The 125,030-nt window shown below is 30.5% G+C and overlaps 6 protein-coding genes and 1 pseudogene across 35 annotated transcripts; 4 read left to right on the top strand and 3 right to left on the bottom strand.

The window, feature by feature from the left end:
* Positions 1–9,917: 9,917 nt before the first annotated feature.
* LOC111312100 (uncharacterized) lies at positions 9,918–12,273 on the top strand. The gene has a single exon (XM_022912096.2). The coding sequence runs from the start codon at positions 10,427–10,429 to the stop codon at positions 11,981–11,983; it is 1,557 nt and encodes a 518-aa protein (XP_022767831.1). The 5' UTR covers positions 9,918–10,426; the 3' UTR covers positions 11,984–12,273.
* Positions 12,274–12,411: 138 nt separating this feature from the next.
* On the top strand, positions 12,412–24,918 carry LOC111312101 (putative protein phosphatase 2C 65). 2 transcript variants are annotated; one of them, XM_089763112.1, is made up of 6 exons: positions 12,412–13,588; positions 15,498–15,935; positions 16,887–17,255; positions 17,357–17,474; positions 17,619–17,842; positions 23,519–24,918. In XM_089763112.1, the coding sequence occupies exons 2-6, from the start codon at positions 15,714–15,716 to the stop codon at positions 23,915–23,917; spliced, it is 1,332 nt and encodes a 443-aa protein (XP_089619238.1). In that variant the 5' UTR covers positions 12,412–13,588; positions 15,498–15,713; the 3' UTR covers positions 23,918–24,918. The 2 variants fall into 2 exon arrangements, with proteins under 2 accessions (XP_089619238.1, XP_089619239.1); XM_089763113.1 differs by having other exon boundaries at positions 16,606–17,255.
* A 319-nt stretch (positions 24,919–25,237) lies between these two features.
* Positions 25,238–27,640, bottom strand: LOC111312102 (aldose reductase-like; annotated as a pseudogene). Its single transcript, XR_016343219.1, has 7 exons — positions 27,497–27,640; positions 26,921–26,995; positions 26,534–26,622; positions 26,217–26,423; positions 26,063–26,134; positions 25,750–25,992; positions 25,238–25,631 (listed from the first exon to the last, which is right to left on the bottom strand). The product of XR_016343219.1 is annotated as an aldose reductase-like (transcript).
* A 5,500-nt stretch (positions 27,641–33,140) lies between these two features.
* On the bottom strand, positions 33,141–35,459 carry LOC111311148 (patellin-6-like). The gene is made up of 4 exons (XM_022910519.2): positions 34,368–35,459; positions 34,148–34,272; positions 33,690–33,831; positions 33,141–33,535 (listed from the first exon to the last, which is right to left on the bottom strand). The coding sequence occupies exons 1-4, from the start codon at positions 35,106–35,108 to the stop codon at positions 33,275–33,277; spliced, it is 1,269 nt and encodes a 422-aa protein (XP_022766254.1). The 5' UTR covers positions 35,109–35,459; the 3' UTR covers positions 33,141–33,274.
* Positions 35,460–49,023: 13,564 nt separating this feature from the next.
* LOC111312098 (uncharacterized) lies at positions 49,024–98,530 on the top strand. Of its 26 annotated transcripts, none has more exons than XM_089763083.1 (8): positions 49,208–49,972; positions 56,329–56,922; positions 57,202–57,256; positions 57,417–57,487; positions 57,673–57,762; positions 58,507–58,621; positions 59,286–59,420; positions 59,564–61,137. In XM_089763083.1, the coding sequence occupies exons 2-6, from the start codon at positions 56,897–56,899 to the stop codon at positions 58,592–58,594; spliced, it is 330 nt and encodes a 109-aa protein (XP_089619209.1). In that variant the 5' UTR covers positions 49,208–49,972; positions 56,329–56,896; the 3' UTR covers positions 58,595–58,621; positions 59,286–59,420; positions 59,564–61,137. The 26 variants fall into 26 exon arrangements, 15 of the variants coding, with proteins under 15 accessions (XP_089619209.1, XP_089619206.1, XP_089619220.1 ...); XM_089763080.1 differs by having other exon boundaries at positions 59,275–59,420; XM_089763094.1 differs by lacking the exon at positions 59,286–59,420 and adding an exon at positions 98,335–98,530 and having other exon boundaries at positions 49,210–49,972; positions 60,328–60,372.
* A 4,095-nt stretch (positions 98,531–102,625) lies between these two features.
* On the top strand, positions 102,626–108,709 carry LOC111312096 (uncharacterized). 2 transcript variants are annotated; one of them, XM_089763034.1, is made up of 11 exons: positions 102,626–102,725; positions 103,461–103,636; positions 103,829–104,010; positions 104,100–104,753; positions 104,887–104,964; positions 105,792–106,116; positions 106,198–106,397; positions 107,445–107,521; positions 107,692–107,793; positions 108,171–108,357; positions 108,442–108,709. In XM_089763034.1, the coding sequence occupies exons 2-11, from the start codon at positions 103,462–103,464 to the stop codon at positions 108,535–108,537; spliced, it is 2,076 nt and encodes a 691-aa protein (XP_089619160.1). In that variant the 5' UTR covers positions 102,626–102,725; position 103,461; the 3' UTR covers positions 108,538–108,709. The 2 variants fall into 2 exon arrangements, with proteins under 2 accessions (XP_089619160.1, XP_089619170.1); XM_089763044.1 differs by having other exon boundaries at positions 102,646–102,924.
* Positions 107,823–114,848, bottom strand: SIEL (ARM repeat superfamily protein). Of its 2 annotated transcripts, none has more exons than XM_022912076.2 (9): positions 114,068–114,848; positions 113,873–113,953; positions 113,398–113,622; positions 112,782–112,973; positions 111,375–111,515; positions 111,136–111,225; positions 110,169–110,698; positions 108,950–109,873; positions 107,823–108,046 (listed from the first exon to the last, which is right to left on the bottom strand). In XM_022912076.2, the coding sequence occupies exons 1-9, from the start codon at positions 114,707–114,709 to the stop codon at positions 108,031–108,033; spliced, it is 2,841 nt and encodes a 946-aa protein (XP_022767811.2). In that variant the 5' UTR covers positions 114,710–114,848; the 3' UTR covers positions 107,823–108,030. The 2 variants fall into 2 exon arrangements, with proteins under 2 accessions (XP_022767811.2, XP_022767812.2); XM_022912077.2 differs by having other exon boundaries at positions 107,824–108,046; positions 108,950–109,870; positions 114,068–114,847.
* Positions 114,849–125,030: the final 10,182 nt, after the last annotated feature.

Genomic DNA, 125,030 nt, shown 5'->3' with positions numbered 1-125,030 from the left:
CGATGGACTCTCGATCTGGATAACAGCGACAAAGCTCCTTTTTTGCATGTCATTTTTATCACCGAAATTTCAGTTAGGAACCGCCAAAATCTCTCTCCTAAGCTCCATGGTCCCAGACTGCCAGTGTTGTTTCGTTGGCAAATTGGTATTGCAACGCAAGCTGCACAAACAATTTCTTCTTCCCTTGGATGTCACACTGAATGTACCTACAATCAAGATTTTTCTTTATTTATTTATTTTAAATAATTACAAGGAGATTTTAAAAATTACTACTAGCATTTGGTCTTTAATTATCTTTACAAATTTATAATAGTTAGTTTTACAAGGCAAAAACATTAATAAACATAAAGATCATCATCTACATTCTATTCCACTATATCATCAGCTATATTATATATGCACTTCCTGCCTATATAATAATAATAATAATAATAATTAAGTAGTGCATGTGCACTTTTTGACCATCACCATACATGGACATGTTGGAAGAGACCAAATGATTTTGGATTGGTCCCTCTCAAACTAAAATTATAAATACTAGTCCATACTAAAGTGTATCCCACAATTAAAGCTCTTTTCATGTTAATTTATTTTTGAAAGTTTGCCTTCATTCATGTGGGATAGGGTAAATGGCCACTTACTTCAAGTGCTCATATATATATATATATATATATATATATCCGGAATAAAATTTTACTTAACGAACCGGAACTAATAAGGTTTCTTAGAAAGACAAGGTTGGCTTTCATTTGGTAGCGTACGCAGATTAGAAAGTTGCCTTTGGCTTCTTTCATAACAAGATAAAAAAAAAAAAAAAAAAAGTTGAGGTCAACAGCAAATGTGAGTTGTGACAGAAAGCTTTAGAAAAACCTCAGTAATTAGGACTCATCATCAGGACCACACCAAACAACTACCGATATCTGTAAATTAACTAAGAAATTCAATATCAATAGTATAAATTGGCATTCACAAATTTATCAGTTTAATTACCAAATTATTATACTTATAATTATCATATTGTCTAGGTTAAGAGAACCTATCCATTAGATACAAAAATTATGAAATTGTCATCAATCTTTTTTAGTTATATATAATTGGTTATCTGTGTGAATCTATTATTTTTAAAATTATCTTAAGTCTAAGTTGAGGGTCCTAAAAAATTAAATTCTGATATACATTAACGGAACTAAGGTTCAAAAATCGGTTACGTTGCCCAAAATTGATATCAAATTAATTATGTGTTATATAAATTAAACCTTAATCAAAGATGGTTTTCTCATATAAATCAAACAAATTCCAAGCCCCTTTTTTATATACACCACATGGTCATACAAAAAAATTCTATCAAAATCAAATCATGCAATCATGTAATAAATATTAAATCATACCATATAAATATTATCATGCAAATATATTATAAATCATACCAAATATCATGTAATAATATCATGCCTAGATCATGCTAAAATATTCATGCAAGAATGTCATGCAAATATATTAATTATAATACAATAATAACAATCATATAAATATATAATATCATGCAAATATATTAATAATCATGCAATAATATGAAATACTATAAAAATATATTAATAACCATTCATGCAAATATATAATCATGATATCAAATATAATTACACAAATATATTATAATTATGTAATTAAATATAGAAACATGCAATTAAATATCATTCAAATAAAATAGTAATCATGCAATAACATATAATATCATATGATGCAATAAATATAAAATCATGCAATAATAAATAAATAAATAACTATGCAAATAAATATATTAATAATCATACAATCACACAAATAAACAAATCAATAATCATATAATTAAATATCATTCAAATATAATATTAATCATGCAATAACATATAATATCATATCATGCAATAAATATAAAATCATGCAATAATAATATATCAATAATCATACAATCATACAAATAAACAAATTAATAATCATGCAATTAAATATATAATAATGCAATTAACAATCTAAATCATGCAAATAAACATGTAATTAAATATATAATCATGCAAATAAAAATATATAAACCATGTAAATAAATATACAATTAAATATATAATCATGCAAATAATAATATATAAACCACACAAAATATGCAATTAAATATATAATCATGCAAATAATAATACATAAATCATGCAATCATGTAAATAATAATATATAAAGCATGCAAAATATGCAATTAAATATATAATAATGCAAATAAACATGCAATTAAATATATAATAATGCAAATAAACATGCAATTAAATATATAAACATGAAAATAAACATATTAATAGTCATGCAAATATATTAATAAATTACACAAATATACTAATCATGCAAATAAAATATTAAGCAAACAAATTATCATGCAAATATAATATTAATCATGCAAATATAATATTAGTCATGCAAATTCATGCAAAAAAAAATACCATGTAATAAATATAAAAATAAGAGTAAGCAATTAAATATTATAAAAAGTTATGCAAAAATCACAAAAAAAAAAAAAGAAAACAAACATTACCTTAATGGATATAGGGTTTCAATGATTTTTCACTTTTCAAAAACTGATGCTTCTTATTATAAATTTTAGCCCTCCTTCTAAAAATTCCAACTAGATCTTTTTACAAATTTTTTTTCTTGATTGCTTCTTCCTTGTTGATTTAAAACTTTGCCTAAATTTTTTCTCTTTTCAATGACCTCTATTTGATCTTGAAGTCAATTATTATGAGGCTCCCCTTTTTTATCTTAGATTCAAGGTGCTTTTATAGGAATTGAATCCCTTTTGATTTAGAAGAAATTAATTCAACCGAATCTAATATTTCTTTTCAAAATTTATTCTTTGTGTAATCTTTTTTTTTCAATAGATTGAATGCCAAGTTTTTTCAAAATTATTAAACTGTTAAAGTTAAAATCTGATATAGAATCCAATAGTTGAATTGAATTCAAGATTTTTCATGCAAAATCTCACATTTTTCTTTTTTATTTTTACCCTTTTTATTTTTTTTTTACCAATTAACTTTGACTCTTTTGACTAAAAAAAATAAAAATTAAACTAAAAAAATTTTAAAATACAAATAAAATTTAGAGCTTAATCTTTGAGCCCAAAATTCACTTTTTTCAATTAAGACCCAATCACAAAATCAAATCAAATTTTGAAACCCAATGAATTTTAAAAAATTTTCAGATAAAATAGGGTATCTATAATAATTTTTCTTTTGGTAAAGAATTACTACACTAATTAATTACAAGTGCCAATGAGAGAGATAAAGTGTTTCTCTCATATATAGGATAGACATGGGTGATTATACCATCGTTTTTAGACTTGAATAGGAAATATTCTCAAAACTTTAGGTCTTTTTTTCTTTACATTTTAGAATTTTGCTTCTTAACTTGTGTAACTCAATCATTTTTCTTGAGATAACCTTCTTTTTTCCCCTTTGTGAAAAAAAAGGATAGAGTAATCCATATTTCTTGATCAATTACACTAAGTTATAAATATAACATTACTTGATCTTCTTATTAATTTTAAGGTCAAAATATATAAGAGGTCTCTATATTTTACCAAAATTTGAAATTTTGTATTTGTATTATAATTCATATAAATTAAGTTTTAATACTATTTTAATTTAATAATTTTAGTCCAATCACAAACTCTATTTATTTTTTGGCATTAAAAATATTGACTAGACCGTTAACTTGATGTTATAGGCATTGACTTGCTGACATAATAATTTGGATAGACAAAATCAATTATTAAATAATATAAATGCCCTTTATACTTATACAAAATTTGCATTTTAGTCTCTCTAGTATAAAAATTTCATCCTCAAACTAGTTGAATTTGATTATACTGGTCCAATTACTAATAAAAATTATACTTTTTTTACTTTTTTTAAAAAATCAATATTTTGAATTTTTGATAATTTTTCATTTTTTAAATATTAAATATAATTTTTTTAAAAATGTTTTAATTCTTTAAAATCATATTTTTGAATTTTATAAAATCTAATTTTACTTTTTTAAAATTTCAATATTTTGAACTTTTTAAGAAATTTCTTATATATTTTTAAAATATTAAATATTAAATACTAAATATTTTAATTTTTTACATTTTACGTTTGAAAGATTTTGTATTTTTTTTTTCTAATTTTAACATTTTATTTAAAGAAAATATTTAATTTAAATTTTTTTAATGTTTTGGAGTTCCTATAAAATTTTCTATATATTTTAATTTTTAGGTTTAAAAAATTATTTGTGCTTATAAATTTGAAAATTTATATATATATATATATATATATATTATGTTATTTAGTGAAGAATAAATCGAAATAAAAAATTATTTGTGCTTCGCTATTGTTTTTTTTTTTACACAAGATGTTTATGCTCTTTCACATTAAATATATCAAAACAGAACAAATTCTAAAAGCTCGTGTTTTCTTTATAACTTATTTATTTATTCATATTAAAAATATAAAAAAAATCTTATATAAAAAACATTAAAAATATATTTATATAGTAAATTTTATATAAAATTCTAAAAATTAAAGAAAAAAATAAATATTTTGATTAAATAAAATGTTAAAATTACAAAATATAAAATTTCAAAACATGAATTTTTTTTAAATTAAAATATTAAAAAAGTAAATTTAATATTTTAAAAAATCTAGAAAATTTCTAAAATTTCCAAATATTGAATTGGTTTAAAAAATAAAATCTGATTTAAAAAAATATGAATTTTAAAAAAATTAAAAAATTAAAATTATTTTTTTAAAATATGAAAAAAAATTTAAAATAAAAAATAATTATTTTTATTAGTAATTAGACTAACAATATTAAATTCAACTTGTATGAGGACAATATTTTTAATAAAATTATATTAGATGGACTAAATTTCAAATTTTACGTGAGTACGAAATATTTGTATAATTAATAATTGATTTCATCCATTTAAATTATCATATGAGCAAAATCAACGTTATGTCATCAAGCCAATGACTAAGTCATCTATTCAACGGTCACATAACATTTTTAGTAACAAAAATTTGATGAAATTAATTATTAGATTAAGATTATTAAATTAAAATAATATAAAAAGTTAAATTATATGAATTATAGTATAAAACTAAATTTCAAATTTTGACAAATGTATAAAGAGTTTTGACATAATTTGATCTAATTTTAATAGTTACCTATAAATCGAATGTGATTAGTTTTTCCCATAATAAAAAAAATTAGTATAGTTATTATTATAAAACATATTAATATCTATAACAACATATTAAAGTTATTTTCAAATGTGATTTCTCAAATCCAAAGATATTTAAGATAAGACAGTAAAAATGATTAGAGGATTAATTAAGGCATGAAATAAATTGATTCGGGGAGATTTGAGGAAAAAAAACTTTTAGTATTTTTTTCTTTGTTTTGGACACATTTTAATCAATTTTTTTCTTTGCTTTTTTATTTTTGGTATTTTTATTTTTATATTCATTTTATTTGTTTTCTTCTTTTTAGTTTTATTTTTCATTGTTTATTTTTTATTTACATACATATTTAAAATTTTATATTAAGAAAATGTTTTAATCATTTGGCAAAATAAAAAAAACAAAAAATATGTTTTAGACAAATAAATTTGTAAATTTTTTTATAATTATATTTATTTGTATCATGTAAATTTATAAAATAAAAATAATAAAAAATTTTCTAATGATGAAATTAATAAAAAATTGCAATTGATGCTTGAAATTCCTAAAATGATGAATTTTTTTAGAATCTTTCCGAAAGTGTTTGAAAGATTTTGGAAGTATTTCAATTAATTTTTTTTATTTTTTTAATAAAATATTTAATAAAAATAAAGGTTGGTAAAATAAAAGTTACCTCTCATCAATGATAACTCTAAATTGAAAGATAGCTCACAATTAAGCAATAAATTTTTTTTTATTTGTCAAATAGCTATTGGTTGATAAAAAAATTTAATAAGTTATTGAGTTTGACATATCATAATGTGTTAAATTTTAATTGGATTTGGACATGATAAGTTGGGCTTTAATTGAATTTTGAAAAAAGAATATGTTGTTTGTTGATATTCGATTGTAACTGGATATGTTTTTTTTTTTTTTTTTTTTTTAGGTTTTGAGTTTTTATTGCTTATTATTTATAATAAAATAAAATAATAAATTCTTTTCAAAAAATAAAATAAAATAATAAAAAATACTAACAATGATAAATATAAATATAAAAAGATATAAAAATACAAAAATAAAAAAAAGTTACTTTTCTTTTTTTTTTCTTTCTTTGTTTTAAATATTTTTTAAAAAAAGTTTATAATCTACAAAAATTAAAAAATCATACATTTTAATCAAATAATTAAACAAAAAAATACAACACTCATAATATAACAGAAAAAAAAAACCAAAAAATATATATAATCACAATTTATGAATACTATATATTTTTAATATTAAAATTTATTTTATTTTTTATTATTTTTATATTAAAATAATTAGTCTACTCGAGGGACTAGTTTTAGTTTATAAAACATTAATCCCTCACAGAAAAATTTTAAAAAATATGTGAAAATATCAAATTTGACAGAAATTTTGATAAAATATTATAAAGGTGCCGTATAAATATAATCCCTCACCTTCTCATTCGGTTGGGTGTGTTGGGACCAAAAAGAAAAAGAGGAAAGCAGTCAAATTAAGGGCCGTTGAATCCGGCTGCTAGTTAATTAGTAGTTACTGCCAACCATCACTTGTTTTATTCTCTACCGCTTTTTCCGCTTGTGCCTCTTCTTTTCAACCTCCCTTCCTTCATGTTCCGCAGCCCAATGCCCAACTCCCGCTGTCATAAGCGTCATATTCGGCAAATAAAATAAATACCAAGGCCAAGCACAACGCAAAAATTCCTGATTTCAGAATGTATTATACTGGTTTTTATCATTAATCCAATATTAATTAATTGAAAAGACAATCATTTTTATTATGAATTTTCAGGTTATATTTTTAAAATTATGGATTAGTCATCAAGCAGCAGCTATGGCAGGTGGCAGCTACCAACTAAACCAAATGTGTAAAGACAAATTTGACAAAGCGACATGGTGTTGCTGCTAGATAAAGGCCTCAGGATCACGGGAGAACTCTGATTTCTGAATAATTTACAGCTAAAAATAAAATAACGGCTCGGGCGGCATCCGTTGCGCGTCCAAAGCATGCGTACCAGGCAGACCACCTTATCTGCTAAGACCAAAAAAAAAAAAACACTACTTACTATCATAACAGTGGAATAACATAAAATGCTTTACTTACTTAATACCAATTCATTTAGTTTTAGGGATTTTTTTTATTTTTATTTTGTGTTATTCCATATTTAAAATTAAACCCTGTGATGACGGTGTAAATGATAGAGATAACGATCCCATAGATACTAACACTATCGTGGTAAATATAATAGATTTAAAGCTTTTATTTAGAGATAGATTTAACGAAAATAATATTTTGAAATTTTAATTGAGTATATGAAAAATCTAAAATAATAAAAAACTTTTTTAGTAATTTAATGTAATTAAAAAAATAAGAATATTATTTTGGAATCAAACACCTAAGCTTGTTTAGGATACCATTTTAGTTTGAAGTGTGGCGGGTCAAATAGGAAAAAAATTGAAAATGATGTTGTGGTATTATTACATTGATCACGTTGGTTTGCAAGTCAAGTGAAAGATTTATCGGTTGCATTAATTAAAGAGAAAAATCAGAAACAATGATGTCGTCTGAGACTGACTAAAAGTACATAGAAGGATAACGACTCATTGACAATTATTAAACTAAATTTTTTTTTGAGGTTTGGAGTTTGGACGCTAATACTTGTCCTTATTTCCATGTTAGGAACATTATGTATAGTTTTAACATCCATAGCATTAGTTGACACTTGGTATAAACTTAAAAGACAAATGATTCTACAAGATATGCTTATATTAATATTTTTTAAATAATGGGTTTATTAAACTTCCTACTTTTATTATTTATCTTATTATTTTGTTTAGAATTAATGTCATAAATCATCCTTTAACTATAATAAAATATTTAATTTAATACTTAGATTTAAAATTTTTTTAATATAGTATTTAAATTATTAATTTATTACTTAACTAGTTTTTTTACCCGTGCCATGCACAAAATTTTTTATTATATTTTTCATAATTTAAAATTTTATCTATAAATAAAAATATTTATAATCATTTATAATTTGTAGTCAAAAATTACAAAAATAATATATATATATATATAAATTATTATGAAAGAATCCAAATTAACATTATGCAAGTTTTGAAAAAAATTAATTTCAATAAAATTTTTTTGAGTTATGAAAGTAAAAAATTTACATACAAAACTTAATAAAAAAAGTCTATCTTATTTACAATTACATACACTCTTAAAAAATATATATTATTTTAGTGTAAAAACTAAGATTTACACATGTGACATATTATTTATAGGTTCAAAACCTTAATTTTGTTTTTAAAATTTTTTGGATAGTAAATTTATAAATTTTAATTCGAAATTTCAATAAAAATAAAAAGAAATTTAGCCTAATAATTAGGATTTACCATCCAATTAATGGATGTAAAGATTATTATTTATATGCTTTTGAATTCAAAATTCTTTTTTATAAAAACAAATAAATTCGTAATATTCATAATTAAATTTAGCATTTCAAGACCAACATAAATACTATTCAAACTCCAAAATTACAAAAAAAAAAGTAACGTATGAATTGTGATCGCATGCTTATATATTAAATTATTACATGCTAAATGTTTATTTTTTTCTAAGAAGGTATGTACTATTTTATAATATGATTGTAGATTTAAATCAATATTTATGATTGCAACTATTAGATAAAATTGTAAATAATTTGGTCAAAATATAATTTTAAATTTAAATATTTGTAATTTTAAATTAAAATAAAATATTTTTTTATTTTACATCATAAGAAAATAGAGATAAAAAAATTGGTAAACAACAATTATTCAACCCCAAACTTTATTAACTTAAATTTATATGAATATTGATTTAAATGATATATGGTTTTTTATGATTCCTAAGATTAAGAGATTTAATCTTTAAAAATTATTTGAATTTTGTATTATATATATATATGAATAAGAGTAAGGTATGAGATATATTTTTTGGATATAAATTATGATAAAACTTATATACTTTGAAAGATTTGGATAAATATAAATTTTAAAAATTAAATAATTGATTGAATAAAGTTATTTAGAATTTTTTTACATGTCAATAATATAGGTTGTCTATCTAAACATACCCATAAATAAATCTTATGATATTTTTATATATGTTGTAATATAATATTATATATGTGTGATACTTGAAAAATTATTTATTTATTATATATCATCATTTTGAAATTAATTATATTAGAGATGAGTATCATATTAATTAATAAATCATAATTATCATATTAAAATTTTTTTAAATTTAGATATCTTATTAAATATTTTACTATAATCTAAAAATTATTTATAACATTAACTATTTTACTTATAAAAATTACTTTTATTATTTTTGAGAATGAGAAATACGTAATAATGAAGTTTTTCCTTAAGGTAAAATTTTAATTATATTTTAATACATTCATCAATATATTCATCAGCATCATGTGCAAGCAAAATATTCACAATTCCAAAGTGATGGCAATTCATAATTTCATTTTTGTTTTTCCATTTTCAAACGAAAAAGCAATGCAAGCTAGCATGGCAAATATGGAAATAGAGGATAAACCGATGGCAATTGAAAGACAAGAAAACCTCACCTTCCACGCTGCTGCCAGCTGAGCTCTATATAGTGTTTGTATCCGGGTGGAACCCCGCTAGTCCAGGTCACCACGCGGTCCTCGTATCTATCCCCAAAATCCCCCATTTTATCTCTTCTTCAAGTTTCACCCAAACAATCCCATTTGCCCTTTTCTCCACAACTATCAACGAAAACGAAACCTCAAAATCCACGCTCTTTTTTCCCACCACCATCACCAGCAGCGGCAAGCGTAGCAATGGCCTCTCTTTCTCCGTAAACAGCAAAAACTTTCCCCTATAAATCTCTTTAAAACATGCATTCCCATATTACCCTTGCTTTCCATTTCTATTTTCCAATTCCTACCTCTCTCTGTTTTTCCAAAACTCTCGTCGGCGCCAACCACACCTCCGCTCGCTTCTGCTCCCGTTAATCCACCTCCCCTTCTTTGTTTGTCTTCCACAGGTTTACCTTTTTTCAAATATTTTTTTCTTCTTTTTTGGTATTCAAAATCATACTACAAAAGATAGAATTCAAACAGAGAAAAAGCCCACCTTTTTGAATTCTACTGCCAGTCTGCCATGGAACCTACCACAGGGAAGCCGAGCCTTTTGAGGAATATTCTCGCGCGTGCTCTTCTCTTCGGTCTTTTAGTCATAGTCTTCCGATTCGCTTACGTCGTCACCATCACCGGCGAATCCTGCAATCTTGGCGACTTCTGCTTCTTCCCCTTGCCACAGAATCTCAACTTCGTCATCCCTGGCGCCTGGGCAGGAGTCTCCGCTGTCGTCGGAAACGATGCCCTTCCCCGATCTAATCCTCGTCGCGATCTCTATACCAGCAAAGAGTGGATCAAGGCTGTCCATTTTTATTCTTCAGTTTTCCAAGATCTGATCTCTGAGGGTTACCTCTCGCCTCACTCCAAGTCTCTCTGTGTAGAGACTCCCTTAGGCCAGGAAGTTTTCGCCTTGAAAGAGATTGGGGTTGAGGACTCCATTGGAATTTTCAAGAAAGCGGCCAAGCCCTTGGTAATCAAAGGGGAGGGGCATCAGATACCGTTCAATGATAATACTTTTGACTTCATATTCTCTGGGGGGGCCCGCCTCGACATATCAGCTCGACCGTCAGATTTTGCGTCAGAGATCTCTCGAACCCTGAAACCCGAAGGGTTTGCGGTGGTCCACATCAAGGCTAATGATACGTATAGTTTCAATTCTTTTCTTGATTTGTTCAATTCTTGCAAATTAGTTAAAATGCTTGAGATTGATGGTTTCGATTCATCAATGCCATATATTAGAGAAATTGTATTGAAAAAAGAGATTGAAATTCTTGACCACGGGGACAGAAAGATTCCCGATGGTGCTTCTAATAATAAGTGCTCAGTTCCGGGGCATAAACGGGAATTAGTCCAGAAGGCGGAGCCGCTGATTGAGGAGGAGCCCTTAAAGCCGTGGATTACCTTGAAAAAGAATATAAAGAACGTAAAGTATTTGCCATCAATGGTTGATATAAGCTTCAAGAATAGGTATGTTTATGTTGATGTTGGGGCTAGGAGTTATGGTTCTAGTATTGGAAGCTGGTTCAGGAAACAATATCCCAAACAGAACAGAACCTTTCATGTCTATGCTATTGAGGCTGACAAAGCTTTCCATGAACAATATGAAGCGAAGAAGAAGGCGGTTACTTTGTTGCCTTATGCGGCATGGGTTAGGAATGAAACACTGTCTTTTGAGATTAATCACGATCCTGGCCAGGAAGAAATGAATGAGCTTACGGATAAAGGCAGAGGGATGGGAAGAATTCAACCTGTGAAATCCAGCCAGGGTGAACTTAATGCTGAGGTGGATGAGATTCAGGGGTTTGATTTTGCAGAGTGGTTGAAGAACACTGTTATAGACAGGGATTTTGTGGTGATGAAAATGGATGTTGAAGGAACTGAATTTGACTTGATTCCGAGGTTGTTTGAAACGGGAGCAATCTGCCTGATTGATGAGATTTTCCTTGAATGCCATTATAATAGGTGGCAGAGATGTTGCCCTGGTCAGAGGAGTACAAAATATGAGAAGAATTACGCCCAATGCTTGGAACTGTTTACTTCCCTCAGAGAAAGTGGGATTCTTGTTCATCAGTGGTGGTGAACTCTTTCCAACTCCGCATCTTCTGTAATGTTTTTTTTTTTCTCTCACCCTTTAGAGCTCATAGTTTTTTTTTTTTTTTTTTTTTTTTTTATGTTGGTTTCTCTTTTTCTGTTTCCTATTTTTGGGTACATTTATTGGCCAGGTTCCTTCATTTAAGAGATGTAGCTGCTTGTTTAATTTTTCTTAGTGATCATTGTTCTTCCTAATGTCTTAGTTTACACATTAAGGCATGCAAAGTATATATATATATAATAGTTTTCTGTGCTTTTAGCATGCAATTGATTTCTGAATTCTTTCTTATTCAAGATTTCATACATCTTGTGTTTGACAGAATCTCTTTCTGACATATGTATAATAGCATGACATGTGTTATATGATTTAGTTTATGCTATTTTAGTACGTTTAGAAGCTGGCAGTTGATTTCTAGAGATTGAGTTGCATTAAAGTTTTGGGCATTGGACAATGTTCATTTAGAAACTTTTACTATATTTTAATCATTCATCTCTACTTGCTCACAAATTATTCATAAGCAGCATGAAACGTTTTCTTCTCACATTACATGTTAGAGTGTAGCATAGTCTATGGGTAGCAAAAAATAGTTTGCTGGTGGAGAAGATCTTTTCTATGGACATGGCCTGAATATCTTGGGAGTTCAGTTCCTTTTCATCAATTCAAAGCCTTTGATAATCCTTTGAAGTCTAATTTTATATAAATATATATTTTTCTTTTAATTGTGGTGCACAGCATTATATTATTTCAGCATAGTTTTTAATTTTAAAAAAAAATTCCTGAATGTGATATCAATGAATGTCTATAAGCTTTTAGTTGTAAAAGTTAGATGCATGAAATGTACAATCAAAGATAAGAGTAGATCAGTACATGAAGCACAGCTGTTAATTTTGAATGGTAAATTTCATCCATTTTTGGTTTTGAATGACCGAAGTCACATTGGTGTAGATTTTTTTTTTTTCGGTTTCAAGGGGGGAGAGGGGGAGGCTGGGGTTGAACCCTGGCCTTGTGTCTTCATAAGGCTTTCTTGGCCACTAGGCCAAGATGCTGAAGACCATTGGTGTAGATTTTCAAGCTTAAAGAAAAGTATGAAAGATGTGTATGACTTATTCAAAGTAATCAGCATGTGGCTAAGATGCAGTGAAATTAATTAGGCTTTGGTGGGAAATAATTGGGTTAAATAAAATGATGTGGAACCGTTCTTTTGTTTTAGTAGCAGATTAATCCTGCTTCTGTTGCATGAAAACTCTTTCATTTATCCAAAAAAAAAAAAAGAAAGAAGATTAAGTCTTGGGAGGAGGCATATTTTGGATTTTAGGTGTGAGGGTGGCTTTAAGTTGTGGTTTATGGGTAAGCCCACATTAGTGTTTGCCTCTTTGGAGGTAGCTGTCGAGAAGATGCGGGGTTAGGTATCTCTCGTGTGGTGGACCTTATTATTTCAGTTTGACATCCCATTTTAGAGTAACTACATTGATTTCAGGAGGTTGCTTACTCTGAAACCGACCTATACAAGAGAAGAGAGGGATTTGGAGAAATCCGGATGCTTGCTGGCTGATTGATGGAGCTTGGAAGTACCGATCCATGGCAAGTGGCATAGTAATTCTCAAAGCTCCATTCGTAACTAACAGTTCTATATATAATAATAAAATATAGTTATTCCTTAGTTACTTCTTCTAACTCACAGAGCATATATATGTAGCAAATTTCCCAAGCTTTAAACAAGATTGTAGGGTGGGATATAACAACTGCCATGAATGACTAGCATCTTTAGATAACATGCTGCTACGACTGTGTGTACTTTCTATCTTATACAAATATATTTTACGTACGGTTAAAAATTTTCGAAACTTATTAATTTGTATTTGTATGAAAAGAATATGCTGCAACTGGAAACCTATCTATTTTTAATTTACTAATATTTAACAGTTAAAAAAAAAAAGAGATAGAAATGGAGATGGAAGATAATTTAAGTTTCGTTTATTTTGTTGAAATTGATTTTCAAAAAAATATTTTTTAAAAAAAATTTACAATTTTTGAAAAAGTAAAGATTTTTTATTATTTGAATGAGTTAATGAAAAATGTTTTTTGTTATTCGATTATTTTCTTGAAAGTCTTTTTTTTTCAAATAATATTAATATAAGTATTAAAATATTAAAAATTATTTTTATTAAAGTATTTTAAAATTATTAATATTTAATAATAATTGTATTTAATAATAATTTTGATATTAAAATATTATATTAATATAAAAATACATAAAATAAAAGTATTTATTATTCTTTATATTAATATTTTAAAATATTTAAAATAGTATTACTATTCTTCAAATATTATTGTTATTAATATTAAAATAGTAATATTTATTAGTAAAATTTTTATATTCTATATGTTGAAAGTATCTATTATTAAATCATAGCAAAAATATTATTTATTTATATTTGTTATTAAAATAGTAACATAAATACCTTAATAAATAAAAATATAAAATTATATATTTTAAACTAAAAATAATAAAAAAATTATTTAAAATATTCATATTAAGAAAATAATGTTATTATATTATTTAACATTAATTATTAAAATAATAAAAATATTATTATTTATTATTAAAATAATAATACAATACTATTTATTATTGAAATATTAAAAATATTTATGTTTAATAATATATAAAATAAAATATTTAAAATTGAAATATCAAAAGACTTTTAATGTTAATATTTTAATTTTTAATTAAAATTAAACAAAATATTTTTATTAATATAATAATATTTAAAGTCAAATCAAATCAAGTTCAAACAATATTTTAAAATTTTATTTGAGTAAAATTATAAAAATATTTAAAATTAAAATATTAAAAGACATTTAATATTAAATATTTTAATTATTTGAGTAAAATAAAATAAAAATATTATTTATTAATATAATAATATTTTTGATTGAGTCAAATTAAATTTGACTTAAAAAATCATGTACAAAATCCAATTTGATAAAAATTATACTCAAACATATTGATAAATAATTTTATTTATAAATAATTATTTTTCAAAAATTATCTTACCCTTCTAAAAAGGAATATAATTTTCAAAAAAATTATCTTATTTTCTCTTAATCAAATAGTTATTTTTCATTGATTAATTAATTTTTTATTAAACAAATACTTAAAAATATAAAAATTATTTTTTATGTAATAAACGAAACTTTAATCATAAAGGAGATTGAGCGAAAAGAAATCTGAATGGAAGATTCCATACGTGGAAATAATCAAATAAACTAAAATTTCAAAGGAAACAGACAAGGAGCATGCCGTATTTTCATTCTTAAAATTCCAAAATTAGTTAGTTGCATTTTTTAAAAATTTTTTGATATCGTTATTTGTATTTTCCTTACTATATTTATAGTTGCAAAAGATATGTGCCGTAAGTCATGAGTGGCTCACCCTTCGTACACTCATCTCTTTTGCCCTCTAAATAACAAAAGCTGTTTTTTTTTTTTCTTTAACCAGGCCTTTTATATAATATCCGTTAAAATCATGGCCTTGAGTTCTGCTCCTTTGGCTCTCCATGCATTTGAATTTTTAGCCTCTTGGGTCCCTGCCGGTACCATTACTTCTCCATTTTGGGGCTTGGTTTTTTCGGAAAACATCAGGCGTCTGTACGTACCCTTTTGGTGGGGGTACCTTGGTGGTTAATCTTTTTTGCCTTGGATACACCCACTAAGCATGGGTGCCTGCTGTTCTGCACAAGTCAAGTACAAAGGTAGACGCTCACGCCACGATGACGATAATTTGGTGGAGAAAGAAGAGGAGGGACATGAGAAGGATCTTACCACTATTGAACATGGTGGAGCCATTGTGAGATTGCAGGGATCCTCTTCCTTCACATCTATGTACACCCGCAAGGGAAAAAAAGGGATCAATCAGGATGCCATGACCGTTCGGGAGGTGACTTTCTTATTGCCATGTTGATTAATTCACAATTCAAATATCAATATATAGCTTGCCAAATTTATTATCGTTTCTTCTCTCTATCTATTACATTTTATTCCTTATTGTTTTTATACCTTTCGAGGTCCTTCAGATCGTAATGAAAAACTTTTTATCTAACATGGGATACTCATTTATGGTTTTCTTCTGCTTTTGCAATGTGCATTAGATTTTCCAAGGTTTGGATGATTTGAGAACATTTTAATGTTAAATTTGGTATGTATTAACACGTTTGGTGATCGTCTCCTGCTTTTTATGCACCTACATTTATACACTTGATTTTATCTTCTATCTGAAAATATTGCATAATTTTTCGTCTGACGCTGTGAGAAAATTTCTTGACCGTTTTTATTTTGTTTGCATGACAGTGATGTCAGATTCTTTCTATTTTCTCTTTTTAATGTTGTTGGAGTTGTCATGTTCTGTAGAATGGAATTCAATTAATCATCATTTCTTCAATATTTAATATTTCTTTACCTATTGATTATTCAAAAATTCAGGTGCTAACTATATCATTACAGTTGGTAAAAATTAAAAACACCTTGCTCTGACCAAGAGCAACATTTTCCAAGAAAATTAAATTATCAAGTTAATTATGAGTGGTTGACGTTAGATGTTACTCTGTCAGCTCTAAAGGACTGATCAGGACTAGAGAAGAATTTGATACAAGATTGTCAATGGGATAGTGGATGGAGGAAGACCCCTTTTTGTGGGAGCTTAATTTATCAACATGATAGTTTGTAAACAAATTTGTATATCAATTTTCTAGGTCAGGCAGGCATATTTCTTCTGACCCACCTACCTGCACATGCTTCATTTCTTTGGCAATGCTGTATTTGATGTTTATGTGGGTTGTAGTCCAAAAATTATGGGTTAATTATTCAATGCATGAAACTAAAATTGATCCAGAACTTTATGGGTGAGAAGAATGTGTTCTTCTGCGGTGTATTTGATGGTCATGGTCCGTCTGGTCACAAGGTTGCACGCTATGTATGTGACACCTTGCCCTTCAAGCTTTCTTCAGTCATCAAAATGTCCCATCCTAACGGCTGCAAAGAAAATGACGTAGCTGTTGGTGCTGGAAAAAGTTATGGTAAAACTGATAACAGTGGTATTATTAAAGACACTGACAAGAAGGATAGCAGTCACAAAGAGATCTGTTCTTCTTGGGAGGCAAGTTTGATTAAAGCCTTCAAAGAATCGGATGAAAATCTTAGCTTGGAAGAGTCTCTTGATAGTTACTGCAGTGGCACGACAGGTGTAACTATTGTTAAGCAGGTATACCATGAACTCCAGCTCGCATGAAATTAGAGCTTGTTGGTAGATAGTGTAGATTGAAGTAGTATTTCTTAATTTTTTTTTTCTTATGACATTTTCAGGATGAACACTTGATAATTTCAAACTTGGGGGACTCTCGTGCGATTCTTTGCACTAGCGACAATGAAAATCAACTCGTTCCTATCCAACTCACGGTTGACTTGAAACCTAGTATACCAAGTGGGTATTTTTTCTTCTATTCATTTCACATTGCCTATGAAATCATACATCTAATAAATGTTACCGTGCTCTCTTTTGTGTGTTTACGTATGTGTTTCCTCCTTTGTTATTTCTTTTTCTGAATTCTCCTCTGGTGTGACTTAGGTGAAGCGGACAGAATCCGAAAGTGCAGTGGCAGGGTCTTTGCAATAGATGAAGAACCAAATGTGCCAAGAGTATGGATGCCCAATCAAGATTGCCCTGGTCTAGCTATGGCAAGGGCTTTTGGGGATTTCTGCCTGAAGGATCATGGTCTTAGCTCAATTCCTGAAGTTTCTTATAGAAGGCTTACAAGCAAAGATGAATTTGTGGTGTTGGCAACTGATGGGGTAAGAGAGCAGATTTTGACAGATATATGCTGTTAGAGAAATAAAATTTTTTTATTAGCATTTCTTTGATACTTAAATGGATCTTTAGGTATAAATTGTTGCACCTGAAGCAATAATCACAATAATCACAATAATCACAATAATACAGAAGCAATAGACAACAATCAATAATCAAATACACAAGAAAAATAAAGCACATCAAGATTTACGTGAAAAACCCTCCAGTGTAGAGGGAAAAAAATCATGGACCACCAGAAAAATTTTTACTATCAAATAATAGTTATACAAAGTTCTTCTCTAGCTAAAACTAGAGCTAATCAACAATTAGAGAAATCTCACCAAATAAGTGACTCAACAAATACACACTGGATTTGTTCCTAGAGAGCTTCAAACCCAATCTTCTCCATTCAGATGTAGAACTCTGAATCATAAACCTCCTGACAAGGTTTTAACTCAATCGGACCACGAATCGACTTCCGTTCAACCAACTCTCCCTTCTCTTTTTTCTCTCTCTGCTTTTCCTTGCTTTTCTTCTTTCTCTGCTTGGTTTTCGACACACACCTAAAACAACCCCACCTCTTTTTTTATTAAATAGCTAGGGCTCTGTGTAAAATAAAAGATTAAGGCCCATGGCCTTTACTTAGTCCAAAACCACTTACATGGGATTGGACCCCATTTTTCTAACAATCTCTCCCTCCAGCCCCATTAGGAGGAGATTCATCACCATAGCAGTTTCATTTGAAACTTACCTTGGCCAGGGAACTCATTCCGGCCAAGTTATTGCAAAGCTCAAGCTTTTTCCTGAGAAGTATCTTAGTCAACATATCTGCTACATTCTTATCAGTATGGACTTTTTTCAATAGCATCTGCTGTTCTTCAATCACTGAACGTAACCAATGATATCTAACATCAATGTGCTTTGTTCTAGCATGGTACATGGTATTCTTACTCAAATCTAAAGCACTATGGCTATCACAAAAATACCACATACTCTTTCTGATTCAACCCCAATTTAAGAAGAAAACGTTTCATCCAAAGCATTTCTTTACATGCTTCGATTGTTGCAATATACTCAGCCTCTGTAGTTGATAAAGCAACACACTTCTGTAACTTAGATTGCCAAGATACAGCTCCTCCTGTAAAAGTGAACAAATACCCTGAAGTAGATTTCTTACTATCAAGATCGCCTGCCATGTCAGCATCAGTAAACCCTTCTAGAACTGGTTGTGAAACTCCATAAGTCAAGCACATTTTTGAGGTACCCCTCAAATATCTAAAAATTCATTTCACTGCTTCCTAGTGAACCTTTCCTGGATTAGAAAGAAATCTGCTCACTACACCAACTGCATGAGCAATGTCAGGCCTTGTACAAACCATAAGATATATTAAAGAACCGACTGCAGAAGAATAAGGAATACTAGACATAGTTAGTTGCTCTTCCTTAGACACTGGACAAGATTTCTTACTTAGATGAAAATGGTTGACAAGTGAACTGCTAACTGATTTAGCATGTTGCATGTTGAATCTACCAAACACTCGTTTAACATACTTTTCTTGTGACAACCATAGCTTTCCAGCTCTCCTATCCCGGATAATGTCCATACTAAGAATCTACTTTGCTGGACCTAAATCTTTCATATCAAAAGACTTAGACAATTGTTCTTTCAACTTGCAAACATACTAGCATCTTGTCCTATAATCAACATATCATCAACATATAGTAATAGGATAATGAAGTTATCATTAGGAAATTGTTTAACATACACACAAGAATCCGTTACTGTTCTTTTATAGCTATGACTCACCATAAAAGAATCAAACTTCTTGTACCACTGTTACGAAGCTTGTTTCAAGCCATACAAGCTTTTTTTTAATTTACAAACTAAGTGCTCTTTCCCTTTCACTTCAAAACCCTTAGGCTGATTCATATAAATGTCTTCCTGTAAATCACCATGCAAAAATACAGTTTTAACATCAAGTTGCTCAAGTTCAAAATCAAACTAGCTGTCAATCCCAGTACCACTCAAATAGAACTCATTTTTACAACTGGAGCAAAAATCTCATCAAAATCGATGCCTGGTTTCTGAGAAAAACCTTTTACTACCAATCGAGCTTTGTACCTCACTAGTTTGTCACCATCTTTTTTGAACTTGAACAACCATTTATTCTTTAATGGCCTTTTTCCTGTTAAAAGTTTAACAAGATCATAAGTACTATTCTTTCGTAATGACTCCATCTCTTCTTTCATTACTTTTAACTAGTGCTCTCTATCCGGAGTAGCCTGCACATTTTGGAAGCTTTCTGGCTCCCTTTCACTGGTAACTAAAATAAAATATGAACTTGGATACTTGGTAGATAACCTGCGCTCTCTAGTAGATCTCCTGGGCTGAGACTCTACATCACTTGATGCCGAAGGTAGCTCTCCCTGCTCAACACTCTTAGGTAGAGAGGATTGCTCCCCCTGCTCAAAACTAATATCATCTGGCTCATCACCAACTGTGGCTGGCTCATTCATATCTCCAAGTTCTGTTTCTTGCTCATTTTCACCATATGTGGCTCTTTCCTGTGGAATCCCTATCGGTGTTGAAACATCACACTCAACAGTAACTCGTGTAGTCTTCTCATTTTTCTCAAAGTCTGCTATGATTTCTTTTTCATGAAAATCACATCTCTGCTTCTGACTGTCTTTCTCTTTACTGGATCTCATACCCTGTAACCAAATTTTTCATCACCATATCTTACAAACACACATTGTGTGATTTTACTGTCAAGTTTTGATCTCTGCTCTTTCGACACATGCATGAATGTTTTACACCCAAAAACTTTCAAATGAGAGTATGAAGTATCTTTTTCTGTCCACACTCTTTCTGGAATGTCAAAGCCCAAAGGAACTGATGGTGACCTGTTAAGTAAATAACAAGCTGTGTTGACTGTTTCACCCCAGAATGATTTTGATAATTTTGCCATCCTCAACATACATCTGACTTTTTTCATAATGGTGCGATTCATTCTTTTAGCTATACCATTATGTTACGGTGTTCCAGGTTCTGTCCTCTCATACCTGATCTTATGCTTTGAGCAATACTCTTCAAAGCTTTTAGATGTGTATTCCCCACTATTATCAGTTTGAATACACTTCAAGGGTAACCCTGTCATCCTTTCAACCATGGCATAAAATTTTTGAAAATACTGTAGTACCTAACTTTTGTATTTCAACATATACACCCAAGTCTTACGTGAAGCATTATCAATAAAAGTAACAAAATATCTGCTACCACCTAATGACTCAACTTCAATAGGACCACATACGTCAGAATAAATTAATTTCAATCTATTTTCTTTTCTCTGAGAACTTTTACAAAAAGAAACTCTATGATGCTTACCAAACAAACAATAATCACATGAATCGAGAGACATACCTTTGGTCAAGGGAATGAGAGACTGCCTTGCCAAAACCTGTAACCCTTTTTCACTCATGTGTGCCAGCCTCCTGTACCACAAGTTTACTGAAGCATCATTTTTAACGATATTTATCTGGTTACCGTTCAATTGCATCCATGTCTTATACATTGTGCAGCATAGTTTTCTCATTGCAACTACCATAGATCCTTTGAGAAGCTTTCACTGTCCATTCTTTTGTCGGCTTTCATATCCCTTCTTATCAAGGACATTAATAATAAGCAAGTTCATTCTCATATCTGAAATGTGTCTGACATCCCTTAAAGTCAACATGCAGTCGGTACTAGTTTGTACAACAATATCATCAATCCCAATAATCTGTGACACGCTCTTGTTTCCTATTTTGGTACAACCAAAGTCTCTTACTTTGCAAGTTGTAAACAACTCTCTCTTAGGAACACAATGATATGCCACTCATGTGTCAACTATCCACTCAATACCGGGATCACTAACATGATTACAATCACCATGTGTACAAATCAAAGTAACCGAATCACTATCTGAATTCACTACTGCAACATTGCCATCATCTGAACTCTTACCTTTCTCATCTTTTCGCTCTTGCTTTAAGATTTTACAATTTCATTTTATATGACTTGCCTTACCACAATAGAAACACTTCACTTTACCTCTAAACTTAGATCTATGTTTAGATTTACCATGGCCTTTTGGGTCCTGACCTCTGTCGATGTTTCTACCCCTGTTTTTTGTAACCAGAGCTTGATTCCCAGGGTCTACATCTTTTCGCCTTGCTTCTTCATTAAGCATACTGTCCTTTGCCATCTCCAATGTCACCTTATAATCAGGAGCTGAATTAAGAACAATCACAACTAGAGTATTTCAGCTGTCTGACAATGAACCCAAAAAAAATAATGCCTTCATTTCATTATCCATTTTAAGCTTCATAGTAGTCATCCAATTAAATATATCTTAAAAATCACTTAAGTGCTTTGTAACAGATCGTCATCCATGTACTATAAAGTTGCAAGCTTTTTAACAAGCATAACTTTATTCATACCTGTTTTTCTCTCATACAATGCTATCAATTCTTTTCAAACAATGTGAGCATCTGACTCATGCGTTACATGATGGAACACGCTGATATCAACCCATTTTCTGATTGTAGCCAACGTCTTTCTACCTAGCTTCTTCCAGCTTTCATCTTTCATATCTGTTGGTTTAGCCGAATCACCCAATACTGGCTCATACAAATCTTTGCAGTATAGATGATCCTCTATCATAGGCTTCCAAATTGAATAATTCGAGCTGTCAATTTTATCATGGAACTTGTATCACCCTCCATGATCCCAAACAGAATTTACTTTTATCCTGGGTTGCTTCTGTATCGATGTCTCAAAATAACCCTCGCTCTGATATCACTTGTTGCGCCTGAAGCAATAATCACAACAATACAGAAGCAATAAACAACAATCAATAATCAAATACGCAGGAAAAATAAAGCACACCAAGATTTATGTGAAAAACCCTCTAGTGTAGAGGAAAAAAAACCACAGGCCACCAGAAAAATCTTCACTATCAAATAATAGTTATACAAAGTTCTTTTCTAGCTAAAACTAGAGCTAATCAACAACTAGATAAACAATTGGAGAAATCTCACCAAATAAGTGACTCAACAAATACACCCTGGATTTGTTCCTAGAGAGCTTCAAACCTGATCTTCACTATTCAGAATGTAGAACTCTGAATCATAAAACTCCTGACAAGGTTCCAACTCAATCGGACCACGAATCGACTTCCATTTAACCAACTCTCCCTTCTCCTTTTTCTCTCTCTGCTTTTCTTGGCTTTTCTTCTTTCTCTGTTTGGTTTTCGACACACACCTAAAACAATCCCACCTCTTTTTTTATTAAGTAGCTAGGGCTCTGTGTAAAATAAAAGATCAAGGCCCATGACCTTTATTTGGTCCAAAACCACTTACATGGGACTGGACCCTATTTTCCTAACATAAACAGCATAAGATTGCATGAGCAGTAAATTAATGATTGAAAATGATAGTTTTGTTCTAAGGAGGGTATCCTTCTAGCAAGCAGAAGGTTGTATGGAAAAGCTTAATACAACTGTTTGTTTAACAAAACTGATTCCTCACTCCAAAACCCTCCCACACTCGTTAACAAGAATTAATTACGAATTTAGCCTGTCACTTGACTTCTTGCTTATAAGATAACTTGTGTAAATTTATGACATAAAATTTTGCAGGTATGGGATGTGCTATCGAATAATGAGGTCATACGAATAGTTGCTTCAGTAAAGAAACAATCCATGGCAGCTAAAGTTTTGGTTTATTATGCTGTTCAAGCGTGGAGAAGTAAGTATCCAGGTTCCAAGGTTGATGATTGTGCAGTCGTATGCTTGTTCCTGAAGAAACGACCATTATTATCAAGATCCTTGACTGATGTGAGCCAACACAGAGGAAGTCATCTAGACGTTGCAGATTCTAACATTTGCAAAGGCAAGAAAACTGATGAAGGCGAGACTGTTATAAATTGCGATATAACCGTGGACCCAAAGGCCCTTGATGAATTAAATAGAGTGAAGAGTTCTGATCGGCTTGGCAGGAAAACATCTAGTGATTTTGGAGGAACTGAAGCTAAATGATAATCTAAATGATTTTGCAGAGGGAAGAAAAAAATATAGACCCATCCGCTTCGATTTCCATTTATAATAGTCTGATTCATTTGATGAAATATTGAACGCCAACTCTTCCACTTTTGTCTGACGATGTTGTACATGAATTTGAGTGGATTTCTTAAACCCAATTGCATTCATGTTGTTTCATGGATCATATCATCATCATTTTTCTTTCTTTTATAAATTTAGAATGGGGGATCATTTTACATCTCCATCTCAGTAAAATTTAGTCATTAACAAAATTCTCCAATCGTAAAATAACTTCCGACCAGCTCCACGCTCCTCTTCAATCTCCACCTGAGCTAACCCAACATAAACAGGCCGCCATTTATTAATGTTGCATGTATTCTAGAGAGGCTGTTGCACTCAAAGCACCCTTTCGATTAACTTGAAAATTGACCCACTCATCAACTTACTTCAGTGCCCAGCAATCAACATCATCTAATATGCATGTAGATTGTTCTTCAAAATTCCATTAGATGCGTGATTTGTGATACATGTATACCCTAATCCACCCAACCATGTTCCGAGAAAGTCTAGAGTCTCAGTCCTGTATCATTGGTGCTTTCTTATTTAAGGAAACTGTTAAAACAGCTATATGTCATTTGGAATTTTCTTAAACAATTCAATCAAAGGTTGTCCATACCCATGTGTCTTCATTGAGACCAAAAAATATTGATTCTAAATCATACATCAGCCAAGAGATCTCAAGATAATATGACTTTTAACAAAATCATGATAAAGCTTTCTCATTGTACGAAACGGAGCATACAATTCTGATATCTCTTCATTGACAAAAAAAAAATTTTTTTTAGTGAAATGTATGCTTCAATTACTAATATTCTATTTTTTTTATAAATATATTTTTAAATATTTCAATTACCCACAACATTTTTATACTAAATGCTTTTAATTAATCACTCTTCTTACTGCATTTTTTCCAATCCAAATTTTTTCCCACGCTAAACTAGCATAAGTTCTATCCTAATCCTATTATTCTCTTGCAACTTTAAGCTACAATGAACATGAATAATGAATTTTAAACCCCAAAAATCAAATACACATAATCTTAAAAATATATTTAAAATTAATTTTTTGTTATAAAATATCATACAATACATCAAATATCGATTCATTAAATATTTAAAATTTAATTAGTACATCAAATATTTAAAATTCATTAAATATTTAAAATTTAAGAATATTTATTTTTGAGAACTAATTTTAAATTTAGTAATTAATAAAACGTGGCATTTTGGTGCATTTACCAAATTTGCAATGCATCAAACCCAATTGAATTTCTAAATATGTATAATGGGCCAACATTCTTTTAACTTAGAACTTAAGATCAAAGAATACGTGACCAGAGCTTGAAAAGCTATTATCTGCTCAATTACAGTGATCAACGCAGATTTTTAACTGTCACCATAGCTGATATTTGAATTTTCTAGCAAAGTTTTCATTGTAAACATTTAGACACATCGGACTGCAAATTGCAGTAGTAGACATCTAGGAAACAAGACTTCTTATAGCTACCCGTTACAACGCATAGAAGCAATAATTGATGGACTTCTGCATTCACTAAAAAGGATTAATCTTCATGATCCCATACATCAGCCACGCTACTGAAAGGCCCTACATTCTTGTTCACAAACAATTCAACCCCATCTAGCACTCGTTTCTGCCCCACAAACCCATCAGGTGCACAACCTTTTTAGTTACAAAGATTTTTTTTTTTTTTTGGATATGCAACAAAAAAACAAAAAGGTTGGTAGCTAGGAAGCAGAGAAACTGAATACCTGATCTGGGACGTTACAAAGAGCTTGGAAATCCTCTTCTGGAAGTTGCCATCCAAAGATCTTGATGTTTTCCTTGATTCTGTCAGGGTTGCTTGATTTAGGGATGACACTAGTTCTCCTTTGCAGGGCCCATTTTACAAGCATCTAACCCGGGGTTTTGTTCAGCTTCTTTGCGATTCTTTCAACCTTCTGATCAAGTATAAGATCTCTACCTCCTTGCGGTGAACCAAGTGGTGAGTATGCCTGCAGTTTAACTCAACTCATAAATAGACACCTTAGTATCAATGGTAGAGGCCAAATATTTTAAACTTACAGTGACATGTATGCCATTCTTCTTGCAAGCCTCTAACATTTTATCATTTCTCCATCCTGGATGCATTTCTATCTGGGGCCAAAATCGCCAGAAGAATTATGGTCCTTGTGAGCTATTCCTCTATATGTTAGGTTGCTAACAGGATACAAAATACCTGGCATACAGAGGGCATAATTTCAGCAAAGCCCAGCAGCTTATTCAGCTTTTTCCAAGTAAAATTGCAAACACCAATGTGTCTAACAAGATTTTCCTTGACAAGCTTTTCCATTTCTCTCCAAACCCCTTCAATGTCGAAGTCCTATATATCTGAAGCCTTGGGAGGCCTGCTGGTTCCATCTGTAAGGCAGAATGGCCAGTGTATCTGCAACAGGGGAACATACTTTGAAGGTTCATGAATTTCAACTTCTAGCAAGAGCTACAATATTGTCTTATGATGGAAAATAAAAAACGCCAAGGGACAAATTAAATTACCAGATAAAGATCAAGATATTCAAGTTGGAGTTCTTGAAGGGTATTCTTTCAAGGCAGGTCGAACCCTTCCAGGACACAAGTCTGTGCACCTATATTTTACCACAAACTCTCTTCAGTAAAAGAGAAAGCAAGCTGAGCCCAAAAGCAGACAGACAAGCACTTTCACAGCAGCAAGCCAGCAACAAAGGATAAACAGATTAACATCCACCAGAATAGATCGAGCATGGAAAAAAAAAAAAAGTACTTTGCTAGCCTCTAAAGATCCTATCAGAAGAAATACCCCACCCAGAACACAGCTGCCTAGCACTATATATCCTCGGACTTAGACCTAAAAACATAATGCCCCTAAGAGTATACTTAAAACGTAACAGTCAAACAAAATATTACCATATCTTGGATGTAACCAAAAAAATCCCTTCTCTTAAGCCCTGCGTGTATTGCTGCCTTGATTGCATGGCCAACCTGAGAGAAGAAAGAAAATTTTAAAGAGATTTGCTTGTTGGGATACGATGTGCAAATGGGTCTTCGAAAAAGAGAAGAGGCGTCTTCTTGAACTCCTTACTCCCAGGCTGCATCTATGTGTCTATAACCAGACTGCAGCCATGATTAAAGATTTCACGATCAGAGTTAGTATTTATCAAGCTGCGGTATCATATGCAAAATAACAACTAGAGCATATTAGTTAATAACATCGATGTAATATTGAAGCAACCAGAATTAGCAAGGAAAAAAACTATTTAAAATTAAAAACCCATATTTTTAAGCGTGAACTTTCAAGTTATGATAGGGTGAGTCTAAAGCCCGATTCATTCTCGGCCTAGACAGGCCCGTGGGCCATAGTCATTACCAGTTTGTAGACTATTTGCGCTGTCAATGTTGGGGGTTTGGACCCTAGAGATAAATTATGAAACTGCAGTTTCAAATGTACTGAAACTTGATACAAAAAATAAAGAGAAGCATTACCTCCACAATTGCAGTGAAGACAGAGTTGACGGCCAGAGAACCAGATCTCCAAGTGCCCAACCCAACTGCAGGGATGGTGTGGCCACTCAGCAGCCCGAAAGACTCTGTCTTTTGATCCTGTGGTGTAAAAGTTGGCTTGGCCATTTTCTTCTGCTTCTTCTAGTTGCATGTAGCTATAAACCCATATATGAACAAAAATATAGATAGGGGCTAAGGGGTACATGTCTGCATGCATGTTAAGACACGTCCTGACATTTGAGAGCTGGCGTGTCCAATTTATGGATTGGTTGGCTATGCCACGTTAGCGATTAGCCTTTGCCTTCATCATTTTTGTTTAAAATTCTATCCTTTTCTATTGTCCTTGTTAGCATTGAACTTATTAAAATGTCATTGTAACTTTTCCAGAAGCGACTCGGTGGTGGGTTGACAGGTTGGACTGGAAACTTGTTGATCCAAGAAATGTTAACAGGCCAGAGAGGGTGGCATGTTCAGCCTCCTCAGTAAAAGCCCAAACCATCTTCTGATATAAACCAAATCAAAATTTAGTTTGCTATGGCTTACTATCACGGATGGAGACTTAAGCTCCAGACTCGAAGCTCCAGACTCGTGTGGATCCAAAATATAGGGATGAACTCTTCCGCGGTGCACCAACATTCTAGATTGTGGGGTTTGGCCACCTAATATGCTGCAAAACGAAAAGACACAAGAAGTGCTTGAAGAAATGCTAACAAAAGAACAACATAAAAGTTTAAGCCAAGAGTAAGGATGTTATTATTCAATAGTTCCGGTCTGTGTGTACATGAGAGTGGGGGATTCTCTATTTATAGCGGAGCCCCTTTTACATTTAGTGTTTGAGATACATTCATAAACGATAGATATTACAATCCCTTGATTCTTGGAAATGAGAGACAATCCTTGATTCTAGGGGATTTGGTGTTGCTGCACAATCTGTGACTTGTTGAAATCATGCTGAGCATCAGGTCTTCTCAAAGCCCCCTAAATCTGATCCTCCCAAGACTATGTTCAAGTGCACCTGGGCCTAACCGTGCGCTTGCACTTCGATTATCAGTGCTCCCATCTAGGTCTGATTGGGTGCCCGTGCATCACTCACCAGTGTTCACCCCTGAGCTTGGCTCAAACCTGTCGAACTTAAACAATTTCCCTGAACCTCTAGAATCTTGATCACTGCCCGTACCATTGTTCTGGGTTGGTTCCCTGTAACTTGAACCTCCAGTGCGCCTCAGGGCCAATCCCGTTGGCTGTCAAACTCTATCCCACTAGAACTTGAACTGCTACTTGACTTGGAGAAAACTCCTAGGCCTAGACTAGCTTGTAAACCATGACATTCTCCTACACTCATTCTAGCAACGCCCTTGTTTCTAGGGGGATGATGCGCTTGCTTTACAAGCTAATTTCAACTCATGCCCCATAATCTAGTTTTCCAACATTTTGGTCCCATACCTAAACATGTACTCTATTGGCTTCCAATGATCTCGATCCTAAGTTTCTCATCACTTTATTGCAATCCCTCATCAACTCCTCAAGAGGACCTAACCCCTCGACAGTCTCGACTAGCACCTGGCCGCTCCTCCTTGGGCTCTTTCTAGCGCTGTTTACCCCTACCACTCTTGCCTTTGGACAGACTCTGCCCGTTTGATGGCTAAAAGCTTCAGGCACTTCCTGACCTGATATGGACCATCATAAAAATAGCAACTCAAGGGCTCCTCACTCCCTACTAGCGGCTTTATCAGTCTTGTAAAATTTGGGCTTCCCCACAACCCTTTCCTTATTTGAGGAATAAACATTGGTGTCTAGCCCACTCTAGCCTTTTCCTTTCGACCTTGGAAACTTGGTGCACTCAACCTGAGTAGTCGATTTCGTAGCAATTCTAGTTCAACTTGATTCCTGCATGCCTCGTCATTGTAGCTTGGCCTTTACCCATAGCTTGACTCCATCAATGAAATGCTTAGACACCTCTACTCTTGATCCCAAGCCTACACCAAGAACCACAGCAAGTCACAATATAGCATGATCAACTTTGAGCCTGGCTAACTCTTTCTTGTAAGGTTGTCACCACAGATTCCAATGCCTTATTACATTGTATGAGCTTCTTCATTGTCTTATTTGAGGATCCCTTAATGTCCCTGAACTGATCTGTTATCTAAAAAAATCTTTCCCACTTGTCTATAGGTGGGCGCTCCTTGAACACCCTATTTTGGCTCCCTGTCTAGATTTTCCTAGCCATGCCACAGTCCAAAACACACAAACTGTTAGACCATGAATGCACAAACCAAAGGTTTACCTTAACTCTAGTAAACACTTTAGTGATTTGATTCTGGTTCCTGTAAACTAGCATGGCACACCAGCACAACTCGCCTAGCACACCACAGCATACAGCAACAAGTTGTCGAGCACCTGTCTTGCACTCCAACACGCTCGCACCCAACACACCAAGAGCATTTCACCAGCTCATGAGCACAGTAACCCTTTTAGGATGCTTGTGTCACGGGTCGAGACTCAAGCTCCGAACCTATGTGGCTCCGGGACTTGGGCACCCACTCATCCGGTATCTCAGATCAGCCTTCTTACCACGGTTCACACTCTTGTGAGGTATTGTCTGCTCTGGCTCCCCTAACATCAGGATTTTGACCTGCAAAAGACGTCTTATAAGGGAGAGATTGTGTGAACCCTTTTATACCCCAGTGACCCTCTTTTTATATTCGATGTGGGATTCAGGACTCCTCCTTAGATTCGTGACATTCTCCCCCACCCAACCTCGTGACGCCCTCGTCAAGGAGGTTGGCCACCCTACCTACCTCCCTCGAGGCGCTTGGTGTGGATCGAACGATTTAAGGCTGACTCTGATACCACTTGTCACGGGTCGAGACTCAAGCTTCTCCTTAGATTCGTGACATTCTCCCCCACCCAACCTCGTGACACCCTCGTCAAGGAGGTTGGCCACCCTATCTACCTCCCTCGAGGCGCTTGGTGTGGATCGAACGATTTAAGGCTGGCTCTGATACCACTTGTCACGGGTCGAGACTCAAGCTTCTCCTTAGATTCGTGACATTCTCCCCCACCCAACCTCGTGACGCCCTCGTCAAGGAGGTTGGCCACCCTACCTACCTCCCTCGAGGCGCTTGGTGTGGATCGAACGATTTAAGGCTGGCTCTGATACCACTTGTCACGGGTCGAGACTCAAGCTTCAAGACCCGGGCATCCACTCATCCGATGACCCAGATCAACCTTTCTGCTACGGTTTACACCCTTGTGAGGTATTATCCGCTCTAGCCCCTCTGGTCTTACGGTTTTATCCTACAAAAGGCACCTTACAAGGGAGAGATGGTGTGAACCCTTTTATATCCCAATGACCCTCTTTTTATATTCAATGTGAGATTCAGGACTCCTCTTTAAGTCTGTAACACTTGCACCATGTAGCGAACCGCCTACACCACACAGTCGAATATTTGCACACATAGTAAGATGTCTGCACACACGGTAGGATGCTTGCACAACTCACCACAATAGCAGCACACCACACCAGGATGCTTGTACACAAGTCCCCCGACCAACACTGATGCCAACTCTAGCTGCCCAGCCAACTCTTACTCTTACAACAACTCTGGCTCCTCTTGTCACCAGTAGAGATCTGTTGCATATTAACTAAGGCTTTGGTCACCACCTCTGGTCTAATCCAAGCTACAATACCCCTCAGCATTTGGTTCTGCCATCGACTCCTAGCTCTTTCGAACCAGGCTCTAATACAATTTATTACGAATCAAGACTCAAGCTGCAAGCTCACGTAACTCCAAGACACGGGGAATAGACTCTTTCGCGTCTCAGATCAACCTAATACAAGAAACAGTGCACAAACACTTTAGATTGTGAGACTTAGCCACCTAGTACGTTGCAAAACAAAAGGATACAGCAAGTACATAAAGAAAGGCTAACAAAAGAATAACATAAAGGTTTAAGGCAAGAGTAGTCCCACTAGAACTTGAACTACTACTTAGTACGGAGAGAACCGCTAAGCCTAGATCGGTTTGCGGACCATGACAATATGGCCTCAACATGTGAAAAATTGTGATATTGTCATCTTTCAATTTCAGCAGTTATATAAGTATTCTTTATAAATTTTAAAACAAAAATACAAAATTAATATAAAACTTGAGGGTTTGAGTTCGACTTTTAAGGAATAAGAAAAGTTCTACTGTTTTCGTAAGTAACGTGCTAATTAATTTTGAAACCGTTCTATGATCTCTTGATAGTTTGGCCTTAATTTGCACGAACTTGCAGAAAATCCTACTGGAAGTTGTTCAAGGAAGTAGGTAGAGCGCATTGCAACATGGCAGGATTTAAGTATTCGAGTCTAGACAATCTTTAACATAAGAAAGAAACACAAGCAGTTGGCGTATTTTCCTTGACGTAAGTAAGATTTTAAATGGAAGCGGGGAAACTATAGGTTCTTATTTCTGAAAAACGATGATGTAGTATTCTGAAGAATCTGTAAATGCTGTCTTTGCACTGCCACTCATTTTCCATTTGTGGAGGCCCCTTACAGTTTACATCCTTGTCTTTCAAAATTTTCGCTTTAGTCCAAGTGATGCAATTAAAACCATTAGCCTATCGGGTGACCTCACAAGTCATAAGCTCAAGAACTGTTAGACCTTAGAAGTAAGGGGCAGCTGGCTGGAATTGGACTACTCCAAAAAGTCCAAACCCTTGAAATTCGATAGCTGTGAGTTTCTCTTACCTATTTGACCTGCAGACTGCAGGCCCATGCCCTTCCATGCCTCATCTCAGACGTTAACAATCAACACCATAACTTCATAAAAAAATACAATCCCAGAAATGTTTTCTAGTACTAACTTCTTTTCAATTCAAATTCAAGAAAAGAAAAAGTTGGAAGTGATTTTAGTACAGTCTCTAGCTGTCTACGTCTTACAACAACAACAGATCATTTGTAGAAAAACTAGTATTAACAAATTCTTCATCCACTATTCCAAGGTTCTGAAGGATAGCTTAGATGGTAAGCAAGAGAAGGAAATAAAAATCAAAATAACAGAAGAGACCAATTTCAAGTGAAATTATCAGACACGTACCTGATGAAACAGAGGACATAGTCATCATCACTTCATCAGACCAACAGATTGCTCATAAGCTTTCTCTTTCAACTCCATGTGCACGTTGGAACTCAATTCATCCATGACCACACGCACTCTACTTTCTTACATCGCTACATGTGAATGTGGGTACTCATCTCCACTATTTCAAGACTTTCCAAAACATTACCCAGGCGAGCCCCCCAGTCCCGGAGTCTAGTTGCATTTAGATGAGATCCAAGTCCAACCACCCTCCCAACTAGAACACAAAAAGAAAACACAAAAAGAAACCATAGGAAATCAACTTGTGACCACAACCAAAATCCCTTTCAGGACTCCAGACGCAGTGAGCAAATCCATTTTTCTATGAATCACAGGATTCCAGCTCCTCGAGTCTTTCTTTTTTCTTTTTCTCTTCTTCCTTATCAGATATGGAGTAGTAGAAATATGGATACATTTTTTAGGGAAAGCTAAACTGAAGCTTCTGTATGAATATATTAAGCCATACGATGATAACAACACATCCATATTTATACATCACATTAGCAATTTAGTACTCTGAAGTAGATTTAAAAAAAAAAAAAGAAGGTTCACAAGCATTAATTAAACCCCTTCAAGCGACAGATGGAAAGTAAAACAAAAATTAAGATAAATACTCTTAAAACTCCTATTGAAGCTACACCAGGGCTGATTTGCGGACAATATAGCGATAAGCAGCAACCTTTTTCCTCCTGGACGTAGTATTATCCACAGAAAGTACCATTTTGCCAGCTTCTCTTGATGTGAAGGAGTTGTGAATGGCCGCCTCTGAAGAGCTCAGTTTCCTTGGCTTCTCCACTGCAATGGTGTAGCTGCCCTCCGCGTTGGGCACGAATTCTGCACTATATTCCAAGTCCCAGCCTCCCACTACCAGGTCCCATGTTATGGTTGCACCAGCCTGAACCACCCTCAAGATTATTACCAACTACTCATGGTAACCAGTACTATCGAGTTTAGACTCTTATTAGATTATGAAAAAATTTTCTTTGATCACAATTTCGCATACGAATTGACTAAGACAATCAAAGTTAATAGAAAGCAACAAAAATTACCTCAATCCCTTCAATTTGAATGTTCACTTTCTCTCCTCCTTTGACAGTGAACTCGGAGGCTGGTTTTGGAGGACCGTTCTGCAAATTGTTGGGTCGACTCAGTCCACCATACTGTACCGGAACGTCTTCAGGTCTTATAAATCTAACAAACAAAATTTGTGTTTTAGCAGAGCTAGAATTAGGGTTTTTTAAGGCAAAATTCGAACACCGCTATTGAGAGTTAACAATATCAGAAACTGGATTAAAAAAAAAAAAACCAATAATGTAAACGACAGGTATTTAATTTTGGATCTTTAAACTGTTGATGGGAAAACAAGGAAATATACTAGACGCAGTAACCGTAGGAGATTCGTCAACATGTTACTCAAAGTGAAGCTGCAGCATCTATACAGACGAAAACAGAGGAAACTGAAAAGCAGCTAAGAAAGTAAAGAACTGAATGTAGGCAAAAGACTCACTTGTAGAGTGTTTCTGCTGCATATCCTTCTCTGGATATCACGAATTTGCTCTTAGTTCGCTGAGTTAGAAATGGGCTGAACATTGAATACAGCACACTGAAGTACCAGGGAACATTGATGAAAATCTAAACCCAAAAAAGGAGATAATAGAGAGTTAAACCAATCCCCAGAATAGTTTGAAGAGAAGAGAGCCATTTCTATTTATGTAAGAGTCAAGTACCTTTCGAGCTACCATTTCAGGGTAATTATCTTGAAAGAGAGAGAGGATCTGATTTGAAGCGACCCTAAGCTCTCTCTTGGGCATGTCTTTGAGATCAGTCACCTGAATAATAGAGTTGATCCCACCAGGCCTGAAATGCAGGAGACTAATTCCTCTCTCCAGAACTTGAACTCTCCATCTCAAAAACTTCTTCAGCTTCTCTTCATCACCAAAGATTCTCTCATACATGTCCTTGTCTCTAAAAACCCCATAAGCATTGTAGCAAACAGGGTGCCCTTCCCTATCATAGCCATGCATATAAGCAACCAACCCCTCAAGCTCCTTAAATCCCAAGTCTTCCTCCAGAACATTGTCTGCCTTAAACTCTTTCCTCCAAGCAAGACACTTTTCCAACATGTGAAAAGAATCCAAGACCCTGAAGTCCCTAGCTCGCAAGAACTTCAACAAAATTACATCAGCTTTTTCATCTCCACCAAGAAGAGGGATTCCCCACATTGTGCATTCCCCTTCAGGGCCATAAGAAGCCATAAGCTTATCCTTTAGCTCTTGCAACGCCTTCTTCTCTGAAGACTTCAAATGGGAGATAAAGTAGGTATCTTCCTTGAAAGAAGGAGAGCGGAGAGTAGCGGCTTCCATCAGACTAGTAACAAAGTTTTTCTTGTAAGGCTTAGGAGAGGCCTCTGGTAGGTCTTGTGGAGGGATTTTCTCTGGTATGGAGATGGGTGAGGGTGCTTTCTCCATTGAATGGGGAAGTTGTGAGAGAGACGCGGATGGAATCTCTGTAAAAATGCAGAGCTTTTGCAAGGGATTTGTTTGATATGTATGTAATTAGTATAGCTACTAGTATAACGAAGAAGAAGGGTTTGAAGAGCAGAAGAGGAAACGTACTAATTTTGGGATGGTCTGTGCGTTTGCAGTGTTAGAGAAAGTGACTACTGCACTGCTGCTCAGACCAATGACCAAACAAATCAGACGAGGATTGCAAGAGACAAAGGAGATTAGAGGAAAGAAACAAGCTTTTTTACATACAGAGAGAGAGAAATTTCTCATCCCCAAAAAAAAAATCAAATCAAATCAAAGCACCTAAACAACAAGCCGCGAGTTTGGTTTTTGAACTTTCAAAAGCTAGCGGCTTAAAAACGGAGAAAAAAACAGCATATTTTGAAACCTTTAGGGGATAAGAGAGTAGTTCTCACGCGCTGAACTGGCTGAGCTGAGCCGAGCTAAGCCGGTGAGTGAGTTGCAGGTAAGGATAAGAGAGAGAGAGAGAGTAAAGGCTAAAGTCCTAAAGGAACGGTGGCTTGCAGAGATGGTGATAATTATTGAGGAATTCAGGGGAGGGGGGAGCATGGCGTTTAATTGGTCTTCCACTGGGACCCAAGAAACCAGCTTTTTTTTCCCTCTTCTTTCTCTTTCTCGTCTTAGTGGGACCCTTTTTCTTCAAAGCTCGAATTTCGGACGACAACACTTGTTTCTTTTGTTCTCACTCAAAGACAGATTTTTTCTCTTTTTTCTCTTCTTTTTCCTCACTTATTATAGTGTTTCTTTTCCGGGCAGAATAGCCCAACAGTGAGCTACCTGCAAAATTTTCCCATAGAAAAAACACGACAGTATATCTGTAACATGACGTGTGGGTTTCAAGAAGATCTTTGTTGTGGATATAATTATGGAGTGGGAGAACGTAAATCCTAAGTTAACGTGGTAATTAATCTTGTTAATGAATGAATTGTTTCTTGTACTAAAGTGAGTGATTTTCTGGTCAGGTGGTCCTGGACTGGAGTAGACTGTGGAGAAGAGACTACTCATAACTCTCTAAACTTTTTTCTTCTTTTTACCTATCTGAAATTTATTTCCAACAAAGTTCTAAACATGGGACAAATCCTAATTGTTATCCAATTTCTTGAATTTGTGTTAAAAAAATTTTGAATTTGTTCAAACATTTGCTTTTGACTACGAATCGTCAAGTAATTATTCTGGTGAATATGAATTAATGTGGAGCCAACTGCATGCCATGCGCCCATCGCCTGTTGCCGTTTTCCTATTTTTTTCCAGGAATATATACTATTAGTAGTAGTAATTTCCGGTGGAGGGGATACATGGGATTTATTGGTTGCATTATATACTTTGCCCTAAGGATGAATATTGGATAACATAAATATTTTATGTTTTACGAGTTTAATTTGCCAGATCTCTCTCCCACTAAAATCTCCTGTCTTGAAATGTTATGATAAAAACAAAACTTCCGTCACTCTGAAATATCATTTTCAGATCAGTTTTATTTTATTTCATCATTGATGCTTCAGTCTAGATGTTGAAAATGATTGGCCCCTGCTCTGTCGTCTGTCATTCCCCTCGGACAATAGCTGATTTTTCTTCCTTTTCCATGTGCAATTGGGCATTGGCTCAAATTTTCATAAATAAAATGCGTAGTTATGAAGATTTGGGTCCTTGAGCAAACAACGGCTTTGTCTTTTTCAGCCAAAACTCAAGCAAAGGTTGCAAAAAAGCAAAGAGTATTTTTAGTTGGCATACATATCCATTTCCATCCCCAAAAAAAAAAAAAAAACTCTTTCCTCCTTCATATCATAGAATATGATGGTAGTTTGGTTTCATATTTAAATTTTAACAAGCTATTAGGGCAATAATAGGCATATCAAATACCACGTAGTATATTAAAGATTTGACATAGATAAATCACTCTTATTCCAAGTAGAAAAGAAAAGTAAAGATAAACCTTGTAATCTGAGGAAGTCTTGTAATCTGATGTTGTTGCCTGTTGGTGTTAATCTTCGTTAATGTGAGACAATAAAAAAGACTTTGCTGTGATAAACCTTTCGGCCCTACTTTTGAGGGAAACCCGGGATGTCCTGCCGTTGCTTTGGCTTTAAAAAATGAAAAATCGGGAAGACAGATCGCCAGTGCTACTACCTACTAGTGTTGTTCTGTGGTGGAGAGATAGATTTCCGTACGAGTGGACCCTATTTTATAAATGGAGCTGACTTAGCATGTCATTTAATGATTTGGTTTTTAGACCATTAATCAGTTTTTGCACCCAAACTCTGATGAAGCTTTTCTGCTATCAAATTCAAAATGTGGGATCTCTACTTGATAATTAGCTTATTGGGGGAAGTAAAGTAACCTCTTTACCCATAGCTATAAGCTGTCAAAAGAACCTTGTTGCTTTAACTTTATTGATTTGGAGGGTAAAAACATCCGAAAAATGTTTAAAGGAATTCAGAGAAAGGATTTTTTTTTCTATAGAATTCAGAGAAAGAAAAGCATTACTACTAGTGAAAGGATATTGGAATTTTGTGGTAATGGTTTCTTTTTATTGAAAAAATACATCTACTCTTGCATCCCACCAATCTTTGTAAAGCATCCAGTTAATGTTAATTGTGTTCATCCGTGGCCAATGCACCATGTTTTTGCTCTTGAAAAGCTTGAATCTAAAAAAGGCCAGATTTAAAGTACGGTGATCAGATAAGTTTAAGCCCACATAAACATGGGAACTCGAGAAACGCTAAGGTTAAATTGAAAATAGTCGAAGTAATCCTTTCCCCCTTCCTTTTTGACCATGCCACTTTTGACTTCTGCGCCAAAAATGAACTCGATTAAATACCCTTTAATCATCAGGGTTCCAAAAGTTAAGCAGTGTCCCAATTTCTTTTTTTGGATGAACAATTAGCTTCCTTGTTTAATTATGAAAACAGCTTATTATAAAATGATCACACATATCAATATCAAAAGGCATGCCTGGACAGCCGCTACTCTAGAGCAACACCAAATTATTTTTCACTGTCAACCTCCAACAGAAAGTGTCTCCTCTTCTCTACCCAAAACTTTTTTCAGATTGCACATGCCATGCCATCGCCATACAGCAGCATTTCTTTTCGTATATTAATCTACTAGTATATCAGATACTAGCTAGTTAGTATGTTTTCTAGTTTGGAGTTTGGACATGTTCACAGCTTTTCAACTTATCTTAATCAACTGTCATGTGTAAACTAAAATTTAAAATTAAAGGAGACGAATAATGAAGAAGATGCAAGCACTAAAAAGCCCACATAGTGAGTGAACCACAACTGATACATTAATGTCATCTAAAAAGAATATCCTTCCTCAATCAAGGGAAATTTAAGCGCCATTCTTGTTTATCATTCTCTCAGCATTATCGCCTTTAACGCTTTTATTTATGTCCCACCACAACAACCAGACACAAAAATATATATAAGGATTACAGCTCATGGAAGATTAATTAATTAGAAAGTTCAAAGTTCACAGGTGATAAAAAAAAATATACAAGATTTGGAAGCATTCATATAGTTAGATTAAGATGAAAGATCCACCTTCTTCGTCTGGCAATGTTGCTGTGTTTTTCCTATTCATTTTTCGTTTTCTTTCACATGCTGGACACGGCCATAGGACCAATAGGCCTATGCACACAGAATACCGCAATTGGCCTAAAATTGTGATGGCTGACCCCAAAAATGGCAGAAGGCGCTTGGAAGGTTGGCATTGTGCTCAATCCAATTTTAAATGTTTAGTGCTACCTAACGAACAACGGATTGGCTGGACAGTGCAAAACTCAAATTGTTGAAGTCAATATAATAATTGGGCGTCATTATACTTCGTGAAACCAAATAAATGATTATAAACGTTGAAGAAGAAAAATGCCTTCTTTTTTTTTTTTTTTTTTTTTGGGGGGGGGGGGAGTTGTCAGGTTTAAGGCTTTACTTTTCAAGGTTGGTAATCTGATACTGTTGCCTACTCTTTACGGAAAGTTCTTCTCCCATGAATTAGTTTAGCTTTAATTTAAATCATTATTAGCCCAGTGTTTGGCCAGTGGTTAATGTTTAATACGGGAATCGAAATTCCTTCTAACTTTTATACAGACTTTCCACATGTTTCTATCCAATTCAATAACTGGATTCTTATGCTTCATCTCTTGTGAGTCGTGAGTTTGGAGTTGGAGTCTAGACCTTGCTCCACGATCAGAAGGTTTGAGTACTGGTACTCTTCTTTTTCCTATGCGATCCGGAGCTCCAAACAAAAATGGCCCTCTCTATTTAGTCGAGACAAGCCAAGTGTGTACCTAATTGTCCTACTTTTTCTTGTAGCATGGCCTGCATGCATGGCCTGAGTGGTTCGGCGCACTGGCTATAGTGGCATCTGACACTACCAGAAATTCAAGCTAGTCAGAACATTAAACTGACCCTAGTCTTTTTTCTGGAACAACTAGCAGGTGATGGCCGTAGGGTAGCAATTAGCTAGAGACCCAAGAGCTATAGGTTTTGACAAGCCTGTAGGGTTGTTTGATGCCCAGTTATTTGGATCTCTTTACTCGTTGTTTAGAAGAAATATCGAAATGCATGATTTAATTGCTCTCGAACCACCCAAAGGTTTATTACATAATTGTTCTGCATGTTTTGGGAATCAATTATTCCAAGCTAAAAAAAAATGCACTAGTATACTAAAATACCTTCTTTACAAGGAAAAAAAAAACTAGTACAACTGTATCGATTTGGACCCCTCTGTACTAACCATGCTGCTAACAAGCTAAAATTACAACTGTCCACCACGAATACTGTCCTATTTATCTTGTTATAATTAGCATTTGTCAAGCATGTCTACTATGTATGTGAATAAGAATGAACGCTTGACTTTTGGTCATTGATCCGTGAAGCATTGAAAACTGACGTTGTAAGAAGGCCAACAGAATAGAAAAGAAATTTCAAACTTGGTTGGTTCTGGTAGAATCATAAAATTAAGAACCTGCCAAGGTTCCGTGTTTGAATGTGGAAACATCCCTGAAAAACATGGCTGATTTTGTTGCTTATGGTTATGGCTTTTCTTTTGCATCACTGTTTTGCAACAACTCCCACCACTCCCCCAAACCCACCCAACCCCCCCCCCCCACCCCCCCCCCAAAAAAAAAAAAGAAAAAAGAAAATTATAACTGAAGATTCTCAATATGACCCTGCTTGTCTAGACAAATAGGGGCACAGCAGCTCCCTCGCTCACAAACTTTTGGCTCGGTGGAGATTAGGACTTGGACCAAATATATATATACTATGCGTACCTAAAAAAATGTTGATAGAGTGATAACTGATTTGGATTGCGAATCTGCGATAAGAAAAGTTGCTAGACCCACATGCACGACTTATGCAGCAACTTTTCAGTAGCTGAAGCCTGGCTTCTTTGGAAAGAACATAGAGGGTTCAGATATAATATCATTAGTGCACGACTTGTCCTCCAGTTTGCATGAAAAAGGTGGGGAGGACTGAGAATGCATGAAAAGGGTGGGGAGGACTGAGAATGTCTATACGGTTCTTATCATCATGCTCTGGGGCATGAGTGAGAATTTTGTAAAAAAAAAAAAAAAAAAAAAAAGTAATTTAACTTTTTCTTATTTTTTTTATTTTGATTGTTGATTTAATAGTTGAAATTGATTTGAATTTGAGTAATTTGTGAATTGAGTTAGAGTTATTGTCGATTAAAGTTTTTTTTATTTAATTTGAACCGATGACTAAGAAAACATGGATAGCGTCAATAATGGTATGTTATTGTCACTATTTCCTGTTACACCATTTTTTAGCGGTCATTACGCACCGCTTTGAGTGTGATTTAATTTATCAATCATATTTTTTTCAATAACAGTGGTGGGTGGTGATGTTATTATAATTTTGTGATCGTTATTTCACTATACAAGTACTATTTGAAACTCTGACTACTAAATTAAATTAAATCAAAGATAATTAAAAAAATACTCTTATGACAAGAAAAAAAAAAAAGAAATGAATCTAAATTAGTAATAATAATAATTACTTATAAGATAAATTTTATAAATGTATGAAGCACAATGGTTTTCATTAGGAGTGACATATAGTGTTTTTATGATTTTTTTTTTTTTTTGCTTTTTAAAAATATATGGAAAAAAAAAGAGAAATGAGTAGTTTTTTTATTTAACCAAAGTGAGAATAAGAGAAAGGTTGGTGAAAAGTTTAAGTGATAAATTTTAGAAACAATTATTAAAAGAACAAACGCAATAAATGATTGCAATTTTATGTTTTGGATTTTTTTTTTAATTTTAGAAAGCACCATATTTTTTATATTTAAAATGTAATAGATTAATTCAAATGATAACAAATAAAATAGATATTTTTATATCAACGACGTTTCTTACGTAAGATATGTATTAATTGATATAATATTAAAAAAAATTTATGATACTTAAAAGTATAATCTTTACTGACAAAAATCACATTTATTAAATTAAAAACGTGATTAATAATCTATCAAGTACCTTTTTTTTAAACGTGGTTAATAATGAATAAAAAAATAAATTTTAAAAATGATTTTAATTACGTTTTTATATAAAAAATATAGTTTTTGAACTAGAAAGATCATGTTTCTAACATAAAAAATATAATCTTTGAACATATTACAACACTACATTTTTACATAACAAACGTAATTGAAAATTTAACAAAGACCATATATTTTACTTTTAAAATGTAATCTTTGAAACAAAAATCATATTTTTTACTTTTAAAACATAATCTTTGAAACAAAAACCATATTTTTATAAAAAAATGTGTTCTTTGATAGTATTATTCATTAAAATGTGTTCTTTGATAATATCTTTCAAAACCAGTAGAATTACTTATTCTTGAAACAGATGCATTAGACTAATATTAGGGATGTATACTAAAATCAAAGATACATAATCAAAAATTAATTTATGGCTATAATTCAAAAAAAATTAAACCAAATGAATTAAAATATATTATATTTGAAAAAGAGTTACTTGCTATAAAAAATGTTGTAACTAGATTTTATAGTTACTTAACACCTGAAAACTTTATTATTATAACTAATAAATAGGTAGTTAAAGATTTTTAAAAAAATAAGAAATTAGAAACTAATCATAGAAAGATTAGATGGTATAACTTTTTAAGCCAATATAATTTTTCTATTGAATTTCTTAAAAGGTCTAACAAATTTCTGGTTGATTTTTTAAGCAGCCCAATGGATTAAGGTAAAATATCTCTAAAACAAATTGGTGAATGGACTACAGTAAAAAAGAAGCAACCCAAACAAGGTTCTTCTCTTACACATATTAATCCTAATCAAGGATTAAGATTTCGGTCCTTTAACCGACCATTAGTTCCATATTCTAATCTAGGATATTTCCTTTATCCCCAACCATACATGAAAAATGTCAGAAATTCCATCACAACAAGTAATGAAACCCTATAAATTATCTCAATTTTCTCATTATCCAAACCAATGGACTCTAATGTCATATTCTGAAATTCTTCAATAAACAAAAAATTTGTTAAAACCATAACAAAATTTTTCAGAAATAAAAAATTTTTATAACCCAGAATTACCCTTTGAGTTATATATTCTCATAAATGAAGTTTGAAAAGCCAAACTTTAAGGTAATAAATCAGCTTTTAGAAAAAGCATGACTAAGCTTACGAAAGGTTTAACCAAATAAGCTAACAAATTCCAAACTTTTCAAAATCTTGTTTTAAATATTTAACTTTAAGAGATTGTGAAGAATCGTAAATTTTTAAACTTGACGAAAAAAATACTCATTTGAAGAGATAAACAATCTCTTAAATATTTGTGATTTTTTTATAGAAGAAAAAATCATTTATTCTTCTCTTTTAAAGATTTAAAAAAAAATTTATATGAAAAGGCTAACAAAATCTTACCCAATGAACTTTTTAATAGAATAAAAAATTCAATAACAGATGAAATAGATCATCTACTTTATGAAAAATTTCATAAATATTTTCTTTTTATATATTTAGAAAATCAAGGAATTTTAGGAGGATTTCCTAAAATTAAATTTAGATTAGGTCATACTTTTATGATATAGTTAGTATTGAAATGGGCACAATCTCTTACTATTGTAGTAAATAACTACAAAGACACTTGGTCTAAAGAAAAATTTTTAAATTATTTTTATGGAACATTTCAAGAAGATGTTTTACAATTTTTATGTAAATGGAAAAACTTCAAAGTAGGAAAAGTTAAAAAATGAACCTTTTAAAATCAAATTACTACTATACCAAATTTGTTAAAAAATCTTACAAATCTACCAAAAATTTAATTTTATGGAAGAATGGAACCATCTGATCAAAATAGTGAATCTAGTTATGTATTAACAAAAATAAAATTATGTGATATAAAACATTTAGAAGAATTTTTTAAAAAATATATTCATGAATACCAAAAATTGGATGAATTGCATTCTAAATTTTGGAAAAAACAATATTTTCATAAATTACCATCACCATGGGATGAACTTTGTAATCAACAATATTCCAAATATTTAGAACTTCATAATCCTACAAAAGATAATAAAAATTATTTAGATTCTATAAGAAATAGAATTTATCTTGCTTCTAAACAAATTATATAACATTGCCTTAAAACAAAGGCTTCTAAGTAAGTAAAAAGTAAATTAAGTTATAAATAATGCACAAAAATATTAGAAAATGAATAGGTCAAGATGTTACTATTTCATATGAATTGTTAGAAAACTACAATCATTATAAAAAGATAAAATATATAAACTGTTCGTCTTTTCAAAATTCAAACCATAGACATAAAGACACATGGAAAAATTTAGTGGCAATACCATAGCTATTGATTTTAATCAAGGATCTATATATATTCCTTTATTTACCAAAAAAAAAAGGAGAATTAAACAAAAATATCTTGAAATTAGATATATACATTTAAGGATAATTATGATAACTATAAAAGCTTTATTCAAAGTTGGTAATGATATACCGATAATAGCAGTATTAGTAGACAAAATATTTGAAAACCTATTAAAGCACTAATATGAGGAATACAATCAAATCTAGTATCAGGAGGTATTTGGTTTAAAGTAAAACCAAACTATTTTATTTCTATTAATGACCTATTAATAGAAGATTGCCTTAGACTTAGAATAATGATAAAAAAGTCAAAAAATAGAAATGTGGCTCATGATCTGTCTATAAATTGGATAGCTATCAATGAATTTATTAATCATACTTTTACATCTTTAAAGAAATAGATTCTAATATTATAGAAATATTTGAACCTAGACCTTTTGATTTAGAAATCAAATCAAGACTAATGAATCTTAGAGATCGTTAGTACCCACTAGATGATTATTAGAAGGTATTATAGAACCTGTTCCTTCTAATAGAAAAATAAAAATCTATGGAAGTTTTTGCATCAAGAAGTAACTTGTATTTTAAAAATCATGGAGAAAGTAGTTCTATTAATAATCTAGTTCTACCTCTGCCTTCTTCTATGCCTTCATTCTCAAATAGAGATAATGAAGACACTGAAAGTATTGTTAGTGAACAATTATTTGTTTCACATATATAACCATTTCTTTCTCATCCTCAATTAATATGAACAAAAAATTATAAATATTCCTATTTTTTTCAAGAGATACAAGCATTCATAATAAAGAAAATTCGATTTATAATTCAGTAAATTTGGTTTTAAATTTAATTTTTCTAGAAATACTAAAAAAGATTATATTCAAAGTTTAGCTATAATCAACCAATATAAAATTGGTAATGATGAAGTAATTATATTTTCAAGAAATCAATCAAAAAGGTATTACAATTATGTTGAAGCAGAATTTATATTTAAATAGTATAATCCATTCTCTTTAAATGTTTTAACAAACATTGGAACAACTATACGTAGTTGTAGAATAAATGCTTTATCATTAGAAAAATAGGAGCCAATGAAACACCCTATAATAGTAATAGGAATTAATGGAAAAGAAATCATAATAGGATATAAAGCAAAAAATGTTTCTATTTATTTAATGAATAAAAAATTTATAATCCCAAAAATTTTACGTATTCTTTTTATGCATGGTGATATGTTACTAGAAAATAATTTTTTATACAATTATTTACCTTTTGTTGAATATCAATAATATTGTTTTTACTATAGATAAAGAATCTATAGAAATACTATTAGTAACAAATCATAAACATATATGTGATTCTGATTTCTAACCTGAAATCAAGGATATGGAAATTAAATCAATTAGTGAAACACACTAGTTATATAAAATTTTAAAAGAAAATTTTGGTAAGGAACCATTAAAATTATGGTTTAGAAGTTTTAGATTTTGTAGTTCAAAAATTCTTAATTCAAAGAAAATAATTAGAGTGAAATTAATGATCTATATACTAAATAAGATATAGATGAATTTGATATACAAATTAACGAACTTTTACAAAAAGGACTTATAGAACTCATTACTAGTCCACATTCAAGCCCAGCATTTATGGTAAAAAATCATGTTGAACAAAAAAGAGGAAAAGCTAAAATGGTAATCAACTATAAAAGGCTTAATCAAAATTTAATATTTGATGGATAATTTATTCCTAGAAAAGATATGTTTATAAACTTACCAAAAAATGCTAAATATTTTAGTAAATTTGATTGTAAATTAAGATTTGGCAAATAATACTAACTGAAAAGTCAAAACTATTGACAGCCTTTAGTGCACCACAAGGCCATTATTAGTGAGAAGTCATGCCCTTTGGACTTTGTAATGCTCAACAAAATTTTCAAAGATGGATGGACACCATTTTTAGAAAATATAAAGTTTTTTTATGTGGTATAAATTGATGATATACTTATATTTCTAAAACATTAAATAAGTATAGAAAACACCTAAATCTTATAGCTTAAAAATTTATAAACATTGTATACTATTAAGCCCAAAAAAGATAAAGCTTGAAAAAACTAATATAAAATTCTTAGGCTTAAATTTATCTTCAAAAGTTCTTACTTCACAAAATCATATTATAGAAAAAATCAACAAATTTTTAGAACAATTAGAAGATCAAAAAACAACTTCAAAGTTTTCTAGGTCTTTAATATATGTATACCTTAGATTTTGAAAAAAGTGTGCCTTCCATTTGCAACACATTGGAAAGCTTTACTTTCACTCATTTGGCCTTTGAACATTGCCCATTAAGTGCTCGATCATTGTACAGTGAGAGACGACAGTAATTGTAGCAAATGGCTAATAGTAAATATGAATACATTAAGTCCTTCAACGTTGAAATTGAAGTAATGCCACCTAATCTGATTGTTGTTCAAATCAATGGATACGATTTTTATAGGTAAAAAAATTAATGCTGATTTTTACACATTTTTTACACATTTGAATTCTATATTTTTGCACATTAATTCTGATTTTTTTCTTTTTGGGTAGATTTTCTTAAGTTCATGAGTTTAAGAAACTAAATGATAAGAAAGCCTTAAATTTGATGAGCTAACGTGCAATGGTTCTTTTAGAAAAGTATCTTGATATTATCTTTTCTTATGAATAGAACGGTGAGTACGGTTAATCGAATTGTGAGTGTGATATTCAGATGTTACCCAAAACTTCATTTAATTCTCTTGTTGTGTGTGTGTGTGTGTGTTTTTTTTAACATTTTTGTTTTGAAAAAGAGATCAAAATTCTACTAAAGGCAAAGTAGGTTTTATTTTATTATGCATATTTAGTATTTTCTTGTAGAGCTAGATAAGTTTAGCTGATTTTCTTTTGTTTTTAAAATGTATAATAAATTACTGAGCTTTTGCCACTTGGTAATGAATATGTAGCAAGATCTCTTCAATCATTGTGTCATTATTTTCTTCTAAATATGTCATAAAATGGAAAGATTTTTTTTTTTAAAGAGTTGAGGTACCCATCTTTATTTCGTTAAGGGATTGTATGTTATACACCCTATAGGTTCTTCAAACATATCTTGCATGGAGACAAAAAGATTATAAGTGATGCTTGGTCAGGTTTATTATAAACCAATTTAGAGTTGTTTATGGTAAGAGATATAGCTAATGCATAATATATTAGCATAATGCTAGAAAGACTTCTACACTTTTTGTTGCATAATTACCTCCATTATAACCTTTATGATCAAACAGAAAAGTTGAGGTCAAGGCACCCCGATTTGAAGTGCATTCAAACCAATAGGTAGATCTCGAATTACTCCATTGCTTGTTTAATTGATCCGTTAGGGTAGATCTCTCCTTTATCATTTTTTCTTTTTTTGTCTGTTATTAATCTTATCTGTGATTGGTTAATAAACTATCGAATAAATTTCAATACTATAAGTTAGGCTGAATGTTTTTATTAGTCAAGCAGATTAAAGCAGAACATTTTCTTGTGCAATAAAGGAAATTCTTCGTTATAAGATATTAAGATGGATCAGAGAGAAGGAAGAACAGATTAAGACTAACCATGAAAGCACTTTAAAATGTATAATTATTGACATGACTGGTAAGTTACTTTAAAAACTCCTTGATTATCATTTCAAAAAAAAAATACAAAAAGGTATTATAGGTTATGAAACATATTATTACCATGAATTCCTACTGTATTTAACTAATAGTTTTGCATTTTTCTCAACTGTCATAGCCATAGACACCAGTGGCATTAGCATGGTATGTGAACTAAGAAAAATGTTGGTGAAAATATCATTTCATGTAGTGATTGTCACCCAATGAATTTCACTACATGCAAACTTTGTTAACTTGAGGTTAACACGTGGCTGATATAGTTTATCTTCTAATGTAGCTAGTGTTGGTAAACCCTATAAGAAGTGTGATGGAGAAATTGCATCACTCTAAAATCTTAGAGTCCTTTAGAATGAACTCATTCTATCTCACAGTTGGGGAAGCCATGTGAGACATCTCAGTTTCATGGAAGCCTCGACCATGATTTGTAGAAAACTTTAAAGAGACAACAAAAATCAAGAGATGACTAACAATTTTAGACCTTAATTTGACAATCTTTGAAGAGTTACAGTGTAAGAGAGGACTTTGATTTGACTTTCCATTTTTGCAAAAAAGCCAAATAAGTATTGCAAAAGTTGGGACTTGCAAACCTTGATTTCTTATACTTTTATTCTCTACTAATTGGAATGAATTAATTTTTAATTTTATTGGATACAAAGATTATAAATATTGAAAATTATTTTTAAAAAATAAAATAAGATTTTTAAGGATGATTTTAAGTATCATTATAGCTCATTTAATAAATTAAAAAAATGAATAAAATGTAACTTTTATCGATATTTTAAAATATTTTTAAAATTTTTTTACTTATAACAATAGTTTAAAAATAATATATCTACAAATACATGCATAATTTCAACATTGGAGGTTCAACGATTGGAAAATTTTTACTAACACTCATCTAGTGGTCAATCGTTGGTCAAAAAACTATTAGTAATAGTAACACTTTTTTAAATTTTTTATTAATACTTATAAGTGTAAATAAAAATGATTTTTTTTTTTATTGTGTTTGAGATATATCATTGAGTAAGTGAGTTGTAAAAGATCAATTTTAATTTTTTTTCATATCAATGTTAGTGTTACAAGGAAACAAAAATAAGAAACGTCAAATGCATTGTTAAGGAAAAAAATTTAAATGAAAGAAATCTTCCAAAAAAGAAATCAAAATTTCATCTACTTATTCTACGAGCTTAGGTGGCAACAAACCAAGGCCATTAAATTCTGGCATGGGTCTGTATGTATTTAAAAAAAAGTTGTGAATATTTATCTTTTCAATTTTTTTTTATATTTTTAATGAGTCGAATTAGATGGTGACTGGTGGGTAAATAAATTTCATATATTTTTGACCTTTTTTATTTAAAGGTTTTTTATATTTTATTTGTTCTTTCTTTCGTTACTCATCAAATGTCATGTCAATTTTTATTTTATTTTTTATTTCTTTGATTAAAATGACAGTGGTTGAACTTGGATTTGACGTACATTTCTTTTTATCTTTAATTTCTATATATTTTTAATATTTATAATAAGATAAGATGTACTTTTTTACCTTTTCTTTTTTAATTTTCCTCTCATTTTTGTATTTTTCCCGAATCCTTTGAATAAAAAAAAAAAGAAAAGTAACTTTACTTTTTTTACCAATATGCTTCAACTCTTTATGTCAATTGAGTACTACTACTATCCTTTGTCATTTATTTAAATATTAGGAGTTGATAAAAATTTTATTTTGTGCAAAGGGAGCCAGTGCCTTTTCGTTTACCTTCCCTCACCTAAGCCCTGTCTTCTCGTAACTTTCACATAATTTTCTTCCCACACTCTCAATTTTTTATAGAAAAGAGATGAATGACAAAAATTTTTTTTGATAAAAATCCAGAAAAGAAAAGAGAGAGGAAGACATCGGAGTGAAATTTGTGATGAGCCATAAAGGAGATGAGAGAGAGAAGAAAAGGAACACTACTACTCGCCCTATACGCGGATCGAAGGTTGGGTCGACAACTTCAATAGTTCTGCGTCGAAAATCCTGATGGTTAGTCTTCTTTATTTCAAGTTTCATTTTTAAATTTAAAATCTGAAGGCCAGCTTCAATGAGTGATAAAAAAAGAAAAGAAAATATTGATTAAGTTTTGGGCTGAACGGTGTTGAGGGGAGGATGGAAAAGAGAAAGGATCACACATCGCCTCCACCTACGTTGACTCTAGATTAGCAGATCGGTAGCTGGATCGCCGGCTTCAGCAATCCAATGCCAACGAGTCTTGATGGTTAGTTTTTTCTAGTATAATTTTTCTGTTTCATTTTTAATTATGCTTTTATGAAACTAATGGGATAGGTTTTATATTATGGAGAACTAAGAAATAAGTCGAAGATCATTTATACTAAAATTTCGGTGACTATTTTTGAGAATTTACATGTGTGAAATGTGATTTATCGGTGGAAAAAAAATTAATGTTGTAGAAAGAGAAATGAAAAGTAGTGAGAAATAAGTAACTGAATAGTGAGAAATAAGTAAGTCATTTTCTAATTCTGTACCAAATTTTGTTTTAAATGAGAACTTTTGCTCTTTTTTCTTTTGTTTTAAATGAATATGTTTGTTTTAGCAATTCCAAAAAAGAAAGTTAAGGAACTTAGAAACATTGAAGGTTAAAGGCAGTAAGTAGTTTTGTTTATCTATACATAAAATTCATGAAAGTTTTGTATTAAAAATAGTTAAATATATGTTAAATTTTAAAAAACAAAAATTGATAGTGTTACCTATCAAGGATAACAAATTTTTTACTATCTTATCTGTCCAAAACATTTTTGCAGCAATAAAGCGATGGCCCAACCCGTTTGTACTTAACATGAAAATCTTATTGAAATATTAAAAAGATTAATTTCCTTTATAGGTAATGGTTTGGTCAATGAAGGAGGATTAATTGTGCATTGATCCCATTTCTTAGTTTTATCATCACTACCTATTTTTCTTTATTTAATGTTGTATTTAATCATCATGCAATTCTGTTTACCATTAAAATTATTTAAGTTATATTCTTAAGGTTTGCATAAATACCAATGATTAACCTTATGATATGATGTGGCTTCTCTTTTGAGAATATCCAACATTCCCTGCTTCCAACTTTTGTAATGTAAATAGCAACATATTTTATGTTTAATTAATTATGAGGTGCTAACTTGATTTGGAAAGTATATGTCATGAATTGAGTAGCGTTCTTTTACTTTTTCATTTTTTACAAATTACTATAATAAATCTTATTTGGAAATAAGCAAGATAGTGAATTTGACTATTGTCAATCTTTTTTATTTAATTTTGATGCTATCCCTGAAGTGGTTCAATTCACAGGAAAATTTCACAAGAATACCTTTGTAGAACTAATTGAATTTTTGGCAATCAAACAAAACCAAGTCATCTAGATTAGGTTTGCACGTCTATGGGATTCAGTAAATCAAAAACAAATAAATTACTCAATCTCAACTTTCTTGTCACTAATGCTAAAGTAAACTAAAATATGCTTAAGCAAAAACTCTTCTTTTAAATATTCAATCGAAACTAGCTTTCAATCTACTTAACATTTGCTTCCTCCTAGGGAAATGCTAAGCATGCAACGATAAAAAGTTTTGATTCAAAAACATTTAGGCCAATGATGAAAGAAAGATGATTTTATCATATTTCAAAATTTCTCATCAACAATGCAAAATACACTCATAAAGAGGTTTGGCTTTTTAATTTTATTATTTCATATGGCAAAATGTCATTGTGGTTTAAATCATTAGTGTGGAAAAACTAAGAAATAAAACTGTGTGAAAAACTAAGAGTAAAACTAAATGTATATTGAAAAACTGTGGAAAAACTAAGAAATAACACTGTGTGAAAAACTAAGAGTAAAATTGAATGTATATTGAACAACTACTCATAAAGAATTATACAAGCACTTTGGGATTATATGCAACTAACTAGTTGGTAAACTAGGAAACTAAATCTTCCTAAAACTCATCCTATAATTGAGGGATTGTTTATTCTAATTTTTTTTCCTTAATTTTAGGGATACAAATACTTAATTCTACAGATACAAATATAAATATACAGATTACAAGATTACAATCAGCTGTAAATTAATGTTTTCTCACACTCCCCCTCAAGTTGGTGAATAGGTGTTTTTCATTCTCAGCTTGGAAATAATTTCTTGAAATGTTGCACTGCTGAGACCTTTAGTCAACACATCTGTAAGTTGACCCTTGGTTGATACATACGGTGTACAAATCAACCCACTGTCTAGTTTTTTCTTTATGAAATGCCGGTCTACTTTAATGTATTTTGTTCTGTCATGTTGCATAGGATTGTGTGCAATGCTTATTGCAAACTTGTTATCACAGTAGAGTCTCATTGGTTCATCCCACTTAATCTTCAAGTCTTCTAGGATAATCTATAACCATATTAGTTCACAAATTCCTTGAGCTATTGCTTTGAACTCTACTTCTGCACTTGATCTTGCTATCACACTCTGTTTTTTATTCCTCCATGTCACAAGATTATCACCTAGGACAGTGCAGTAACCTTGGGTGGATCTTCTATCAATTACTGTACCTGCATAATCAGCATTTGTATATGCCCCTAGAACTAGCCTCGAATTTCTTTTGAATAAGATACCTCTCACAGGATTGGCCTTCAAATAGGACAATACACGGTAGACGGGCTGTAGGTGCACTTCTTTATGACTATGTATAAATTAACTTATCACACTCATAGCATATGCTATATCAAGTCTAGTATGTGAGAGATAAAGTCTTCCAACTAATCTTTGATATATCTCTCCATCTACAGTAGCATCTCCATTAACTTCTTCAAGTTTATAATTAGGATCTATAGGGGTATTTACAGGTTTACATGCAAGCTGTCTAGTTTCCTTTAGAAGATCCATCACATATTTCTATTGTGAGATGAAAATACCATGCTGTGAGTGAGCTACTTCAATTTCTAGGAAGTACTTCAATCTCCCTAGCTCTTTATCTCAAATTCTCTAGCCAAACATTGTTTTAGAGAGTTTCTCTATTTTTTATCATCTCTAGTTACAATTATATCATCAATATACACTAATAGGACTGTGACTTTTTCCGAATCAGAGTACTTTATAAACAATGTGCAATCTCTTTGACTCTGCTTATATCCCATTGCTAGCATCACTTCGACAAATCTCCCGAGCCAAGCCCTAGGAGACTGTTTAAGGCCATATAAAGCCTTTTTCAGCTTGCATACTTTGTTTGCTTCTAAATGACCTCCAAATCCCAGTGGAACCTTCATATATATTTCTTCTTCCAAATCACCATGTAGAAAAGAATTATTTACATCAAATTGTTGAAGCTACCAATTGTAATTTGCAGCCAATGATAACAAATCCTAATTGTATTCATCTTGGCAACTAGAGCAAAAGTTTCTTGATAATCCACTCCATAAGTTTAAGTGTAGTCCTTAGCCACCAACCTGGCTTTATATCTTTCAATAGTGCCATTCGCTTTGTATTTTACAGTGAAAATCCATTTACACCCAATTAGATTTTTTCCTTGAGGCAACCCTACTAGTTCCCATGTCTTAAGTCCTCCGTTTCTATTTTCATGGCTTTGCCTCAATTTCTTATTGCATAATGCCTCGGATAATGTAGTTGGAACAAAAACAATGTTTAGGCTCACAAGAAAATTTTTATGGGATGGTGAGAATTTTTCAAGTGACACAATTAGAGATTGGATATAGTGGATACTTAGTACATTCTTTGGTTCCTTTCCTAACTGCAATATGTAGATCATAATCACTAGTTATAGTTTTAGGATATTCATGTTGAATTTGAGAAATAGAGTCAAAGACCAGAGTTAGGATCAAGTTCTTGGACTTTCATTGGTTCAGGATCTGGAACTTTTCTTCTTGAGTACACCTATAATTCCTTATAGAATCAAGAACAATATTATCCTTTGTCACATCTTTTGTGTTTGGAATGGGTTTAGACTCAAATTTAGTGTTTGACTTGGACTTAGAAGAAACAGGTTTGACTCAAAAGAATTAATGGGTGAAATGTTGAAGAGGAGGACAAATCAAGCAAAAAGAAGTCTTTATCCTTGTCTTCCATGAATGTCACTCCCTGAAAGATAAGGTTGAGTAAAAAATGATTTACTTTCTTCAAAAGTGACATCTGCAAACACATAGAATTTTTTTGGTAGGAGGATGATAGCACTTATACCCTTTCTAAGTTGATGAATATCCTATAAAAATGCACTTAATTGCTCTAGGATCTAACTTCCCTCTATTGTGACTGTGAACATTAACAAATGATTTACAACAAAATGTCCTAGGTGTGAGGTTGTTTGCGGTATTAAAGTTGGGATAAAATTGTGAGAGTACTTCCATAGGAGTTTTAAATCCTGAAACTTTTGAAGGTAACCTATTTATAATATGTGTGGCAATGAGAGCAACTTCCCCCTAGTAGGATTTAGGTACGTTTGCTTGAAAAAGTAAAGCTTGAGTTGTGGCTAGTAAATGAGTGTTTTTCCTCTCTGCCACTCCATTTTGTTGTGGAGCATTAACACAAGATGACTCATAGATAATCCCTTCTTTTTGGAAATAGGTAGATAAACTCTGGTTGAAATAGTTTCTTGCATTATAAGATCTAAATCTCTTGGTTTTCACTTCAAATTGATTTTGGATCATGTTTTAGAAGCTTAAAAATACACTATTCACATTTGATTTGGATTTAAGTAAAAATATCCAAGAGACCCTAGTACAATTATCTATGAAATAAACAAACCACCTTGCACCAAAAATATTAGGATTGTAGAGGGATCCCATATGTCACTATGAATCAAGTAAAAAGGAGTAGAACTTCTTTTATTGTTAACTGGAAAAGGCACACGTCTATGCTTTGCAAATTCACAAACATCATAATGAAAGTTTTCGACATTTAATCTTTTGAACAAAGAAGGAAATATGTTTTTCAAAGTTCCAAAAGAAGGATGTGTATGACAAAAATGATAAAGCCAGATTTTGTCTTTATTGGGAGATTTTTCAGAAAGAAATGACAAAGGTAAACTATTCTTAATATTACTTGTGTTGTTTGATGTCTCAAGATAGTATAGTCCATCCTTCTCCTTAGCAAGTTCAATCCTTTCCCCCGAATTCTGGTCCTGAAATTCACAATAAAAGGGATAAAAAGTCACTTTGCAATTCATGTCTTTGGTAAGTTTTTGTATAGATATCAAATTAGTAGACAATCCAATAACATTTTAAAGAATAAACGAGGGATTTATTTGAACATCTCCTAATCTTGCCACTGTAATAACTGAACCATTTGCAACAATAATTTTCTTATTACTATGACACAGTGTATATGTACTAAATTTCTGTGAAGAATGTGTCATATAGTCTGTGGTTTATAAGTCAATGAGTCAATAACTCACAATAGGCTTAATCGAGAAATTGAATCCATGAGAACCAGAAGCTTTACCTAAACTAGAAATCTTACCCAAAAAACATACCCCAGTAGGCTTTTCGAGAGTTTTTAATAGGCTTCTTAGTTTCTCAATCTCTTCTCTGTCCAACTCTCTTTATTCCCGAGACTTCTGTAGTACTCCGGTGGTTTTACCAGTTGTTACTTCCTAAAATCGGGTAGTAGTGACAGATTCTGCTATCTCTGGTATGGTTATCTTTCTCATAACTGAAACGAGTCTTGATAGTAAAGGTTTAACTAAAGAGGATTCTAGGCAATGAAGGCCAAAGAAGGAAAAAATAAGACTAAAAGATTTAATAAGATTTGGCTATGAAGACCTGAAATAGAATTCAGTAATGAAGGCTGAAAAATTTTCTTCCCAAGAAAAGCCTAAAGCTCTGAGACAATGTGAAAAAACTAAGAAATAAAACTGTGTGGAAAAGAGTAAAATTGAATATATATTGAAAAACTATGGAAAAGCTAAGAAATAAAATTGTATGAAAAACTAAGAGTAAAACTAAATGTATATTGAAAAACTGCTCATAAAGAATTATACAAACACCTTAGGTTTATATACAACTAACTAGTGGGTAAACTAAGAAACTAAATCTTCCTAAAACTGATCCTATAATTGAAGTATTGTCTATCTTAATTTTTTGTCCTTAATTTTAGGAATACAAATACTTAATTCTAGAGATACAATTATAAATATACAGATTACAAGATTACAACCAGTGGTAAATAAGTGTTTTCTTACAATTAGTTTTGATAATTTTTTTATTATGAATGTTCTTCAATTCATTTGTTTTTATAGTATTTAGTTTATTGCTTCGAACGTCTTTGAATAAATGTCAATGTGGGAGGATTGAAAACTGTTAGAAGAGCTGTTTTTTCCATTAATGTTGTTTGGACATGTTTTAAAAGTTAGAAGGTTTTTTTAGATTTGATGGTTTGCAGATTACATGTTGTTAATGAGTTGATTTTATATATGGAGGTGGTTCGTTATAAGTAATTTGTTCCTTTTTTGTTAAATTGTTTCAATTTGTTTGATTTATGTTGTCTTTGATTAATAAAATGGATTTGATGTCTTTGTATTCTTTTTTCACTTATTATTTGTCTTTTTTTTTTTTTTTTACTTATTATCTTTTTAGGTCAACAAAAGAAGATTTCAAAGAATTAGAGACCTTAGCAAGTCTGTTGATGGAACTGAGAAAAGTAATATGAAAAAGCCAAAATGTAAAGTTCCTAAAAGGTTTGCTGATATGAGTATAGATGTTATTCATTAGGGTGAGAGTATTGAAGGGAAAAAGATTTTCAATTGGGAAGCTTTGAGTGTCAGTTTGGCATTTTTATAATCCAACTAAATTGTTTTTTTTGCAAGTTTCTATGCACTGTGCTCACATCCTCAAGTGTCAAATCATTTGACTATCCTCTCTGAATCTCTGCCGTCTGATTTGAATGACGAAAGCTGTTACTTGAGACAATCAAAACAGGTACGCTGTTTTGGGCATTCTTTATATCATAAATATGATGAAAGTTTCCATGCTTAGGATAAACATGGCTTGCTCAAGGCAAAAGCGAAGAGGGTAAAACTGTTTGAATGGTTTACTATAGAGTGTGCTATGTAATTGGCTTAATGGAATCAGAATCTTATTTGAGAAGTTTATGTTTCGTGTCAATTACAATTAGATTTGGGAGGATATTCATAGTGGAAAAACTATGGAAGATTGTGCAGTATTATCAAGGTTCCTACTTATCTCATTCGAAAATTGAAAAAGATGGAACTTTCATTAGTGGTTTGCTTTTCCCTGCTATTGCACTTAATCCTCATGTTACTTTGGTTGAATTAAGGCCAACTTTTCAATGGTTTACCTTGGAAGAGTTGTTACAATATGCTTAACACTAGCAAGCTGTCTGGATTATTTATTATTTTTTCATTGCTTAAAGATTTTTGTTTTTGTTTTATATATATATATATATATATATATATATATATATATATATATATATATATATATATGCAGGCAAAATCCATATCAGCAGCATCTAAAAAATGGCAGAACTCAAGTGAATCAACTGGTAGATTTTGCTTCTATGCTGTCACAAGTTCTATATTTCTTTTGATCTTGCTCTATCAAAATTCAATTGTAATTATGTTCCCTTTTTTGTCTATATTTTTTACCGAGACTGCATATTTTCCATTCTCTTTTGCATGGATAACTGATACCATAACCTTAAGTTTGGTTCATTGTGGCAACTGACAACAAACAAATGGCTGTATCATACTTTGATTATTCTGCAGGCTCCGAGGTAATGTTTAATAATCTTGGTCACTTCTCTTATGCTGCAATTCAGGTGATTCTAACATTAATCCTCTTCTAAAGTTTGATTTAATACTAATGTCTTACCTGTTTGTGTGAGTTCAAAGCTGGAAGCTAAAATGAAATTAACTTTTATCTTATGTCAAACTGCTTTTACCTTTCTGGTTTATCCAGCCTTTATATTGGCATATATAGGCCAAGCTGCTTACTTTTCTCAACAACATCATATGAGCTACCGGATGAGTTTTTATGTCTCAATTCCAGGTATACCTCATCTTCTATTTCCAAAAGAAAAATAATAGGAAGCTAACTGATGAAATGGAAACATGTAAGTTTCAAGTCTAAGCATGGAAACCCCCAAACTATCTCTTTTTCCCTATGAACTAAGAAAAAAGTGCGAAAGATAAAACAGTGGTTTTATAGTATAAGAACTCTTTTGCATACAATCTGAATTCGTGGTTTTAGACAAAAAAAGTTGATTGCTTAATGTTTGTGTATAGAAAATGTGAGATGGCCTGTGCTAATAGTAGCAATTTTTGCTTCTATTGTGGGAAGCCAAGAAATCATTAGTGGAACATTCTCAATCATCAACCAGAGCTAATTCCTTGGTTGTTTTCCTACAATCAAGTTTATTCACAGCTCTAACAAAATACATGACCATAGTTATATCCCTGAAATCAATTGGGTATTCATGATTCTCTGCATTATTATGACCATTGGATTTAGAGACATAAAACACATGAGGGATGCATCAGGTAAGATTAAACTTCATGCGTCCAAGATAATAATTTTTTAATGTGTAATTAAAATTCATTTCCTTCCTAACATGAAGTCCATTTTTCCCTTGGAAGATTATTGAATTGACATCTACCTCTTGATTAAACTTCAGTCGAAATGGTTTGATTTGTTTTTATTTTTGTTAATCAATTTTGATGTGTTTCTCTACCACTTACGTCAATTATTTTAGAGCATGTTCAATGTAACTCTTTTTTTTTTAATCATGTATAGGTGTGAATATATTGAGACAGGTTCACTAGACAGTTCACACAACAGCTTCTTACAAATAAAAAATGGTGTAAACAAAGCCTTCTCCTAATTGTTTGGACACTTAGATGCATATATGGTAAGCATAATACAACTCTTTAGTACAAATAATTCTTCGTGTCTAATGCTTGACCTGTTTTTCAATAATGATTTTGGGCGTTGGAATTACATATTTGCTTGCTTACGATAACGTTTTCTAAGCTAAAAAATTGTTAGATTTTGTGGTTTATATATTCATCTTGGTTATTGTCTATTAGTTGATACAATGTTTGAAATAAAATTATATTATCATACATATGACACTGAATCCCATAGTAATTGAGATTTTGTCTTTATTATTCTAGGCATATTCCAAAATTCTCAAATGTTTAAAGAAATTCAAATTTAGCCTTTATGTTGTTAAATTTTTATGTAGCAATTATTGTTTTTAGTACTAATATGTATAAACTCAATAGAACTGTTTTTTAATTCAGTCAAACACCCATTTCCCTATTAACAATCAATACTCAATCATCCAAACCATATATATAATATAAAACTCATGATTTTTTAATTTTAGGACTAAATTTTCTGCTACTTACCTAATTGATTCAATCCTTTCATTTTACCTATGCCTTTTACCTAATACCTAATTCATTCAATCTTTCACTTTTAGTTGCTCACTTTTAACAAACGATTCCAAAATTTTTGTTCTCATCTTTTTCTCTCCCTTTAATTCAATATGATTTTTAGGTTTTTTCTAGGAAAAAATTAAAAGGCTTCCTTCTCCAATCGAACACAAAGGGAAAAGTAACTTTGTTTTGAAAAACGAGTTACAACAAACCAAAAAAATTTGTTTGGCAGTCGAATCAAGTGGAAGGCAAACAAAAAAAATGGAGGTATCATCATCACTATAAATGATATACTTTAAAATAATTTTTGTTTTTATTGAGGCCATCAGGCTAGGCTTCTATATTTTTTTTTAATTACTGCAATATTTTTAAAATAAAAGTTTGAGTTTTTTTTTTTTTTTTTTATTGAGATTGGTGGTAAAAGCTGAGTGATGGAGTTGGCTAAGGTGGTGGTAGCAGGATTTTTATTAGTTTTCAATTATTTTTGTGCTGTTTGAAATTGTAGTATTTGACTTGATGAAAAATTGTTGTCCAGTTTGTTCTTATTTGATTATTTGTAGACACTAAAAATCTCCAATTCTTGGTTTGAAAATTAAATTTTCAGGTAGTTTATGTCTCTTGGATTTAGGAGATGGAATTTATATCTATAGCTGTAGCTTTGCAATGTAGTGGTGGTGGAGTTGCATTGGCATTAACGCACATATATCAGATTGGTTGCTAATAAATCTTGCAATAAAATGATAAGCATGGGAAAGGGAAGAAGATGGGGGGTATGAATTGTTTTCTCATATGAAAGTAGCTATGAAATTTGGTCAACTTGATCATCAAAGCAATTTACAATCATAAATTGATTTCTTAATTTAGATTGCATCTAGAGTTGATTCTTTGTTTTGGTTGTTTTTTTGACTTTTTTCTAAATGAAAATTTATTGCTTACTTTGAAAGTTTCAATCTTAGAATTTAATCCATCTCGGAATAATATGATTCAAGTATGGTTCAAGTATGTAACTTTTTCACATGTTATTATGTATCAAAATGAACATGGTGTTAGTTGCTTTTGAAACTCTTATGGAAAATGAGTTTGTGTTTGCTTTGTTATGGTAGTGCACAAGATATTAGTAGTGTTAGTTGCTTTTCAAATTCTTATGCATTTTTTTGATATTTTATTCTAATAGATATCAATTACCTTCTATACAATTGTTGCTCACATCTTAAAAAAGGTAAAGCATTCTTGAACCTTTAACTTATTTTCTTACATTCGTTTTTTGCATATATAGATAGACAAAAGGTTATTAGTACATCTAAGCAGATTGTTAAGGTAAATCCATAATTGTTCCTTTTAATAGTTTGGAAAGTATTGCTAAGTTAACTCATACTACTATATGTGTTCACTTTTTGAATAATTGACCAATTAGAATTGCCTCAAATGTATGTATATTGGACTTTTTGAGACAATAGAAGTTTACCATAATCCATTATTTCACCTTTTTGTTGAGTTAATTCATAACCCGTAAATGTTTTTCTCTTTTTTTTTGTTATGCTTAAGGATTGTTTCCTGATGTCTATCTTCAAGTTTTCATAAGAATTTTTTATTGATCTGATGATATAAAATGGTGCCAAAATCTTTTGTTACTTTTATTTCCACATAGAAATAAGGAAAGAAGGAACATATGTTCGATTTTAATGGCCTCTCTTGCCTTTCACAACTTTCTTGATTATGTTTTCCGTTTATTAGAAAGGTTAAAAAGTTTTATATTACTGACTCATTGGGGACGGGAATGTGCTGCAATTAAATACATGGTGTTGTAAAGGATGTGACTTTTGGTTCAAGTATGATTCCCTCACAACTAACATTTGTATGCTTTTATTTTTTCATTTTTGTGGGTGTATGTACTTTTTTTTTCTTTTCTCTCCTTGTTCATGCGTATGGGTCTTGCTCATCTTCTATTTTTTTTTTTTTTAAACAAAGGTGAATGTTCGTGAAATTTTAGTGGAAAGTATGGATTTTGGGCTTTACATATTTATTTTCAATTATAAATTGATGATCAAGATAAATTTTTTTAGTATGTATCTAATTTTTTTTTTTTTTTTTAGCTTTCTAGGGACCGAAAGTCTATTATAATTTAGTTACTTATCTTTGTTTTTAATATTTCAAGACATATGAGTTAATGAAAAGAATTGGTATCTTCAAAAGCTTAATCTCCAATGAATAGAAATGAAACTAAAAGATAATCATAAAAACAAGTTTAGATCTTTGAAATAACGGTCAAATTATAAAAATAGCATATTGCACATATTTTTGCTTTTATTTTTCAAATTAGTCAATTTTATATCATACCAAGGAAAATGACAGTTGACTTTTAGCTATTCTTTAACTCACCAAGCTTCTCTTTACGAGACAAAATTATACTCGCACAGCTATCAATATTTAGTAAATATTTTACATATTACATATTTCATACATTGCTTTATACAAATTTTTGCATAAATAACTTTATATTAATGTTTAAGATCTATGGACTTGGGACTAAGGACATATTTTGATATAGCTTTGTTGGCAAGTGGATCTATAAGAGTTTAGATGTAATTTGATCAGTTTCATGGATATTAAATGAATTGGTTTTAGGAATAGTCAATTAATTCAATATATGTATGCTTTTATAGTAGAGTTGATTATTGTTATCCTTTTTATGTCTTAAGCATCATAGTTAAGCGAATTAAATTTTTTTTTTAATATTATTAGCAACAATGATTGTATTTTCTTCCCACTTCAAATTGATTAGTGCAATTGCATTAGGTTTGAAGACTAAATTATTTGAAGAATGCAATCTTTGGCGATAATAAAATGCAATCCTTAAACATGCAGGTTGTATTTGACTATTTTGTTGAACACTTAATTTAGTGAAAGCTTAATCTTGAAACAGTCTTATGGTTCGATCATTGCATTTTATTATTTATATCTTAAGATACAGTTTGACTTAGATAATATATAGTCTAGGTCGTGTTTTTATTTAAAATGTATTGGTATTCCAAAAATGACTTTAAAATATCAATGTGTTATAATGTAATAGAAATATTTTGTATTTTAAATAAATACAAGCATAATCCTAAAATTTAAATATTCCAAGAGCCACTTTTAAATAGCAAGAATGTGTTAGTATTCTTTCTCAAAATCACAAGTCTATGCTTTGTTAAATTCAATTTGAAAATCTCATCTTTCTTAAAATAAAATTTATTTTCGTAAAAGGATGAGCAAACTGGTTGAATATCTTGTTAATTAACTTGCTAAAACAAGATATGGATTTCTTTGCCATGAAAAAAAGTGCGTATACAATTTTAGAAATAAACAATATCTTGAAATTTTGTGAATATTTTAAAAATAATTATTTTTTTTTAACTAAACAAGTGTAAAAGAATTTTTTTTTTTTTGGAAAAAGTTGTTCAATTCCTAACAAAGGAATTATTTCAACAAATAAATTTTTTTATTCAACAGATTACAAAAAAAATTGTTAGTGGAAATTTTTTTAAATATTATTATTTTTTATATATTCATATTACTACAATAGGAGGTTCAATTCCAAAAATTAAATTCATACTTAGTCATGAACTTTTTGATGTAATTAGCATCAAACTTGAAATAGTTGGTCAGAATTTTGTACAGAACTTATCTTTTGATTTGATTAAAGATTTTTTTGCTTTTATCAAGCACCAATTTCATAAAGCGGTAAAAAATAGTCACTATTTTTTTTATATACATTTTACCATAACCAATCTCTTTAGATGCTATCATTAGATGATATCAAAGATTTTTTTAATCCTATCAAATCTGAAAAATGAAAAAAGTCCTTTCTGCCTTTTGTTAAACTTAATAACAAAAGCCAAGATTCTTAAAACTATAAATAAGATAATTTTAAAATTTTTTAATCCAGCGCAATATCAATTTCAAACAAGAATCGATATGATGGAAAAAGCTAGTTATCTCCTTCAGTTGGTCATTGGAGATAGTTTTTTAAAAATTGTTGTACAAACTGATGGATGAAAGATTTTTGCATTAATTTATTATGTAACATTTCAAGCACCTTTCGAGACTCAACCAGTGGCGTTGAAATTTCTTCAATAACTATTTAAAATGGAAGATGTTCATCACTTTCAAGAATTATTTTTTCAATACCAAGAAGGATGAACGATGTGAAATCAATTTAAAATTAACTTTTTTCACTCTTACCAAACCTTGGACAAAGATGGAATAAAATTATAAAACTTGGATAATACTATGAAAGGATAAACAATTCACATCAGAGATATTCTAAACAAGAATTATCCAAAGATAAGTTGATTTAAGCTACCAATAGCAAAAGACAATATGGTTCGGAGCCAAAGACTAGTTGTATTATAGTAGTTATTGTTCATAACAAAAAATCTCTGTATCAAATAAAACTGTTTTATAAGATAGAGATATGCAAAAAAAAAAAAAATACTATAGCAAGTCACTGTAACATCATACTGTAATAAAAATTTACTATACATTATAGCGGTCATTATACATAGTTATTATTTATATTTTGATTATAAATAGAGAATAGGATAATTAGCTCGAAAAGGCTATTCTATCACTCTTATCTTTTCTTTTCTTCTTTTATTTTCCTCTCTTTGAGATCATCTTCAATTACTATATATTTTTTCTAGTTTCTTTTGATCTTTTTCGCACTTTTTTTGTAAATGGTATCAGAGCCCTCGGTTTGTGTAAAAGGTTTGTACTTGTAAGTTTAAACTTATAAATCTATTTTGTAATCTTATTTTTATAAACAAAGTTTTTATATCTACTTTTATTTTTTGTTGTTTATTTCATGTTTTAAAGTTCATACAGTGAATCTGTAGTTATTTGTTGGTATTTGTTAAGCCTTGTATGCTTTATTATTGACTGGCTTTTAATAACCTATACATAATCACACCGATCTTAAGCATCATAAACATAGAATCAACTTTAAAAAATAATTATATTTGTAAAGATCAAGTTTATAATCATAGTTTGCATATAGATCCTAAGTTTGAATATAATAATATGTCAATTCATAGAGCTATAAATGATTTGTTTGATATTTTTTATTCATTTTTTACTAAGTTATTTGTAAAAATAGATAATATGGAAGATAAAATAAATTTACTTGCAGAAAAGATAGATTAAAGACATGTTCTTCCAAATACATATACAGATTTTGAACTTTTTTACTATGACAATATTATGATGACAGATGACAACCATTCATCTTCTTTAGCAAAGGAGAAACAAGAAAAACTTGATATTGACTCATATAAATATTTAATTGAAAACTTTAAATTTAAAATGAAAAAAACTGAATATATGAAACAACAGATTGACTATCTTCAAGTTATTGAAACTCTTTATGAAGAAAATAAAGGACTTTTTCAAAAATATAACTATCATTATATGCTTAACTATTGTTGTAATGATTTTGTGTCCGTCCGACGAATTTGAAAACGAAATAAAAAAAATAACGGAGTGGCCACCAATATTTTTTTTGGCTAGGTGCGATTGGTCACCTACTAAAATATATTCTTTTAATAAAGTTTTAAAATTAATTAAAATTTATTCAAAAGATAATTTTACGATTTGCAAAACAGTTTGGGTTCGGGAGTCGGTTATGCGTGGGGAAAGATTAGCATCCTCACAGCGATCATTAAAAAACAGTATCAATTAACGATGTGTTATCCTTTGATTTTTGATAAAAATAGTCTAATTTTCGGTGTTCAAAAATTAATTTTCTTGATTTTTTATTTATAAGAAAAAAAAAATTTATTCTCGAGAAAAATAAATTAAGATCTTTTTATTGAAATAATTCTTAAAATGTTTCAGCACGTTGGTAACATTAGAAGAACTTTTTTTCACCTAGAGATTTTTTAGGCATCGCTTCTCGGAATACCTTAGAATCTCATTCTTGGAGGTTCAAATTTACTTTTCGTAAAAAATGTCATACATGCAATACAAAATGTTATCATGTTGATGCACAAATTTTATTTTTCTTTGTGAGAAATTTTATTAATATTCTTATTTAAAAAATTGAAGAAAAATAAAAATTTCATTATATTGAAGATTTTTTATAAATATTTCAATACACTGGTAATATTTTACAAAAAATCTTCTCATCTAGAGATTTCTTAAAGCATCTCTACTTGAAATACTTTTAGAATCTCATCATTGGTTAAAATTTTTTTTCTTCCTATTTTTATTACTTATATTTTTAATATATTAATCAATTTTTATTTATTACTATTTTATAACCAAAAAAGAAAAATTTTTATTTTTATTGAAAATTTTTTTTATAAATACTTCAATACACTAGTAATATGTTTAAAAAATTTTTTTCATCTTGAGATTTTATAGGCATCACTACTCAGAATACCTTTGAATCTCATCATCAGGTAAAAATTTTCTTTTCCTACATTTTTTTATTAGTTTAGTATTATTATTAAATTTATTTTTATATTATTTTGTTTTTGAAGTTTATTTTAAAAATTAACAAAATTAAAAAAAAATTTAACCACATATTTCATCGTTTAATCTAACAAATATAAATATTTTAATATGAATAAATATTAATAAAATAATATATAAAAAATAAGAAAAATTCAAAAATTTTTTTTTTTACCTAAATCGGATAAGTCAACGGTTTAGTCAACGCGCGGTTCGGTTCGACGGTTTGGTCCGACGGTTTAGCTCGGTTTGGGCACGGTCTGGGTGGCTCAGCAGTTCAGTATCGATTTTATTTGGTCTAGGCGGTTCGATTTCGGTTCAGTCAGACCGATCAGAGATTGATGAAGAAAGTGGGTCGCGGGTCGGGGGCACGAACCCCGGGTCGGGTCAAAGGTTGATGCGTGGATCCTAGGTGCTTAAAAGGATGTTGTTTTGGGCGTTTATTGAAATCACATCGTTTTGGTTTTCACCGTTTATATAAAAGGTTCAATTTTTTTCAGTCATTTTTGCTTTTTTCTTAAAAAAAAATGCCTGATTTTTTTTTCTCTTCTTTTTCAGTCGACCTGGACCGGTGGTCGTCCGTTGTGAATCGCTGTCGCAGTCCTTACAGGCGGTGAACTTCGGCCACCGTCGACAGTGTCGAGAAATTTAAAAAAACTCTCACAAACTCTTATCGATCCCCTGAACACAGATCCGACCTCATTTTCATCAAAAATGGTCCTTACTTCCCTATATCTACTTTTAAAGTTTTGGTGAAATTATTTTTTTTGTATTTTAACCCATTTTTTTAAACTAATCTTTTTTTTTTCTTCTTCGTGCAAGAAGCTCGACGCTGGGTTCCTTCCTACGGGGAGGACTGTTTGATTTTTTTGATTTTTTTTTTGCTTTTGTAGAATCTCTCTTCTTCTTTCTGTCCTTTTGATTTGGCTAGGAGCTCTATTTATAGAGTTCCGACCGTGCGTATGCTTGAGGGAAAGGCATGGGGCTCGGTATGGGGTGTAAGCACGAGCCCCATGCCTCTTTTATTCGTTTATGTCTTATTTCACAGTTTGTTAATGGGATGAGTAATTAGAGGGGTGGAGGGTATGATATAGTGATCAGAAGGGTGGGGTGTACGGTCTGGTGGTAGTGGTACCGGGGAAGGCACCACTGCCATCATCGATTTTTCTGTTCTGTTCTATGTTTTTTTTTTGTTTTAATTTTTTTATATTTTGTATTATTTTTGGTATATTTTTTATTTTATTTCATATTTGTATTTTGTATTTATATTTCATATTTTGTATTTCTGGACAAATTGATGTCCACGGCTGTCATTCTTTGCACATTGCTGGAAATCAATAATAGGACAAAGACAAACAATTTTGTCCAGAATTCAAATGATTTTTTTTTCGAAAATGCTTCTCTCACTTGAGGCTCGATAACTTTTGAAAATTTAAAATTTAAAAAAGACTCTTCTCAGCAGAGGTTCAAAAACTTTAAAAATTTTATCTTAAAAAAAAACTCATTTCAACAGAGGCTTAACAATTTTTAAAAATTCTCATCTTGAAAAAAACTCCTCTTAGCAGAGGCTCAACAACTTTAAAAATCTCATCTTGAAAAAAGCTCCTCTCAGTAGAGGTTCAACAACTTTAAAAATCTCATTTGAAAAAGCTCATATCAGCAAAGGCTTCACAACTTTAAAATCTTGAAAAATGCTCATCTCAGTAGAGGCTCAACGACTTTAAAATCTAATCTTGAAAATGGCTCATCTCAGCATAAGCTTAACAATTTTAAAAATCTCATCTGAAAAAGCTCTTCTCAACAGAGGCTTAACAACTTTAAAATCCATCTTGAATCTTGAAAAGGGTTTCTTTCAACAGAGGCTCAACAACTTTAAAAATCATCTTGAAAAAGGCTCCACTTCGTAGAGGCTCAACAACTTTAAAATTCATCTTGAAAAGCTCCTTTCAGTAAAGGCTCAACAACTTTAAAATTTTTTTTAGAAAAAGGCTCCTCTTAGTAGAGGTTCAACGACTTTAGAAATCTCACATTGAAAAAAGGGCTCCTCTCAGCAGAGGTTCAACAACTTAAAATCTCATCATTTCTCAAAATTGAGTTCTTTTATTTTAACAAGTAAATTTTTCTCTTTTGAAATCTTTTGTTTGATCAAGAAATGAAAAGTCTTTATCTTTATTAAAACTGCTCATGGATGCATGTACTGAGTGCTCTAAATGTAATGCATGTGATGCAATCAAAATTATTCATTGTAGTAAAAAGGTTCTCGAAATCTCTCGCCTTTGGCTTCTTTTATCAGAATTCTTATACGACCAATATGTTCTTAACATCCGACAACAATATTTTTCTTCTTCAAAAGTCTGCAACATCAATGTCTTGTCATGCTTTTCTCATCTTTTTTCATTTGTCTTTGTCAATTTTTAAAAAGTAATGCTAAGATCTTTCATGTTTGTTTTTCTTTTCATCATTTTAAGTCTAAGACCAATAAAATGCAATCACACATTTCTTCTATTTATATGACGGACAAAAATGAGAATAAAGGAATGGATAGGTGTTATTTTTAAAAGAAAAGATAGCATATTTTATTAGACTGGTAACAAGTGTATGGTAAAGTATTTAAGTTGAAACAAAGGTGCCCAAATGATGATTATAAGATAATCATGAACAAAATATTCTCAATTTTTTTTTTTAAAACTAAATTAGATGACTTCCTTAATCTTTCAGAGTTCATCAAACTATACTTATGTCTATATTATGGAATAATGCTTCTTCTGCTCATCCAAGCTGCATTTTTCAAGTTTTCAGCTTCAGATGAGTCATTATTTTATTCATATTTTACTTTTTTTTTCAAGCAAAATATTTTTTCACAGCATCTGAGTTTATCGGGGTAAGTAAATCACTTTCGTCCATCTCTGCCAAAATCAATGCCCTATCAGAAAAAGGTTTTTTCATCACATATGAGCCTTCTCAATTTGGTGTCCATTTTTTTCGATTATCATGTTGATTTGAAAGGATCTTTTTCAGCACTAAATCTCATTCCCTAAAGCAACGGGGATGAATTTTCTTGTCATGTGCTCTCATCATTCTTTTTTTATATAATTGACTATGATAAAGTGCTGTAAGTCTTTTCTCTTCAATGAGGTTCAACTGATGTTCTATAAGCATGCAAGGTAAATGGTAACTTCTCATGCCAATCTTTATAAGTATCAGTCATTTTTTTTAGGATTCTTTTAATATTCTTATTTGTAGCTTCTATTGCCCCATTCATTTTTGGACGATATAGTATTGAATTACGGTGACGAATCTTGAACTGAATGCAAACTTCATTCATCATCTTGCTGTTCAAATTTTTGGTATTATAAAAAATAATTATTTTTGAAAGTCCATATCTGTATATTATCTCTCTTTTTATGAATTTACATACCACAGATCGGGTCACACTAGAGTATGATGTGACTTTTATCCATTTTATAAAGTAATCAATCATCACAAAAATGAATCTATGTCCATTTGAAGCTTTTGGAGTGATGGGATCGATGACATCCATACCCCACATAAAGAATGGCCATGGAGAAACCGAAACATGCAACGCTGTTGGAGGAGTGTGGATTTTGTCAGCATAGATCTGACATTTATAATATTTTTTGGCATAATCAATACAGTCACTCTCCATTGTCAACTAATAGTAATCAGCCCTCATAATTTATCTAGCCATATATGACCATTTGTATGTGCCCCACAAACTCCATCATGCATTTCTTCAATAATCCTCTTTGCTTCAACTGTATTCACACACCTTAAGAGTACTTGATCTTGACTCTTTTTATAGAGGACGTCTCCATCAAGAAAGAAACTTATAGCCAACCTTCTAACAGTTCTCTTATCATTTTTTGTTACATGTTCTGGGTATTGCTGGCTTTTAATGTATTATATGATGTCATGATACCATGGTTTCCCATAAACTTCTTTTTCAACACTTGAACAATGTGCTGGTTTATCCTTCACATCCAGCTTGATGGATTGGATTTCAGTATTTATATTTATTTTAATCATTACAGCTAGAGTAGCCAGTGCATCAGCAATTTGGTTTTCCTCTCTAGGCAAATGCTCAAATTGAACTTTTTTGAATTGTTTAACCAACTGATAAATGTACTTATGGTACTATATCAACTTGAAATATCTGGTTTCCTATTCTTTTCGTAACTGATAAATAACTAGAGCTGAATCTTCAAACATATCTAATACTTTGATTTTCTTTTCAATTGCTGCTTACAAACTCATAACACAGGCCTCATATTCAACCATATTATTTGGGCAATTAAAATTTAACCTGGCTGTAATGGGATAATAGTGCCCATTATGAGATATTAAAATTATCCCAATACCATGACCCAAAGCATTAATAGCTCCATCAAAATACATCCTCCAAGACTCTTCAACAGGTTCATTTTCTTCAATGGCCATTACATCTTCATAAGCGAACTCCGGGTTCATTGGTTCATAATTTTTGATAGCACAATCAACAAGGAACTCGGTTACAACACTTTTTTTATAGCTTTTTGAGTCACATAAATGATATCATATTTTGAAAGCATAACTTGCCACAACACTATTCTTCCTGTCAATGAGGGCTTTTCGAAGATATACTTAATAATATCCAACTTTACTATGAGCCAAGTGGTATAATAAAGCATGTATTATCGGAGCCTTTGAGCTGTCTAAGCTAATGCACAATATATCTTTTCTAATGGTGAATACTTTGACTCATAATCAGTGAATTTTTTACTCAAGTAGTATATTGCTCGTTCTTTCTTATCAATTTCATCTCTTTATCCTAGCACACATTCTATTGAATTTTCATGCACTGTTAAGTACAAGATTAAAGGTTTTTTCAGGATTGATGACACCAATATAGGTAGATTTGACAAGTATTCTTTGATCTTATCAAAAGCTTCATGGCATTCATCATTTCATTCTCTTAGATCATGTTTTTTGAGAAGTTTGAAAATAAGATTGCACTTATTGGTGAATTGAGAGATGAAACGAGCAATATAGTTCAATCTCCCTAGGAAACCTCGTACTTCTTTTGAGGTACGAAGAGGAGATAAGTTTTGGATGGCTTGTATCTTATCCGAGTCTACTTTGATTCCTCTTTCACTGACCAAAAAGCCCAATAATTTTTTTGACTTAGCACTAAATGCACATTTAACGGGATTTAACTTCAGCTGAAATCTTCTCAACCTGTTAAACAGTTTTTTGAGATTGACTATATGATCTTCTCCTTTATGAGATTTTACAATCATATCATCCACATATACCTCTATTTCTTTATGTATCATGTCATGAAAGAGAGTCACCATTGCTCTTTGATAAGTGGCACCGACATTTTTTAACCCAAAAGGTATGACTTTGTAACAGAATGTCCCTCACATGGTCACAAATGTAGTTTTCACCATATCATTTCGAGCCATCTTGATCTGATTATAGCTTGAGAAACCATCCATAAAGGAAAATGTGGAATGCCTAGCAGTATTATCTACTAGAGTATTGATGTGAGATAGAGAAAAGTTATCCTTAGGGCTTGCCCTATTCAAATCTCGATAATCGACACACATTCTCACTTTTTCATCCTTCTTAGGAACTGGCACTATGTTGGCTACCCATTCAGGATATTTTGTCACTTCTAAAACTCCAGCATCAAATTGTTTCTTCATTTTCTCTTTAATTTTCAGCAGCATCTCTGGTTTCATGTGCCTTAGTTTTTGCTGCAATGACTTACATCCTGGTTTTAAAGGTAACTTGTGCTCTACAATATCAGTGCTGAGTCCTGGCATATCATGGTAAGTCCACGCGAACACATCTATATATTCTCGGAGTAGCTCTTCTAGCTTCTATCTTTCAACTGGTAAAAGAGATTACCAACTTTAACCTCTTTTCTGTTTTCACCATCTCTCAAATTCACTAATTCGATAATTTTTTTATAGGGTTCAATTGGCTTATCTTCATGTTCTATTAATTTTAACAAATGAAGAGGTAGTATGTAGTTATCTGAATCTTCCTCATTATCAAGTTCATCAATATGAATTAAGCTTTCAAAATCAAATTCGAGATTATTGCCATGACTATCTTCGTGTTCATTGTTTGGGACCTTGTAAAGGATAAGATGAAGAGAATATTGGCACACAAAAATGAAATGGTAAGAAAATGATAGAAAGAAAAGAATGGAAAGTAAAATAAAGATAAAAATAATAAAAGAAATACGGATGCATCTTTTAAGTCTTTTATTAAAATGACAAACATAAAACCATAAAAGATCTTCTAATACTTGTAAAAAGTAATTAGGGATTTAAAGTTTCACAGTACGTTGCTTTTCCAAAGTTTTAAAGACAATAGACAGCTCTATAACTTTTCAATTATCTAGCTCAAAATCTGAAAGATAAGGGTACACGAACAGCTCTTTACTTCGACTTTTCTTTTCTCCATCATCCACCATTTGAATGGTCAACTCTGAAAATTCTTCCATGAATCCTGCACTTAGGGCTTTCGATAAATCTGGATAAATATATCCTCTCGAGTGAAAAGAATCATAGAGGTATGGAATGACCATAGGTTCTGACTCCGGCTCATATCTCCTAAGATTAGCTATCCTCTTATCTCTTTTCTCATTCACTATTCTTATTTTATCCCCTCTTGTTGGCTTATATCCCAAGCTAAATCTATCTCTCTTTTCATATATGGTCGATGGCTTCATGATTTCTTGTAGGTTCTTCCCAAGTTCGACTTCAGGTCACCATCCCATCTTAGTAAGCTGTTTGACTACCACTTTAGTTGTCATAGACAAGTGTGGCGAATACAATTTAGATCCTTCAGCTATATATGTTGCATTGGCAATCTTGAAGGATCTATAAGAGCATTCCAGAGTTTCATCTGCTGATTTCACATAAGGAGTATTTATTGGTTGAGTTACTAATAAATCTTCTTTTTTTGTCACACATGTTAGCTTCCTTTCAATAATGAATTTAACTTTTTGACGTAATTAAGATGGAACAGCACCTGTCATATGGATTCATGGCCTACCCAATAAACAACTGTATGAAAGAGAGATGTTCATAACTTGAAATTTCACGTTGAAATTACATGGGCCAATCTACAATGGCACTTCTATATCTCCCAACATTTTTCTTCTGGTTTCATCAAAAACTCTCACTATCATATGATTAGGTTTCACATAAGATCCATTGACAGGGAGTTTTGCCAGAGTAGTCACATAAGGTACTTTCTCTACCTTCAAGAGGAATCTCTTCATCACTGAAAGAGATATAGTTTGAAATCATCAGATTACCAACAAGCTGTTCCACATATTCAACAGAAACATTGTGAGACATATATGCTTTAGCACCTTACGCAAAGCATTACGATGTGACTCTGAACTGAGCAATAATGACAATAACGAAATTTTAGCTGGCATTTGGTTAAGCTGTTCTACCACGCTATACTCGTTATATTTTATTAACTTTAAAAATTCACATGCTTTACTTTCAGATACTGGCTTTTGACATTTTTTTTTGAGGCTGCGTCAAGATCACTCTGACTTTCATTTTTTTCTCCTACCTTGGCTTTTTTTTTTTAAACTTTTTCTAGAGCCTTTGGGGTATAACACCTGTCACTTCAAGTTATGCCTCTTACACCCATTATGTTGACAGTATCTGAGTTGACTACGACATCATAATCATACTTTTAAGGTACTGCTTTATCATTCTGATATAAAAAAGGGCCAGAAACTTTAATTGTCACCACTGGTCAGGAGACGGGCTTTTCTAGCTTCGATGTTAGCTTCTCATCATAATAGATAGTTACTGGTCTATGACAAACTTATTCTTTGAATTAATGGTAGACACTTCAGCTTTCACTAACTCTTCTCTCTCTTGGTAAAATTCTATTCGACCGTCATCCATCAATTTTTGCACCTCTTGAAAAAATTGGTGACAATTCTCGATAGAATGCCCAATAATACCTCTATGATAATTGCAGCTTTCGGTTGAGTTAATTGTTTCAGAGCAATTTTGAGGTTCTATTGGCTTCGACATGTCAGCTTTGACCAATACTTCAAACACCTTAGCCATCAGAGTCTAAACTTCATTTATTTTTTCCTTCACGTGGCTTCTTTGCCCATCAATTAAGGCATTTATTGATGGTCTGGTATGATTTGGTAGAGGGTTTCCATTGGCATTTGGAGTCCCTTGTTGGTTGGTATCAAAATTTAATACTCATTCATTGATTAACCTTTACACTTTACACTTCAAAACAGTACAATTTTCAGTGGAATGACCTAGATTCCCATAATGATAATCACAATGTGCATTGAGGTCATACCATTTGGAAAACGAAGGTTTCAAGGGTTCAATGATAACAAAAGCAAGCAGATGTTTCTCAATAAATCGAGGATACAAATCTGTGTATGTCATGAGAATGAGATCAAAAGTAATTTTTTCTTGGGTATTTCTCGAGGCTCTTAAACCATTATTAGGATTGGATCTCCATTCTGGTCTGATGATGCAACAGAACGATTATAGGTAGGTGTTTTAAATGATGACTGAAAACGAGGTGGATAAGCTAGTTATGGTAATGACTGGTATGGTTGATATGAATAAATGATGGATGTAACATGGTTTATAGAAGGGTAACGGGTTTGGTAGACTGGTGTAGGATAAGGTGTGAAATCTTTAAATTTTTACCCCATATAGTTCACTGCTTGAGCTTCATTCTTTTTTTTTTAGGAGTTTCACCTTTTCTTGCTCCACTTGTCTCTCTTGCATCGAGCTTATAATTCTTTATGGTGTTTTCAATGATCTCACCTGATATCACCATATCTGTAAAGTTCTTGGTTGCATTGCCTATCAATCTCTCATAGTACGATGCTTTCAGGGTGTTCACAAATAAAATAGTTATTTTTTTTCAATGAGAGGAGGTTGAACTTGTGCAGCCACGTCTCTCCATCTTTATGCATACTCATTGAAGTTTTCAGTTACTTTTTTTTCATATTTTGTAGAGATAAATGGTCTGGAACCAGATCTGTGACATGTCGATATTGTGTAAGGAATACCTTTGTAAGCTCTTGTCAAGAACGAATACGAGTCCTATCTAATTGAACATACCATTTAGCTGTAGAACTCGTAAGACTATCTTGAAATATGTGCATTAACAACTTCTCATCACGAGCATGTGTTACCATCTTTTGATAATACATGGTGATATGGGTCGTCGGGTATTTTATGTCATCATATTTTTTAAATTCAGGGACCTTAAATTTAGGCGAAATGACCATATTTGGAACTAAACAAAGGTTAGCCACATCTATGGAACCATAAAAATTCATTCCTTCTACAGTCCTAAGCCTTTCTTCCAATAACTTCATCTTCTCTTGGGCACCGATATCTTTTACTTTTTTAGGTGTCTGCATCCTTAGCTTTTTTTTTTTCCTTGGGATCATCCAAATCATGAACTAAGATTGGCTCAGGAGGTTTTTTCATCATAACGGGATTAACAAAATTTTGAAATTATCCTGGAGTAAGTGTAGATGTCATTCCTGGATAAGGATTAGGATATTCACTGAGAGTAAGAATTGGTACTCTAGTTCTTTGAGAAGGTTGGGTCAGTCGTGGCTCAAACCTTAGAGGGTAGATAGGATTTACCATATCTGGCGATTACTTTTGAAAGCTAAGATTTTTTTCCACTACTTTTTCCTTGTCAAGTTTCCTGAGTATATCCATTATTGTACTAAGATCCCCTCTTAGTTCTTCTTGAACTTTTTTTATTCTCTTAAATCGATTGGCCTATTTTTGCTTCATAATTCTTGTTTGAGTCTTGGTATTATATGAATGACGAGTAGGTTGGGTCAAAATTTTTGATGGGCGAGCTATTCTTGAACCTTTATTACCATAAAGTTTTTATTTTGAAAAAGAAGAAAGAAAAAAAAATTAGAATGCTATGTGTTAAAAATTTTATTTTTTACTTATTTTATGAAAAATGATGATCATGATGCATGAATGCAAGTGGGAGATATTTGTTCTTGGACGAATTTTAACATTAAAAATTTTTCTTGATTCTATACAACTTTTAGTACATAGGATTTACCATCCTAAAGTTATATTCATAGAAGCGTTTTACTTGCTCATAATGGTCTTTCGTCTCATCTGAAAAGTTCACTAGGCGCTGTCCATATTCCCTTATGGGATTGACTTCTCCTCTTAATGCTTCGACCTTTTCAACCATCTCACATGCTTTTTTCACTACCTTGTAAACTTGATTAGTCAAGTGCTCTATGTACTGTTGCCTCCCTAAGCTTTCTGCCTTTCATCTCATGTGAGCATCTCTTTTTGAATCACATGTGAAGATCCAATCTTTTTTCCTTCTATGCCATTCATCTATAATTGTTGAAATATGGCTCTTGTGGTCTTGTAGTTGTATCTCTAACCTTTGGATCACCTAGTGAAATGATTCTTTTTCATTCAGTACTTTGAAGTGCTTTCTTTTCTCTTTTGTGAGCATGACTTTCAACATTTTCTTTTCGTTTTGGCATTCCACCAATCTTGCTGAGGTTGTGAGTATAATCCCTTCCAATTCTGACATTTTTGAAAAATTCTGGTGGTCTCCTCTTCCTTTTCTTGAGCTTTGCTATTTCATTGGTTCATTCCCTTTCGGAGCTCATCCATTTCACATTGTCGACTAAGGTAAGACTTGGTGATTTTTTCAATTTTTAACTGAACTCGTAACCTCTTATTTTCTTAATGTAGATATTTCAAATCACTATTAGCCAGATCTCATTCTTTTATGACTTTTTCTAATCCGCTTCCTTGTATCTATGCTTCATATTTCAATTGCCCTACTTTTTCACGAAGTCTCAAATTTTTTCTTCTTATTTTTTCTTTTTCATCTTCTAATTCTTTCTTGACAAGCTCAATTTCTGATAATTGCACCTCTTTCAAAGATTAACCAATTGATATGAGCTATCATCAGGAGAGAGTACTATGTCTTTAGGCCATCTTGCTTTCTAAATCTGGTAATTAAAAGTGACTTTGTCGATGAGAGGTCCTAACCTCATTCTTCATGTTCTCTTCTATGCTTGGATTAACTGCTCTGAGGTTTTTGATGGATTCGATTCCCCATAAATGAATTCTACTTGGACCAGGCCATGAGTAGCAAGAACAAACTGCTTTGCACCAAATTACCTAAGCACCATTAATGGAGTATAACTTATAACGCCTCATAATCCTAACGACGGTATCCATGGCTCATTTTCTTCACGATACAACAAGGGCACACGAGGCATCCAAGGCACCATCCATTCGATTTCATCCCTAGTAAGCCTTCGTAAGAAAAAGACCCATTCTGCCTTAGTCTTTAATGTCGGCCATTGGCTTTTACAAAACTCTTCGATTGGTGCCTTATTTCGAAGATATGGTTTCGAAAATGCACTCTTCCCACACTTGAAATGACTTCTAATCCATACGTATAATAGATATACATATCCTATGAATCATCCTTTTTCATTTCGTCGATAAAAATTCAATGATCTGATGGTTTCAGCTAAGACTGCTGAGTGAGATTAATTACTTGGGTTTTAATTTGCTCGAAAAAATCTATCACAGTTATCTCAATGTAACCCAAAGTCTTCGAAAAGATTACCATGCCATACAATGCTAAAGCAAACACAGCCATACCTTGATCATTACTTAAATGCTCCTGAATGAAGTTTCGAAGAAAGTCCCAACGAATGTCGAGATGTTCACCTTTAGACTTTATGAAAGAATCAATGGTTTTTACTTTAATCCCTATAAGCTTGGCTAACTTTTTGCGATAACCTGATTTTGGCTTTCGAGTAAATACTTTATCTGGATATTATAGTTCTATCTTGAGCAAAATTGAATACTCCTCGATAGTTGGCACCAAATCTTTTTGATTAAAAGTGAAGCATCTATAGGATGGATCCCAAAACTATATATTTGCTTTGACCAGCTGTTCATTGATCACAACTTAAATGAGAGATGCAATCTGCCCATACTTTTTACAAAAGCTTTCTTTTCTTTCTTCACTTAACTGATCCCAGACAATAGCTAACTCTTTAAAATCATTATGTGTGAGATCTAAATGCATTTTTTTTTAAGTAATTCAGACACATAATCGGTAGGCAAACAATCTTCATTCTTTTATTGAGCTTTTTTCGACCAAACATGTATTTCATTATACGACTCACATGGCACATTGACTGAAGATGAGCAAATCTGTAGTTCTATGGGATTCATGAAAACTTCTTGAGAGAAATATGTCCTAGAGCAAATATCTCGATGCAAAACTGTATGATATGATTAATGCAAAAAGAAAAAGAAAAAAAACAAAATTGAGTTAGTGTGAATATGTGGTTTAAGAAAAAAAATATTTTATTTTTGTGTTTTGAGATTTTTTGTTTGTTTTATTTTGTTTTGTGTTATACACAACTTTTATTCTTAGATATTTCCTACAAGAAGATGGACAAGGCTCTACATAAGGTTAGTTTTTTAGGCTTATTATATGCTGGGTTTGGATTTACAGGGTCTAAAGGTTTCCAAATTATTTCTCACTATCATCTATGTTGGACTAGTAAGGCACCCCGATCCTCACCCATTACAGGCTACAAACGAAAAGGGTTCAATTCGAGTGGAAGTATTTCACTTGCCATTACAGAGGTTATCATCTCACGAGAGCATAGGTACTTTACTTCCTCCTATAAAGGATGAAACCCGGGTATAAAGCTCATGCATGAGATGCATCGTGCCATTGTGTGCAAATATATCCTAATTTATTGAGAGTAATATATACAAAAAAATAAAACATAAGAGGCATAGTAAAAGAAATGTGTGTGAATTTTTTTTGCTTTTTATTTTTGATTTGTTTTGTTTTGTTTTTTGTTTTTTTTTACCTTTTTTACTAAAAATGAAAAATAAAAATTTAAGAAATTGATTAAGACTGTTTAAATTAAAATTTGAGGAAGTAGTTAATTTTGGCCTGACTCTCGAAAACAAAAGGCGTCTCCAGTGGAGTCGCCAAGCTGTCGTAACGATTTTGTGTCCGTCTGACGAATTTGGAAACAAAATAAAAAAAAATAACGGAGTCGCCACCAATCTTTTTTTTGGCTAGGTGCGATTGGCCACCTACTAAAACATATCCTTTTAATAAAGTTTTAAAATTAATTAAATTTATTAGAAAGATAATTTTACGGTTTGCGAAACAGTTTGGGTTCGAGAGTCGGTTACGCGTGGAGAAAGATTAGCACCCTCACAGCGCCTGTTAAAAAATGGTACCAATTAACGACGTGTTATCCTTTGATTTTTGATAAAAATAGTCCAATTTTCGATGTTCAAAAAATAATTTCCTTGATTTTTTATTTATTAAAAAAAATTTTATTCTCAAGAAAAATAAATTAAGACCTTTTTATTAAAATAATTCTTAAAATGTTCCAATACGTTAGTAACATTAGAAAAGCTTTTTCTCACCTAGAGATTTCTTAGGCATCGTTTCTCGAAATATATTAGAATCTCATCCTCGGAAGCTCAAATTTACTTTTTGTAAAAAATGTCATGCATGCAATGCAAAATGTTACCATGTTGATGCACACATTTTATTTTCCTTTGTTAGAAATTTATTAACTATTTTATTAATATTCTTATTTAAAAAATTGAAGAAAAATAAAATTTTCATTATATTGAAGATTTTCTATAAATATTACAATACACTGGTAATATTTTACAAAAAATCTTCTCACCTAGAGATTTCTTAAAGCATTTCTACTCGAAATACTTTTAGAATCCCATCATTGGATAAAATTTCTTTTCTTCCTATTTTTATTACTTATATTTTTAATATACTAATCAATTTTTATTTATTACTATTTTATAACCAAAAAAGGAAAATTTTTATTTTTATTGAAAATTTTTTTATAAATACTCTAATACACTGGTAATATTTTTAGAAAAATCTTCTCACCTAGAGATTTCTTAGGCATCACTATTCGAAATACCTTTGAATCTCATCGTCAGGTAAAAATGTTCTTTTCCTACATTTTTTTATTAGTTTAGTATTATTATTAAATTTATTTTTATATTATTTTTTTTGAAGTTTATTTTAAAAATTGACAAAATTAAAAAAAAAACTTTAACCACATATTTCATTGTTTAATCTAACAAATATAAATATTTTAATATGCATAAATATTAATAAACTAATATATAAAAATTCAAAAAAAAATTTTTTTTACCTAAATCGGATTGATCAACGGTTCGGTCAACACGTGATTCAGTTCAACGATTTGGTCCGACGATTCGGCTCAGTCTGGGTACGATCTGGGTGGCTTAGCAGTTTAGTATCTGTTTGATTCTATTTGGACGGTTTGATTTCGGTTCAGTCAGACCGATCAGAGGTTGATGAAAGAAATGGGTTACGGGTCGGGTACGCGGATTTCGAATCAGGTCACGAGTTGACACGTGGATCCTGGGTGCTTAAAATGACGTCGTTTTGGGTTTTTATTGAAACAATGTCATTTTGGTTTTCACCGTTTATATAAAAGGTTCAATTTTTTTAAAGTCATTTTTACTTTCTTCTCCAAAAAAAATGCCTAATTTTTTTCTCTCTTCTTTTTAGGTCGACCTGGGCCGGTGGCCGTCTATTGCAACGAACACCGTAGTCCTCGTCGGCGGTGAACTCCAGCCATTGTCAACGATGTCGAAAAATTTAAAAAAACTCTCACAAACTCCTCTCAACCCCCTGAACATAGATCCGACCTCTTTTTCACTAAAAAGGGTCTCCACTTCCCTAAATCTACTTTCAAAGTTTCGGTGAGATTATTTTTTTTTATTCTAAACCTTTTTTTTAAACTGACCCCTTTTTATTCTTCTTCGTACAAGAAGCTCGGTGCTGGGTTCCTCCCTATGGGGAGGACTGTTTGATTTTTTTAGTTTTTTTTTTGTTTTGGCAAATCTCCCTCATTCTTTTTGTCCTTTTGATTTGGCTAGGAGCTCTATATATAGAGCTCCGACCGTGCATATGCTTGAAGGAAGGGCATGGGGTTCGGTATGGGGTGTAAGCACGAGCCCCACGCCTCTTTTATTCGTTTCTGTCTTATTTGACAGTTTGTCAATGGGATGAGTAATTAGAGGGGTGAAGGGTAGGGTATAATGATCAGAAGGATGGGGTGTAGGGTCTGGTGGCAGTGGTGCCGGGGAAGGCACCACTGCCATCCTCGATTTTTCTGTTCTATTTTGTGTTTTTTTTTTTGTATTTGTTTTATATTTTGTATTATTTTTGGTATATTTGTTATTGTATTTCATATTTTGTATTTATATTTTGTATTTTGTATTTCTGGACAAATTGATGTCCACAACTATAACACAACCCGTGTTAGTAGTGAAAAAATAGATGATGATATAGTAAAAAATAATTTTAAAATTCTTGCTACTAATCCAATAGTAAAGAATGAGCAAATTTCATCAGATGAAACAACATTAGATGATACTTCTACTTCTGACGATCAACCAGATCTAGAATCTAAAATCCTTATTTCTCAACCCGAGGATAGAGGAAAAAAAAGTATAAAAAATATGTAATCCAAATATTAATGATGTTTTATGTTTTCTAGATCTGCAAAACCCAGATCTTATGGAAAAATATTTATCTCATTTAAAAAAAAAATATTCTCACCTAAAAAAGAATGAGATAAAATAAACTTCTGAATCTAGTCAAACCAGTTAAATCAAACAAGAAGTCTCTATAATCGATTCGTTAAACAAATGAATGGTTGCTTAAGGTGGCACTTATTTAGATCTAACCAGAGTCCCTCTCAAAGACTATAGAAAAATCATAGATGATTGGGCACAATCTATGTCTATTGTTTATTTTTAAAACTGTATATGCATTTTCTTCCAAAGTGAAGAAATCAATATCTTGTTATTTTAGCAAGTTAATTGATAGAAAATTTTGGAGAGCTGTTTCTTTAAATTTTTGAATATCTTTAGTTTGTTTAGCTAGATATCCAATCAGTTTGATCATCCTTTTATGAAAATGGATTTTGTTTTTAGAAAGATGAGATTTTCAGACTGAGTTTAGCAAATCATAGACTTGTGGTTCAAGTTCAGGATTATAAAAATCTTTAATATCTGCATTAGAGAGTTTAGTTTCTTGTAGCAATTTTTCTGTTGATGAAACTATTTAAGAGTAACTCAGAGGTGTCTAGTTATTTGGGTTTTGAGCAAATTGAGAAAGTTTTATCTGAATTCTCAAGGGAAATGGCATATAGGGTGGTCTAAAATTTTATGGTTGATAAAAAAATAATCCTTAGTTAGGATCATTATAAAAACCAAATCTTGGGTTAAAATTTACAAAGAAAGTAGGAGAGCATGGAGAAGAAAGGGTTAAAGAGGAAGAGGAAGAAGAATCTTTTTTAGATTGCTTCTTCTTTATCGTCCTCCATTCTTCAGGGGTTTCTTCAGGTGTTTTACCTCGATCCATTTAGCTTGCTAAGAAAATTTGCTAAAATATTTTTATCAGAAGTGATAAACTTAATAATAAAACTATATTTACAAAGAAAATTATACCACCTGATTCTTCTTAGATTGTTTGAAAGTTTTTTGTTTTTGAGAAAATCTCAGACTGCCTGGTTATCAGTTCTTATAACAAAAGTCTCAGAGGCTAAATAAATATGAAATCGCTGTACACCATTTTTTATGGCTAACAATTTTTTTCATAAATAATATAATTTATTTCGTTTCGTTTGGTTTAATAAATAATATAATTTATTTCGTTTGGTTTAAACTATTTTTTTGATGAAGATTTTTTGCTTTAAAGGCACATCCCTAATGTTTTTCACTGACATCTGTCTCTAATATCAATAAATCTTCCTGTTTGGGTAAATAAACTTTAGGAATATAAGTAGCTCTGATTTATTTGTTTAATAATATCAAAGTCTATAGTCCAAACAAAATCATTATTTTTGCGTAATTCTTTCAAAATAAGGCTTTTCTTTTTGGAAATATTTTTAAAAAATTGTCTGTCATAATTAACAATACCTAAAAAATGTTGAAGCTGTTTGATACTATCTAGTTCTTTTGAAAACTCCTTGATCTTTGAGATAATATGATCCTACAATGTTAATCAATTAGCAGATAAATTAAGACTAAGAAATTTTATTTTGATTTTTTCGAGTTTAACCTTTTTGAGACTTAATATAATACCATAAAAAATAAATTCTTAAGCAATAATATTCAGGTGTTTCCTGTGCTCATCTAATATATTAGAAAAAATTAATATATCATCATTATATACACGGTAAATTTGTTTATGTTTATTGAATATAGTGTTCATTCAATACTGAAATATTTGAGGTGTATTACATAGACCAAAATGCATAATAGTCCATTGGTAATTATTTTCTATTATATCATAATATGTTTCTTCACTATTAACATTGGTTGTGTCATAGTTGAGCATATAATAATAATTATATTTTTGAAAAAGTTTTTTATGTTTTCATAAAGGGTTTCAATAGCTTGAAGATAGTCAATCCGTTGTTTCAAATCTTCAGTTTTTTTCATTTTAAATTTAAAGTTTTCAATTAAGTATTTATAGGAGTCAAAATCAAGTTTTTCTTATTCTCCTTTGCTGAAGAAGATGAAGGGTTGTCATCTGTCATCATAATATTGTCATAGTAAAGAGGTCCAAAGTTTGTAGATGTATTTGGATGAATATGTCTTCAATCTATCTTTTTTGCAAGCAAATCTATTTTATCTTCTATGTTATCCATTTTTACAAATAACTTAGTAAAAAAAAAAGAAAAAAGATCAAACAAATAATTTATAACTCTACTAATTGACATATTATTAGATTCAAACTTATGATCTATATGCAAACTATGATTAGAAACTTCATCTTTACAAATACAATTATTTTTTAAAGTTGATTTCATGTTTATAGTGCTTAAGATTGTGGTGTGATTCTGTATAGATTACCAAAAGTCAGTCAACAATAAGGCATACAAAACCCAACAAATATCAGCAAATAATTACAGATTCACTGTATGAACTTTAAAACATGAAATAAACAACAAAAAATAAGAGTAGATATAAAAATTTTGTTTATAAAAATAAGATTACGAAATAGATCTATAAGTTTAAACTTACAAGTATAAACCTTTTATACAAATGTAGAGTTCTGATACCATTTACAAGAGAGGTGCGAAAAGGATAAAAAAAACTTAAAAAGATATACAATAATTGAAGGATTGTCTCAAAGAGGAGAAGGTAAAAGAAGAAAAGAAGAGATAAGAGTGACCGAAGAGCCTCATCGAGCTAACTATCTTATCCTCTATTTATAATCAAAATAAGAATAGTAACTATGTATAATTGTCATTATAGTTTACAGTAGATTTTTACTACAGTAGATTGCTGTAGTGACTTGCTATAGTGTTTTTATTAGTAGATCTCTATCTTTTAGAATGGCTTTATTTGATACAATGATTACTGTAAGATTTTTTGTTGAGAACAGTAATTGCTACAGTATGGCTGGTTTTTAGCTTCGATAGTTTTATTTTTTTGTGTCGACAATTTAGATCAGTTTATCTTTGGCTAATTCTTGTTTACCTTCCTCTCTTTAAGACCATTCTTCAATTATTATTTTTTTTTAGTTTTTTTATCTTTTTCGTACCCCCTCGTAAATGGTATCAGAGCTCTAGGTTTGTATAGAATGTTTGTACTTGTAAGTTTAAACTTATAGATTTATTTTGTAATCTTATTTTTATAAACAAAGTTTTTATATCTACTCTTGTTTTTTATTGTTTATTTCATGTTTTAAAGCTCATATAATGAATCTATGGTTATTTGTTGGTATTTGTTGAGCTTTGTATGCCTTGTTGTTAACTAGTTTTTGGTAACCTGTATAGAATCATATCGGTATTAAGCACCATAAACATGAAATCAAATTTAAAAAAAAATTGTATTTATAAAGATCAAGTTTATAATCATAGTTTACGTATTGATCCTAAGTTTGAATCTAATATGTCAATTAGTAGAGCTATAAATGGTTTGTTTGATCTTTCTTCTTCATTTTTTACTAAGTTATTTATAAAAATGGATAATATAGAAGATAAAATAGATTTACTTGCAAAAAAGATGGACCAAAGACATATTCTTCTAGATACATCTACAAATTTTGGACCTCTTTATTATGACAATATTATGATGACAGATGACAACCCTTCATATTCCTTAACAAAAGAGAAACAAAAAAAACTTGATTTTGACTCCTATAAATACTTAATTGAAAACTTTAAATTTAAAATGAAAAAAACTGAAGATCTAAAACAATGGATTGACTATTTTTAAGCTATTGAAATCTTTTATGAAGAACATAAAAGACTTTTTCGAAAATATAACTATCATTATATGTTCAATTATGATACAATCAGTGTTAGTAGTGAAAAAACAAATAATGATATAGTAGAAGATAATTTTGAAATTCTTGCTATTAACCTAGTAGTAAAGAATGAGCAAGTTTAATCAGATGAAACATCAGATGATACTTCTAGTTCTAATGATCCAAAACCTCAAATCCTTATTTCTGAACTCGAGGATAAAGGAAAAAAAAATTATCAGAAATATGTAACCTAGACATTGATGATGTTTTACGTTTTTCATATATGCAAAACCTAGATCTTATGGAACAACATTTACCTCATTTAAAAGAAAAATATTCTCACCTAAAAAAGGATGAGATTAAACAAACTTCTGAATCTGGCCAAACCAATCAGATCAAACCAGAAGTCTCTATAATCGATTCATTAAACAAACGAATGGTTACTCAAGGTGGCACTTATTTAGATTTAACCAGAGTCCCTTTTAAAGACTATGGAAAAACCATTGATGATTAGGTACAATTTATGTTTATTGTTGTTACAAGATGCAAATATGCTTAGACTAAAGACAAGTTTCTTAATTATTTCTATGGCACATGGTCAGGTGATTTCTTTCAATTTCACAAAAAATAAAAAAATATCTTTGAGAAATACTCAGAAAGATCCACTTCTAGCAGCAGGTAATATACCTTAACCTTTAAAAGATCTAATCCAGATCTTGAAAAATGAGTTTGGTGGAGGTACAAAAACTTTAGATCCTAAACAATAAGCTAAGTATCTTCTTTCAAAATTAAAATTATGTGATATTTGAAATCTTGATGATTTTAGTAAAATATATATTTCTGAATACCATAAATTGGATGAAGAACATTCAAAATTTTGGTTACAATAATTTTGCTTAAAACTTCCCTCACCATGAAATGAATTATTCTTTCAAAATTATAATACTTATTTAGAATTAAAAATTAAATATGCTAATGTTACAAATCCTAGTATAGAATTATATGACACTTTTGGCTGTAGAATACACTACGTGTAAGGTTAACTTACAGAATATTATCTCAAGCAAAAAGTTGCCAAACAGGTAAAATCTAAACTTAGTTACAAATAATGTACTAAGATCTTAGAAAATGATTTAGAATTTGATTGTAACAAACAACCTATTTGAAGAAAAACTTGTTTTAAGAAAAAACGAAAATATTTTTAAAAAAAATGGAAACCAGAAAAAATTGGTAAATCCACAAAGCCTAAAAAAGGCAAATTTGTTGTTAAAAAGAAGAAAAAATCTTCTAAACAAACTTGTAAATGTTTTATTTGTGATCAAGAAAGTGACTTTGCTAATCACTGCCCTAACAAAGGTAAAAATGCTCAAAAAATGATTAAAAAACTTGAAGAATGTTAACTTCAAATTTTATTTGTTGATGATTTATCAAATGAAAAAATTTATTATGAAGTTTTTTCAAAAATCGATTATAGTTCTGATGATGAATTTGAATATATCTTTATGCTGAATGATGAATCTAATCAAGATGCTGTTTTAGTTACTTTTTCTATAGAGACAAAAGCTACAGTAGAAGAAGGTATGATTAAACTAAAAAATGTGATAAGAAAAACTCATTATATTTCTGAAGAAAAAATCAAAGAATTGCAACTTATCCAACCATATGAGATTTACAAGACAAGTTTGTTTAAAAAATTTCAACCTTGGTTTAAACGCCATGTAGAAAAACTATCTGGTGATACTGTTGCCAATGATTATAAACAAGGATCAGTAGAAATACTTTTTTTCACAAAATAAAAAATAAACCATTTTCTGAAATAATATCCTAAGGTTAAATATATACATATTGGTATGATTTTAATTACCCTTAAATCACCATTTCTTGCATGTAAAGATATTCCTATAATCGCAGTTTTAATGGATAATCATTTAAAAACTATGCTAATGCTATAATTGGAGGAATCCAATCCAATTAGCAGTTGGTGTTGTTTTATTTAAAGTAAAACCAAATTATTTTATTTTCATTTTTGATGAAAACATTGAAAAATGTTTTATGTCTTCGTGTCAAGATAACAAATTTTGATATTGAAGAAAAATCGCATGACCTTTCAATCAATTGGTCAGCAATTTATGAGTTTACTAATACTACAAATACATCTATCAAAGGTGAATTTCGATTTCAGGACTATAAACCATATAGTTTGCATATATTACTAGACACAGGAGCAACAATCTCTAGTTGTCGAAATAACGCTTTACCCATAAATAAATGGCAACCAATGAAGCATTCTATCATCATAGTAGGTATTGATGGTAAGGAAACAATAGTTGGTTATAAAGCAAAAAATATTCCTGTTTATTTTAAAAATGTTAGATTTATAATCCTAAAAATAATATGCTTTCCTAATATGCATGAAGACATACTATTAGTTAATAATTTTATACATACTTATGTTCCATTTCTATCTCTACTACTCATGTTACTTTTACAATTGATAAAAAATTAGTTGATATTCCTTTGTTATAGGAACATGAGCATAGTTGTGATAAAAACTTTCAACCAAAAAGATTAACAAATGTTATAAAAGCAATAAATGAAAAACATTAGCTTTATAAGATTTTGCAGGAAAACTTCAGTGAACAACCATTGAAGCTTTGGCAAAGAAGTCCACGATATTGTGAGCTTACTCTTCATAATCCAAAAGAGATCATAAGAGTAAAGCTCATGATCTATACCAAACAAGATATAGATGAATTTGAGATTCATATTGTAGAACTACTAGATAAAGGCCTGATAGAACCAACTACCGGTCCACATTCTAGCCAGTATTTTTGGTAAGAAACCATTCATAAATCAAACGAGGTAAACCCCGTATGGTTATTAATTATAAGAAATTAAATCAAAATCTTGTACTTGATGGCTATTTTATTCCTCGTAAAGATGTTTTGATAAATTTAGCAAAAAATGCTAAATACCTTTTTAAATTTGATTGTAAATATGGTTTTTGGCAAATCATGCTTAAACCTGAGTCTAAATTATTAACTACTTTCAGTGTACCAATAGGCCATTACCAATGGACTGTTATGCCTTTTGGTCTATGCAATGCACATCAAATATTTCAGCATTGGATGGACACTATATTCAGCAAATATAAATAATTTTGCTATATATATATTGATGATATATTAGTTTTTTTATAATACATTAGATGAGTACATAAAACACCTGAATATTATTGCTCAAGAATTTATTTTACATGGTATTATATTGAATCCAAAAAAGGTTGAACTTGAAAAAATCGAAATAGAATTTTTTTATCTTAATTTATTTGCTAATGGATTAACATTGCACGATCATATTATTTTGAAAATTAAAGAGTTTCTATAAGAACTGGATAATATCAAATAGCTTCAATAGTTTTTAGGTATTGTTAATTATGGCTGGCAATTTTTTAAAAACCCTTCCAAAAAGGAAAGCCTTTTTTTTGAAAAAATTACGCAAAAAGAATGATTTTGTCTAGACACCAGCAGACTCTAATATTATTAAACAAATAAAATCAAAGCTAACCTATATTCCTAAATTTATCTGCCCAAACAGAGAGATTTATTGATATTAGAGATAGATGCCAGTGAAGAATATTGGGGATGTGTCCTTAAAGCAAAAAATCTTCATCAAAAGGATGAAATGATTTGTGGCTATAATTAAAAAAAGTTTAAACCAAACGAAATAAATTATATTATTTATGAAAAAAAAACTATTAGCCATAAAAAATGATGTACAATGATTTCATATTTATTTAGCCCTTGAGACTTTTGTTATAAGAATCGATAACTAGGTAGTTCGAGATTTTCTCAAAAACCAAAAACTCTCAGACAATCCATTAAGAATCAGGTCATATAATTTTCTTTGTCAATATAGTTTTCTTATTGAGTTTATCAATTCTTATAAAAATATTTTAGTAGATTTTCTTAACATGCCAAATGGATCGAGGTAAAACACCTCAAGAAACCCTTAGAGAATGGAAAATGATAAAAAAGAAGCAATCTAAAAAAGGTTCTTCTTTATTTTCCTCTTCAACATCTTATTCTTAGTGCTTTCGTACTTTCTTTGTAAATCCTAACCTAGGGTTTGATTTTTATAATGATCTTAACCAAGGACTATTTTTCTATCAATCACAAAATTTTAGACTACCTTATATGCCATCTCCCTTGAGAATTCAAACAGAACTCTCTCAATTTGCTTAAGACCTAATTGACTGGACACCTCTGAGTTACTCTCATATAGTTTCATTAGTAGAAAAACTGCTACAAGAAACTAAACTCTCTAATCCAGAGATTAAATATTTTTATAATCTTGGATTTGAACGACAAGTCTATGATTTGTTAAACTCAGTTTGAAAATCTCATCTTTCTCAAAACGAAACCCATTTTCATAAAAGCATGACCAAACTAGCTGAATATCTAGCTAAACAAGCTAAAGATATTCAAGAATTTAAAAAAGTAGCTCTCCAAAGTCTTTTCTTAATTAACTTGCTAAAATAGTAAAATATTGATTTCTTCATTTTGAAAGAAAATGCATGTACAGTTTCAAAAATAAATAATTTTTTAAAACTCTGTGAATATTTTAAAAATAATTACTCTCCTCAACTAAACAAACTTAAGAGAATTCTTCTTTTTGAAAAAATTGTTCAATTTCTAATCAAGAAATTATTTCAACAAATAAATTTTTCTATTCAACAGACTATAGAAAAACTATTAGTCAAAAACTTTTTTAAATATTATTATTCCTTATATATTCAGACTACTACAACAGGGGATTCGATTCCAAAAATTAAATTCAGACTTAACCACGAACCTTTTGACATAACAAGCATCAAACTTGGAATAGTTGGTTAGATCCTTGTACAAAATCTATCTTTTGATTTGTTCAAAGATTTCCCTGCCTTTATCAAGCACCAATTTCATAAAGTTGTAAAAAACAGTCATTATTTTTTCTATATGCACTTTACCATAACCAATTTCCTTGGATGCTACCAGAGAGAGATTTTTTTAACCCTACCAAATCTTAGAAATGGAAAAAGGCCTTTCTGACCCTCTGTTAAACCCAACTATAGAAGCCCTGGAGATTCTTGAAACTCTAAACAAGATAGTTTCAAAAAATTTTTATCCAAAACAATATCAATTCCAAACAAGAATCGATATGATGGAAAAAGCTAGTTATCTCCTTTAGCTAGCCACCAAAGATAGTTTTTCGAAAGCTATTGTACAAACTGATGGTATAGTTTTTCGAAAGCTATTGTACAAACTGATGGACGAAAGATTTTTACATTAATTTATTATGCAACATTTCAAGCACCTTTCCAAACTCAACCAGAAGCCCTAAAACTTCTTCAACAACTATCCAAAATGAAAGATGTTGATCACCCTCAAGAATTACTTTTCCAATACCAAGAAGGATAAAAGATGCGGAACCAATCTAAACTAATTCTCCTCACTCTCACTAAACCCTGAATGAAGATGGAGTAGAATTATAAAACTTTGATAATACTATGAAAGGATAAACAATCCAGATTAGAGATATTATAAACAAGAATTAGCCAAAGATAAGCTGATCCAAGCTACCAACATAAAAAGACAAAGTTGTGCGGAGCCAAAGACCAATCGTACTATAACAATTACTATTATGATAAAAGTCTTATAACACTGTACCAGATAAAGCCATTCTAAAAGACAAAGGTCTGTCAGCAAAAATACTATAGCAAGTCACTGTAACAATCTATTATAGTAAAAATCTACTACACACTGTAGCGGCCATTGTATATAGTTACTATTTATATTTTGATTATAAATAGAAGATATGATAATTAGCTCGAGAAGGATCTTTGGTCACTCTTATCTCTTCTTTTCTTCTTTTACCTTCTTCTCTTTGAGACCATCCTTCAATTATTGTATATCTTTTTTAGTTTCTTTGATCCTTTTTGCACATCTTTGTAAATGGTATCAGAGCTCTAAGTTTGTATAAAATGTTTGTACTTGTAAGTTTAAACTTATAGATCTATTTTGTAATCTTTTGTTATAAACAAAGTCTTTATATCTACTCTTATTTTTTGTTATTTATTTTATATTTTAAAGCTCATACAGTGGATCTGTGGTTATTTGTTGGTATTTGTTGGGCTTTGTATGCCTTATTATTGACTGATTTTTGATAACCTATACTGAATCACACCAGTCTTAAACACCATAAACATGGAATCAACTTTAGAAAATAATTATCTTTGTAAAGATCAAGTTTATAATCATAGTTTGCATATAGATCATAAGTTTGAATATTATAATATGTCAATTTATAGAGCTGTAAATGGTTTGTTTAATCTTTCTTCTTCATTTTTTACTAAGTTATTTGTAAAAATGGATAATATAGAAGATAAAATAGATTTGCTTGTTGAAAAGATGGACCAAAGACATATTCCTCCATATACATCTATAGACTTTGGACCTATTTACTATGGCAATATTATGATGACAGATGGCAACCCTTCATCTTCCTCAGCAAAGAAGAAATAAGAAAAACTTGATTATGACTCCTATAAATACTTAATTGAAAACTTTAAATTTAAAATAGAAAAAACTGAAGATTCGAAACAACGGATTGACTATCTTTAAGCTATTGAAACCCTTTTATGAAGAACATAAAGGACTTTTTGAAAAATATAACTAATATTATATGCTCAACTATGACACAACCAGTGTTAGTAGTGAAGAAGCATATAATGATATAACGAAAGATAATTTTAAAATTTTTGTTATTAACCTAATAGTAAAGAATAAGCAAGTTTCATCAGATGAAACAACATCAGATGATACTTCTAGTTCTGATGATCAACTAGATCCAAAACCTCAAATCCATATTTTTCAACCCAAAGATAGAGAAAAAAGAAAAGTATAAAAAATATCTAACCCAGATATTAATGATGTTTTATGTTTTTCAGATCTGCAAAACCCAGATCTTATGGAATAACATTTACCTCATTTAAAAGAAAATTTTCTCACCTAAAAAAGGATGAGATAAAACAAACTTTCGAATCTGGCTAAACCAGTCAGATCAAACCAAAAGTTTCTATAATCAATTCGTTAAACAAATGAACGATTACTCAAGGTAGCACTTAATTAGATCTAACTAGAGTCCTTATCAAAGATTATGAAAAAACTATAGATGATTGGGCATAATCTATGTCTATTGTTGTTATAGGATACAAAGACACCTGGACTAAAGAAAGGTTTCTTAATTATTTATGTAGCACATGGCCAGGTGATGTACTTCAATTTCTCAAAAAATGAAAAAATACAACTCTGAGAAATACTCAAAAAATACACTTCTAGCAACAGGTAACATACCTCAACGTATAAAAAATCTAACCCAGATCTTGAAAAATGAGTTTTGTGAGAGTACAAAAACTCTAGATCCCAATCAAGAAGCTCACTATCTTTTTTAAAAATTAAAATTATGTGATATTCAAAATCTTAATGATTTTAGTAAAAGATATATTTTTGAATACCAAAAATTACATGAAGAATATTCAAAATTTTGGTTACAATAATTTTTCTTAAAACTTCCGTCACCATGGAATGAATTATGCTCTTAAAATTATAATACTTATTTAGAATTAAAAATTAAATGTGCAAACGTTGTAAATCTCAGTATAGAATTATATGACACTCTTGGCTGTAAAATACACTATGTGCAAGGTCAATTTATAGAATACCGCCTCAAGCAAAAGGCTGCCAAACAGGTAAAATCTAAACTTAGTTACAAACAGTGTACTAAGATCTTTGAAAATGATTTAGAATTTGGTTGTAACAAACAACCTATTCAAAGAAAAACTTATTTTAAGAAAAAACGAAAATATTTTTTGGAAAAAGTAAAAATAAAAAAAAAACTAGTAAATCCACAAAGCCTAAAAAAGGTAAAATTGTTGTTAAAAAGAAGAAAAAAATCTTCTAAACAAACTTGTAAATGTTTTATTTGTGATCGATAAGGTCATTATGCCGATCACTGCCCAAACAAGGGGAAAAGTGCTCAAAAAATTATTAAAAAACTTGAAGAATGTTATCTTCAAAATTTATTTGCTAATGATTTATTAAATGAAGAAATTTATTATGAAGTTTTTTCAAAAATCAATTATAGTTCTTCTGATGATGAATCTGAATATATTTTTATGCGAAATGCCAAATCTAACTAAGATATTGTTTCAGTTACTTCTTCTACAAGTACAAAACTATAGCAGAAAAAGGTATGATTAAACTAAAAAATATGATAAGAAAAACTCATCATATTTTTGAAGAAAAAAATCAAAGAATTATGACTCATCCAACCAGATAAGATTTACAAAACAAGTTAGTTTAAAAAATTTCAACCTTGGTTTAAACACCATATAGAAAAACTATTTGGTGATAATGTTGCGAATGATTCTAAACAAGGATCAATAGAAATACTTTTTTTTACAAAATAGAAAGTAAACCATTTTCTGAAAAAATATCCTAAGGTTAAATATAAACATATTAGTATGATTTTGATTACCATTAAACCATTATTTCTTGCATGCAAAGATATTCTTATAATTGCAATTTTAATGGATAATCATTTAAAAACTCTGCTAATGCTATAATTGGAGGAATCCAATCCAATTTAGCAGCTAGTGTTGTTTTATTTAAAGTAAAACCAAATTATTTTATTTTCATTTTTAATGAAAACATTGAAAAATGTTTTATGTCTTCATGTCAAGATAACAAATTCTGATATTGAAAAAAAATCACATGACCTTTTAATTAATTGGTCAGCAATTTATGAGTTTACTAATACTACAAATACATCTACCAAACAGATAGGTTCAAATATTATTAAACTATTTGAATCAAATAGTTTTGATTCAGAAATTAAACCAAAATTAGTCAAACTCGAGCATTTATCTATCCCACAAGGATAGTGTCTTAAAGATATTTCAAAAAAACCTCTGAAAAATAGAAGGTACCAAGTTTAGAATTTTTCTCATCAGGAAAAAACATTTATTTTAAAAGTCCTCATGCTTCAACTAGTTTTAATCCAAACTTGGTTTTACCACCTACAAATGTTTTTTATCATAAAAAAGATGATGATATTGAGAGTATATCTAGTAATTAATCTTTTTATACTCCTCACAGAAGTTCTTTTTCAGGATTTCATAGTACCAACAATGCAAAAAATCTAGAAAGAGTAAACGGTATAAGCTATCTAGTAATATTCAAATTTTAATTTTTGCAGGTGATAATCCATCCCAACAAGTTACAGGTGATAATCAATCTTATTATCAATCCGTTAATTCTATTTTACATTCTCATACTTCTTCTTCTAGAACTCCTAGACATGAAAAAATAAAAATGTTACATTTTATAAATAATTTTAAGTTATTTGCACTTGACAGAATTTTATTTTTTAACAAAGATAAATATTATACTTTTGTGAAAGGTGAATTTCGATTTCAAGACTATAAACCATATAGTCTGTATATATTACTAAACACAAGAGCAACAATCTCTAGTTGTCAAAATAACACTTGACCCATAAACAAATGGTAACCAATGAAGCATCCTATCATCATAGTATGTATTAATGGTAAGGAAACAATAGTTGGTTATAAAGCAAAAAATATTCTTGTTTATTTTAATAATGTTGATTTATAATCCCAAACATATTATGCTTTCCTAATATGCATGGAGACATACTATTAGGAAATAATTTTATACATACTTATGTTCCATTTTCTATCTCTACTACTCATGTTACTCTTATAATTGATAAAAAATAGTTGATATTCCTTTGTTGCAGGAACATGAGCATATTTGTGATAAAAACTTTCAATCAAAAAGATTAACAAATGTTATAAAAGTAATCAATGAAAAACATTAGCTTTATAAGATTTTGTTGGAAAACTTCAATAAACAACCATTGAAGCTTTGGCAAAGAAGTCCACGTATTGTGAGCTTACTCTTCACAATCCAAAAGAGATCATAAGAGTAAAGCCCATAATCTATACCAAATAAGATATAGATGAATTCAAGATTCAAATTGCAGAACTACTAGATAAAGTCCTGATAGAACCAACTACAAGTCCACATTCTAGTCCAGTATTTTTGGCAAGAAACTATTTAGAAATCAAACGAGGAAAACCCCGTATGGTTATCAATTATAAGAAATTAAATCAAAATCTTGTATTTGATGGCTATTTTATTCCTTGTAAAGATGTTTTGATAAATTTAGCAAAAAATACTAAATACTTTTCTAAATTTGATTGTAAATCTAATTTTTGGCAAATCATGCTTAAACCTGAGTCTAAATTGTTAACTATTTTCAGTGCACCAAAAGCAATTACCAATGGACTGTTATGCCTTTTGGTCTATGCAATGCACCCAAATATTTCAACGTATGGACACTATATTTAGCAAACATAAATAATTTTGCTGTGCATATATTGATGAAATATTAGTTTTTTCTAATACATTAGATGAGCACAGGAAACACCTGAATATTATTGCTCAAGAATTTATTTTGCATGGTATTATATTAAGTCCCAAAAAGGTTGAACTCGAAAAAATCAAAATAGAATTTCTTAGTCTTAATTTATCTGCTAATGGATTAATATTACAGGATCATATTTCTCGAAGATCAAAGAGTTTTCAAAAGAACTGAATAATATCAAACAACTTCAATAGTTTTTAGGTATTGTTAATTATGATAGGTAATTTTGTAAAGATCTTTTCAAAAAGAAAAGCCTTCTTTTAATAAAATTACTCAAAAATAATGATTTTATCTGGACAACAACAGACTCTAATATTATTAAACAAATAAAATCAGAGCTAACCTATATTCCTAAAGTTTATCTGCCTAAACAGAGAGATTTATTAATATTAGTGATAAATGTCAGTGAAAAACATTAGAGATGTGTCCTTAAAGTAAAATATCTTCATCAAAAGGATGAATTGATTTATAGCTATAATTCAGGAAAGTTTAAACCAAACAAAATAAATTATATTATTTTTGAAAAAGAACTGTTAGCCATAAAAAATGATATATAGTGATTTCATATTTATCTAGCCCCTGAGACTTTTGTTATAAGAACCAATAACCAGGCAGTCTGAAATTTTTGCAAAAATAAAAAACTCTAAGACAATCCAAGAAGAATCAAATGGTATAATTTTCTTTGTCAATATAGTTTTCTTATTGAGTTTATCAATTATAATAAAAAAATTTTAGCAGATTTTCTTAGCAGGCCAAATGGATCAAGGTAAAACATCTCAAGGAACCCTTGAAGAATGGAGAATGATATAAAAAAAGCAATCTAAAAAAGGTTCTCCTTCATTTTCCTCCTCAACCTTTTCTTCTTCATGCTCTTTTTTTTTTTTTTTATAAATCCTAACCTAGGATTTGGTTTTTATAATGATTCTAACCAATGATTATGTTTCTATCAACCATAAAATTTTATGCCACCCTATATGCCATCTCCCTTGAGAATTCAAACAAAACTCTCTCAATTTGCTCAAGACTCAAATAACTGGACACCTTTGAGTTACTTTAAAATAGTTTCATCAGCAAAAAAACTGCTACAAGAAACTAAACTCTCTAATCCAAAGATTAAAGATTTTTATAATCTTGAACTTGAACTACAAGTCTATGATTTGTTAAACTTAGTCTAAAAAACCCATATTTTTCAAAACAAAACCCATTTTCATAAAGGGATGACCAAATTGGTTAAATATCTAGCTAAACAAGCTAAAGATATTCAAGAATTTAAAGAAGCAACTCTCCAAAGTCTTCTGTCAATTAACTTGCTAAAACAACAAGATATTGATTTCTTCGCTTTGGAAAAAAATGCAAATATAGTTTCAGAAATAAACAGTTTCTTGAAACTCAGTGAATATTTTAAAAATAATTACTCTCATTAGCTAAACAAGCTTAAAAAGATTCTTCTTTTTGAAAAAACTGCTCAATTCCTAACTAAGGAATTATTTCAACAAATAAAATTTTCTATTCAACAGACTACAGAAAAATTGTTAGTCAAAAACTTTTCTGAATATTTTTATTCCTTATATATTCATACTACTAAAATAGGGGATTCAATTCAAAAAATTAAAATTTAGTCTTAACCATGAACCTTTTGATGCAACTAGCATCAAACTTGGAATAGTTGGTTAGATCCTTGTACAAAACCTATCTTTTGATTTGATCAAAGATTTTTTTGCCTTTATCAAGCACCAATTTCATAAAGTTGTAAAAAATAGTTACTATTTTTTCTGCATATACTTTACCATAACCAGTCTCTTTGGATGCTACTAGAGAGAAAGATTTTTTAACCCTACCAAATCTGGGAAATGGAAAAAGTCCTTTCTAGCCCTCTGTTAAACCCAACTATAGAAGCCCTAGAGATTCCTAAAGTTCTAAACAAGAATTAGCCAAAGATAAGCTTATCCAAGCTGCCAATACAAAAAAATAAAGCTGTTTAGAGTCAAAGACTAGCTGTCCTGTAGCAATCACTGTATCAAATAAAGCTTTTCTAGAAGATAGAGACCTGCCAATAAAACCACCATAGCAAGTCACTATAACAGTCTACTATATTAAAAATTTACTGTACATTGTAGCAATCACTGTACATTATTACTATTCATATTTTGATTTTAAATAGAGGATAGAATAGTTAGCTCGATAAGGCTCTTTTATCACTCTTATCTCTTCTTCTTTTTTTTTACCTTTCTTTTTTTGAGACCATCATCTAATTATTATATATCTTTTCTAGTTTTTTTTATCCTTTTCGCACCCCCTTGTAAATGTGATGATTATTTGAATTTTAAATACCAAGAGCGACGATTATCCTATTTTCGTATACAAGTAGGATTATTTAAATTTTAAATAAGTACCAAAATAATTCTAGATCATGTTTTTTATGTAATTTAAAATTTCTAAGTAAAATAATTTGATTTAAAATTATATGAATTTTATAAATATTATGTTGATGATTCCAAAAGTATAAAATTCAAATCTTTATATTAGTAATATTGAATTAAAGAAATGATATTAAATTCTTATTGTAATTGCTATAGATAAGTAACTGCTCTTAATATTGAATATATATGTTAATATTACTTGGAAATGAAACAAGATATGATTGTTTACTTTCATAATTCTTAATTTTTTAATCAGTGTTTCATGTATTGATTTTGTCAAATAAATTCAGTATTGCAGCCTGCCATGTAATCGCGGTTAAGTCTATTGGCAGGCAAGTGCCAATTGCAATTTTGAAAAGAGTTAAGAAATACTTCAATAAGATATGGTAGAGGAAAGGCTGCAATTGCCATCAACCGTAGCTTGAATAGAAAATTTAGGTATTTATCGCTCTTTTCTTTCTTATAAATTTATTCTTTTACTTATTGTAAACATGTTTAGCTCTTTTTTTATTATTATTGGCATTGGACTGGATTCCATGTTGATTATTTTTTAACATATTTGTTAATGTTGCTATTGGGCTGGATTCTATGTTGACCCTTATTGAAATCTATTGATGATTATTTTTATTCATGATGTTGCGATTGTTACATCATAGTTTTAATGATGCTTAATTGTTGATTTAAGATTTTACTTTTTTTTTTTGTTGCTCTTAGCCTTTTAATTTTTGGCATCTTGTTGTTAACAAGGAAATTCCACTTTTGATTCACATATAATTTGTATTGAAATAGGCTATTAGATGAATAATTAGATGGATTGTCCCTAGATGATGTTTGTGGTAAAATATTTTAAAATGTTCTAAATAGAGGTGAAAGAAAAAGAGATATAATACTATTTTATTTTTGTGTTGAAACATTTGAGGTAGAATCCATTAAGGAATTTTGCTTGGTTACAATCCCTTCTGATTGTTTTTTGTCATCATTTTGCTCGAAACTTGAGAGGGCTATCTTTATTTGCCAGTGACAAATTTGGTATTATATAAGTATGTACAAATATTAATACACAATAATGATGTAAAATAAAGAATCAAAATTTACATCTTTTCAAGGCTAATCAAGCTACAATTGCAATATTTTTCTCAGCCTGCTTCTTTATTTTGGCATGCTCCATAATGCAAGTAAATATTGAGATTTGACCAGAACTTGATTTTACAGTATTATACATAAGAAGGTTAACCTTAGTTTTATGAGCAATTTCCTAAAGCAGGCTTCAGGGTGTTATGGAGTCTTTGCTTCAAGTCATAGCCATTTATAACTACATATCTAATATTCAATTTTTGTCTTTTAGTTGATTGTGAACATTTCTAGATCATGCCTATATATGATCCAAATGTCTTTATATTTTTGGTTTACAACACTTGCCCATTTATTTTCATTAAACACATAATATCTTTCTTCTCCCCCCCCCCCTCTTTTTTTTTTTAAGTTTTAGCCTTCATAAACATTATTATTTACAAATAAGAAAAAAAATTAAACTTGCAGCAAAGCGTGGACATATTTCTAATAATAATAAATCCTGCAATTCTATATATTTTACCAAACCAAAGGAATAGGAGGGTCATACTTCTAAAATAACCTTACATGTCTACGACAACTGTAGCATTAATTCATTTAAAACTCCATATGCTTTTTCCTTTGCTTCATTCATGCCTAAACCATGCATGATCCATGATATGATGTACAAAGCTACCTGCTTCTAACTTATATATTTAAAGCTAAAAATAAAACCAATTTTCTCCATTCTTTCAAATCCTTCAATTTATTTCCTCTTTACTTAATAATTATTCAATATTTTTATAAAAAAAATATTGTTGCCCAATGCAATCCAATGCAATCGAAGTAGGATTTGATTTGGCCATTCCCATGTTAGAGCTAAAATGCACCGTCCATTTTTTTCTTTAATAATTACTTTTTCATTTTGTTTTGTTATAACTTTTTGGGTTAATAGCACTCATGGCCCTAAACATTGAATCAAATTCTATTTCATTATCTAATCTTTAAAAAGTTATAATTAAATCTATAATTGTACAAAGTTATTTTATTTTAGTCTTTCTGTTTATAAAACTATTTAAATTGATAGTAAGTGCTAGCCGGTGTTACATACATATCATCATCTAATATCTCATGTGGTAAATAGAGAGATTAAAATAAAATTTCGTTCAAAGTTTTAATACCAAAGATGCTACTATTTCTAATTTTTCTTATATCTTAGACATATTTTATAAATATTAAATTTAAAATAATATTTTATATTTTATCACAATATATAATTTATTAGTTAAATATAAATTTATTTTTAATAGAAAATATATTTTAAAAAATTATTTTAATGATAAATCATAATAAAAATATTGTGATTTTTTTTATAAAAAATCTATTTTCTATTAACAATAATATTTTTTCCTTTTTTAAATATATTTTATAAAGAAGAAAAAAGAAAAAAATAGTTAAATAAAAAATTAATTTTTTTAAATAATAAATTATATTGCAATAAAAATATAAAAATATTATTTTAAATTTAATATTTTATAAAATATATATAAAATAAAATAAAAATTTAAGATAGTATCCTCTTAATCCTTAAAACTTTAAGTGAAACTTTATTTTGTTGCTTCCGTCTACCATACGAAATGCCAATATAAGCCATCCACATAGCGCCAGCTATCACCTATCTTCAATTTAGAGGTTTCATAGAAAAAATTATTAAAATAGGACAATTATGAAGAATTAGGGATTTAGTTGAAACTTTTTAAAGATTAAAGATCAAAATAAATTTTGGCTAAAATTTATAAACTACATATACTATTAACCTTAACTTTGAAGTAAAAATAAAAACGAAAATAGATAATAAATAAATGGATATCTATCCTACCTAATCCAATTATGTTGGATTTAAATACTCATAAACAAATATTAATGGATTCATATAGTAGATTTTACTATCCATGTTGAATTTAAAGAGGTTTTGATAGTACTCCCTAATTATCCGTTATCCTAAGTCATTTAAGTTTTTTAACAAATAGTATGGATATATGAATCCATTATCTATTTTACATATACAACATATATCAAATTAGATTACGATTCGTGTGATGCACGAAATAATTTTATTTATTTAATATGAGTAAATACATACAAAATTTTTTTAAAATTATATTCAAATCTTCAAATTTTATAACATAAATAAAATTCATATATATTGACTTGTTACATAAAAAAATAAACTTTTTGAACAAGTAAGAAAAAATGATACATCTTATTTTAAATCATTTTTATTTATGATAATATTTATATACCTATAAGATTATATCAAATAAAAATAAATTATATTTTTTAAAAAACAAAGACATATATTATTAAATGACGAATTAAATAATAAAAAAGTATTAGCATATTTTCACTTTTGTAATTTTAATCAAATTGCTATAAAAAATATAAAAAATGTTAGGAGATATATGAAAAAAAAATAAATTAAAAAATTTATTATTTTTCGTAAGAACGAAATTACAATGCTAATAATATATATCTTGAAAAAATGTTGTAAACCAAAAAAAAAGAAATTGTAAGAGTAATAATATATATTTTGAAAAAAGTTGTAAGCCGAAAAAATATCAAAATGATATAACTTATTAAACTTATAATGATAAATTTGTAAAAGAACTCTTGAGTAACAATTAGGATTGAATAGATAATTTTTAAATTAATCTTTTTAAATTTAAAACGAATATAATAGGTGATAAAAATGAAACAAACTTCTTGCATGTATTTAAAATATAAATTTGATAATTAGAATTGAGATAGATATGATCTTTTTAATGGTTTTATTATTTAAAGATTTAAAATGAAAAGCTGTTTGAATGTTCAATATTTTATGTAAATTTTTTTTTAAAAAAAATTTTATTGATTCAAATCAAAATAAAAAAAGTTGTTGAAAGATTTGGATAAACTTAATCTTTGTAATTTTTAAACATATTGAAAAATTTTGATAATTAAATAATATTTTTAATAAAGTTATTTGATAAAATAACTAAAATTGTTTATTATAAAGATAAAACCCATATTTCAAATTAATTTTGATATTTAAATAAATTTAAAAGAAGTTATCTTGATATTTTGAAAAATTATGTTAAATTTTATTCAAAAAAATTATTCACATAAATACTCATATGAAAAATTTTATCAGATATTTATGTAGTTATAATATAATATATATTTTATGATATATATGATTTTATACTTGTAAAAATGTTCGGGCTTTAACAAATAATTTTTATTGTTATTAAAAGTGAATTTAAATTTTAAATTTAAATTTTATTTATTTTATATTTTGATAAGAAAAAATAAGGAGATATTTTAAGATATTTAAATATTAAGTGCTTATTTAATCGTATATAAATTTGGATAATAATACTAAATTTAACCATATAAATTGGAATATCATAAAAATTAAGTGGATTACATTCGTGTACCTTAAAAATAACGATATCCCATTCTGTGCTAATCCTAGGAGAAGAGGGCCGGGCAGGCATTTCTTGTTTCGCGCTTTGTATGAGAGAGAGCCTTCTCGGCTAAGCCTATCTCTTTGTGCTGTTTTACTGCAAACCAAACCGTCTTACTTTCCACTGTACCATTCTCTCTCCTTTTCCTTCGAAGCTTCCTTTTTTTACTTTTTTCAAACTTGTTCCAAGCGTTTCTCGAGAATGTGACAACTCATTTGGATTAATAAACCACTAACTCCCTCTTCATTTTGCCCTTTAGAGTCCCAACTCATTCGAATTTTACTCTCTTTTTTTTTTCTTTGCTTCTGCATTTAGAGGACTAAGGTTGTTTTAAACAAATTATTATGATTACGTTTCTTACACTCGATTCTTGAGTGTGTTTTGGCTCTCTGGATTCCACCACTTTTTATGTTGTATATAATATTTTTGGAATGATGCCTTTAGGGTTTGTTGATCGCTCAGATAATGCCTTTAATCTACTTAATGCAGATATTGCCAATAATATATTCAATGTGTCTCATTTTAAATAGTTTCTGCTTTTTTACCCCATGATGTATTTACATTTTTGTTTTCGGAAATTCTAAGAAATTTGGTGATTAAAAATTGTTTCTTGAATTAATAATGGCCGTTTGCTTGAGATTTTTGTGCTACTTGTCATCATTTTAATCAATAGAAATTTACTGATCACAGCGTGTATAAAATATGGTTATATTGTGAACTTTGCTTACTGTTTGGTGTTGAGCACTAGTGGATGTAGGGTATAATCAAGTTCGTACTTTTCATATACTTATTTGACTTGAACTATTAATAATCCCTGATCGTAAATGCTTTCACTTTTCTAATTCATATTTGGATCACAGAATGGTTGTGGGAACGAAAGCGCAGACTTTCCTAGTTAATGGAAATGCACCTTGTATTCCAAATCTGACCAACAGCATTATGTCTGTTAGAAATCTGGGCAAGAGCCAGCTTGGTGGTGTCATATTTGGTTGCAAGACCAGCACCTATAAAGAATGTCTATTCAAGCAGCTTTTCGGTATGGCATGTTCATTTCAGTTGCATTTTTCCAGCACTAGTTTTTCACTTACCTTTTTTTTTTGTCCTCTATCCCATTAAATCGAGTATCTTTTTTGTTAAGAACGTTCACTCATAGAATTTTTTTTTCTGGACTTTTTCCCCAAATAAGCTTTCTGATTGCCATGGTAATTGTTGGTTTGGTTTTTATCAGGCTTACCTGCTCAACACTTTTCTTATGTGAAGAACATTCAGCCAGGAATTCCATTGTTTCTGTTCAACTACAGTGAGCGGAAACTACATGGGATCTTTGAGGCTGCTAGCCATGGTCAGATGAACATTAACCCATATGGATGGACTGCTGATGGTTCAGAGAAAACACAATATCCTGCACAAGTACTCGTATAAAGTTCCTTCATATTTGATCTGATGTTTTATTTTTTTTGATTTTATCTATTGCTGATATTTTTCTTTCTTGAATTAAGGTTCTGATTCGTGTTCGACTACAGTGCCAACCTCTGCTTGAAGAACAGTTTAGACCTATTATTGCAGACAATTACTACGGTCATAATCATTTCTGGTTTGAGCTAGACCATGTTCAAACAAGTAAATTGATGTCCTTATTAGCATCTTTAGCAGTTTCTCCAAGCACTTATCTAACTCAAAATACGGCAAAGTGGAGAAATATTTTCCAAACTCTTCCTTCAACTGGAAAAAAGGAGGAAGGTGCTCCTGAGGTGGAGCATTCTAATCACTCAAGTGGAAATGTTGTTTTCTTCGATGTAATAAAAGTGGCAGATGAAGGGTTTAAGCTCTCAGCTTCAGAGGTTGAGCAATTTAGTCAGTCAAGTGGAAAATCAGATTCTACAGATTTTGCTCCTTTTGATTCATTGGAAACTAATATAGATGCAAAGATAAGAGGACAAGATGAGAAAGATCTTATATTAATTAAACTGAAAGAACTGGCTCAAAAACGTAAAGATCAAGATGTTTCTTTGATGGATAATGTGGAGGATTCCACTCTTATGAAAGAGACATACTTTGAAGATAGGGTTTCTTTATGGGAGCAAGTGGATTTGGGGCAGAAGAATGAGTATGGTGCCTGTTCTTCACCACATTGTCAATCCCTTGTAGCTCAGGTGATTGAGAAGCTCTATTGTTCAAAGAGTTATGGAGAAGAAGGATGAAATCTGTTAGATTAGGCCCTTTTCTTTTCTTTAAAAGATTAAAAAGAAAAAGTTCTGCTCATTTTTCTTTCTTTTTATTTTTTAGTTGATTCAAGGGACGGAAGAGGTCAGGACATTTAAAGCAGAACAATGCAAAAAGATGGTTCAAATGGAGCAAAAACTGGTACAAATTTCACCACACCCCTTTTTCTCTCTTTCCTTTTGTGGCAAGATTAATAATATACTAATAATAAAAAATTGAAATAACAAATTCATTGTTATTAACAATTCTTCTTACTGCCCTGACTCTTATTTTTGGTGCTATTATTTGTGTTGATTGATATAATCTTCTGTAATACCCCAGTCCAGAACGATGGGTTTAAGAATATTGGAACAGTTTCACTTTTAATCTATATTGAGATGGACCAAAACTTTTCTTGACTGTATTAGGTTGAAGTACATTAGAGAATACTTGTGGTTTTAGACAAGGTATTTGTGTTAAATTGAATGCTTGCCATATAAATAAACTCTATATGTTGAAATGAAAGGTGCTTTTACCAAGTTTGTTGGAGGAAAGGAAATACCTTCCGTTGATTAGTATATCAGGTCAACGGGACCTTTCTGGAGTGAGGACAGGGAAGAAAGCACGGTATAGAGAAACTCAATTATGTTTAGGTCCTTATTTTAGCTGATTACCTACTTAGTGTCACTACCTCCCTTTAATAATACTTATGCATGACATTATTGAGAGATTTGAAGTGACTAACAATTGTTTACCTCACTGCCACTGATTGAAACTCCGATTATCCATTTTTTTCAGTTAATTTTATGGTAAAATTAATCTAAAATTATAATCTTTATGGTAATGTTGCCGACCTTATGTTTTGTTTCTCATCCTACTAAATTTTGCTTGCTCTGTATCTATAATAGTAACAGGAAATTGCGTATGCAGAGCTTGTTTATTAATTCCAATCAGTGCCATGGATAATACCTATAACCCTAGTTTTTCAGGTTGCAGCAGAAATGGAAATTAAACGACTACAAGATCATTGTCTGATGTTGGAATCCTTGTCTAATCATTCTGTGGAACATGTTAATGAAAAGGAAATTCAGCCCTTTGAGGAGCTGCAATTGGATCCCACTGAGTCAATATTTTTGGTGGGAGGATATGATGGTGAATCGTGGTTATCAGCACTGAATTCTTATTTCCCATATCAAGATGTGATAAAATCTTTTCAGCCAATGAGCTCTGTCCGTTCGTACACTTCAGCTGCACAGTTGAATGGTGAGCTTTATGTCTTTGGTGGTGGTGATGGTTATTCATGGTATGATACAGGTATTCGCTTGTCCTAAAGTCTCATTTTTTCTTGTAAGGAAATTTTCTTATATCTCATGTTTCTGTTATGTTTTTGTCAAGTTGAATCATACAGCCCATCAACTGACCAGTGGACCCTCTGCCCTTCCCTAAAGGAGGAAAAGGGAAGCTTAGCTGGAACTGCGTTGCATGGCAAAATATTTGCCATTGGTGGTGGGAATGGGGTTGAATGCTTTTCAGATGTTGAAATGCTTGATTTAATTGTTGGACAATGGATCAACACACGCTCAATGCTACAAAAGGTGAAAGTAGTGCTTGACTTTTTGTCTTTTTGTCTTTTCCTTTTGGTTGATGTAAAAGAATCTGATTTTCACATTTTCCTGGATTGAGAGAGGTAACATGTATTTATTTGAAGGATATCCTTGAAGTAGGCAACAATAACTAAAAGCATTTCAAAATAACTACTAAAACTTAAATATTTCAGGACAAGGATGACCTTAATTTCTTATTAGTAGCTCTTATTAAAAGGAATAATATGGTTAGCAGCAGGTTTATAACTTGAGTAACTAAGGCTTCATTTGGATTCTACTGAAGCCTTGGTGAGGGGCGATTGAAGCACTTTATGAGTTTAATCACACCATTTTTTGCATTTGGATAACATGGGTCAGTGCGGTTGGTGTTTATCAACTGCACTGCATCTTCAGTTTGTGATTGGACCCTTTAGGGTGCAGTGAAAATTTTCAAACTCACCGCAGCATTTATTTCAAAAAATGTCCCTATTTAAATTTTTTTGTTTCTTTTTTATCCTTAAAAGTATAGTGCAAGGACAAAAATATCCTTGACATTTAAGGCCTTATTTATTTAAAATAAATAGATAAAAATAGTTTTTAATACTTAAAATTTTAATTATTTTTTAAATATAATTTAATATATATCAATATTTGATTGAATAAATTTTTAATATATTAAATGTTAAATATTATTAAAATATAGATAAAAAATAATTTATTAATCATTTTTAAATTAATGTCTTTAATGGTCATTCTCTTTTTATTATAATTCATCTTACAGTCACTATTTCTTTTGCATCCAAACACATATCTCATCATTAATTTTAATCTCACCGCTATAGTAATTAATCTCACCTCTACCATTATTTTCAATCTCATCGGAGCTAATCTCTCTGCTCATCCAAATGGACCCTGAAGGAAGTGAGGAGTCATCATTTGTTGGGTTTTGGCTTGTGTGCATGCTTTCAGCATCCTTGAATTATGCAACTATCCTATAATGTGCATCACACACACACATAAGTTATCAATGTTAAATTTTACCTGAACTTGGTTTTGCAGCGATTTGCTCTTGCTGCTGTGGAACTTAATGGTACAATTTATGCTACTGGTGGATATGATGGGAATAATTACCTGCAGTACGTTGTCATGCCATTTTCCTTTTAGGTTTTCTCCATACACTTTTGTATGTATGCATGCACACATGGTTCCATTTATAAACCCAGCAGTATACTAATGAATTAATTTGTTGGTCCATTCGCCCAAGCCACAAAAATTGACAGCTGACTGCAATTTCCTTCCACGCCAGGTCTGCAGAAAGATTTGACCCCAGAGAGTATTCATGGACCAAAATTGCAAGCATGAGCACAAAGAGGGCGTGCCATTCACTGGTTGTTTTGGATGAAAAACTGTAAGCTGTTTTTTTTTGGAGGGTTATTTATTGTCATTCTATTATTAGCGTCAGTTAGCAGTTTGAGAGCTGCTTTAGTTGATGGCCCAGTTTGTGCATGTGCAACACAAAATGCTTTATGCTCTATTGTGCCTAATACAAATCTGGAAGATTGCACGTATGGTACCTTAGCTTGTCCAGTGCTATGCTCTGCTTTGAAAGTAGCTTTTTCCCTTTCTTTCATGAGAATTCTTGCTATTATCTAGTCAGCTTCCTGCATCACATAGCGTACATGATATTTCTTTATCAATCTGTGCCAATGGTTATTGACCCTAATTATTCGAAAAAGCTATAGAAGTGAAAAATTATCTTCTTAACAGAAATGCTTTCTTTGTTAGATATGCCATTGGCGGTTTTGATGGTACTAAAATGGTTCCAAGTGTTGAAATATTTGATCCACGACTTGGATCATGGATGAGTGGGGACCCAATCAACCAGCCAAGGGGATATGCAGCTGCTGCCGTTGTAAAAGGATCTATATATGTTATCGGAGGTCTGAGAGCTGGTGAAGACATTCTAGACTCGGTATGTTCCTTTTTTTGCTTTCCTATTCATTCTATAGGTGCATCAGTTACTGGTTGATTTCTAATTTGATGAAAACATTTATAGGTGGAGTGTTTCAGGGAGGGGGAGGGTTGGCAAGTGAAAACCACCAAGGCTGTTGGCAAAAGGTGCTTCTTATCGGCGATTGTTTTTAAATCATGAACATTAGAATGGTTTGAGAGGTGGAAGAGTACATAATAGTTTCACTAACCATTGATGAAACATTCATCTTAGCTAAGTTTTGAGTCCATGGGATGAAGCCAACAAATGCATTTTGTTAAAACGTGAAACATACAATCTCATAATCAATGTGATAGTTATTTTGTTTGTTGTTTAATAAGTTCCTTGATAATTTTCCACTAAAAGCACCAGTCTCAAAGTTGAATAATTTTTGTTAAATTATATTCCTTTCTCTACCCGTACTCGAGGACAAGGCAGCGGAAAGTTCCCTCGTTTGACCCAGCAGACTCCAAGCTAGCAATATTTTAGTCTGATTCTGATAAGCATATGTTGTACCTCAACAAATGTCATGCCAAAAGCAACAATAACAAAAAAGAAAGGTGGCTTTACTTACCATTTAGTGCTCTTACAAAGAAAAATCTCTTCCTCGGGGCAAAGGTATGCTAGCTCACGTTTTGGACCCCCAAAGGCTTTAACTTGATGAACATTCTCTTGCAAGCATTCTATACCTATAGAAACCCTCAGCGCAAAGGAAATTGCTTTTGGGGTTAGATAGAAGGGAGCCACAAATGTGAATTCCCTGACCTCATCACTGCTTCTGATTAGGTTCAAATCTAAAAATACAAACTGAGTTGACTCCTCACCCATACTTATCCTAAGCCACAACCTATGTTCACTCAAAACGTTATACAAAGTGATTGCAAGTGGTATAGAAGCAGGTATTCCAGGGATGAAAGGAAGAGGATTTTCAGAATCATTACCAGGAACTTCCAATTCTGCATTTATGTGCCTGGGACTTCCACCTAACACAAATTGATGAAGGGAGAAGGAGTCAATTAACTTCTTGAAGAGAAGTGGCTTACAGGTACTACCACCACTTGAAGAGCCAATATCATTCAATAATTTCTTAACTTCAATTATAAAATGAGATGGTTCAATAGGCCCCCCCTTGCGGAGAATTTCTACATGAGAAATTATAGAAGACAACTTTTTCATGGCAGTATCATAACAGCATATCTCAATTTTCGACAACCTCAAAAGACAAGCCACAACGATCAGTTCCAAGATTTGCAACTCCTCTGCTTTGGACAAACCGATGAATTTATTCCTGATTTCCCTGAGCCTCCTGTCTAATTTTCCTAATAGAAGCTCTAATTTTCCCACTCCATAACAATTAAGCTTTTTTGTTGGCATAAGGTGCTCCCATACTGCAGCAAGCAATTTTATAACTCGGAGATATTGCAGAGTAAATGCCACAGCACCAGCAGATCCAGGGGAATCTGTGGTAAATGATGCCACTTCTTCCTTGCATGCCCTGCTAGACCCAAAGATAACAAAACAAATTTATGGTTCATGGATAGCCCAAGATGACACAGCTAAAAATATGGTTCTCATAAATCGTATTATTAATGTGGTCATCCACGTCTTCAATGTTTAGTATCTTGTACAGATCACTGAACAATAATTTATATAACAAAAAAGAACAACTGCATTGCATAAAACAAGATTATGAAAAATCAGGAAAGGCTGCCTGTCAATAAAAACAAACTTCAGTCCTATATATAGCAACAAAATGCATCAAAGAAACAAAAATAATTAACTACATTACTTACCTTATAGCCTTCAATGCTTCATTTGTGCAGCCTAATTGTACCAATGACCACAAGTCCTTGACCTTTCTAAAGACAAGGTTTACAGACTGTCTTAACTCATCACACTCCCTCAGCCCATATTCTAAATGAGTACCCGACTTTCCTAAAAACAATTTCTGATGATGATGGTCAAAGGTCTCCACACCTTTTTGCCACAAGGGCATGCTTACAGGACTACCAACCTCAGAACAGAGATGAGATGGCATATCACCTTTTACTGTTGGCAATGCCTCTTTTATTTTAAAGTCAGCAAGAGAAATGGTTGAGGATCTGCTGCACTTTGACAAATAAGCCAAAAGTGTTTCTCGGTTCATAACATCACTTAAAGCATAAGAGATTCTCCCCAGCCAAGTAACTGCATAAGAGAATATTCTAGATGGAACACCACAAACATCACTTTCATTTGACAGTGGAGCTGAGATGGCCAGCACAAGAAATGCTGCTACTCTTGTACTATCAAAGCCCAATTTGCCTCCAAAAGCTGGCTCCAACTGGAGTAAGAAAACCAAGGTAAAGAGATTGAATAATCAATGTCATTTACAAATAGTCCCAACATAAGAAAGCAATATTATATTGTGATGTCCACATTGCTTCAATGCTTCATTAACTTCACTGTTCCAATCAGCATGAATATTCTCGTATTTCTTAATTTATTATCCTGTAAAAGTTTTTGTAGTTAGGCATCTGAAATTATTTAAAAATTAGTCAATTCTGCCCAAATGTACTAGAAACATCCACAGTAACATAAACTTCTACATGTACAAAAAAAACTGATGCATCATTCAGAAGATATGTTCATTCTCACGACATAAATTTTAATAAAGAACTTGCTCGTGCTATTTTAATGATACTGTTCTTTTCATAGTTGAGCAGGTAATGTCATCAAACTAAAAGCAATAAATAAATGGCATTTTAAAGCCAAGCTAACCTCTGTAGAAACCTCCTCAATCATGAGAACTGTGAACTTCCCATGATTTCTCCCAATATGAAACAGAACAGAGAAGACATCAACTTCATCCTAGAAGCAGCTTAATCAAATAAGTGGAAACAAAAAGCAATAACAGATAGATATAGCTGCTGGAAATCAAGTAACACACAAATTGAAAATATAAAAGACGCAGCCCAAAAAGCCACTTGAAGGTGCAAACTAAAAGAAAGAGAAACAACCTGTGGATATGTCTCCAAATTTCCAAGAAGGCCATCGATACACAATTTAAACAACTCCAACTTCATCAGCTTTGCTAATTTGAGAATTTTCCTTGTCGCAGATCTTATGACAGAACAGCTGTCAAAAAGAGTGCTCAGAAACTGCCAAATCAGGTAACAATGATGGTTAAGTAATGATGTCTATCTTTTAACAATAGTGGATCTCGACAATTGATATTGAGGGGCCAACTAATATTATACAAGATCTTAATTGTTCATAGAATGCCTCTTGTTATATTATTAATACACACACACACACAAGCAATATACTAACAAAATATATAAGCTTTCAAATTTATAAATTTTATTGATTCGTAAACCAATATATCAAAAACATAAGATATCAAATAAATAACCTTATTTAAAATTATGAGTGAATTTTCCTTTACAAAAAGTATGAATAAATCAACCATTAAACAATATATATTTTCATCAAAATAAGAAAAATAAAATATATCATTAAAATAATAAAATTGAAACTTTGAAATTAGAAATTAAGGTGTTTTTCCAACCATTTATAAAGTGGTTCTAATCTGCCTTTGTGTTAAAAAAAAATTGTATGATAGAAAGAAAAAGATTTAAAATAGAATTAAAAGTGAAGAATTATATGAAAGGGATGAATTGTAGTCAATTAAAAAGAAAAGAAAAACATATTTGATACTTGACTGGAGATTTGAATTCTTATGGAAGAAGCTAGAAAGTCAATTTGGCTTTTGTTAAATTTACATATTTGTGATTTTACTTTCTTCTCAAACTTATTGGTTTTAAAGATTTGTAAGCAATGTTTAGTTGGTATAATAAATAAATAAATAATGTAATTTCAATACATCTTAAATTGCAACGAATAAATTAAGTTATGAAGTCACATAAAAAAAAATTAATAATTTTTGTTTGAGAGGGTCTTTTAATTTTTTTAATAATAATAACAATAATAATAAATACTAGGGAAGATTTAAAAATGTTCTCAGCCTATAAATACCGTCTGCCCCTGTCTTTTGAGCAGGAGATATCTGTATAAAAAAAGATTTCTATAGTTATGGCTTCTCTAGAAAAGAACAGCAATTTTACAAAAGTCATGGCCTCACCAAGAGAAAGAGAGAGACTGAGAGCAAAGCATCTGTGAAAAAAAGCTCTTAGTAATAGCTCTAAAAGTAGCTTGCTCATTATATTAACTACCTTGACTGGGACCTTTATTGAGAGGTGAGGCTTGATTAATTTACAGAGACATCAAACAAAACTATTCCAACATCTATCTGCACCTTGTCCTATGTTTAATGCTCATCACCCGTCATTTAAACTAGGCATGTCAAGCATTTAGATATTCTATATGTGTGCATCTCTTTAAGAAAAAAGAAAAGAAACACTTACACTGTGCATGTGTATTTCTTCAACTTTTAGATGATTGCAGGTTGCCATGTGATGCATTGTATTCAGAGCTTGTAGCCTGACAATCTTTGAATCATCATTCAGCATGTCCATCAACAGGTTTAAGGCTTCACCAGCAAATTGTGAGGAGAAGACAGTGAACGTATGCAAAGAGTAACAGGCAGACATTCGTACCTTCAGATTAAGCACAGACAGCATCATAATTAAAAGCCATGCCAAGAGGGGAATGGCTTTTGAACCACAGATATATGACCTAACTTCAGATAAAGTCAAAGCTTGTTCTATCAATGACTGTCATAACACTTAAGTTCTGTATATTATGTGTCTAACATATCAAACTGATAGTCCTAGCTTGTTTAATCATAAACCGTAATAACGAATAAACACATTCTCATTCAATATAACCATGGTACAAAAAACTTGAAGAACCATGCCAACCCAAACCTCAAAGTGCTGGCAAACTGCTTAGATATGGACAGGGATACAGGATTAAGCTGATCCAATAAGGCCAAAAGTTGAATGGTACCAGTCTCTCTGAGACAAAACAATTGTACAAGTAATAAGAAAAAGGATAACTAGAAAACCAGCAAAATTTTACCTCAGAGAACTCATCCTCAAGTCCATGAACAAAAGCTCCAGCAGCAGCAGAAGCTGAAATTTCAAACACTTTAATTGGTTTGTAGATTTTATATTTGTTGATCCCTAGGACTTTCTTAAACAGGGTTTGTAGTAAGATATCTTCAGATACAAGTCCTATCTTCCCAAGAGCTTCAAAGGCTTCAAGCCTTACCTCCATACTCATATCTCTTACCATACAGCAGAGCTGCAAGTAAATGTTAACCAAAAAAACCATGAGGAAAATTTTTGCTTAAAATGCCATATATTTAGGGTAGACATGAACTCAAGTAAAATACTTAAAAATAGACCAGCCAACATCATAATCATGTTCTGCACATTACTATCAATTTTCAAGCATCAACTCCAAAATTTAAAGTTTCTTTAACATAAAATAGGCAATAAGAAACAGGGACACTAAACATAAGGGCATGATCTTTCTTTTTTCCCCAAAATACCTGGATAAATACTGCATCCGACGAGTCCTGCTTGTTCCTTTCTTCACTGGATATAACAAGCAGTTTACCCCAGTCATAGACCTAAATTCAAAACAATGAGAGAAGAGATAAATCAGAATTTGTAAAAATAAAAATTAGTTATCAATACATAGTAAACTAATCTAACGAAGAATCTTCGAGAACAGAGTATGTTACAGCGCGAACTGCTGCGGATCTGACGTTATCCTCAGCGTCGCGGAGCAGCTCAACAGCACGGCAGTAGCATCCCTCAATAACATCACGATCATTAAAATCACCATTCTTACACAATTTCACCAATCCATCTACAGCTGCTTTCCTCACATACGGAAACGGATCCCTTGTAAACCCTAGAAACACGGCTAATAACACCGATTCCCTAATGGCAAACTTCTCCGCATTTTTCAGTAGCCATAGTCGTACGGGAACAGAAGGACCGAGGCAGAGCGAGACGAAGCGGGCAGCGTCAATGTCGTTTTGGGAGGAAGTGAGTGAAAGGAGTGCGGACAGTGACTCGCCAACAAGGCGAGGCGAAGCGGAGGAGAAGAGCGAGTCAGAACGGAGCAAGTCGACGGCAAAAGGGGATAGGTGGGGGCGGCGAGCGGAGAGGTCCGTAAGGAGCTTAAGACAGTGATGGAGGAAGACGGAGTCGCGAGTGAGTCGAAGAGAGCGAGTTAGGGCGTCCAGGAGTGAGGAAAGGCTGGAATCGGAAGTGGTGGGGTTGATAATGAGAGATCTGAAGGAAGCTAGGGTTTGGGAAGAGAGGGGTTGATTATTGTTGAGGAATTGTTCGATTGAGTTCATAACGTGCTGCTCCATTGCTGACTAATCTGAACTCCTGCACTTGGGCTCTGCAACTATGAAAAGGATTGCCGTTGCGCATTGTTTGGTTTTCCTTCGCTCGATGGAATTACATTCCCGCCTACATGCTGAACCTTTTGCTTTTTTATTTGAATAATTATTTGAATTTTTTGAATTAAAACTTTGGCGTTATAAAATATTTAATTTTTTGTTTAAAATTTTTAATTAAATAATTTAATTTATAAAAAACATTTATTTAAAATTATTTGAATGAATTAAATAATAAATATTTGAAATTTGGTTATTTTAATATTTTTAACAATTTGACTTTATTTATTCATTACTAGTATTTAAAAGGAATAATATAATGAAATAAAAATTTAGTCTTATTTCATACAATAAAAAATTGAGAGATTTTTTATTTTTGAATAAAATTTAATAATTTATTTAGATATTATCTCTTTATTATATGGTTACTACTATTAGTAGTAGACAATAGAATCATTTTTTAAAATTTTATAAAAAATATACAAAAGAATAAGAAAGGATATCTTAAAAATTTTAAGTTTTAGGCTCCATTTTATAACTAGAAATTAATTTTATATGGAAGATATTTTTAAGAAAATCAAATATTTTTTGTTATTTGGATGACACGAAAGAAAATATTTTCTGTTGTTTGGATCATTTTACGAAAAATACTTTTTACCATGTTAATCTTTAAAATTTTCATCATAACACATTAAAATTTTATAACTATAATTATTAATAATTATTAATAGTAAAAGTTTCATATTTCAACATTAAAAAATATTTATATTTAATATTATATAATATAAGATCTTATATCCTATATATAAAATTATAAAAGAGTAAAAATCAAATCTACAAAAGAAATATCATATATAAATCATTAATATAATAATATTGTTCCTAAGCAAAAATTTTCTATACTCATAATTAAGTTAGAGCCATGCCCATTGTTACTAAACAAAAAAAAATCCTACAACCATGTCCATTTTCCTTAAACAAAATATCCTACAGCTTCCTAAACAAAAACATCATTCGTTCTCAAGTTAGTGCCATGTCTATTAACATTTATAAGACAAAAGATATTTTACTTGTCTAACAAAATCAATTACGTAAATAAGTTTTTACCATTATATAAACAAGTTTTAATTGTCAACCCTATGGTTGAAGAAATTTTAAAGCCAAACTTTTCTAAGAATATCATTTTTCACCATGAATGCCTTTGGTTGCTTCTCATGCTCAACTAAATAATTAATGCTATGTTTGGATAAATATTAATAAAGGAAAAGAAAAGAAAGTTTTTTAAAGAAAAAGAAAAGATACATGTAACATTTATTTGGATAATTAAAATTACTAAAGGAAAGGAAATGAATTTTAACAACCATTGTTTGGATAGAGAGTGAAAAAAAAAATAAAATGATTCATTATAATAATTTTTTTCAATTATAACCTTTCATTGCTTGTGATTTTAGAGCACTTCTGGATCATAATATGTTTACTATCTTTTCTAGCCTCACAATTATGCTATATCAATAGTTTTTAATCAAGTGAAATAGGAAGATGTTTTACAAATATGCATTAATGAATTTTGAATTAGTTTGACATCTCATTAACCCAAAAAATATATCTATTTATATTCAACCATTCATCAAAATCAAATCACTAAAAAATTATAAAAAATTTTTATATTGGAAGATATATATGAAACTTACTTGAAAAAAAAGATGGCTTTGAAAAAAATTGTAAGATAATTGTGATCTGCTTAAGTTTTTTTTATTAGGTTTTTAGTATTAATAAAAAGATAGACATAGTAGTCTTTTTATAAAAAAAAAAATTTCAACTTTTCTTTCCTTAGCTTTTCCTCTAAATTGGGGTATTAAAAAAATTGGGTTTACATAAGAAATGACTGGTTATTTGGTTTTCACCTTTTTTCCTTTTTTTAAATTAAATATTTATCCAAATAAAAGAAAGGGGTTTTGTTACTTTTACTTTCCTTTCTTTCCTCTCCCCTCAATCCAAATATAGTGTAAGGCAAAGGAAAGAGCTACCTCATCAAACCCTTCCACCTTCATCACTTGCTCATAAAGATTAGCAATAACAATTTGATCATCATTTACTTTTTTAATGGCATTGGCAATATCTCTAAATTTCTCATTTTCGACAATTTGAGAGTGTTTCCTTTTGTTATGAGATCAAGGTTGTGAAATACCAATTGAGGAAGATGTTTATTTCCCTTTGATGGTTTCTTGATCAACTTCATTTTCCAATCCTACAGGCACCAAATCAACCTTTGCGTTTTACAAATTTATATTGGTAAAAGATTTGGTGAAACTCCTAGTAGCCATATCTTTCCTAACAATCAAAGCCATTTTATCATACATGTTAAGTTTCTTGTAGATGAATGGTTCATGTTTAGGATATGCCTATTATGGTTATTAACATGAAAAAAAAAATTAGTCCACCATAATAACAAAATATTAATATAAGTCCTTTAAAAAAATCAAGATATCATCATTTCATCATTATAAAACTTTCTTGATACAATCATCATCTTTAAGTTGTCGTCTCATCCAAATCCACTCTTGCCAATAAGTGTTTGGATAATATTTTTCACAATCTAAAAATGATTCTCCACATGGTTTGCCTCACATTCAACTTTAAATTTTCATTTATAGCTTGAGCTACTCGAACATATAAGCATGGCTTCAAAATGTTAGATGGTCTATTTCTTTTTAAAGCCTAATCAACAAAGATCTCAAGTAAAACACGTTACATGGGCTTTGTCCACCTAAATTGCTTTTAATGTCTTCATTTCTATGATGATGATGATATTTACACTCAAAAAGAAAAATATAATAAACAATCATATATAATCAAGTAAAAAACATACATATTAGTCTATAATCAATCTAATAAAGTTCATAATAGCCCACTAATGTTCATAACAACTTAAAACAAGTAGAAAACATACATAATAAAAAACTTAGTAACATATCAATGTTCAAAAACATAAATCAGAATAGGTTACATTCTCCTAGCCACATAATCAATCCACATCGCTTGCGTAATTTTATCTTTTTTTGTCATTCATTCTCTAGTTTTTTCTCTCTCTTTATGAGCTTTTTGAAAAACTATCATACTTTCAAAGTTTGTGCCATTACGTGATTCTTGATTAAGTGAATCATTAGAATTAACTTTCATTGTGATTACGAATGATGCAACAAGCTAAAATTATATCTACCTAGGTGTCTTAATTCTAAAATGCTACAAAATCTAACACATGAAAATGTTTTTTTTTTTTCAAAATTTCAAATACCTGTTCAATAGTTGTTCGCAAAGAAGAATGGTGAATATTAAAAAGTTCTTTCTTATTTTCAAGATGATGATCACTAAACTTTTTTAAGTAATATCAAATACCATGATATGGACTGAGAATTCCATTTCAGATGCCATATCCAGCATTAATAAGATACTATTTGCCTACAATTATACACTAGTTATCAAAATAATGTAAATTGCTAATATTTTAGATTTCACTAGTTAACCTTCTGGAATTCTAAATCCTCTTGGCCTCGAAAGTGCATCATTTAAAATATATGAGAATTATGTGCATTTCATTCCCAACAAGCAAGTAAATTTCAAGTAAAAAATGATTGCAGCTAAAACATTTTATGTTGTTCTTTTTTCTCGATCATAAAATCTTTCTTGAATCTCAATTAGTATAGATGCACGAATATGAGTGTCGTCTAATGAACCTACACAATCCTATTATTATAGTATGATAGATTTTAGAAAATAAAATTTATAAACTTTTTAGAAAATAAAATTTATAAACTTTGTCTAAAATACATATGAAAAAAATTTTTTTACTACTAACATTGATTCGTACCTTAAAATATGGATAAAATCTCTAGTTATTCCTTATTTCAGGCAGAGTCATATCATTTGGTAACCTAATCATATATTTATATAATTTTAAAGTTGCTTTTAAGATGATTCTAAAGTATCTATGAATTGTTTCAATTGATTTAAAATATCTTAATCCAATCATTCACAACCTTACATTATGACCGATTAGATGTACAAATACAATCAATTGTTCTCTCACGGGCACATAACTACTTGATTGTACTAAATTATTTCTATTAAGAATGTCACGCAATCTAAAAGATACAATCCATCTCATCCTTATTTGGTTCAGACAATAGGTATCACCTTTATATAAAATACTATTAATGTATATCTTCATTTCTTTATCTCGATTGACACTAAGCTCAATTGGTATATAGTTATTAAATCTATATTTTTTAATGAAAACAGTACCAAAAGCCAACACTAAAGTAGTTGCACCCATAACCACTGCATGTAAAGAATTTTCATCCATCTACAAAGAAATAATTATAATAATATTCAATTTTTATTATATTATGAAAATTAATTTTGATAAAGAAAAGACAAAAGTTCCAATTTTTATAAGAAAATGGGGTTCAAAAGATTTACAATACATAGTTACAGATAAATAAAACAAACACTTACAAGACAAATAAACCATACTTAGGACAAGTAAAACTTAAGGTCGATTTTTATGCAACATTAGGACAAACAAGACTTTAGAATAAGCAAAGCTCAAGCAAAGCTCATCATATATAATAAATATTTTGATATAGATATAATAAAATTTCAATCAAATTTATAGAATGTTTTACTGTAAATGGATTTCATATATAATAAAAAAAAAACCCAATACTCAAATGAATGGAAAGAATAATCAATTTTATGGATGAACAAAGACAAAATAAAAAAATAATTTCATTTATAATTATATTTTAAGAAAAAAAATTATAGTAACAAAGTTTAAAGATTCAAAATTAAGGAAAGAAAAAATTATAAATATTGAATGATCTAAAAATCAAACCTCTCAAAGAGAGGAACTTGAAGTTGAATCTAGTGCTGAACAATAGTGTTTCACCCACAAGAGAGCCACAAAGTAGTTGGTGCTACAACAAGAAACCCATAAAGCAATTGGTGATAGAATAGAGACTCGTGAAGCAAATAGAAGATATGTGTAAAAATAAAAAAATAAAAGGAAAAAAAGAGTAAAAAATTAAGGAAGATTTGTAAGTTTTAATGGTGGCTCGAGATGGAAAATGGGTTAAAGTTTGAGAAAGGTAATGGTTTGTTAGTAGAATTTGGGGTAGTAAAAGTGATGAAAATTATCTTCCACCAAACAAAAAAAAAAAAAAAAAAAACAATTTTCGCGTGTTATGATGTAATTTTTTGTTTACCCAAAAGTAATTTCTGTTGACCAAGCTATTAATACCTTTCCAAATATTGGAAAAATATGGAAAATGATTTCCAAAATTGATTTTCCTAATTACCCAATGAAGCCTTAGAAAAAGTTAGATTTTAAGTATTTCATTCACCTCTTAATCTGGAATGTGAGTTGTTCTGGACCAACGTACGTGTAATATTTCTTTAAAAAATTTTGTTATATTATTTTTTACATTATAAAATTTTTATTTTATTTTATCTTATCTTGAGTGTTTTAATTTTGGTATGTTATTAGATGAACTATGAAAGGGACTAAATTATAAAAATAAATTTTAGATTATTTTCGCAACAAAGACTTTTTTAAATGATAGAATGCTTTTTGAGGTCATAATGTAATTTATCAAATTTTAACCCTATTATAGTACATTCTTTTCTCTCTAATCGTAAAGAAAAAAAATTAACTATTTCAAAAAAAATGAAAAGTAACAATTGATAGAGCTTTCCATCTTGAGATTCAAAAGTTGCATATCAAGTTTTAAGGTAAAATTAAACTTCATCTTTCATGAAATTTTTTGTATTTTGTTTGTTTTCTTCATAACATAAATTTGGGTTTCAAACTCTAACTTTTTGACAACCGTTCGGTAGCATATTTGGTATCTACAGGAAGGTTTCTTCAAGACCTTTTCAATGGACTTTGTAACTCCTCATTTGGTTGTATATTTTTGAAGTTATGAATTTTTTTAAAGTTGAAACAAAAGGTTATTTAACAAATTTGGCAACCCAACTTTGGGTCACAGAACTTCACTTTCTAGTTACCTTTTCAGTCAATTCTTTAAAGGTTTTTGTAGTATGAAATATGATATTGATTTTGGCATAAGTGGCTTGGTCAGGGGTTTTTTGTGCTAAAAGAATAGAAGCTCTAAATATAACCAAATAGTTTTGAAACTAAAATTTTTTTAGCATTTTGTGATTATTTTCAAACTTTACACTTTTAAAACTTATGATTTATAGTGTTTTTTTAAGTGAAACAAAATTCTATGTAGTATGACATGTGAACTTTATATTAGTATTGGTTTCACCTTTGTATTTGATATAGTGTATTAGATACAAGTGTTCAAAGTAGAATAAATGACTGAAAATCCAGAATTTCAACAACTTATAAAAAAATTAGTTTTAAATTATTTAGAAAATTATTTTTGCTTGATAATTGATCTAATTTATTATAAACAATATAAATTTTGATTTTATAAATTTTATTCAATTTTTGCATGAATTAATATATTTTGTAAATTTATCTTTGAGTTCTTAATTTACAAGAAAATTTTGATTTTTTTAACAAGTTTTACAAAGCTAAATTCAAAGTAATGTCATAATATAACTCATCCAAATACTATGTTTCATATTGATTTTGAGTTTTAGGCTATTATTTTAAATGTTTGGATATTTTAGTATTATTTTAAAATCATAAAATAAAATTTTATTTACTTAGAAAAAATATTTTTAGAATTAATTTTAATTAATGAAAAAGGTTGCTACACCTTAAATACCTTAAAATGTCCACTAAAAAAGCCATGTCATTATTTTGATAATAGATAAGTTTTGGTTTATGTCTTCAAATGTTGTTAGATTAATATGTAATGAGTGGTTTTGAATGCTTTGTTCTTTAGCTTCGGTCTTTAGCAAGTTCAGGTAAATGACTTGATATTCTTTCAATTGTTAGGTTCTTAAAAAAGTCAGTCTCGATATATTTAGAGTGGATATATATATAATGAATATTATTTTGTCTATTTGTTTTGTAAATTGGGTTGAGTATGCAAAATGTATATATATGATTTCTTTAGTATGAATTTGGAAATGATTTTGTTATTTCTTTAATCTCTAAATATGACTTTATAATAATATATTGATACATCTATTGATTTTTTAAATATGAAATTTTGCTTTGGAATGACATGCAAAATTTTTTATGTACGAATTATATTTAAGAAAGTATATGAATATCGATTTTGTTTATGTTGGGAAATTTGAAAATATGTTTTGGGTTTGTCTCATAGTATGGCTATGTTTTGATCCTATTAATTAAGGTTAATTGTTGATCATGTTGACAGGTACTTGGTGATATAGATACCAATTTTGAACGTACCATCGATTGAGAATAGTAATTTTTATGTATCATACCACTTTTGATATGTTTTTGTCCCATTGCACTAAAGGGGTTATTGTGATCTTTGTTCATTGCATTTTACTAAATGGTTAATTGTGATTGTCAATGTAACGATCTAGTTACTTTTAATATATTTTTGTTCCATTGTACTGCAACAATAATTCTAATTTTGACCTATGCCACATAGATTAAGTACGATCATAGTATGTTACAAGAGACTAATAAAATTTATAATTTTATGATCTTTTATTTCGCTTTATAAGATGAGAATTTGGTTTAAGAATATAGTTTGTGAAAATATGTTTATGAATACAAGATTATCTAAAATATTTTTAAATAATTTAGTTAATATTTTGGCCTAAATATTTTCTAGTATGCTTAATCTAACTAAGGAGATATTAGTTACTTGCTGAGTTGTTGTACTTATTCCTTTAATTTTTTTCACTTTCAAATTTTAATACTTGTATTTTCGGGATTTAGTTTTGACATGAGATTATATTGCAAAACTTTATTTATCCTTTGTTAACATATAGCTTGTAATGTGAGTACTTTGATATAATAAAATTAGAATGTTGTTGCATTTTTTGATTAAGTGTAACACATGAATTTTAGAGACTTGATTTTGTAAACTATAATTTTTAAAGATCTTTTAGAGTTTGATTTTAAATTAGTATGATATTTTGGAGTTTAATTAGTATGATATCTATTGTTTTGCATGCCTGTGGGATTTCTTCATGAGTACATAGCATTATTATATTCTAAATCTTCAGGTTTAAAGCGTGACAATAGAAGAAATGGAGTTTCTAACCAAAAAAAAAAAAGGGAAATATCAAGACATTTACTATTATATTCAATGTCAATTCATTATATTAGAGGATGCTCTTGGCTTTGCTTGGTCTTTTGTGTATATTGTTGTGTATATTATATAAACATAGTTAAAGAAAATAGAAAGAAAAATAAAAGTTAGAAATCCAAAAAAAAAATTATATTTAAAGCTATCAATAGAGTTTGAAAATTTAATAGAATATCTAAGCAAACAAAATTAAAAACTTGCTTAAGTAAATATAAGCATATGAGCACAGCAACATTTATTTTAACAATTGTTAAATAAGTTAAAATTTTTATGAAAAAGTTGAGGAAATAACCACAAAAACTTTATCAAAGAAATATGAGTACTTTAGGAAAGTATTGTATGTAGTTTAGATAAATTATTAATTATCGATTGCCATTATAGGTAATAACTTGAAATTTTTTAGCCTAGTTTTGATAAAGATGCAGTGGTCTCCTAAATTGAAATTGTTGTTGTTTGCAAATTGGTGCACACCTCCAAAGAAAACTTTATTTTTTCCTTCGCATATGTGTTGGACCTTCCTTTTTTGTTGTTTTTTGGAATGGAGTGAGTGATGAAGGATGATTTTTGGGCAGATGTTGTCTAACAAATTAATTTGGAATATGCTACTTTTAATATAAGTGTTACTTAAGTTAGATAAGAAAATGCAATTAGTTTATTAATATATGAAAGATGAAGTTGTTGTTCATTACCAAAATGTAGAAGGTTCGCACATTTGTTTTAGTTAGCATGCAATAGAATGTAGGTATGTCATTTCATTGCTAGAGGTATTTTCAGAGTTATATTTTTTTTCATCAAGACCTTTATTGTTGTGTAGAATAAAATTTTTAATTTGTGAAGTTGGATCTTCTAAGTTGATAACATCCACGTCAATATTTGTTGGTTGTTGTGCTCAAAATGAGTTAGGTTGGTTTCAAGCATCATACAGTATTGATATAAAAAAAAAATAGATTCAACAATTGTTTTAAAGTGAAAAGCAAAAGATTTTGAAATGATAAATCTTTTGTAATTTAAATTGCTTTAAGTTAGCATAATTTTGCTACAATTGAAAAAGGAAACATCGAATATGCTATTGTTTTAGTTGTATTTAAAAATGATAAAGTCTTCTAACTGAAGGCAATAAGCAGTAACAAAGTTTTTCTAATCATTGTGAAAGTGTAGAGTACCATGAATTATAGTTAAGTTAACTTTGAATGTTTACTAATCTAATCCTATAAGGTAAAATGTTTTTGGAATTTGCAAATTTTGTATGTATAGTTGAATAAAAGCTTATGAAAATGTTTGAATTTTTTTTGTAGAATAAAGAGTTGGTTAGTTTTTGTGACAATAATTGTTGTAATTTTTTTCCATAGAAAAGATAACATGTATGGAATATGACGTTTGTTTAATATTATAATATACAAATGTAAATAATTAATTTTTCTTGATTAAATAAATATAAGAATACAAAATGCAAATAAGCATCAGGAATTGTAAGAGTATATGATGGTTATGAAACAAATAGATGAATGTAAAGGTCACTTGAATAGGCATATCAAATTGAAACAAAGAAAACTGTGCTGATTATAACAAATTGTTTGTTGAATGTTTGTTGTTAGTTGAAAGGTTTCTCTACATTTTACATACTTAAATCCTTTGACCATAAATAATTAAAAATAGATATTAGTTGAAATATTTTTTTACGTGTGCAAAAGATTAAAATAACAATAAAGGAAAAAAATTGATTACAAAAACAATGAAACAAAGAATTGTTAAAGAAAACAACCATAAGAAATCTTGATTTCCAGACAATGAAATAGTGCAGTAAAAGAAAATTAATAACAATAAAAAAAAATAGATTTGTCAAGAAATGTTGTATCTATTATAAACAATAATAAGGAATTTTATTATGACAAAACCATAAATTTTTATGAAAAAATCAACAATTGAAGAATTTATTTTTTTATCATTGAATCGCATGAAATCATTGATTGGAGCATAATCTTGATGAAATGGGGTAAATTGTTTGCGAAAGATATGGTGGGAAA

Source organism: Durio zibethinus, chromosome 1 (assembly GCF_047325235.1).
Source record: "Durio zibethinus cultivar Kanyao isolate XHJ-2024 chromosome 1, ASM4732523v1, whole genome shotgun sequence".
Lineage (NCBI taxonomy): Eukaryota > Viridiplantae > Streptophyta > Magnoliopsida > Malvales > Malvaceae > Durio > Durio zibethinus.
This window is presented reverse-complemented; position numbering and strand designations above follow the sequence as displayed.

Excerpts from the sequence above, each read along its gene's own strand:
- LOC111312100 (XM_022912096.2), top strand. The coding sequence starts at position 10,427 with ATGGAACCTACCACAGGGAAGCCGAGCCTTTTGAGGAATATTCTCGCG.
- LOC111312101 (XM_089763112.1), top strand. The coding sequence starts at position 15,714 with ATGGGTGCCTGCTGTTCTGCACAAGTCAAGTACAAAGGTAGACGCTCA. Across the intron at positions 17,256-17,356 it reads GTGTAACTATTGTTAAGCAG|GATGAACACTTGATAATTTC; the intron begins GTATACCATGAA and ends TGACATTTTCAG. Across the intron at positions 17,475-17,618 it reads CTTGAAACCTAGTATACCAA|GTGAAGCGGACAGAATCCGA; the intron begins GTGGGTATTTTT and ends GGTGTGACTTAG.
- SIEL (XM_022912076.2), bottom strand. The coding sequence starts at position 114,709 with ATGGAGCAGCACGTTATGAACTCAATCGAACAATTCCTCAACAATAAT. Across the intron at positions 113,954-114,067 it reads GATCCGCAGCAGTTCGCGCT|GTCTATGACTGGGGTAAACT; the intron begins GTAACATACTCT and ends TTTTGAATTTAG. Across the intron at positions 110,699-111,135 it reads TTGAGGAGGTTTCTACAGAG|TTGGAGCCAGCTTTTGGAGG; the intron begins GTTAGCTTGGCT and ends TTCTTACTCCAG.
- LOC111312098 (XM_089763047.1), top strand. Across the intron at positions 57,257-57,416 it reads GAACTCAAGTGAATCAACTG|TTTGGTTCATTGTGGCAACT; the intron begins GTAGATTTTGCT and ends CATAACCTTAAG. Across the intron at positions 57,533-57,693 it reads TCTCTTATGCTGCAATTCAG|GCCAAGCTGCTTACTTTTCT; the intron begins GTGATTCTAACA and ends TGGCATATATAG.
- LOC111312096 (XM_089763034.1), top strand. The coding sequence starts at position 103,462 with ATGGTTGTGGGAACGAAAGCGCAGACTTTCCTAGTTAATGGAAATGCA. Across the intron at positions 104,754-104,886 it reads GTCAATCCCTTGTAGCTCAG|TTGATTCAAGGGACGGAAGA; the intron begins GTGATTGAGAAG and ends TTTATTTTTTAG. Across the intron at positions 107,794-108,170 it reads GTTGTTTTGGATGAAAAACT|ATATGCCATTGGCGGTTTTG; the intron begins GTAAGCTGTTTT and ends TTTCTTTGTTAG.
- LOC111311148 (XM_022910519.2), bottom strand. The coding sequence starts at position 35,108 with ATGGAGAAAGCACCCTCACCCATCTCCATACCAGAGAAAATCCCTCCA. Across the intron at positions 34,273-34,367 it reads CTGAAATGGTAGCTCGAAAG|ATTTTCATCAATGTTCCCTG; the intron begins GTACTTGACTCT and ends TTTTGGGTTTAG. Across the intron at positions 33,832-34,147 it reads GCAGCAGAAACACTCTACAA|ATTTATAAGACCTGAAGACG; the intron begins GTGAGTCTTTTG and ends TTTGTTTGTTAG.